This window comes from Patagioenas fasciata, chromosome 3 (assembly GCF_037038585.1).
Source record: "Patagioenas fasciata isolate bPatFas1 chromosome 3, bPatFas1.hap1, whole genome shotgun sequence".
In the NCBI taxonomy this organism is placed as follows: domain Eukaryota; kingdom Metazoa; phylum Chordata; class Aves; order Columbiformes; family Columbidae; genus Patagioenas; species Patagioenas fasciata.
This window is the reverse complement of record NC_092522.1, coordinates 2,845,584-2,989,762: the sequence shown is the minus strand read 5'-3', so window position 1 is coordinate 2,989,762 and position 144,179 is coordinate 2,845,584.

Genomic DNA, 144,179 nt, shown 5'->3' with positions numbered 1-144,179 from the left:
CTGGATAATTTGACCATCAACTTGACTGGGGGAATTATTTCACCTGGAGTGTTCATCCACTGAATACGGTGGCAGCAGAAAGAGGCCAAAAAAGAATCTGCCTCAGAGCAGGCATAAAATGATATATTGGTTTATTGTTATTTATTAATTAGGCTAAAGAGGAGCTGAAGAGCCCAGCTCACAGCGAGAGCTTGATTGTGCTGTTCAAGTGTGTTAAGAGCTCTGCCTGACACCTCCAACATGTATCACATTTTTGGGTGTCATTAGGGGAAGGTTAAAGGTGCTGAAGACGGCTGGAACCAAAAAGCATCCCAAGAATGAAGGTTGAAAGCAATGTAAGAGCAAGTACATTCGTCCTGCAGTCAAATACTTCTTACGAGTCACATATAACATACGTGCTACTAACAACAACTACGCTGTTAAAAAGTTTATTGCAAAAGTTTAGGAAAGGCACTTTGGTGCTATGAAGGAGAAAGTGTCTACAACAGGCTCCACCTGTGTATTTTCTTGTTAAGATCATCTAAACTTTATTGAAGACTAACCACAGAACTGAAAATTGTTGGTATTAACACTCTAGGGCATCCTGTGTACTGAAGTCTCAATTTCTTATCCTGAATACGTGTTCTGGCTGACAAATTTGGGGGTGTTATTTTGCCTTCTAGATATTCAGATGTTCTTTTGACATCTGGGAATTTAATTAACAGCTTTTGTATGTATCTAAAGCAAAGTAAACTTTCTTGAAGCCTCCTAATGGTGAGGAGCAATCTTATTTATGAACGCTGGCACCTGTCACGTTAATTTGTACAAAGTTTTTGATTTATCCTAAAAAAAACCACATTACACAGTGGATTTGGAGGAGTTAAAGGGAATCTGCAGGGTGACTTTAATCTTTATGTCTTTATATACTTGAGGGCATTTTACTGCACCTCTGCACTGCTTTCACTACACAATCATTTTCTGCCTTAGAAATGTAGCCATTTGGATCAATAGTTACAGTACGATATATTGTACTTCTGATGGGAGCCTCGCAGGACAGTTAAGAAGCGCCGCGGTAATCCCGCAAAACGCTTGGCTACACTCTGAAATATATTTTAAAAGTAGAGTTGGCAAAACATACACCGTGCAAAATTTACAGGAGCCCTAATGAAATTGTACTTACTCTACTTAACTTTTATTAAAACTAAATTAGGAAAAGTGGGATGTAAAGGGATGTTCCTTGCTTGAAACATGGGTGTTTTAATAGGAAGCTGTAAGGATTAAGGACTGGGCTATCTGCCTTTCTGAATTTGTTGTAGCAGCAGTTTTAAACTCCCGTGGAACAGCGTTGGCTTGTTTGGAGGGATTTTAGGAGGGAAAGATTTCTAGCTAACGTGATAAGCCTGTGTTTCCTGGGCTTGATTTAAAAGAAAGTAGAACAAAAAAAAAGGAGGTTTGGAGATATTTGCTCAGCACGCAGAACAAAAAATAAAAGGGGAGCCTAAAACCACACGTCCCTTAAAGCGTTAACAAATGTATCCTGCGCGTTACGGATTTTACAGTAAATTCTTTATCTATAAACAAACCGGGTTATCACAGCTGTTTATTGTACTGCTAGCCCTGATCCTAACCTTTATGTCTTTATTGCTTACATACCATTCCCTTGTTTATACGTCTGTACCAGCCTGTGCCCTTGAACTTGGCCCCCGCGCGCCCTGACCCGGTGCGGGCGCGCTCAGGCGGGTCACGTCGCCGGTCGGTGAATGGAGCCGGGGCCGGCGGGCAATTAACCCCCCACCAAAGCCTCGCTGGCCGCTGGGCTACCGCAGGGACAGAGCAGCGGCCACCAGCCTCGGCGCCGGGGCTGCCGCACCCTGGCCGGGCTGCAGGTCACGGGGGGAGAAAAATACAGAGCGAGAGGGGGAGGTGGAAGGAGGAAAGGGGACGATGCTTCACCCCTGCAAAACTGACAGTCCCCTTCCTCTTTCAGCTGCACCTTGTTGGCGGTGTATTTTGGGGTCATCCTATGCAGGGACAGGAGCTGGACTCTGATCCCCTTGTACGTCCCTTCCAACTCGGGATATTCAATGATTCTGTGATAAGAAATGAAAGCAGAGCCGTGTGCTCTTCTGCTCTTTTTTTTTTCCCTCTTTCTTTTTTCACTCCTCTGGCTGATAAGCTGACAGCCAGGCGTGCCTTGTTCTGATAACTCAGCAAAGTTTGGTTTTCCTACGGACAAACAGCCCGTGCCCTCCAGCATCCTCGCCAGCAAGGCTTGAAGGGCAGGGCGGCACAGGAATCAGCGGGGATGGGGACATGGCTGGGAAGATCTGCCTTTAGATCAATGACAAACTTCAGCTGTCAGCCAAAAAGGACTTCACGTAACCCGTGATGTCCCAGGCGGTGCGTTTTGGTGCATAAAGGATTTTGGCTCGGCTTGGTGTGCTGTGTCAGTGTGTTGGCTCCCAGGATGTAGTCAGGGCGCAATGTGATGTGAGCCCAAGAGATGGACTCTCCGAAATGTGGGCAGCACCAAACAAAGCAAGGCAAACTGGCACTGGTTTGTAGGTTGTGCCTTCCTCACTGCTCCTCGGAGAAATCACATTGATTTTGGTTAATCGAATGGGATCTGTACTAAAAACAAACCTCCTGGTGAAAACATCTCCAGGTCTGAATCATCATCCTCCATTTGCTACTAAAAATAATGACAACAAATGGAAGAATTCGCAAATTCTCCCAGGGAAAAGAAAAGATGATCCCATTAACCTACATTACAGCCATCACCATTAAGAGATACCATTAACCTGCAGTTCCCACACTGGCTTGTCGGAGATACTACAGTCAGCCCTATAATTTTGGAGATACTACAGTCGTCTCTATAATTGTGCGGTAACTCCTGGCAAACGCTGGCTTTTTAGTAGGCGATATTGCAGCCAGGTTCTTTGTGGGAGGATAAGGCCCAGTCCACGTAGCCTTTGATGAGCGTTTTGGCTGCTCAGGTAAAAGCCCATGTCAAACCAAAACGCTTTGGATCGGAGCTCCAGAACAAGACTGGGTCCTCCGGCATCTAAAATGACAGCATTTTACTGCCTTACAAGGCCATGAGCAGTCATAATCAATCAATATAGAGGATGATAGGAGTATCAAGAGTTTTAATGACATAATATCGTGTTGTAGAAGTTGTTGTTTCGCTTTTTAAAGTAACGTAATTTTTCAGTGGCAGTTCTTCACACGTTTATTGGTACTCAGCCACCAAAGTGAGAGTGCTAATCCGTATCTGGTGAATAAGTTCAGCTGGATACTACTAGTTAGAGAGTTGGAATGTTATTGTTTAATATAAAGTATATATATATTTACATACAGATGGAAAATCGTCCATACGCTTAATATATTCTTTTTACAGAGGTTCCAATTGCAAGCATTCTGGTAAGTTTAATAATAAAATTTTCACATGTTCAGAAGTGGGACTTTTCCTAAGCTTTTTACTTAATGCTGTCCTTCTATCTAGGAGCCCAAGATTTTGTCTTGTTTTATTCTTGTGGGGTTTTGGTTGTGTATTTTTTTGGTTGGTTGTTTTTTTGTTAGAGGAAGGAACTGCAGAGAAGTCAGCGTGGTTTTGCAGTAAAGGAGACGGAGTGGTTCTCAGGACTCATAACTTAATTTACTTCGGGTTCTTAGTGTGGCCATAAGCTAATAATTCAATCCTTATGCCTCAGTTTCCCAGGGAGTGGAACTACATTACTCTCAGGAGTAACATGAAGATATATTCGGTATTTACCTGCTGTTCTCAGGTTGGGAAAGGATGATTTCAGACAAAAATGTTGCTGGAAATGGGCTGTTGGGAATCCACAAATATCTCATGGTCTTAATAGTGGTGCCTGTCGCCCAGGGTAGGAAACTCTCCCTTTGCTTCCACGCCAGCTCTAAACGCACTTGAGAAACTCCTGGGAACATCACCAAAGCGAAAGGATTTAGGGAGCTTCAGGTCTGAAAGGCAACCAGACACCACGAGGACAAGGTGCTGCAACCTCGGCCTCCATCGCCCCGCTTTGCAAAAGGCAATAAATAAAGTTTCTGGCTAAGTGCGCTTCCTGCAGTGCAGCTCTAAGTACCCTTCCCAGTCGCAGAAGGGTTAACTGAGCCCTAAGAATGCGGTTGATATATTATCATAGCCCTGATGTAGCCATCAAAGAGAACCAGGCAAGCAGCATGTACTTAAAAATGTGCAGTTCTATGAGAGATTTTAGGGTTCTTTTCCTACCTCTGCAGGTTGTCTCTTTTTAAAAGTAATTTCTCAGAAACATCCCCAAATCTGAAATTAAGAAAATCTGCATGTTAAAGGCTACAGTAAAACAGAACCTTTTTTTCATAGGAAGGAAAAAAACCAACAAACCATGAACACTCAAAACCCACAAGTAATAAGATGTGTATTTATGTAACAAGAAGTCAGATTTATGAAAAATGCTGTTGTGGCTTGTAATTTCAGAGGAAATGGCCCAGTCTCGGGATAAGAAGCAGCGGATGCTGACATGTGATGTGCAAACTCCCCTGTCTGAGCTGAGTGTATTTCTAACTTTGCTCTAATTATCAATCACTTGATTCATGTCAGACCACTCACATTTAAATCAAGGTTTTTTTCTGCTATTTAGACAGGTGCTCTATAAACACAGAGAGAAGAGGTGGTTTCTGGAATGAAGGGGAATGGCTGCCTGACTCCACGTTCTCTATGAAGAAATTAAAAGCAAGAGTCTTTCATGCTAAATTTGTATGGCCCTCTGCACAAATTGCCCAATTTATTTAAGTATTTTCTGGTGGCGAGATGTTTGGGGACGTGGGGGTTGATAAAAATACATTAAATAAAACGCTGCAAGTCGAATTTAAGTCTAAAACGGAATTCTTTCTGTGGTCGGGTTTGATGTTCTTAATTTAATCCCTGGTGGACAGCAGTCTGTATTACAAAACCTTCACACATAATTTGGCGCGGTTTGGATGACTTGCAATCTCTCCCTCGCTGTCTTTTGCAGAGGATGCCCCGAGCAGATCCTGCACCAAGGCTGGGTGACCTCTCCTCTCTCCGCAGGGTGGTCTCTTCAGGTCACCGTTCAGGTCACTTCTGCGGCAAAGTAAGGAAGCTTTGAGTATTTCTTCGCTTGTGTGGGTAAACAGAGGGCTTTAATTTCCAGCACTACCGGTCCCTAACCTTCAGAAGCTCAGCAATCGCCGAGGGGGATGGGAAAGAGATGCCAAAAGAAAGTGCCGAGCGAAGAATGTAAAGAATTTTGCTTATCTGTGACAAGTTTCTAAGCGTGTTTGATTATGGTAATAAGGATACCTCATTAACAAAGGATTTTAAAGGCATGTACACCATTGATAATCAGCCCTAGCCGAAGTAGAGCGTACATTTTTAACTTTTTTTTTTTTCAGTGAGATATGTTTGAAATACGGCAGCGTTTTAGTGTGAATGTGGAATTCCACTTGATGCCCGAGGGTGGGGCCGTGGCGGCGAAGGAAGGAGCTCTATCTACCCAAGATAAAGTCCCCGTCCCTGGCAAGGGATGGCTGTGAAACACGCACAATTCCCAACCCTTAGAACTCTCCCTAATTGTAAATCTGCTCATTATTTTAACTTATCTCTGCCAGCGCTGTGCTGAATTAGTCCTTTGGAGTCCCTGAATGGGATCAAGGGAGAAGAAGAGGAAGGGAAGGATGGGAATGAGAGTGAAGGAGAGACAGAAAAAAAGCAAAATAGACAGAGAAAAGGAAGGGCGGTGGAGGGGTCTTAACCATAATTGCCCTTTGGCTTCCTAGGAAACTGTAAAAGCTTTTGAACACCCTTGCTGAGCCAGCCGCAAGAACGTTTTCCGCATCCCTCCTGTACGGAGGTGTCTGGCCTGGTGCTGAGGGGAGAAAGGAAAGAAATGGTTCGGTAGGAATTTACCTCCCCTGTTCAGGCCCTTTGAGTGTGTCTTGACTGGACACTGGCACAACGAATGTCCCCTTGTCACCAGCCTCTGCTGGTCCCCATGTTGGCTCCAGTGGCTGTCTTTGCCCACTGGTGGAGTGGGAGATCCACCACCTCTGTGGTCACCCCCTTTTTTTGGCCAGTTTGCCACCGTAGAAGGCAATTAGTGGGAATTTACTCCAGCTCCACTTCATACGTGGAGTATTCCTGGTTTTGCATCCTTATCTCCTAACGAGTTTATAACCTAGAACAGAACGCTACCCTGCTGTTTTCCAGGCTTCTTATTAAATGATTTTGCTATGGGACACGTTGAGATGACAGACAAGCTGCTTCTGGCCCCATGTGGGTTCCTGTCTGGGTGCTTTTTTGAGTAGGAGTGGACTTGAGCATAAATTTTTTGTTACATCAAACAGGAGAAAAATGTAAACCACCTATGCACAGGGATCTTCAGGCACGTTCCACGTATAATATTTGGCTTCTGGTGGATATAACTCAGTATTTCTTCTTCTAGTGCCTTTGGGTTAGAAGAAAGCATTTTAATATCCACACACCTCTAATAAACTAAAGCTGTAACGAGGCTTTTTCTATTTGTATTGCTCTTTTGTTGTCTCCTATGCGCATTTACCATTGATTTTTGCCAAACTCCCCTCTACTGTAACTATGCAGTTATAAACTGGTGTTATTGAGGGGAACTGAGGAAAGGATAGCCATAAAATTACTGCTTGCAAACAAACACTGCAGCTCAATTTGGGCGTTTATCAGTAACACCTGGAGATTATTGCACACAACCTTCCTAATCGGTAAATCAACCAGCCACCAGTTGTTTCCTTAGCCACATCAGACAAAAATGTAACAGCTGCTTAATTTACTTTTTTTATGGTAGGAAATTCATATCCTGAATCATCGATATCTTTATTTTGCAACTTGCTGCCATTAAATTATTTCTTTTTGCTCAGTGTTGCCTGCTATAAAAGACGGGAGGGTCTGCACGCACGAGGTGGCCTGATGTCATCTTCTAGGATGGTGCCCGCATGGAAACCAAGTGAAACTCTCTGGAGCTTTCCCAAGTAAGTCGGGGCATCCTCTCAAGTCCAAGGGTGTTGGGGGCATTTGCAAACGTGAGCAGGAACCGAAGGAAGCACAAGCGCAGAGCTGGAGCTTTGCGGAAGCTCTAGAAACTCTAAAGCAAATGGCTTCGGTTGGCTTGAGACTGTGCAACAGCCAGCTACAACCGAATGCTTTATTGCCGTCTGGAAGTGTTTATTTTCTGAACATAAATTCAAGGGACAGATTCAAGGCATGTCTAGAAATAAAGCATATCATCATGTGAGCTAAGCTGACAAGGACAATTTACTGTACCCTGCATTCGTTCTGGGCCAATCGGAAGAGAAGAGGCTATTAACATCCTGAAATTCCCGCTGTTCGGCTCTCCCTGTCCCTTCACTGAACTCGGGAATGGCATGTATTAACCCTTGAGGGCCTCCCGTGCACGGCGCACATCCAAAGAAGGGACACTTGTTTAGGCTTGGCAGACATATGCAGTATGTCCAGCTCTTATTGACAGCAGCAGCAAACTGCTTTAAAAGCCATGACACGGCCTGCGCTGTCTGGAGGCCCAGCACAGGGTTAACATCTTTCCTAGAGGCAGTTTCGGTGCTGTAGAGAGCATCGACTTACTCTGGTTAAATATGAGAGTTCACTGGTCAGCTTGACCTTGAATTCTCTCGCAAAGGCAGGAACAAGTTGACATACTGTTTGTGTTTCCAGTGGCTGCAAAGTTCAGGGAATACAATGCAACTGCGGCTCACATGCCATGAGCATCACTTAGAGAAGAGAAGGGAAAATTCATTTCCTACTTTTTAAAATCCTGCCCGCAAGAAAAGTAACAAAAACAGAGTCAGAAGGCAAAGCACAAAGGGCACAAGAGCAGATATTGCAGAGGGAAGGTGCCATTCACAGTCGGGAACGTGTTATAATAAAAACCACAAGCAAAAGTCCACAGAGGACTGTTTGCATAGCAGCATTACAATATCTACATGTGTAAATAGAGGGAACAGCCTTTAAATCCACGTTGCAGCGGTGACTGTTGGGTCTTTTACCTGCAGCCGCGCTCCTCCTGACTTCGTGGATGTCCTTGTGTAGGACGGCACAATCAGCCCTGTTCGAACATTGCAGCTGAGGGAAACGTAGTATTCTGGCTCTGAATATGGGTTTTCTCTGTGCAGTGCTGCAGAAGGGCAGCGCAGTTAAGTGAACTGCTCTCCAGCTCCTTCTTTTCATCCTGTCCCCCCTCTGCATGGCAGGGGGTGCAGATTCAGCACAGCAGCTCATTCCTGCTTCTTGTTCCCCGTGAAAAGCGCATCTCTGCACCTCCAGCCCCCCTGTGAGAAAATGCAAGCTGGAGCCCCATGGGGTGCATGGGGAAAGGGAAGCCCGAGAAGAAAACCCTGTATCAGCTTTTCTAGGTTTTCTTTTAAATGGAAGCTGAAGGCAGAGCTCACCCAGGCACTCCTGTGGCCACACACCTATGGAGGCAAGAGCAGGAGGAGGAGTAGACACGGGGTTGTGGTCAGCCCCTCAGACAGGTTCTCTGTTTGTTTATCACTGTGCCTCAGAACACATGGAGTAAATCCACACGTATTAAAAACACACATCCTCCCCCTGCAGTTTGGTCCCATTTTTCATTTGGGCCTCAGTCATTCCTCCGTATCTTGGCACAGAGTCGTGCAGCAGGATCTCTCTGCTATATTGGCATGACGTTCACAGCTGTAATCAAAACATTTGTTCTCCTGTCTTCTCCCAAATCACTCGGGGTCTCCTTCTCCCACCAAGCAGCCTGTCTCATTCATTCACTGGCTACTACACATGGCTTAAGTACTGCAACCTTCAGTGCTAAACCGGAGTAACGTAAGAACCGCAAAAAGTCATTTATCTGGCATGACGTATTTTACGCTCTTGTGTAAGTTTTCCTAAGGGCCTTCTGAATGTCCTACTGGGTGAGTGTGAAGGCACCAGGGACTCAAAGTCACGGGTATCATCTTTATTACAAGCCCTAAAACACTCAGCACAAAGGCAGAGCTGAGGGAATTTAACTTTTCTGAAATTAAATACTAGATTGTCTCATCAAAGTCCTTCCAAAGATCCCTGTAAGAGCAGAATGGTTTGGGGCTGAAATTGATCTTAATCTTCTATTACTGTAGAACGTTTCTGTGCTTTAAAAATACACCATTTCTTACTTTCAGACTACCCTAATCTCAAATTAGCCTTCTGAGCAAAGGTCAGGGGTGCAGGAGTGCAGGTCTTATTGGTTCAATTAAAGGAAATAACACAAAATCACACAGGCTATTGCAGAAGTCTTTGTCAACAACTTCCTGAATACTGAGGGGCTGCTTGGGCACAAGCTGTCTATACAGCCAGCTAATGCTGTTACTAGGATCACATTAGTGTGAGAAATTAAAACCAAAATAAATATATATACCTGGCTAATAGATACATTGATCTCATAGCTTTCACAGTAAAAGTCTTGGACCAGTGTTTCTGATTTATCACTAGTGTTGGTCGTCTTGTTCTTTTTTTGGTGTGTTTACAACTTAGCCTTGACTCTCCCTTTTTCTTTCTTTTTCCCCCAAGATACTCGCACATAACAAAGCTCAGATAACTACACTGCTAGCTATTGTACTCTTACTTGCCAATGTCTTCGATAATGATGAAATGTTAAGTATAATGTACCAATAAATATTTTGGAGTTAGCGAACTGGCGGGTATGTGGGGAAGGCACTCTGTGTTCACAGTTGATATACTGCTGTTACACTGATGAAAACTGGGGCTAATGCATTTGTGTAAAGATCCTATTTTTAAAGTGATTTTCCTTTTTTTTTTTGTTTGTGTCCTTGTGGCTGAACATTTGACCCTGGCAGAGCAGGATGGAAAGATTGTTTAAACAGCAGAGAATTGTTTATTTCAATTTTCTCCCCCTTTTTTCCCCCCTTTTTTGGTTCTCTTTACAGGTAAATCACTTGCAATCCCTGAGAATCTCTGAAAGTTCAGAGGGTTGGAGCAGGAAACACCTCCCCTCCCCCCAAAGTTTGGATTCAGAGCTAAATTTATCTGAATGCTGTCATTTCTCCGCTTTTCCTTCTCTACCTCCTTCACTACATTCCTCTTTCTCCCTCCCCATTCCCAGCCACCCAGATCTTATCCTTTCCTTGACCTGCAGCTCCCCCTCCCTCGCCTTCCCCTGCTCTCAAATGTCCGCAGGCTACGGCTCAAGGTGGTAGTTTCTCTGCTTGTGGGTTTTTTCATTTCATTTTATTTTATTTCATTTTATTTTTTAAATTTCTGGGCTGTACTACAACGAGAAATGCTCTTTAATCCTTTGCCACCAGAGGAGTCCAGGCTTGCTCGTAGCTTGCTGGGCCCATGTAGGTATGAACCATCACAGTTTAGTTCAGCTTAAAGGATTCTGAAATCGGTGCGGACATCCAGCCAAATTTGCAGCCTGCTCCTGCTTTCCCTTTGCACATTCCGCACGTTTGTATCACTTATCGCGTCTGCCCTGGTAGGGAATACACAGAGTTCAACAAGATCCCTCTCTTCTATTTAATTTTTCTTTAAATATTATAGTCTTGCACTGCGGCTATTCCAGTTTTTCACAGAAGTGGCAGGCAGCCAAAAAACTGGAGTCATTATTTGCAAACTCTAAAAATAGAGTCAAGATTTATAGGAAGAAAACAGATCCGTCGTGTTATAAAACCATGAATAAGGATTGGCACGAACATAACGGTTTATTCTTTTTTGATATTGCTTATTGTAAATTGCACTCTATCTTCCTGGGAGATACACTAGATAGTTACAGTACAGAAACATTTCCTTTACTCGAAAGTGCTGGAGAACTGCAGTTTATTTGTTGTAAAGACTTGATTATTCAAAGGAAGCGATAAGAGATGAGGGAGCCCCTGAGAATTTTGTGCATTGTTGGGGTGGACAGTTTGTTTGTTAAAAAGTATTAGTGATCTTCTTCTGCAGGTCACCGCTGATAAAAATGACATTCAGTGCGTCTCTTCGCCCTGTGTAAAGGCACCTCACGAGTTGCACTTGCTTGTTATTATAAACCTTGAACATCACATCTGTGATCTAACTAATGTTAATAACGATCCACCGCTACCTCCTTCCTCACGGGCTCTGGTGGGGCAGCAACAAAGAGCAAATAAAACGGAAACAAATAGCAGAGGGGAGGCGTAGAGAAAGAGAGACTTTCACAAAGAGTTAAAAAGGCCTGATGAAATCCTTACAATGTACACCATATGGCTTGACATTTACCAGATTAGTTAAACATTTCTACTGGGGATAAATATTCCTGCACATCGATGTAAAGAAATTGCATGAGACAAGGGCACATACAGCATATTTATGCCATGGAGTAATCTTTTTTCTTTTGCCCCTCCTCTTTGCTAGCAGAATTGGGATTACCCAACACATAAGGGCCAAGGGTACTAAACCCAAATGACCCCTAACTCCTGTGGGCTCCTGAGCCGCTTGACAACACAGCTCCAAACACCAGCCCTCTCCCAACATCGCCCCAAAATCCCACCCAAAAAAAGTTTCGAATGAGCAATCTCGCTATAAAAACCACCTCCAACTCTACAGAGAGGCTAAAACATTGAAGTTTGTCAAAATCTATTTCAGGAGGCCGGTTGCCCGTGGAGAGATGCCCGCGATGGCTGCCAAAGCGATTGGAGGCGGGTTGATGCAGAGGAGGTGACTGCTGGTGCCCGTATCTGGTGCAGATGACTCCGCTCCATGGTGAACAGCCCTAAAGCCATAGATTTCATTTGATCTTTGCAAAGGCTAACATCTGTCTGCTGTCATTTTAGTAAGATTGATGACAGGCTGGGCTCGGGGAGGAGGAGGGGGAGCGCGGCGGGAGGAAGGCTGGTCCCCGCAGCCCCCGTGGCTGTGGCTGAGCTTGCCCAGAGTCGCTGGCCCGGACCCTGCGGTCGGTGTCGCGGAGTCGCTCCTGCACCGCTCCGGCAGTAACTGCGCCGCGTCGTTACAGCAGATCGCAGGGACTCGGAGACGTAAAAGCATTTTGCACTTTATGTATCTTAATAGATTATTCACGTCACAAGCAACACAGAGCAAAATGTTATGACAACCATAAGAATGCAGTTTGCTGTGGCTTAATGTGGCTGGGCAGTGCAGGGTGAAGCTATCAAAAAAACATATATATTTTTTTTAAAGTTTCCAATAGAATCTAACCAATGTGGACATGCAGCTATTTTTATACGAAACCCTGACTTTTGGCAAACTCTTTCCAGGCTACAGCAGAAAAAATGCTTACTCTTTTTATTAGTAGTAGTATCACAGTGCCAAAGTAAAAATCATATGCTTTCCCACTTGGAAGCTTTCTTGCAAGCTGATGTCTGAGCTGATGTAATAGGGGAATCTTGTACAAAGGACTCGTGTCCCAAACGGGTCAGCCAGTTGCTGGCTGCGGCATGCAATACGTCTCGGAAAAAAATAGCTTTCATACTTGAGCAGGACGAAGTCCATGTATCTTTTTCCATGAATGAATGAGTGAACGAACGACTATCAACGCTGAAATTTGATCTTACGGCAAAATCCCAGAGATTTGGGTTTCACCAGGCGCATGTATGTATACAAGAGGGATCTTGGCACTTCTGGAAAAGAAGTGCAGTGTGCTGTGGGAGAAATACGTAGTGATAGGGCTATTGCCCTCGTGGATTGGGAAGTGAGAAATGTACCTGCAAATCTTAATCCCGATATTAGAATGGAAACCACTGAGGCAAGGGCTGGAAGCAGCTCTAGATCCTCTGGGAGCTGGAGGGGAGACGGATGTATAAGCCGGTAGCTTTAACAAGCTGGAATTCAAAATATGCCCAGGCTAAAAGCTGGGGCTGGGACGTGTCTGGTCTTGGTGTAAAGCTCAGCTCCAGTCCCTCCTGTTGAGATTTACAGGGCCACGCACATTTTAACCACACAGGGTCCCATCGCAGCAAAACGACATCACGCGAGGATGGGATTTCAGCTGCGGGCAGGGAAAAATGTAGTTTAGAGGATGAAAACAAGCTGTGCGCTTCTTATTCTTGCAGGTCAGGGAAGAGCAGAGACTTCCACCCAAACGGGAGGGCTGGCGTGGGCCCCACACAAACTTTGCGCCTGGGTGATCACGGGTGGCTGGACTGATAAAGAGTGAGCCAGACAGATAAATACCCGTACAGAGGAAAATAAGAACTGATAATGGATTGGCGTAAGTTGCAGTATATTTCCTCCTAGTGATGAAGGGCTAAGAGTGAGTTATAGATCTTTCCTGGTGATAAGGATAGATATTTCTTTCCAAATCATTTATCTATAAGATACTGAGATATTGTTTGGTTCTGCATTGGTATTAATGTGGCTCTTTTGAGTTTGCTTCCCAGTCTTTCATCAGTTGAAAACGCACTGGTAGGGACCCTAAAGGTTTCGTCTGCAGATCCTGCGGATGAGAAATGAGTTTGTATTGCAGGGAGTTGAGGAGAGGGCACGTTCACAATAGTGTCCCAGGTAAACGTGACATGGCTATTTATACATTGCCAGAGTTTAAATCTTTGGGGGTCTTTGGGCCCTTAATGTATGAGAAGCAATTGCTGTAGGTGTTATGAGATCTGTTGGCTGCTCTGGGATATAGTTAATAATAATAATAATAATAATAATAATAATAATAATAGAGGAGGATGCCTGTATGAAGAAAACAACATCACTTGACAACTTTGATGTAAGAAAAACCTTTTCCCTTTGACTGGGCGGGTGTGCTCAGCCCTTTCATCCCTGCAGTCGAGGTGATATAACATATACATGTCTCAGAGATGTGACATATATACCATGTTTGTGTGTGAGGGCGGGCAGCCTGGGCTTGAAAAGAGTATTTGAGGAAAAAAACAGAGTGTTTTTGTCAACTGGGAAAGATTAGAGTGGCTGATTCTACAGCTAGAGGACAGGAATGTTTCCCTGTGTGATTAGAAAAGCCGTTGTTATTAATAATGATAACAATAATGTTGTTATATTTTAGAATTTATTTGCTAAAGGCCTTCTCTCCAAGCTGCTTCCGCCGAGGGGCGGGGCTGCCGGAACCGCCCAGAACTGGCTGGAACCGGCCAGAGCCGCCCGGGGCTCCCCTCACAGTCTGGGGTTGCACAGGGAGCTGCCCCCGGCTGGAAAATATGGTGACAACATGGTGGAAACGGGAAGGAAAGACACCGAGGTGGAGAGGAGGGCGCAGGTGAGCTGGGGCCGGAGTCTGGGCAGGCGACTGGGGCTGTGGGGAGCGGGGAAGAGGAGAAGGAGGAGGGTGCGGGCGGGCACCATGTCCCTGAGGGCCGGAGGGGCCGGGCGCCATGTTCCTCAGCTGCAAACTGTTCGTTTTCCTGCTCAGGTCAAGGGGACTGGCGTTTCTGCTAAACAGTCCGGTGTGTCTTCACCTTCTGGAGCCTTCCGTGTTGTGCTTTCCCTTTGTGAAAGCCCTGCTTTTGAATCTTAAGGGAAATCTTTACAGTGCTTAGTAAATCCTAATGTTGTGCTTGTGTAGGAGACAATGGCCTTGCAAATATAATAGGCCCAGGCAGGATCTCTCAGCAAAGCATATTTTATTAATGGTTTTGCAAGGTCAGGTGTTCTTCCGAAAGGTAGGCACACAGAATAGGGCAAAAGCCCTTGCTTTATGGTTCATTCTATGATTCTATGTTTCTGTCCCCCCAAATCCCGGCCACAGTTTCCATCCCTTGTTCCCCATGGGTTGGTGCTTCAGGGTTTACAGAATACCCGCTGCCTGCCTCAGTTTACATATTTCATCTATCTAATGCTAACAACTCCGTTCCCCATATAGATCTATTCAGTGAAAGAGCCAGGAATCCTTATTTGTTTGTTTGTTTGTTTATTTATTTATTCAAAATACAGGTATCATTACGCATTCTGGGATTAGTCCAAAGTTGGTTTACATTGAGGATTCATAGTCTGATGTCTCTCGGTCCTTCCCCACCTCTGGGAACCAGGTCCTCAGTTTTTGTAGGAACAACATTCCTTTGTTAAACGTTCCTTACACTTGCTCTATTTTATGGGATTTCCACTGGCCATGTGGCTTCAGAGTTGTGTCACCTGGTGGATCAAACGGCTGAAAGGACAGAGCAGACTTGGGCTGAGGGGGAAGAAGTCATCGGTCCCCATCTCATTTAAATGAGCTGCAGATCCAGTACATTAATGTGCTAATTGGGAAGTCTGGAGTTCCCACACTGCTCTTTAAGGCATTCTCACACTGCTGACCTGACCTCTTTAATCCTGGCTTTCCTGAAGGAAAAGCTGATCCTTCAGGCCTCCTGTATCTAAAATGGGATGGAAAGAGGTAATGGACCTATTCCTACTCTGGTGTTTCTCTGGTACCTCACGCAGCCTTGTTCTTTTTGGGTTCATCTCTCATTTCCCTGGGAAGGGAAGGAGAAAAAAATAAACCCTAGATGTGAGGCCTCAAAAGACGAGAAACAGCAAAAGGAAATAAAGAGGTCACACACCTAAGTTAGCTTATGATTAAAAAGAAATTAGTGGGGCTATTTTTAATTTGTTTAAATATATTACTTTCTATTAAAAAGGTCTTTATATTTCACTAAGTATGAGATGAAGTCTGTCACCAGAGGAGGATTTTTCAGTTTTAGTCTCTTTTCTCTTAAACAATTAGAAGTCAAAGAAGCTGCATGGAAGTCACAAATATGAAGGCAGCAGAGTGGAACTTTACAGTGTGGTCACCTTTCGGCAGGGGCCAGTTTACAAGAATTCAGGGAAGAAAAACCTAGAGCTGTGCACAAAAGACACGTTGTGGGTAGGTCTGTGGTACGTTGTGCAGCCTTGAGAAGCAGAACGCTGTGTCCCTGTGCTCAAACCCAGCCAGAGGTGTTGGAGCCTCAGCCCAAGGAGCTGGTGGGAGCCCTCGTGGAGGTTGAAGTGCATCTTGTGTCTGAATTGTGCTGCCAGAGTTTATGTCTTCTTTTGTTAAATCTGCTCGATTATGGATAGTTCCAGGCTGCACCTGACAGAAGTTAGAAAGGATAGTTGTCAATAAAGTTTTGTAATGTCAGAAGTCTATGACAGAGCTTTTTTAATCGATGCACGAGCTAAACGGTGATTCAACTGTTATAAGACTTCCAGTATGATTGCTTGGTTTTCCATTTTTCCTCTGTGTTCTCACTTCTGGAATATCTCTTTTGTAAAATGGAGTGCCTTAAGAATACAGTCTCCAGAAACCTGTGATGCTGTAAGGGAAATCCACCATAATGTTTAAAAAAAAATTATAAAAGGTTTGGTTAGGAATTTGCAGAAACAAAGCAAACAACCCCAGTTTAGTGTTTAATTCCCAGCTGGAAAGTCAGGCCGGAATCACTGAACGTTTCACCAAGTCTTGCTAACGTTGTGAGCTGAGTTGTGAGAAATTGTTCTTGACATCACATGAGCTGGGCCACAAGGCAGGACTAATGTGATATTTGCTGTCGAAGGTTTCCTAGGAAACACGCTACTTAGAGTGCTCGACCCTCCCTGCCACCCTTCCCACATCCTCCAGTTTCACCCATTCCCACTGGTTTTGCAGAGGGCAGCGATGTCCCCTCTGACCTCTGGACACAAACCTCTTGCCACAGCGCGATGTGTCCCAGCAGCCCTGTGCACCCAGCTGGGTGGAGAGTGGTTACAAAGATGTTGAAGCTCACCCACCTAATTACCCTTTTCTCTGTGATTTATCCCTGTTTTTTTTTCCCCACAGCACTCTGCAGTGGGAGAGCTGAGAGAAACTAGGCTGTGTCCTGCAAGACTGGAGCTGCAGAGAAGGAAGTTTGAGCCTTCCCAGCAATCTTAAGCTTTCCTGCTGAAGGGGAACTGGTGGAAAAAGGTTAGTAAAATCAGCAGATAACTTAAAACTTCCCAGGAGGCTTCTCATCTTTTGGCTGCAGTTTGCAATACAGTAGCTGTTACGGTATATAACCTATAGGGATTTTTCAGCTGAATGGGGTTTCCCAGTTCATTCCCACAGTTTCAACTGGTGGCTGTAGATGCTGTTCGTGACATCAGATCCACATAAATGATTTCTCTCATTTGTTCCAAACTTCTCAGCTTGGCTGTTTGGAACGGCAGGATGGTTCCCATTGAGGATGAGATGAATGGAGTTGGTTCACACATGTGAACCAAATGCAAATCCTTAGATGGAAACTCATGGTCAGCTTTTTCCAGTGCTATTTTCAGAACTTCTACAAAAGCCTGTGCTGTGATTATATGTATTCATGATATGTATATCATGTATTCAGCTCAAACAATATTTGAATGATGCATTTAGAATTCTTCCTAAAAAAGGACCATGCTTCTGTAAACTGCATCATATTTGTAAAAAAGGAAAAAAAAAATCTAGCTTGCTTTTCCTTTCTTTCTCTCTTTCTTTTTAATATATCATTTCATAAGGCTGTAAGAATTGGTGTTAATGCCACATTACACGCAGACACACTTCTACATAATCATATGCATTTGCATGTATGCCATACATAAACAAGCCTATGGAATCCCGACTCTTCATTGTTAAGTTTGTCTCCGTATTTTTCAAAGCAAAGAAGCTCTGGATGTCAAACAGTTGCTTTTTCATTCTCTTGCACTGGGCTGTACAGCAAATACAGCCAACAAAATAAAGTATTGAGGTTTTTGTGGGTTGGTTGTGTTTTTTTTTCTCTTTGTTTTTTCCTTTTTCCCTACCTGGCCGTTTATAAACACCTATTTTCCTTGTCTCCTCCACTGATAAAACATTTTTTTTTTTGACTCTGTCACTAAGTGTCCTTCACATTGCAAATATTGATTTCCGCAACCCCTTGAAGGCCAAGAGTGTCACCTCCATGATGTTCCCTGCAGCCACTGACTTGGAAAACAGGAGAGCTAAGGTTGCTATGGCCAAACGTTGGTTTCCCACATGGTAGGCAAGAAGACAAGTGGCCTTAAGTCACTGCACTGTCTGATTCATTTATCTCTGTGATGCCATTCACTTTGCTTTCCCACATATTTGTGTAGTGAAGCTGTTTGACCAACATGCCCTATGGGCCTTGTCATTGTAATGAAAGTGCAGAGGGTGGAAAAGAAATTCTATTCTGGATTGTTGAGCTCTATCTTCATTTTCTGATGGCATCCAAAAAAATTGGGCAGGCTTTTGGGCTTGCTTTTTGGTGTGCTTTCAGATGCAGAAGAGCATCAGCTGCTGGGCCCTGCAAAGCCAGCAGGACTTCGCCTGTGTAAGTCTGGACAGAGTTTGGGTCTCTGTGGCGAGAGAAGAAAACTATTAATACTCTTCTCTTTCTGTTTAAATCCAGAAAAGTTTCTTCCAAGCACTGAGAGCGTAGGACAGATGATGTCGATTGGCTTCAGAGAAACAGCATCAGCTTAGCTAAGAATCTGCATACACGTCTCAGGTCTGTACCAGTCTTCTATATCATCACTTTTTCTTTTAGAGTCATGCTTTTCTTGCACAAAAACCACGTTGGGTTCACAAATCAACCTCTACCTGTGAGATACCGTCATGAAACCGCATTGCTTATAGAAGGCAGAACTTTTCTAAATTACGATAAAATACCCAATATATAAGACTCTGTTAGGTCGCTCAGACAATTCACTCATTTTCAAAACACTTTAAGAATGTCAGTCCTCATGGCACCGTGTATAATATATGTCAGGGGGTATTCTTATCCCCCATTGCCAGCTGAGGAAGGGAGGAAGGGAGATTGCAAAACCACAACTTGAGTTATTGTTGGAGGCAGGACTGGAACTCGGGATTTCCTGGACAGATTATCACCCTTCACTTCTCCCTCAGTTGGTATAATTAGCAGTGTCCTGGATCTCTCTCATTCCCGTGCAAGAACACATTTGAATACATTTTTTTTTAGAAATTGTCTGTCTTGGGGTCATGTCTGTTGTGCGTTTCTGGCTGTTAATGATCTCTTGTCTGCAGTGAAATGCTCACTAGTACACCATAAATCATGAACAGATGTAAAGGCGTCCATTTGTGACTACCGATTTAATCTCTCCAGATTTCTGAAACTGACTACCTGTAAAACTTTAGGAGCCCTCTTTTCAAAAAACAATCCTTTGTGACTCTTTAATTTTTTTGTTCTTGGCCGCTAGCCATTCAGACGGATGTCTTACATCCTTGAGATGAACTTAGCGCAGTCCTCATTGACCTAGCAAGCCATTTTTTCCCTGATGACAAGCTGGGATCACATCTTGTAATGGCTGCTGCAAGATTGTCTTGTTAGGAAAAGGGCTAAGGTGGGATCGTCTTTAATGACAATGAAAGCACCTCATAAAATCCGATTCCTCAGTTTTACAGGGATAGCTCTAGAATTTTAGCCTATGCAGACTTAGTAAATCCGTCAGTCAAAAATTATATCAGTTGAAGTATAATGTTCATGGCAGTCCAAAAACCTGAACATGTAGGTGATTTGGAGGGCATTTTGTTAACTCTTTAATTGGTCGTTTGAGTGCTGGAGGCAGTAACTAATTGCCTGTAGGTCAGAGTAGTCCTAGAGCTTAGGTAAATGTATATTGTCATATGTCACATTTTCATATGGCTCCTTTGCACAGGTTGGTAAAAATGATTGCTGCATAATTAAAATTAAGACAAGGTGGGAAAAGTGATTCAATTAAAGCCCTGAAGCCATTGCACAAATTATCAGAAGTACCAAAAACTAATGAATAGTTAAAACTAGTTTTATCCTTTTACTCTTCATTCTGGAATCCTGAGGGTATTAAAATAGCTGGAGTCTCAAAGTTCTCAGGGGTAAGTTTTTGGGTGGGCAGTGCAAGTATGAGTCAGCGCAGAGGAATCCAGGCCTTTTAAAATGCCAGCACACAGAAACCTTGTTGCTTAGTTGTTTTGAATTGAAAATAACCAGACCTTACGCACAAGAGACCTTTTGGTTTCTCCACCAGCCCAGAATTATTTTGAAAACATCTGCAATATTTCACTCTGCATGCAGCAGGTATTATATACCAGGGAGGGTGATGACAGTAAAAATAAATGAGATATGTTGTAACCAAAACATCCCAAGTTTTACATCATACATTTCACAACCCTAGCAAGCATCCTGTGCTTTGACTCGGAGGCCGAAGGCATGTGGTAGTTTTACAAATGTCTATTAGTATTAACAAATATGTTTCATTATTAGACAGTGTGCCACTGCCCCAACCTCCTGGTGCAAGAGGTGAGTTAATATGGCTTATAAAATATAAGAGCGCTGCAGGCACAGGCGATGGAAATAAGAGCCCTGGCTCAGCGGGAGGTCTCATTACGTTTGGTGGGACAACTTACTAGAGGCCCGAACATGAGTATAAAAGGTGCCTCCCAGCTAAGGCTTTTTATGGTTCCTGTCCTTTCCCAGAGCAATACAACTTTAGGAGGTTTAGACCAACAAGGTCTGCACCTTTGGATACTGGCAGTGTGCTAATTCTGGCTGGGTTTAAAATGAGAGGTGAATTAGAGAATTTAGATACATACGTTTGCGCTGTCGCTGTGCTTTTTAACAGAATTTTTTGATGACTGAGAGTAGTGGGGGACTTAAGAGTTGTCCTCTTGCAGTTGTCTGTTTTGTTGTTGTTGGGTTGTGGCTTTTTGCATGGCTCTTCACTAGTAGCAGCTGTAAACATCAATTTCTGGGAAAACAGTGTTTCTTGGCCACGATTGTGAGTGTGTGCACAGAGAGGACCTGGTACGCTGGAACTGTATAAACAGTGCACCTTACGAGGAAATAAAAAAGTCTTGCTGATCTTCGTTAGAACAAATATTGTCTTGGAAGATTTTAAAAATATACCCTAGTAGAGACTGTTCCTAGTCACCCAAATAGAGGTATTTGTAAGGGTTACTTCTGGCAGGGGTGGTGTAGATGGATAGATGAAGAGCACAACAGTGTCATATTATGCTTCCACCTCTTTTAATGCTCTTCTTGCTCTGTATTTGAAAATAATGGTTATAAAACCTATTCTGATGCTTATCCAAAGCTTAATCAGAAACCTTAAATAGGAGGTAATTTGTTATCGCAGGTAGCATATCTAAGTTTTAACTTTATCAAGAAAGAAAATCCCTGCTGAGGACCAGAATGATTCAGGAGATAGTAGATTATGACAACATGGTGACATCGACCCACTAGATGAGTCCATCAGCAATGGGTACAGCTTCTGTAGGCAGAAAATACAAACCTTCCTGAAGATTTCTGTGGATGAAAATGCCAGATAGCAGAACCGAAAAAAAGGAGAAAACTGAAACACAGGAGGTGTTCAAATCACGAGGTCTCCACATTCCCAGTGTTCCTACTGGAAAAGCAAACAGCTAAACCTTGTCATAGTGTCCTAAAAAATCAAAGTTGTCCATGAGCAAATGTTTCTCCTGGTGTTGCAGTCTCCTCACCAAAATACTTTATTCAGTTGTTTTTGTTGTGTGTTCAGCCTAGAATGCTGGTAATTAGAGACAAAATTTTCCACTGTTTCTTACCTGTAATTCAAGAAAAACACTGCTTATGTGATTAAATGGTGCTTTTCTGTAGCCTATTCTATATACCCTTGGCTTGAGACCACCCAAATGCCAGGTAAAGTAATGCTTGTGGCCAGTCTAGGTTTTCCTTCCACTCCAAGGCATAGGTGACAGTCTGTAGGTGCTTGCTTTTATAAATGTAGATTGCGATTTTAGAAGAGTGCCAACAAAAAAACCATTATGGTATAGGCTATTGCAGATTGTACCAGGAGTGCTGAAATTTCTGCTCAGTGCATAGGAATGTGGAAATGACTCAAGAGTGTTGGGATGCCCTTGTGGATTCCATATATATATATAGTATTGTATTACTTCTATATAGATGTATATGCTAACATCATACAAAAGTATATGAGACATAATAGTTGTTATGTGACAGATTCACAATTTTTCCTCTGTGTATAGAGAGCAATTCAAGGTCATGGTACCAAATCCATCTTTCAAAAGTCCCTCGTTTCATTAACTGTGGAAGGTTTGGACCAGTGCCCCTTATTTACTATAAAAATACGTATTTTAAGTTATTTAAAACCGGTATTTTGGTCTGTTAGTACTGAACTTGTCAAAGAAAAATGCTGTCTTTTGCCACCAACCAGGTCCATTCACATGGCAGACTGAAAAAATAACAAGTGTATGCAAAGTGTTTTAAAACTTTGGTTGAGGACACAATCATTATTGTTGGTGGAGGTGCCAGGAGCCCAACTCCTGCCTGCCAGGATTTGTGGAGAAGACCTATAGAATGTGCTCACCATCAGAACAGTTGATGGTAAAGGAATGTATTACGGCTTTGGAGAAGTTGGTTTAAAAGCCTCTGGAATTACAAAGATAGCGAGAGAGAGTTCCTGTAGACTTTCTGGAAATACCCTGTGAGTCACTGGTGAGTTCCCCTGGGAACTAAAGGAGCCAGCAGGAAGCTGGTAATGGCCTGTAAAATTCGATAGGACATGCTTTGGTGGTGAGTGGTGGCACCATGGCATTTCCATGTGTTTTCACTAGCTGGCAGCAGAAGGGCGTGCACGTTGTTCTTCCTTTGGGGTACATTTTACATGCAGCGAGACAGGGATGCGAAGGCAGCTGCCTTCTCCCTAAGAGCCTGGAAGCACTGGATTTCCCTCTGGACCAGCACTCCTCTTGATATGCATCAGTGTTTTAATGGTGTTTGCTTGTAAAGAGGAGCTTTTAAAAGGTGTCTTTAATACATGAGAAACTTAAACCTCATTACCAGTTGAGTCTGGGGACCCACCATCCTTGTGTTATCCCAGGGGGGCACAGCCCTTGCTTACGTTTACCTCATGTGCGAGGCACAAACCAGTATACTGCTTGAGACAACAGTTCTTGTCTTAGCACAACAACAAAAAAGCGGCGATATGAGAGATTCCTTTGGTAGTGCAGTTGCCCAACAACACATCTGGAAAGTAGGTCTGCTTTGCTGTGAGCAGAGCTATTACACTGATGTTACAGGCTTTATAAGAAGATAATGTTCTCTGGATGTTCCTGCCGCCTTCTGGGTTAAACGTGAGATGTCAGCAAGGCTGAAAAGATTTTGGATGCCCAGAAATGGACAATGTTAGTAATGATGACCACGCAAAGAAAGATTAGGCATTAGTAGTGGAATTGGCTTGATGTGTGTAGACAGCTTTAGGACTTTGTTTTCCTTCCTGAAGTTTTTTGTTGGTTCTTTTTTAGTAGAATAAATTACAGCTTGTAAGATAGCACTATGCAAATAAATATACTGCAATATTTTTGATAACCCAAAGGATGGCGGCAAACATATGTCGTGGGTGGAGTCAGGAATAACATGCATCTCTGTGTCTGTTTACGTATGACAAATTTCTTCAGTCAGATGCAGGCCAGACTGAATTTAGCCATCTTGGCCTTGATGTTATCCATGTGGCTAAAATTGCCAGTCCGTTTACCCTGGAAATTATGACAGCGGTGCACTGCCAAACGCACAGTTGTATCGTTCCTTCACTTTGTGCCTTTGTATGTTAACTGTACCTCCGAATCTTAAGCAGGTTTCGATTGAGTAGTTTCTTTTTAAAAGAAATGATTGGGGTGAAGAGCTGGCATTTGGGGCACCTCTTCTTCTGGAAAGGTGTCAGGATCTACGTGTTTGAGAGGCATCCCAAGCTGGGGAGGAGATGTTTGTTTTCCAGTTAGCTCTCGTCTAAAGAATAGGTCTAAAAGAATGAGGCCTCCGTTAGGAAAACTACTGTAAATGACAAATTCTTCACTGTTGTTCCCAAAGATTTTGTTAGGGTCACCCATTCTGCAGTAAGAGTTTTCTTACAATTTCATGAAGAGATAGTCTTATGTCTCTATGGGGAAAGAGTTATCTCTATGCAATTCTTCTTTTGGGTAGGATAAGAAAAGCAATTGCAAGGATTAAAGAGTAACGGGTCTCGTGAAGGAAACCAGCACTGCCTGTCAAGGAGAAGCTCTGTTCTCCTTGTAAGAAAACCCACACATTTCACTGTGCACTTGCAAGACAAATGTTGAGCATAATATATACCTGTCTCTTATTCAATAAAACCTGAACACAGAGAATAACTATTACGTCCTTTCTTGTTTGTTTTGAAGAAGAGAACAGAAGCTTGCTGGCACCAAGAGAAACCTTCCCTTTTTTTTTTGGCTTTCACTGCCGTTTTTCCTCTGTGGAAAGGGAGCGACATTTTGGCTCTAGTTGCGTCTGTTTTCACTATTACCAAGAGCAAAACTTCCATTTTTCAAGTGAACTTAAGGTCCAGCTCAGTTTCCTTTAGTAACTCCTGAATCTTTTTCACATGATCAGCTCTTCTCATGAGAAGGAAACCCAGGAGGACAGCACCACTGTCCAAACAAAATCTTCACAGTCTTTCCCAAAATTCTCACAGATTTGAGGCAAGCCTTCTATTTATTACAAATTTGAATTAGAAAAGAAGGGAAAACGTGGTTAGTGTGCAGTGTGCTCCTCAGATGACTTTAGATGACTTGTCTGTTACATGCTGCCCTGCTCTTGATTCCTGAAAGAGTCTGTGTTAAGAGGAAGCCTGATGGTAGCTTGCAAACAAAAATAATAATCCTGCTGCTCTCTTGCACAGATTCAGCTTTGGGTCATGGGAACGCTCAACCGGGGTGCGGGTGGCCTAGTCTGTTTGAAACATTGCAAATGGTGCCTGAAATAGAACGTGCTTTTTCACCCCATTTTCTTCCTGTCCTTTTTCTTCTATTTCCCAGCACAGTAGCATGTTTTTAGCCTAATTTTCTCCTCCATCTGGCATTTGCCTCCTTCCTCTTCTCTTGCAGCCCACAAACGTTTGCTGCTCTCTCCGCCGCTGTCTCGGGCCCCGGACACTGTTTGATGAACAGCGGCTAATCTGGCTGGGCAGAAGGAAGCTGTGGGTTCTGTCCCCGCTCCCCATCTTCCCCTTTTCCCCCCTCCTGCTTCATTCCTGCACCTGTGGTGAGTCCTGGGCACGGGGGCCAGAGATGTCCCCCCTGAGCAAAGTGATTAGATTAAGTTAAGAACAAAAAATGTGGTAGATCAGATGGATTAGACAGAATATAGGTAGATTCTTCTTAATTTTTTTTTGAATTTTTAATAGTTTTGTTGTGTTTTCTTCATTTTGTCTTAGCTGGCCGAAGGTAAATACCTACAATTTGAGCAATACTATTCTGTTCCAAGTGGACACTTGGTATTGTTTATTTCTGGAGTGCATTCATCCAGCTCAAATAAGAGCCTTCTTTCTAAAATGTTCTTTCTAGGAATGAACATCCCAATAATAGTCATTGCCGAACTGTTTGCAGTTGACAAACACAAAAGGGTTGCAAATGCAGCCAAAGATAGGAATCAAAAGAAATATTCTCAAAAATGTTTGGCACTGTTTGCTCACCTTTGGAATATGCATCCTGTTCCTCTTCTTAAAATATTGTATTTTTTTTATATAGCTGGGCGAGCTGGTATTTCTTCTGCTCAAGCTGTCTCTAAACTTTTATTTCCAACAGTGGCAGCAGACTATGAGATGATACTTAGAGAAATGACATTATATCATTCTTTAAAATACCCATCCTGAAAGGCAAAATCTGCAGAAATTATAGGACTAAGAGGCCTCCTTTGAGAGACAGAAACTCTTTTAACTCGTTATTTTTAGAGCTCTGCAAATCACATACTTTTCACTGGCAATTCAAAAAAAAAAAAAGGAAAATGTAATAAGTTTAAAAAAAAAATCCTTCAACTTTTTTCTATAAAATGGAAAGTTGAAATATGTCATTTGTGGGCAAATGAGATGCTTCACTTTAACTTCAACCATTTTTTTGCTTCCTTTTCTTAGAAAAAAGGTAAGCACAGAATGGTATAACGTGGGCTGGCCGCCCATATGGACTGGATGGGGGTTCCTGGTCGGCTCTGCCCATCAGTGGATAATCATGGGAGGAGCTCTTTGCGATGAGGAGATGGTGCGGCAAGCAGAGCAAACAGCTCTGGAAGTTTCTGGTGTTAAGGGAGGTTAAGTGCTGATTTTGTTTTTATGGGGAGGATTTTGAAGAGGGTCCTGGTTGGTTATAATCAGCCACTGAAAAATGATGCGGTAGGGGAGAGGTGGATAAAGAAGAGAGTAATGGCAGTGCCGTTATTACATCTGGATTAAGGAGAAACTGACACCCAATATAGCACAGAAGAAAACCTGTCAGGATTTGCTTTTATTTTTTTTTTCCTTTTGTAATAACAGAATAGAAAATAGTAGGAGAAGCTTGTTTTTCAGAGATCTTGCTTCCAAAATTACTTCCTCAGGGTGGTTAAGCCTCTAATTTAGGAGTTTTTGTTTAATTACATTTTTAAACTTCCCTCTCTTAATTACTTTTATTTTTTTTTGTTGCTAACACCTAAATATGATGCTATTTGGAGCACAAACAGACAGAGATTACAATTAACAGAATAATTACACTCTTTTTGTCAGTGTAACCTCATGATACAGAAAGTATTACAAATCCATTTTAAAACATATTAAATGTTCATATTAATGAGGATAATAGAGAACAAGTACCAGCAAACTAAATATTGTTAATGATTTTGAGCTATTAAATTCATTACCATTTCCTTTCATAATAAAGTGGTTACTTGCTAATTAGACCTTTTTTAACTCATCGTTATTGAATTCATTACATTGTGTGCATTTAACCCTTAAAGATCTGCCTGGGTATACAGATGCAATTAAAAAATCATTTCAGCAGCGTATGAAGCCGATACGCTGTTTGCAATCCTGCTTGTATTTTTGACAGTAGCTCCATGTACTTTTCTTCTGGTACATTTTCTTGACACATCATGCCTAGCAGCTTCTTAGCTGTCACAGCAGCTTCAGCAACACGCACGATGGAAACATGCTGTATTCATTTCATTTAATAGCGTTTAATGTTAAAACTAAAGTAGAGCCCGCTTGTTTGGCCAGGGAAAAAATATCCATCAGCTCACTAAATGGTTGACGTCAACGAGCTACTCTTCTCCGAGTGAAATCTGCTGAGAGTTGGGATGATTTACCTTTTCCTCCTACAGAGACAGATATACTTGCGCCTATCTGGGCATCTGGTCTTTCTCTGCAACCCTAGATGGAAATCCTCTGCTTGATAAAGTTCGTGTCAGATTTTCTCATGATTTCAGGGTACCCCTGAAGTCATCTCCCAGCAGCTCTGAGGGTTCGCTCCCTTTTTAGGGAGCAGATGTGTGCCACCCTGCCCGAATCTCATCCCACATATCCAAACGCTGGGGAGGGAACTACAGGGACAGAATCCAGGTGCTTCTTTGCTTCTTCCTTCTCTCCCCAGTTCTTACTCTAAGGAATAAGAGAACGGAGCCTCCATCTCTTTAACTTCTTTCTTAGTTCTCCATGCTCACTTCTTCTCCAAAAGAAGTCCCACAAGCAACTCTCACACATGCACACTTTCAAGTTACAGGTATTTAAACAGCACAAGGATACTTATTTTGCAAATCACTGGGAGCTAATGATAGTAACCCACGCCTTGCCTGTTTGTGCCACAGCAACTTGGAAGGAAAGGGGTAATAATCTCTGACCGGAAAACACCATTTTTTGAGCAACCAACTGTCGCTGCGCTGGACGCATTGGCTCAGGTTATTTCCTGTCAGCAACACCACCGAGGTATAATTTTACTTGGGTAGCAAAGGCTTTGTGACACTTATTTCTACTGTACTTGGTGGCTGGAAGTTGGGCTGATGGATACCCTGCAAATCCAGTAGATAACAGATTAAATATGCACATGGTGTGCAGCTCTGGAGACATGCCGCTGTGCCATTATTCAGATCGGACCGTCCTCCTCCTGCCAATCCGACGCCGTGTCTTTGCATACGTGAGATATGGGGGTACGGCTGCGGGCCCGCCTGCTGCTGCGGCCGCACCGCAATATATAATGACAATAACCCTACAGATTTGTAACCTCTGTTTTATTTAAAACCAAGTCCCTTTCACCTGTAAATAGCTGGGGTATAAATGTACCTCACCAATCACATTGGACTATTGTATTATACAGTCTATTGAATGTTTTTGGCAGGCGTGAGCCCCTATGCTACTGTGTCCTTATTTTATTATTGTTTTGAGGGTAGAGCTGTGTGATTATCCATTCTTGCTTCAGGCATAGCAAGCCATCTGGAATGCTTATTAAACCCACAGGCAGATCAGAAGGATATAACTCTGATGATGTACATGTACACGGGCTGTACTACATCATCAGAGCATTGCTCCTCTGATGATGTAGTACACATTAGTGGGCCTAGATAATGGATTAGAACTAGCAGAGTGAAAGTTAGACTCTTTGAGGGATGGATAATGGTGGTTTTTTCCCTCCCTCTGGGTAACTGCTGGCATAAGATGTGGAAAGGAAAATTTAAAAGTAAGCCAAGGAAACTTCAAAACTTGTAAGTGCTCAGCTTGTCAATGGGGAGGGACAAGTGGTGATCGAGAGGCTTAAGGAGACAGTTGTGAAGCCCTGAATCATTGCAGAGAGGTCACACGTACTTGTCTGCTCAAGTGAAAAGGGACATGGAACGTGTCCAGAAATAATACCACTTCTCCAGTCCTCCTTTCATCGGTCATCACTGGGTGGATTTTTGGTACGACTTTGGCTTTTTGTCATATTTCAGTACCACAGCAAAAACCCAACACCCTGTGTTATGACACATAGAACTGTTTTTTCAGCAGTTTCCAAATTTATGCTCGTCACATATTTGCAAGTACTATTTAGAAATAAGCTTTTCAAATGAACGAGGGATCTGATCAGCTTTCAAACTAGCCATGTGTCTTCTCTTCAAGTATGGAAAAAAAATCAACATCAGTAAAAAAGAAGAACAATCTACATATGGGGTGTAGGTGAATGAAGGGATAACTGTTTGCATGTCTGTGGAGTTTTAAATTTAATTTCTATTTCTCTTTGTTCATAACCCTTCTTGCAGTGGTTTTCAGAGGTAGCTGATATTTGTCTATTCATGGAAAGGTGTTTCGTGTCTAAACAAAACCTTTTCCTGTAGAAGCTGGAAAGGTTCATAAAAGGTAGGTCGTTCAGTCGGGAAACTGAACGTGTGCCATGCAATTTGGATAACAAATTACACGCTTTAAATATCAAACTGTAAATATCAAGTACTCGAAATAATATTGAAATTTTTGAGCGATTCCAAAGAGTAACAGAACTTTCAAAGAGGAGCTGTATATAGTGAATATATGCTCTAAATATCATAGCTGTAGAGTCAGGCAAATGCTTGTTTTAACAATGGCAAATAGCAAGTACATAAAGGTATGGATCATATTTTATTAATGCTTAGTGTGTCTCGGGTTTAGTGACTTTTGTCAACATCCTAAATGTGGGCTGCGTACATCTGCATGTCTGAGTGAAGTGTGCAGCCTGTACGAGTAGATGCACGTTTGTCAAAGCAATAATTCATTATTTTGGGTGCAGACTAGCAGTACTGTAGCAGCAATGTTGTAATTGCCGTGCCAAAATCTTTACTTCAGGGGGACTGCATGGTTTTCTAGTTTGAGGGTGACCAGATTATCCTGGAGGTGTAAGGGAGAACTGACAAAAATTCCCAGTTGAAAGAGTGGAGTTAATATCTTACATGACTGTGAACTGTCAGTTTCTCTTTTTACAGATTTTGAGGGTTTTTTTGGAACACTTAATGAACCCCAGTTGTGACCATTACATGTTCCTCTTTCCCTGGGCTTGATGGCCACTAGGAGATTTTGTAGTGTCTTTCTTAGCAAGTATCTGGAGAAGTTCCTGTTTCATTCCTGTGCTAATAGAAAGAAATGTGGAAAACCCTTCCCTCTCACTGCAAAACAAATGTCGTCTTGGATAACCCATGCTAGCATGGCTCCTACACGGCAATTTTGATGGCATATGTATTGATGGCCAGTTTCACACTCACCTTAGTGAAGAATCCAGCTTTTGCCCTTTTTCCAGCCATCCTCCTTTTCTTTCCCTCAGTGCCTCACCATGTTTCCCCTCACAGGTACACCTTTCCCTCTTTCCCCTGTGAATTGCCCTCTGTTTTCTGGAGTTTGCTTTCTTGTGACCCACCTCAGGGCTACTGCTTTTCTCCGGCACAGCCTGCTGTGTCCCCCGCTAACCTGCCTGTACCAGTTTGTGTCTTTCCCTGCTACCACTTGGTCCCCAGCTCGCTGGGAAGGAGATGACAAACTGTCACTTTTCTCAAACACCCTCTCCTCCACCAAGTACTCTTAAAGAGGCAGTGGGATAAATGAAATTCAGCATTCGAAAGGCTCAACTCCTCCAGAAAATATTCCACCCACAAGTGGGGAGCTTCAAAATCCATTCCTAGCAGTTAATGCTCTATCCTAAATGACATAGCTTTTCAGTAGTGACATGTGCATTGATCTGCATTACAAAAATAAGAGAAATAGCACTTCTTTTCAGCAGCAGATAATTACCAGCATACATCAGGTTCCCTCCTGCTGATACCCACAGGGTGGAGGGGATGGGAGTGGGCATTAGGTGGAGGGGCCGTGACCGGCTTGCATGTTCAGCCAGATAAATAATATTGATTGGGTTTTGTGTAGAGCCCCGGCAACACCCCTCCTTGCTGGTTTGATTAGCCGCAGGGGTACATTCGCTACGGTTACAAGATTTCACCCCAATCATGTCTTCCATGCAAAGGTGCTAGTTAGGCTACAAGTAGAAGCAAGCTGGGAGCTGAGAGGTTCTTCAGCCCTTATCAGAAAAGATCCGAGCCAGGTGGCTGGGGCCCTGCTGAAGAGCTGGAGAAATTACAGGACACACACGTATAAGAAACCCACCCTCCATCTGAGGGGGTGCAGGCACCCTGGCGCAAGTACAAAACTCCCCTCTCTCCCTTCCCTGCCACCCCTCTGCACACACGTAGTTTGGAGATTTAGGAGCTGAGAGAGAGAATTCCGGATGGTTAATTGCAGATTTGAGGAAGCTACATCCACCACTGGTGCAAGGGTCTGCCTTAGGTCCTCAAACAGTCCCTCTCTCCAGGGTTTGGCTCTGGGTCCTCTATCAGCTGTCTCTGCCCTATGCAGGTGAATTCAGCTTTGCAGAAACTTCTGAGCTCCTCTGCAATGAACCCCCCTCAGGCAAGAGACGCTTCAAATTTTTGCGAGGGAAGAGATGCCACTCACCAGCCTCCAAACGCCTGCACTGCCCTCCGGCAGGACAAGGGCCTTAGCTTGACTCACTTCTCTTTGGGGCAGATGTCTGAAAAATCACTGCTGTCACTTTTCTGGCTGAACCATCAGTACACAAAAAAACTTCATTTTCACAGGAGTGCTGGAAAAAACTGCATCTAGCAAGGAAAGGCTCTGCTGCTTGCCTGTGTGGGACTGGCCCATTTCTCACTTCATAGTCTGTCGTTCTTTAGAGGCAAATAAAGCCCATTGGCGATGGGACTGAAAGTGCTCTCTGGATCTAAACACGCTTCAGTGTGTTAGATCGACTGAATTTCCTCTCATCAGTGAACGCAATCTGCTGTGAGAAAGTTTTACTGTCTCTCTGAGTCTTTATGAAAACATTCTTGGATAATTGAGACATTCCCAAACAATTAAGATAACCAGATGTGTCTGTTATTTGTAATTACCTGAACACTAATTCTTTCTTCAAGAACAGTTCCATTTTTTGTGCTTTTTTGAATTACTCTAGATAATGGATAGGAAGATTAACTCTTCTGAAAAGTAATCTGTGGTTTGTACCTAGTATGTCTCATTCTGATCCAAAATCACCTCCTCCCAGAAGTAAGTACTGGGGCTGAAACAATATGTGAAATGAACTTTCCAGTTCTGCCGTACTTGTGATCCACAGCCCGCAGTGCCCTCGCAGGTGACACCACAGAGTGAACTCTGAGGCTTAAAGTCTATGAACAACCCATGAAGAAGATGCTAAAATGATCTCTTCAAGCAGGGAAAATTGCAGAAGGCTCGAAAATGGTTTCACAAACCACTTTGTTAAGTAGCACAGTTTGAATAAAAAGGCTTTTGCACATGCTGCATTTGCACCTAGAGCTTCTGCAACATTTTCCTTTTACAAAGCACTCAGCTTTTGCTACATCGCGGCACATGAGGTGAAGGAAGTCAAGGCATCCCTGACAGATTCCTGGTGTAGGAAAGACACATCTACATGTGGTCACTCTTTCTTCTGGTTGCCTCGGTATCAAGTGGGACTTAACCCACACCTCAAAATTGTTATTTTCAGGGCAGTAGTCATGACTTTTTTTCAGAGACATGTGTCTCTGAAATCTTCTTCCCTCCCCAGTTCGTCAAACAGTCAGAACTTACATCAGAACTGGTCTGTCACACTCAGAACTTTTACTTCTGTGTTTCTTGTTTTTGTTTTAGGAACCGACAGCTCTACCAGTGTGCTCAGAGTATTTTCTGACTGGCTTCATATTTTTTGACATACTGAGGAAGTCCTATATCCTATTACTAATCATAGCTGTTGTCTTAGTCTTTGGTTTGTACCTTACTGTTCATGCTTTTGTCATGGGCACTGTAAATAGAAAGGTGGGGAGCATCCAAGTACCATGTTTCTTGTCTACTTTTCCTCTCCTGTTTACTCTGCTTTTATTATATGAGTCAATGGCCTCATCTTTGTTTTCTCCCCTGACAACTCCCTCTTGTTCTGTATGTTTAACTGTGCTTATTTTTAATAGTGGTAAGACCAATGGTGATGATGTCACCCTTGGTTGTTCCAAGAAAAGTGCTTTTTTTTTCAGAGAAAAATAAAGAAGAAAAGTAATTAATCCGTGGTGCTTTATGAATACTTGGTGAGTTCAGTATTGAGGTTTTTTCTTGAAGTTCATTCAAACCTTCCTTCTTTCTCTTGGCTGTTTTGCCTTGGGCACTGTTACCTTTGTTGTCCCATAGGAATATCCTTGAATCTGTTAGTCATGTATGTATCAACTGAGACTTCTGTCACCACTTTACAGCCTGCTGAGAACTTAAGATCACAACATTGACTTGGTTCTGAAAATAAAGGGGCCTTAGGGATGGTTTGGAAGACCAGTGAGAAATACTGGTTTTTACTCCTGCTTCCTAGTTAGAAGATCTACTCAGTAGGAGCTGAACTTCATCCTTACTACTGCGTAAATTGAGTTAGGACAACTTTTGCCCACGTACGAAGAGTACGTGATAGAATACCTAGTTGTTAAAGTGCTACTTCCCTCTCCTTCAGAAGTGGAAGGCATCATGTAGTTGGTACGTGGGAGCCAGTGGTGTTTTCAGGAAGATCTGACCATTTTTAGTCCTTGGTAAATGTAAAGCAGGATTTCTGGTGCAAGGAGGCGATTTGTCACTGATTTTTTTCACCAGGTTCTTCCACACCTGATTCTCCTCAATCAGACGGGTTCTTTCTATGTCCATGAGAGCATTTGATGTCTTCAGGATGGCCAAAAATACATTGGTAGCAGTGGGGACCAGGGAATTAGGTACCTTTTCCAAGAGACCTGCGTTTTATTGCTTCCTTATGTCGTTGCCTACCTGTTATTTAGGTAGCCAACCCTATATTTCTCATGGTAGTATACATATTGCGTGCATTTTGTGTTACAGGAAAGGAACATGCATCTTTCTTTTGTATGGTCATTTTGTGGATAGTCTGTAGCTTCATGTGGTGATCTTCGGAGCCAAACTGTACTGGTGGGATAAGAAGGAGCAAAACCGTGTACTGAAGTTTGCCTTCAGGTGAACTAAGACTTCACAAAGACTGGCTTGGGATTTCAGGAGTGGCTTGAAGACTTATAATGAAATAGAATTACACAAAAGGATTTAATTTTAATAGCATGGTGTGTGAGAGCAAGAGGGAGAAGTCTGAAGTCTGGTTATATGGAACTGAAATACATGGTAAGCGAGGCACAGGGACAAGAAAAATGGGCTGGGTCAAAAAGATTGCAAAAAAATGCAATAGAAAAAAAGGACTAAAGCATGAAGCATAAAACAGGCAAGAAGAAAAGTGTTTGTTCAGTTTGCATATACTGGGACAAGAGTGAGGTGTGAAAGGAAATTGAGCCTAAAACTATTTATCTAGCTACTGAAGAGTTGGTTTTCTTCCCTTTTCTTGAAGGTTTCATTAAAATGTGTGAATGCCCTTTTTTCCCAAGAGTTTTCAAGTGTCAGATGCCAGTTGGTCTCGGGGAAATTCATTCCTGCCAGGAATGCTTCTAGGGAAGGACTGGGGGGGGTTTGGCAGGGCCGTGGAAAGTGCTTTGGGCTTGGGACTTGCCATTTCCACTCCTCCAGACTGCTTGCACAGCTCCTTCTCTCTGTGCCCAACAGTCCCCACTGATATAAAATGAGAGTTTACAGCAATTCATGGCCTGTTGTTTTCCAGCGTGTAGAGATGAGGTGGAGAAGCTTTGCAGGGCTAAGCCAAGGATGGCCGAGGGCAGCACTGGCCTCGGGGTACCGCTGGGACCCCTGCACAAACAGACCTGTTTACCCAACCTGCCCTCATCACAAATCTTGTATTTCCAGATGAATATTTTAAGGGAAGGGAATTGTGTAGATTGTTAGTGTAGCTTATTAGGTTTTAAAAATTCATGTTTTCTAAATTTCCAGTATTATTTTCCCTTTGCTTTAAAGAAAAAAAAAAAGGGGTGGGGGAGAGGGGGAAAATCTCTTTTCAACAAGGGCTTGATGGTCTGTGTCATCTGGAAATCCCTCTGAATTACAAGTCGCTTCTCCACAGCGCTACCTGAGCACTTGGGAGTTCTTCTTTTGAAGTGTCAGTTGTACAGTTTGTGTCACTTTCGGGCTTTTAGCTACAACTGGACATTTGAGGCCAGACAGAGGAATTTGAGCTAAGTGTCATGGTATGGACTCTTTATTTTTAAAAGAAGGACCCAGTCCGCATAACCATGCTTGAATTTTATCACTATACCAACTAAAGCAAAGGGATTAATACTAGCCTATTGAATGTAGAGCTGCAGCTCAGATGAGAGAATTTCACTGAATTTCTCATTGCATCTTTCTAATGACCTTACCCCTGTGTTTGAGAGATGTCTGGACTGAGAGCAATGTTTTGGTCGTTTGTTTGTTTTTAAAGTTCCTGCAGGAACATGTTTATCTATCAGGAAGCGATATGTTTTACCTGAGTACCTTGGGATATGGAAATCTGGTCTTCTGTCTTATTTCCAGACTTGGAGCTTAGGTTTGAAAATGGTGTAGACTTCATGGTATTAATGGTATGGCAGATATGTAATATGTGGTAAAGACAGACACCCCAATCTGGCAGAGTTTCATAATAGGGAACAGTAATGAGTATGAGTGGTAAATCAGTTAAATGACAGATAATTCACCTGCTCACCAAAACCTCGAAGAGTCACTGGCTTGGAGCTGCTGCAGGTCTGTAAAAGAGTGGATGGCCCAGAAACACCAGCACCAGGAGATGATTTAGGACTCAACACCCCTCTGTTGTACTGTCAGTACTCAGGTACATTGCAGGAATGCCCCTTCCAATGCTGTTTAGAAACTGTCTAGAAGGCATAAAATATGCTAAGCAGCTGTAAAAGGGGAAAAAAATAACATGTGGCAGAGAAAGATGAAGGATATGCATTAAAAAAAAAGACGGTTCTGATCAAAATGTGAAATATGATGTTTTTCTATTTGTGATGCTGCAGAGCGCAGTAGCCGTGGTGGTGGCAGGGCTGTGGAAGGGTTGTTTTTCTATTAAGGGCAAACAAAATGAGGGTAAAATTTTAAGTCGAGGAATTTTCTGCTGCTAGAAGGCAAATTACTACATGTACTACTACAAAAGAGCAGGGGTAAACAATACAATATGCTGCGAACTGCAGATGGGTGTGCGGTAACGCCGTGAATACATTAACTTCCCGTGTTGTCAAGGCGAGTGACAGTGGCTGACTGAAATCCAGAAAGGAGCTACTGTCAGCGCAGCACTCGACTGGGCAAAGTCACATCACTCCTAATAACAAAGTCTATTCCGTTTACATCTGACACGGTGATCGAGAGGCTCTCGTTTGGGGAATTCTATTTATTTTGACCCAGGGAAGTCCACTGAGCTGCTTGATCAAGCTCCAGCCTCTTGCCACAGCAATTAGACAAACTCATCTATGCTGTTTAATCAGTAGGACTGAATTTTCTGCGCCTCTTTCCTTCTAGTAACTTTTTTTCCCCTGCCTGCTGGCCTTTACTGTAGAAAGGACAAAAAGAAAATGCAGGAGTAAGTAAGAAAAGTGCTTTCGGAGCTGTGCTTTGGATGCTCCAAACATAAGTGAAGAAAAGGTTATTTCATGAAGGGCAGGGAGTCATGGAAAACTGTAGTTTTTTGCCTAGAACTGTGCAGAAAAGGGACCGTGCAGCCCTGTGTTTCCTTGTCCTGTGCACGTCCCCGGGAAAACCCTTCAAAGGCTAAATCAGTAGATTTAGTCCGTGTTCCAGTTTGATTAAGGTAGGTCTGTGTGTGACTTACCCTGTGCTGAACATATCCAAGGCAGGAAGGTAAACATCCCATTGTGCTGGATTTGATGAAAGAAAATCCTGGAAAACGTTGCACTTGTCTGAGGAAACTGCCAGAGGCAGATTATTAGGTCTGAATTAAAATGCAGACGAGATTCATTAAATTGTTGACCCTGCCCCCTCCAAAAAAAAAGTCAGGTTGCCATCTTAAATTGACAGCATTAGAGACAAATTATGTGCGCTGATTAATAAGTGCGGGCTAAATTACGGCTTGGAGAGCAGGTGGAGCGCTGTGGGAATGGGAGAGAGGGAAGGAGCAGAGGAGGTGAAAGCCCATCCTGCCTGTGGGGACAGGGCAGTGCCAAGGGGCGGAGGGTCCCTGTGTCACCAGGAGTGCGGAGGGGGACAAAGGACGATCCATGGTGGGGCAGGAGGAAGGAGCTGAGCCTTGGTCACCTGCAGGGATCCCATTCCCTCCAGGAGGGAGCTGGTGACACGGCACCCACCGTACAGCAGTGGTGGGGGCGAGTGTGAGCTCAGGGATTCCATTACCCCTTTTCTTTGGGGTAGAGGAAACTTCTCATTTGAAAAAAGGGAAGGAAAAAACCCACTCCAACCTTGGAAGGGTCAGATTTAAGAAGTTAAATAAGAAATGTAGGGTAAATTAGAGACTTGAGAAGCCAATTTCCATCACAATGGGGAAATTAAAATACTGACCATTTCAGACAAAAAAGGAGGAAAGCAGGCATAGCAATATGTGTGTTACTCACAAGACATAATTCACTGAAAATACTATGACCGGTAAAAATGAATGTTACTAACATGTTAATTTTACTAACCCTTTAACCTATTGATTAGCCAAACAGAAGGAAACAGCATCTTTTCATGCTTCCCCCTCCTGCCTGCCTTTCATGTAATTGGATTCAAATTCACATCTGTAGCTACTAAACCAATGTTTTCAACCTTTCTTCTACACCTCCCCACCCCCAGCTGTTTAACCTCCCATCTCCAGCTCTGGCATAAATGTAAGCCTTTATTTGTGAATATTCCAATAAGCTCTTTGCCTCCAACTATATTGTTCAAGTACTAGCATCATTGTTACAGCTGTAATTGTTACTATCAAGACACAGTTCTTTGTAATTAGAAAGTCAAGATGGTATTCAGCAGTATGGCAGCACAGATTCTCATTTGTTAGGCTATTAGAAAAAAAATGTTTACAGAGAAAACAGTGTCATTGTTTAGTGCTCTTAATTGACCATCTGCCTGGTAAAGAAATGTCCGAAGAAGGATAAATAAGACTATAGTACACTTATTTATTTATTTTCTTTGTGCAATGAGTAAATTAGGAAAAGCAACAGCAGATCCAAACTAGACAAGACATTGCTAAATCAGGCTGCAAGTGAAATCATGTCATGAATACATTAACTTTTATTTCTCTCAGTGTCAAGACTCATGTCTGCATCTTCCTCAAAGTTTGTTGGGAAGAAAAAAAGAGGCCAGATCTTGGTGGGCACTGCGGAGTTGACAGCATTCATCTTTTAACAAAGTCAAGCATATGCTGCTTTGAGTGCAGCATCTTTGCATGCTCAATGACGTGTTTAATGTCACCTTTCCCACTGTAAATCATCCCTGAGTAAATCCACAAGGGAGAGTGGTACTAGGAATTAAGCAGGAGAGAAATAAAATTCATGACCATGTGGTTCTATCTCAGGGAATTTGGTACGTATTGACAAGAGAGATTCACACCTGACGGGGCCGAGAGCTAATTTGTAGTAGGGCTGTTTATCTTCTGCCTGAAAGGAATGCTTTTTCATATTTAATGTGCATTTTCCTCATCTCCGCCTCTGTGTGTGTTTGTGATTTAATGTGGCTAAGGGTACATCTGGTTTTTCTGCTTGGCAAAAATGCAGTTTCAAATTTTGGGCTAACTCAAGATTCTGTGGATTTTTTTTTCCTATGAAGAAGTAAATGAGGGGCTGTCTGGTCTTCAAAAATGGCTTTTGATGTTTTCATTGCACAGTGCACTGTCTTAGGTAGGGAGTGTTTGATCTGTTCTTGCAACACTTGTTTACAGTTTTGAAAAGAGAAATGAAAAAAACCCAACAGTATTACCATGCTAAACCAATATGGTAAATGACCAAACTGATCTTTTGTACTATTTGTCTTCCAACATCCCAGGTGGAAATAATCCAGCACATTTATATGTTGATTTATTACAGTGTGGAGTAAAACAAAATAGAAAGAAGCAATAGGAAAAAAAAGCAGGAAAGAGAGGAATGAACTAAAAAAGTAAGAATTACATTTAAAAATAATAATAATCTCTCTAAACACTACCTTCCAGATTGGAAAGGCACCGGGATGCCGGTAAGGGGAGCCCCAGTTCTGCTTGTTGCATGGCCATTGCAATGTCCAAACAGAGCTGCAGCCACTTGGATGGTGACAGGGGGACAGAGACCAGCGCCCTCGTGGCAATCAGCAGCGTGCCAATTGTGACGACACCGGTAGGTAAACTTTCCCAATACTATAAAAGCTGACAGTGTTTTAACCATCAGTTCCCGCAGTGATAAATGCACCAATGGCTTAAAGTGAATTTCTTTCCATAAAACCTCTCCTTTGATGCCTTCACATAATTCCTCAGGTGCATCGTCCCTGGTCCATCTGTTCCCTACTGAAACGTTCCTTTTTCCATCTCCTCTTATTCCAGCTCCAAATACTGACCCTAATAATTTCTGTTTCTTTTTCTTCCCCGGGTACTTACTCTTGTGCACAGATTCTTTTTGAGGTTTGAGGGAGTACCTTGAAGTCTTGGTTTTCTGCCTGATGGCTTTTGAGAAGTGGTGATAGCTAATGGAATCTAGCTATCATTTGTCTTAAAAACACCAATATGTAATATATTGTTTCTAAATTTATTTTTTCCCCTCCCATTTCTGCAGATCTTTCGTTACTGCCAACTGCATTGTTTTCAGAGAGCAATGACCCAACTTTTTACTAATTTTTTTTCCTTCCAGTAGGGAGTGTAACTTACTTATATAATAACTTCCATCACCAGGTGCAAGAAGGTGAGAAGTGCAATGGGCTTTCAGGGCACTGCACCTTTTTCCTGAGAGACACTCAGATTTATGAGGTCTGAAGGCTCCTTTATATCTTCTGAACTGAAACCAAAGGGCAGTAGACATCCGACCCTACCAAGACCGAAAAACATGCCTAGATACCCCCCTGCTTGTGCATGCAGACGTCCTCATGCATGCTCCGTATTTCACTTATTGCTGTATCAGTTTTGATAGCAGTGTGATTATGACTTCTTGAAGGTATAAGCTTTATCTTATAAGCTTTCTAAGCTTCATAAGCTGTGTCTGTCCATGTTTCCTGGCACCAGGTGTGTGTGATGGTGTCTGTCTGTCACCGGGGCAGGTGGTCATACACAGAGCCTGTGCCAGCGTTTTGTCTGCGTGTGCTTTGGAGCACCGAGCAGAAGAAGTGGCTCAGAAAAACCTGATTGACACCAGTAGTTTTAAGCTCATGCATTTCTAGCTACTTGTTCAATTTGTTTAGTCCAGTGGTCTCCTTTATTAGGAGCCTTAGGGTTTTTCTTTTGATTTGCAGGATGATTATAATGAGAGCTCCTTAGCGCTACTACACCAGGGTATCTGCCCGATTGCTCTCAGCCTCTGCTGTATAGCTTGTGATTAATGTAAAACAGTCAGATGCCCTTTAGATCAGTTGAATTTGGGGATTCTGTTATAAACACGAAAAGCGTGCTGACCACACAAAGCCCTTGGTGGTGCCAATTAAAGACAGCGTCATTCAGAGTTGGCACTTCTCGTGCCGCTGCTTTTTTCTTTTTCCTCCTCTTCTTTTTTCTTTTCACGGCGATTCTGTTCCGTGCAGTTGTGGCCCCTCCACCGCCATGCACCTGTGCCGTGCTCCAGCCCCAGGGCACGGCTTCTTTGGGTGGTAGGGAAACACCATAATTTCCACTCTTTTTACCCAATTTTTGTGCCCCTCAGCTAGCCTTCCACCCGGCTCGCCGTGAGCAATGGGATTTGGGTACAATATCTCTTCCTATTATCACGTAGGAATGGGCAATATTGCCTGGACTGCCCTAGCAGAAATCCTGTGGTGTCCCTTTGCTGCCACCACAGACCATTTGATGAATTTCATGGTAAGACCCCAGCTTATCGACATTATCTTTTTATTCCAGTCAGTATTCCAAGTATTCCTTGAATGTCGCAAGTGAAGAGCTGGATTATTCACAGAGTGTCCAGAGTTAAATCCTATTTACATGCAAAAGTTGTGCTAGATTACCCTGAGGTTAAGTGCGTGCAAACCCCTTCTGCGAGGACTCTTCTAAACTAATGAGAATGACCTCCCATAATTTCTTTAATTAAAGAACAACAACAAACTAAATCTAGATAAAACATGCTTCAGATTAAATAAGGTTGGCCAAGCAAATGGTTTTGCGTTGCTCGAAGTGCTGACTGCACTTTTTGCACTGACTGAATTACTCGAGTGCTTTGGGCAGAGCAAATCTCAGCTCTGGTTCCTGACATCTGGTTGAGCGGCCGCAGCAGCAGGGGCTGTTACACCTGCCCCCACCTAAGTCAGCAGAGGTTTTGCCTCTGCCTGTGAGGTGGCCAAGGTCTTTCTCCAACATACACATTTTGTGCCAAATCCCATGTATCACTTCTGATATCTCACAAATTCATATAAAGTGTCTGGATCAAGACAAAGCGTTATTTTTCATGGAAGTTACTCCCCAACCCGCTCTGTGTTTGTCAGAATAGAATAAAACTGCACCATACAAGAGCAGAGAGAAAAATCCTTCTTTTTCTGAAATGTTATCTTCCAGAGTCAGGCTTTTTGTTACATAAGGCTCTTCATAAATCTGGGATGTTGTATCTTTGATCTCTTCACCCTCTGTCTACAACATATACTCCAGTTGCACTTCTTACGTAATGGACTATGAGAAACTGAGGAACCCTAGCATAAGAAAAAAAAAAACAACAAACCCCCAAACAGTAGCGGTTTCTAATTTCTCTGCTCATTTCTTAAAACAAATGACCTTTAAATGCTACTTAGGTGACACTTTCCATTGATCTGCCTTCCTTTCATTGCTGACTCAGGAGACCATGGAGAACAGAAGTAGTGTTGTTTGCCATCCAACAACAACAATCTGATCATAAATCTTGCGACCATCTAAGAAGATCATGTCGTTTATCCCCAGATATCCCCTTCTAATCCAGCTGTTTTCTAAGTCTGTCCCAAGAGATGATTATTCAGCTGCTTTTTCACAGACGTAAACCCTTCATTTGCTCAAATCACATAGGGGTTGGTGTCTCCCCGTAGAACTCCCCCCATCAGTGCTCCTGAAGGGGCTTTATACCCAGCAAAGTTGTCCCGTGAGGCTACGGGATGTCCATGGTGTTCACTGTGTCTCTGTCTTACTGAAACAAGAACCTTATGAACAAAACCACTGTGCTTAATCCCAGAGAAAATATGGACAAAACTGGAATGTGATTGTCTTCTCAGTCAACGCTATGGAGCTCCTACAATACTTAATATGTTTTATTCATGGATTAAAAGATAGTAGGATCCCAACATATTATGGCCATTCGTGTTTAGACCTGTAAATGAACCCCAAAACAATTGTAATATTGTGTTGTCTGCTGCATGTAGAGCACGCACTTAGCTTACTAGTATATAAACTGCATTTAATCCCATTAAACATTAAAACGTAAGCAAACAAATTGACTAACAAAATACAGCGAGATGGGAGAAAAGGAAAATAATCTCAGGAAATAATTGGTTCTAAGGAAGTTAATGAAAGTTTGTAGTATGCTTTTTATATGAATAGAGTTCAGAAGAGATTATTTTTTTGAAGTGTTACTCACAAATCTCCCGTATCCACAATAGATCTTTTGTTAACTGTACCTGCACATTTATTGTGTATGACAGCCTAATAAAATGAAGTCATTTTAATAAACATTGTATCAGAATATCCTATCTTCTATGTGGCAATGTGAATTTCCACTACTGAAGGAAACATTTAACATTCTCACCATTTTAATACTTTTAATAAATATTTGCAATTCCTGTGATAACGCATAATGGCAGAAAAATGCATTGCCTCCAAAATTTATGTGGCTGCTGGCAGGTGGCCATTTTCCAATTTTCTGTCTCGCTAATATACATTTATTATGTATTTCTAAGGGCTTTTTTTTTTTTTCAGTACTTGGCTTGCCATAAAATTGCTATTTCTTTTACAAGAGAAAGCGCTCGTGACAAAGAAATTCCAATTGAACCTAAAACTGACAAATGGACATCTGCTGGCCAAGCCGGAGAAGAAAAAGCATTTGCCTGATGTAGCTCTCGGTTTGATCCCTTCCCATCAACCGAAGCCACAGTATGTTTGGATCAGAGACTCATATTCCGAATTAATAGCAAGAATCAGTTCTCGCTTAGTAATATTTTCTGAAGTGTGACACTGCATTGCATCACGTTACGCATGACATGACATGAAATAACAGAACGTTACATGATGGGTTATGACATAGGGAAGCAGGATGCAAGTTAATATTATGCATTACATATTTCTTTTTTTTCTAAATTGTTGGATCAGAGCGTATGATGAGCTGTAAGTGGTCTTGTCTATGCTGGCTTTATACAACAGCCATCATTATAGTATCTGAGCATCCACCAGCAGATAATTAAGCCTCTATTGACAGCTGAAATCCTTGAATCTTTCAATAAGCACATATCATTCTCTATATTTAAGTAGCAGTATTCATTTGAAGAGCAAGGGAGCAGTGACTCTCTAAGTATGAAGCATAAACAGACAGGCAATAAGAAGTGGTAAAACTACTACAACGATAGATACTTATCCTCTAAATGGAAGGAAGCTGATTTTGTAAAACTCTTTATTGCATTCATAACAAAGCAGGGGATATCCTATATCACAGTGCATGTGCTTCTCGAAGATCCTTTCTGGTAGCAAATGATGTTCGGAGAGCACGATTTGTTATCAGAGAGCTATTTACGATGGCCAGGATAGAAGGGCACTGAATAAATATCTATAGCTCTCAGGAACCGAAACATGATGGTGCAGTAGATGGAAAGAAATATCTCAAACAAGCAGGGGAACAGAACCTCCCTACCAAAGGTGACTGCAAATTCAATAGCTTTTTTTTTATTATTCCCCAAAGCTGTGAAGCAACAGGATAATCCAAAGGGACAGATTACCATGTGCCTACGTAGGAAGTGGGATGTTGTGGTTGATTTTTTTTTCCTTAATATGCACGAGAGGGACTTTTTATCAATAAGAACTGTGTAAAACAAGACCTACTAGGAGGCCTTTTCAGCCTCCTTGGCAATGAAACCCAGGGCAGATGAGAATTATTGCCTTTTACCATCACACATGAGTAGAGCATGGGCATGCAGCCCCCTAGCAGAGTCCAGTGTTGTTGTGAGGAGCCGATAGATGCAGCATTGTGGAAATGAAACTTGGGCAACTTACACATGCTGTTAGTGTTGTGAACACCTTCCCTCATCCCCACCCTCTGACTGAATTAAATTTCCTCTGTGATGCACTCTAAAAATATAGGGAGAGTATAAAGAAGTAATTGCACAAAACACCAATGTATTGTGGATGCTCTGTGGTCAGATTTTCAGAAGGGCCGAGAACCTGCTGTTCCCAACACCTTCAAAAAGAAAATACATCTATAGAACCCTGGCAAGAGGGAGGTTTTGGGACCCGCCAGCCAAACCTCTGCTGGTGTCTGGGTGCCCTGGAAATAATTTCTCTGGTAAGATACAGCACAGCTTATTGACCACGCGGGTGACATGCGTAGAAATTAAAGAGTGATAGCTGACTTGTAATGAATTGGGAGTTAAAGGTACAGAGTGTTTTTCTTATATATAATGTATGTTTATCTGCTGTCAGACTGCATTCCACTTATCCTGGCCCTTTTCCAAGAATGCATTAGCATTACTGCAATTAGTGTGAGAAAAATTAGGTTTCTTCAACCTGTATTTTGGTAGGACTTTAGGAGCTGTGCAGGACTTGCCAAGATGCACGAATAGGTGGACCAAAGCTTTGATGAACGTAAGGCATAACTGCTCTGGCTGAAAACTCAGATTTTCACTGCCAGGCCCGACAGAGTATATTTGCTCAGGAAAAGTTGCAATTCATGTTAGATTACGGGTTGGCATTTGACTGTAATTCATAGAGCAATCAAGGCTACAGTGGGTCTAGTTAGGAAAAATGCGGCCGATTGGGATGTAATAGCTGCTGGGGCACACGGGCTGCCTGGGAGTTGAGCCGCTGCCATCTTTCTTTATCTTGCTCAGACACCGCGCTCATGTTTCACCAAAGCAGCAAAGTGACTTTTCATTATGCAAACTACTGTTGCTTTGTGGGCTGGGAAGCCCTCAAAGAGGGGGGTGAGAGGGTGTCTTTCCCTGAACCACAAAAAAGATGAGACTACAAGTGGTTAATTGAGAATTAGAACTGGCTACTGTAGAAGAGGCTAAATCTCTGCTGGGGAATTACGGGCAAGTTGATTCATTGTCTGCATTTTTGTTTTTGCCTTTACTTGACCTATGTTGGCCGCAGTTCAGGAAAGAATAGCTATTTGGAAAAGCGCTTACTGGACTTAATGTGAATGTTTCAGTGCGTTCCTGAACTGGTCCTGGACACGCTGCAGCGCTGCATGTGCAGGAGAGCAGGGGCACATTTTCCACTGATGACCGTGGGCTTATGCCAGGACTAAAACTGCAGTTTGGAAGTGATCAGGTAGAAATTTTCTGTTTTGTTGGTTTGTTCAAAATCAATGAATTAGTGAAAATTAATTGTGTTGAATTATTTTCTACAAAAAGCATCTATTGTGTTGAATTATTTTCCGTGAAAAGTATCTGTCTATTTTGGAACTAATTCAGCCGAAAACCATGAGAATTAGGCGCAAACTTTTCAGTTATCCGCTAGAATTTTTCAGCTGTCTGAAAAATTATGGCAGTCTTGAGTACATGTCCAAAAAGATAATTATTTTTAATGAATAATGTTACGTAATCATGTAAATTATCATGTATGTATTTATACATGTTTGGTTTATGTATAATTTATATAATGGATAATTGTTAGAATTTCATACTAATAATCATATAAATTATTTATTATATGATGATCCTATAATACTAATATGTATAATGCAAGTAGTGTTATATAATTACATAAAGATATACAATTAGTATTAGAGGTTCAGGAGAAATAATGTCATGATTTTTCTTTGCAGTGGACAGTATTCAGATATTGGGGTTGACAGATGAAGGCTCCTGCTAACCACTCCTGCCACTGAACTCAATGGCAAAGTGCAGCTCAGACATTTGCTCATGAATTCTCTGCTGCTAAATGGTAAGTTTTTCTACTTTTTTTTTTTAGCTAATTGATTTCTTCTTCCTGAATTTACAGCCGTGCTGTCTTTTTAGAGCTGCTTTGTGGACTTGCTCACATGTAATATTTTGTTGTGATTAATCTGTCCCACGCTACAGAAATGTCTGTGTTTTGTTTCCGTTTGTTTTATTAAGCGGAGGATACATCATTAAGTTTTCGTGTTGCTCATGTTCAGCGCTGGTTGATAAGAACAAGATATTTAAAGAAATGGAGAAAAGGAGATTAAAGATTTCCTGTCCCCTCATGGCTAGCCTTCTCTGAGATGAAACGACGAATTTGTGAGCGGACACAAGCGGGTGATACAATCATTTCTCTACCGGTAAGCTGACTGTATCACTGGTCTGAATCTTAGCAACTTTTGATAATGGCTTCCTTGCAGAAATTATTCACATACATGTATTTCTTTGGTGCATGCATGTTGTTCACTGTACTGTGGCTTATGGTCCAACTCTGCTGGGTCCGTTATCAAAGTGTAATAATTCACCACGACTTTTTTTGGGGGTGGTGTACTAGTATTTTTAAATCAGGATCCTCTCTGAAACGGGGTGCACGGTAAGTTCTAATCCCCCAGTGCAGAGGTTGCCTCAGATATGAACAGCAGGTAGATGAATGGGAAGCAAAGAGATTGTTTAAAAAAAAAAGACAAACATCACTTTGCGCAAATGATGCACTTGAGTAGTGAACCTGTTTGTCGTGCAGAGTTTTAAAGTTGCGCTGGTGCTGCATCCCAGCACCCCGACCCTTACGAATCTCAACCGGTTTGCAGGCGAGCGGGTTCTCCCCAGCAGCGAGACAGAGCTCCATCCGGTTCCATCCGTGTCAGTGAGCTCAGTGAGCTCACAAGTAACTTTTCGTTACAAAGGGTGACCTTTCGAAACAAAGAAAAGCAAAGAAAAACACCTGTCAGCAGGGAGAACTGTGGCACTTCTTCATGAATCTTCTTAAGCTCATGCTTTTTATACGTATTTAATATGATATCTTGTAGGAATAGGCAGCAGCAGATGAGTGCAGCAACTTCAAAGAACAGCTTTTTTCTGTTGCTTCTTCTACAGTGCAGCCCAATAGTCTTCCTGACAGATATCACTCGCACAATATCACCATTTCTCTTAGGACAATCAGTATAGGTTGGTAATAACACATAGCAACATACAATTAAAAATTTAATAATGAAATACTTTATTCTCTTCTAGCAGAAAAAACCTTCACCTTAAAACAAAGGCCTTTAAAGCACTTCAGCCTTTTTCCAAAATAGCTAATTAATACTTCACCTAGCACTTCTTCTGTGTGTCAGACACGCTATTTCCAGGCAGGAATCACTGACTGTCCGTTGAGGAGCTGAGTGGGCGGCAGGGACATATCTGCTCCATGTCCCCCACTCCAGTGGCAGCAGCACGGCAAGTCGTCTTTCACCTTATTGGAACAATCCATGACATTCAAAACTGAGAGACAGTGCATTGGAAGTCTAGAGAGAGTGGATTTGCTTTCCCTGACACTAAAACAAAGGCTTTGCAATGTTACACATATTATTCTGATCACAAAAGTATCTTGCGTTAGGGCTTTCAGCATGAGATAATTGACCTTGACATTGCTTTCCGCTAAGGGCACAGAACTCTTATCGCAGTGACTTATCTTGAAGAAAAGCGTGCAACTGCAAAGAATATTTACTTACTGTCTTCGCTTTTGGTTTTTTTTTTTTTAATTCTTGAAAACTGTGCACTGCAAGGACAAGTAGGCAGAAGTGTAGTGAGGGATGGAAGGTATTTTATGTGGATGAACACATGAAGAGGTGATTATGTATTGCTAAAAGTCTAATCCTTGGATAAACTACAGTTTGCTATTAATTCTTTGGACTTGCTTAGCTGCTACTTAACATTTCCATGACTTAACAATTATATTCTTGAGCTAAGAGTAACTTTTCAACAAAATATGTAGGGATTAGAAACATTGATAATTATTTTAATTAATATTAATAGGAGTGACAATATTTGTAGTCATATGACAAACATGAGGAAAGCAGGGCTTTAATTTTATCAATTAATTCTGTTCCTAATTGCTTTCACTATTCAATTATTAGAACGTGTTCTACTTGCAACAAGGAATGTGTTAAGCAGGAAATACAGACCAAAATTAAGGGGAGAGATGGTATTTTATATGGTATCGTCCGTTTCCCAGAAACATATTTAGCCTTGTCTGTGGACTTTGCATTTTCTTCTGTCTGTCTATTTATTACAAGTGCCAGTCATGTGGAGTTATGGGTTCAGTCTCAGTTGAGATGGGTTTTTAGGGAGACAGAAGCAGAAAATGCCACTTACTGAAGAGCCCTCCAAATTACCGAATATCCTTCTTCCCACACCTTCCCACAGGTGCTGGATGAGCACAGGACAGCAAGACAAGCAGAACTTGGAAAAGAGAGCTCAGTGTGTGTATCTATCCTGACTACTCAGATTTGTTTAATACATTTGCTTGGGTTGAAGTTGTCTCTAGAGGAAGGCAGAGAGCTGCAGTCCATTGGCCTTAATCCTTCCCTGTGCTCCCGTATCTTTATACTGCTCCACCAGCTCAACACCGCCATAAAACCAGCGTAATCCACCCTCAGCGCTCCCTGGTGTGCGGCAGGTCCCTCGCTGAGCGTCACAGCTGCCACAGAGGCTTCTTGCCACTGAGAGAAGGCAAAACCCTCCCTGCAGATGTGTCCAGCGCAGGGCAGAGCCGTGAGATGATGCTCTTGCTTGGTGTTCCACCAGGCTGGGGTTGCACAAAACCCCAACCATAGGGGTGGAGGCATCCATTGGGAAAAAAATCATCCCCATAAAGTTTTCTGCATGGAAATCTTCATGTCCTGAAACCTCTCTCAGAGAGATTTCAGCTCATAAAGAAATCTTAATGTGTTGACGTTTCCCTCCGCACAGAACCTTCACGACGTAACAATCCAGGAGGCCAGTAAAACAAATAATGACTATCTCCTGGGGCAACTGCAATAAAATAAATGCTGCCAGCTAAAAATTGTGCCTCTGATGGCTCTTCAGGCAAGACATCAACAGTCTCTACAACTGCTGATCACCTCGTGGCTTCACACTCGCTGTCCTCTCAGCCTGTGCCCGGATGCCTTATGCAAAGTTTCAGTGTCTGCTTTTCTTCTCAGCTTATCCTTCCTCTGGTCTACTTTAGGGTTACACCCCTCTAAGACTCTGAATATACATCTTGCCGGACATTGCACATACAGGTGAAGGAAGCCGTCACCCATTACCGGCTGGTTTAGTTGCTTTTTGGCACCTGCTCACCTCAGCTACATGGATGTTGGGCACTAGTGCGGGAGGGAAAGTGGCCTGGGGACCTGGGGAGTTACTCAACAGGCCAGTGAATCTGGGGGTACTTGCCCACGAGGATGGGGGAATATCCCCAGATCTCTGCATCTTGTGGGCTGGCTACTCTGCCCGTCCCATTCCCCCTCCTGATGCTGATCTGGAGCATATTTACACTTATACATATTTTTAGGATGAAATCAGAATAATTTTATCTCACTGTGCAGCCACATTGTCAAAGGCTTTCAGGACAGGGTCACATTTTTGCACTGGTATAAACGTTGCTGCTTTTCCTTATCCCCATCAGGGGACAGAGCTCAGAATTAGTCCTTTTGTGTTTGTTTCCACTACACCAGGATGGACCTGTGGGCCTCTGCTTTTCCCCATCAGGAAGCACAGATTTAACATATCGAACGCACCAGAATTGCTTAATGAGTGCTCAGTGAATATTAATAAAAGTTTGGACGTGACTCAGGCTACAATGGCTGAGAAGTTTGAAAGCTTTGGTTCAAGATTCCAGGAGGCTGTGGGAAAATATGGTATCCAGCAGCTAGCATATAGTGCAGATATTTCACTATCCAGGGATCTCTAATTACTAATAATGTACAGGAACAGTATGATATGTCCTTACAATTGCAGAATCCTTTTCAAAGATAATCTTTAATAGTTTATTTGACAACCTGTAAAATTATAGAAAATTATTAGTCTTGGGAATTACAAAAATCCCCATAGTACAGTCAGACAATAAAATTATAATTACCTGTGGGTAATTGAAATTTAACTGTTTTTTTATTGTATATTACACATCAATAGCAACATAAGTTCAAGAGTGTCCCCCTCCCCTCCCTTTTCTTTTCCTTACAGAAGCAGGGAAAATGGACAACCCTGCTGGTAGCTTGTGAGCCCTTGTCACAGAACAGAGCTTGAACAATTTTGATTAAAGCAGTATGTTCGAGACTGTCATTAGACCTGCATTAAATTACATATCTGGAATGTTAAAAATAAAGACTACTGAAGCTTATTCACAGCTGCCTGTGGTAAAGTATGTAGTCAAGGTTTTTATTATCTTTAAAGTTCTTATTTTTCTTTTTTCTAAAACTTATTGTTTCTTCAAACAAATACCTAGCACATTTAAGAACAGTGTGAGCACACGAGCAGAATTGCTTAAGATGGATAAAGCATTAGCGTGTTTCCATTCTGTGCTCGGTAGTATTGTTTAGTACTAACAATGGTAATTTATCAATTATACAAGAGGGAACAAAGCTCCATACCTGTCTCTTAGCTCCAGAACTACCTGTTACGAGGCCCAAAGCTTGACACCCGTTGCAGACCTCGGGAGGCATCAGCATTGCCAGGTTTTTTGCCTTGTCCTCTCTTAGTGACCCCATGGACGCTGCTCCATACTCAGCACCATAGCACATCAAGACTTCCATGGCTTTTCTTCTAAACCAGGAAAAATCTAACCTTTTTTCTTTCTTTTCCTTCTGAACCAGGACTGTTGGTAATGAAGCACGAGTGTTGACCAGCCCTCCTGTCCGCAGCCTGCTCTTCTTGTCTGGTAGGTAAGACCCTCCAGTCCCCTTTCGCTGTGTCACCTGTAAGGGCATTAGAGATTTTTAGAATAAGCTTAAGGACAAAACCATGCTTTTTGAATGCTGTTTGGCCAGCATGAACCCTAAAATATTATATATTTGGCACTGAATTGTCTATATGACAGCTTTGTCATATACTACTAAGATGCACAGTAACTGTGTTTGCTTCTGTACAAGGATCAAGCTGGCTACTTTTATTTGATTCTGTAAAGTCTTTCGTGATCATTATGTGAATATAACTGCACAACTGAAAATAACTCTGTTTTATTAAGAGTTTCAATTAAAGTGTTTAATACACAGATTTTATCATGACAGTGGCATCACAAAGACTGAGTACAACATAATGGCAAGTCAGGTATTGTTATGGTGATTATTACCATTATTTATGTATAACCATTGAAGTATTAACTGAAAACTGGGAAATGGAGTGCCCAAGCCCCGAAGAACTCATAGTAACAGCTTTTTTTGGAGGAGGCAAAAAAGCAAACAGTCTGTTTCGTGACACAAATAAAGACGCATACAGGCCAGTCTGGAAATGTGTGACCCTGACTGGGTTTTCGCATTTCCAAACATCGGGGAAGGCAAAAATTCAGTTCTACCCATCACTCTCTACCTTTTTTATTTAGGTGCCTTTTACCCACCACCTTTTATTCTCTGCCTGTTGATTTGAAGGGCATCCCTGCACATTAGAGCTGTGATGCGTCTGTTTACCCAGCAAAGCAGCTGGAAGGTTCTCATCAAAGTGGTATTTGAACACCTTTGCAAGGGACTCGAGGAGAGAGATTTTGCCTTCCTCACTTGTCCTGCCCATCTGGGATTTTTAAGTGTCTTGGCCTCCTAAAAGCTAACGTGGAACATTCGTATTAGGTGTAAAGCAAGGATAAATCTTTCAAAAGGAAAAACCCCAAGAGGGACTGTGTCTTCAAACCAGTTAATAGTCTATGCCACAGCAGAGGACAGACAGGGCTGGCTTAAAATCAAGGTCCTTGTGCCAAATAGACCTCATGTAACATAGCGAGGAGATGTAGCTGATGGAGTTTTGTTTCACTTTGGCTGTTTCCTAATCCTTACTCTTGACCAACACCTGAAGGCTACAGGGGAGATTTCTCCATCCTTATCTCAACTCTCATTCCCTGGCATATTCCAGCTGCTGAGCTCAACTGCCCTAAGAAAAAAGGCAGCTAGAGAGCAGTTGTCCACTAGAATTTATATATATGGGATGCTTGGAAGCTAAATCTTCCAGCCACTAAAATGCACCATACTGTAAGACAAAGAGCAGGAGATAAATTTTCCTGCCTTTGAAATTTCTGCACGTGTCACTCTCTGAGGCCAATTTTTACCATTTTGACTCCAGTGAGAAGAGCCGTTCCGACGTGAGTGTCTTACCCTGCACTGTGACGCAGGGATGAAGCGAGAGTTAAGGATGAGCAATTGTGGCGCTGTCAGGATCGAAGCCAGGTCAAATTTTTTGTTTTACTAAAAGTCACTTATTTTGACATAGGAATTGGGAAAATACATCGATGCAACATGCTGAAAAGGACCAAAAGGTTATTATTTGCTCCCACAAATACGATTCAAATAGAGAGACCCAGTCCTCAAAGGGAAGATGTTTTCAAGGGAAAACACAAGCTTTTAGGGATAGCCTTTGACCCCGAGTATGACCTAGTGGGAGGGTCCAAAAGTGGCTTCAGGGAGCTCCTTGTGGAAAGCGCCATTAATGGTCCTCATTTTGCTCCCATCTCTAGGAGGTTTGAGCTCACAAATGTTTAGGTAAAGAAAGCTCCAAACCTCAAAAGAAAAAGGGGGTTAGGCTGTTTTTCTTTCTCGTGGATGAGGTTAGAAGGTTAATTATAGAGTTAATCCCGACCTGCCCTGCCAAAGGGAGCAACTCACATTTGTGATAATTCAGAAGCCTTTGGAGTGTACGGATGTTGTTGTTTCCTGCTAGAGCTGTCCCAAGAAGACCAGGGTGGGAGGCTGTTTTTTGAAAAAGGACTTTGACCTTCAGCTAAATCAGGTGGAGTGAAAATAAAAAGGTTAGTGTAAAATAGTTTTGAGAGTGAATACCAGTTAAATAAAGATCTGGGTATTCTATTGTTTTAATTTTTTTCCTGTGAGAACTTAAAATTAAAACTTCCTATAGAGCAGTGGAGGCCAACCGCAGCATTTCAACCAAATGACCCAGAGAATCTGATTGTTTGGTTTTTAATAATTTCATTAAATTTAAATATGCTAACAGTTTGAAAGAAAAAAAAAATAGTCAATTCAGGAAGCATTCAGTTTAACCATCTCTCCTCAAACTGTGAAAAAAAAAGTAGTGAGAAATCTTAGGTAAATTTACTAAATGGTTTGGTGGACCTGGAAACAGAGAAGACCCAGAGAATGTTCTGTTTGAAAAACAAATGATACACACCACTTATTCCCAAATGATGGACTGCCAAATGGCTCTTTGCTACCCACCTCCAGCTTGCTGGATCAGCTGCTTCCAAAAAGCCTCAGTGCTGTGGTACAGGTTGGCCACTCTTGGAAGAAACTGAACTTTCTCTTGAGCAAGTTCTTGTATTCAAATAATGGAAAATGTGGCCAAAGCGCTATCACAGAGGTGTTAGTCAAGAGACAGACGTGTTTCCCAGTGATTCTGCTGCACGCAGCAAAGGGGTTTTTAAGTGCCATTTTGGGGCTCGTAGCTTTCAGGATGATGGCGGCATGAATGGCGGCAGGCTGGGGCAAAGCTGTCTTAGAGAGGGTGATTGATTAATTGCAGACCAGGCTTTTCTGAGCCTCTTCTTAATTCTGTGTGGTTGACGTTCTTGCCACGGAAGGGTTTGAGACTGTAGGTGGAGGGCATGCCCTGTGGGTGTGTGGAGGGGTTGGACACTTGTGTTTCTTGGCTCCAGGTGACTCCACATTGTGCCCAGCCCACTAGAGCACCAGGCAGTTATTTACAAGGAGAGCTGCGTGTCCGTTTGCTTTCCAGAACTGCGAGAATGCTTATTGCACGACATAGAAAATTACCTGAGGCCTTGTTGGGTTTTTCTGCAGAAATATATCGTGCACTCTGGGTTACTCATGTGCCTCCATGGCTGGTGTCCCCCTGCACAGATGAGGGTCCGTACTAAGGAACAGTGTGAATGTTATAGTCAATATCCCTTGGCAGAGAAGCTGCACTGCGTTTTCCTTTTTTCTTCTTCTCTTTTCTTAGCTCCTGTGCTACCAGCTAACCATTGTGTTAAAGTTATATAGTGTATCATATTAAATTTTATAACGGTGCTTTGTGTTTTGAAAAGACTTAGAGGGGGAAACAGCATCAATCAGGGAACCACATTTAAGAGACTTGGAAGGGGCCTCCTGGGTCATTTTGTCCAAGACCTCTATGAAACAGGAAGGCTTCTGCAAAATGCCTTTCCCATAAATGTATCTAACCTTTCCTTAAAGACACTGAGTGATTGTGCCATAAATACCTCAAGCAGGTAAACTAGTCTGATTGACCTTACCATCAAAAAGTGTCTCCTAATACTGTATATAAGGTACAATTTTCCGTTCTTTCAGCTGTAGCTAAGCAAGAAAAAGGGCAAATACACAGTAATGGGCAACAATACAGACTGTGCAAACAGTTTTGCTTTCACTTTACCGCCATCACCTACCATAAATCTGGATGTACCATTGATACTCGGTTTCCCAGTGTAGTGTCTGTGATCCTTGTAGTATCTATCTCACTTTGTCGTGGACTTTTGGAGAGCCAACATTACAGAGTGTGGAAATAACGAAGATGTACGAGCAGCACTTTCCGATTCAGAAAGCCATTCAAAACCCTGTGCCATATAGTTAAAGTATTTATTTCTATTTTCTATTTATTAGAATTTGTGAGTTGTTTCTTGTCAGGACCACGGGAGCTAGAGGAAGCACAGGGCTTTCTACGTCTCTGTCAGCATGTCGAAGAATAATTTACATTCGCTTCCAACAATTGTGCATACTGACAAAGAAATACCTGGTAGTTCAGCTGTTTGTTGTTGCAATAGTAACGCATTGTGTGCTGGCTATGGCCTCATACTGCTGTGCCTTCTTTCTTTCAGTGAATATTAAAAGAAGTGTCATTTTGTATACGTGTGTCATTAAATCACAGGCGCATTAATTTCTGAGCTGCACATAAACTATCTTTGGCTTGCCTTTTTTGTCTTTTGTTTTGGTTTTTTAGGGTTTTTTTTGCAAGTGCCAGAAGACGGTGAGACAGCCGGAGACCAGTTGCTCTCCCACCTATTTCTGTCAGGCATGTGCTACTTGTGGAAAGGGGTTCTCTCACGGTGTCCATCTCACCTGGCTGACCATTTCATAATGCCTTTTGGACGCAGGAGAAAAGCAGACACCCTTCAGCGTATCCTTGCAGCTCCCAGGGACAAGCACATCTTTAAAATGTGCCACCTCGGTGGCAGCGAGGCATTGCTGTCAGACGTGAGAATGAACGACCGTCTTACAGTCATACGTCAGGTTTTATTGTTGTCACCAGCCACTTCTAAACATCCAGCATCGTACCAAAATGGGACTCTGAAGAGGTCCAGTAAAAGCTTGTGAAAAGGTTTGGGCCAAATGTTATTTTAAGTGATCTGCAGTGGGCCCAGAGAAGTGTATTTTGGACTAGCTGAGGAAGACTCTGGAGGAATTGCTTCTTAGAAGATCCAAGGAAGAAATTTTACAATGTTGAGGTATCTTAAGCTTGGTCTTAATATCCATTCATTGTTCTGGGGTAAAGCAGACTGTCCTCATTCACTTTTGAGGGGCGGGTTTGTTTGCTTGTTTCACAGTTGTACTTCTCATACACAGAGGACCGTTGCATAATGGGCCAGGAAAAGTGGAGTTAAATCCTAAAAGCAAAAGACACAGAAAAGGTACGATAATTTAGAGAGAATAGGGTGATCCTGGGCTTGAAGACATGTTGGTATCTCTGCATGTCCCTGCCTATGCATTTATGCTGTGCCCCATTTATTCCTCATGCCCATTCAGGCTGGCACCCACTGGTCCTTCTCAGCTCAGTGCTAATCGTTCCACAAAGATCTTAAATAAGCCCTGAAAATATAGATGTTTTTTTCAAAATTTCTTCTTTTTATAATTACTTAAATGCAGTCTATTCTCTGATGTACAAAGTTTTAAAATATTTGTTTAATATTTAATCCATAGAAATACAGACCAAAATACACCTCATCCAGTTGTTCAAGGGCAGAGGCTGATGAGATCTTGACAGTTCTGTCTGATATCTTTAAATCACAAGAAAACGTACAATACCTATGCCAAGAAAAAGACTACAGATGCTAACAGTGCTGTTTACTGCTTATATTCCCTAGATTGTAAATACTGGGTGGGGGGAGATAAATGTAATTTTGTTCTGTTGTGTTAGGAGGAAGGGTGAAGGCAGAGAGGGCTTTTTTTTGTTCTTCTGTTGTTATTATTTCTGAGGGAGCACTTTATTTTTTTTAGCACAGAATTCTGACTTGTAACTGTGCTGTTCGGTGCTCCTGAAAACACAAAGTGCATTTGCACGAGGTGCTCCTAAAACAAACAAAAAAGATATATCACAGAGATTTTCTGATCCTGTTCACTGCACAAATGCCAATCAGAAGCAAATATGGGGCTGTATCTTGCAATCCATTTTGATATTTACAACAGAACGTGGCATATCATTTAATTTAAATTTGCAGCATGCTCAGTGTAATTAATGCTGTGCAGTGCCTAGAAAATCCTGATTTCTTAATGTGATACAATGCATGCATGCTGAGAGCATTTTTTTAAACTACTGTATCATTTTGGAACATTAATGGGGAGGCACCACCATTAAACAGGGGAAAAAAAGCACCACACTCACTTTCTCTTTATGAAACTTCCACGCAGCTCCCCAAAATATGATGCAAACTGCAGGTTTGTTTTAAAAGAGGGGGGGGAGTCAGAGATTTAATTTTCCCTTGACACAGCATGATGCCTGAATGGCCAGGCAGCTATTCCTAAATTATGTGCATTTCATTCCTAGGAGCTGCGAGCATTTTGAATGGGCTGTTGTTAAATACAGTACACAAGCATAAATACTCGAGGGAACAGCTAGCTGAAATTTTGGCATGAGCAGAAACTTGATATCTATCATGGTAGTATCTGAGCACGTAATAATAATGCATATTGATTTGTTGGGAGTGATAAGAGAGGGGTTTTGGTATTCTGGGCTGAGAACTGTTAAACTTGAGAGCATCTTGGGTGACGATAATAAGCTGTGATATTTGTGTGCTCTGCTTTCGGCAGGGGCAAAAATGTTCACGTGGAATCTTTAGACCTGGGAGGCTGGACTGGGCTCATTTTTGGAACTGAATCCAAGAGACTGAATGCCCGATACGTGTATATTATACAGAAATGAAGCATGTGGAATTTGCATATGGAACTGGAAAATCAGGTGACAGAAAGACAATGTGCTTGGCACAAAGGGTCAGGACCAAAAGCCCTTCAAGGTCAGGAGCTGTACTGCCCTGACTTCAGTGAGCCTGGTTGGTTGTTCCTGTACCCTATCAGGCAGATGTAAGATTGGAATTGTGCAAAAAAGAACAGGAAAAAACAAAACAAACAAAACCCACAACCCTTATTTTGCAAGGTATCGGTTTCTACCAGAACAGACTATAAAATCTCTGTTTATAGACCTGTTGATAGCAAAGCAAATTCTTCAGGTCCTCTAAATAAATCCATTCCGAAATATAATGCTTCAACTTCTATATTCTCATCTGACACCTGACAATTCAACCTTAAGAGTAATTGGTTCTGTCTTTGAACCTCTGCAAATACTGTATGAGGAGGGTGGACAATTTATTGATTTAGATTGATTTTTGTAAGAAGCATATGAGACAGGTGTCTGACGCTGTATATATTATACTCCTCTTAAACATCCATAGGTGACGAGGCAGGGTTCGGGAGCCTGTGGAGGCAAACGAAGGCGTCCTGCTGCTCTCCGAGTAATTACCTGTGAGAGACACCAACCAGAAGAACTTCACTGGCCCGCTTTGGATGAAGCCATCCGAGGTATGTCCTGTCTCCACACGCAGGAACACTAAAGGGTTATTATTCTGGTTGCCCAACCCATTGCACTCTTCCCATTTGCAGTGTCAAGCCTCAAGAAGGGGCTGGAGGAACAGGTGGCTGTCGACATGAATGGTTGGACCTTTCCATGATATTTTGTAGTGCTGTGGTTATTAGAGAACGTTACAAGACAGCGTATTTATCAGGAATATAAGTGTTTGTGGACTGGCTATTTAGTTTGTGAAACAAGTTGGCATTAATAGCTCTGAGCCCCAGTAAAGACCTAAAAAAACTGGAGAAATAGAACACAAGAAGACAGAAACAAGATGGCACTGATGGTCTCATGACGTGTAAGACATGAAACAGAGGGCTGTCCCACTGGTGTACCAGTTTGGCTGGGGAAATCGCCCTCCTCCCGCTGTTTCTCTTCCCTCATCTGTAATGAGGGAACGAATAACTTTGCAGCATTGGCGTTGCGTGCTAACTTCATTACTGTTTGCCACAGCCAGTGCAATCCTCAGAGGGAAGGAATAATAACAAAGAAAAAGATGATAATTACCGAGCACACAGTTTCCAACTATAATCTTCATTTCAGGATTCACTATTTCTGATGTCAATATTTTATAATGGCAGAATGAGATATGCTGAGTTTCTGTTTGATGGAAGTAAATTCAGATTTAATATTGCCGAGGAGCTGAATTTTTAATACGCTAGAGCTGTATGCAGATATTCCCCCTGTTTGCTGCTCCTGCCGCTCCTTTGTACCGGTTCAGCGATGCTCCTGTGGCCAGGCAGAAACTGGGAAGAAGCCGCTCTGATTTTCAGTGGGGTGACAGTACTTTGTCATTTAGCTCTGTCACAATAATTGGGGGTGTCACAGTGAAACAACAGGACGCACCCCTGGTAAATGAAGAGTTTTCAAAGGGATGTACAGCCCCTGTCAACCGCCAAAGCTTTTGTTTGTTCGCGGAGTGAGGCAGCATTTTCAGAAGAAAAAACACACTGAAAGAGACACACTTTAAAAGTTTATTGTAAACTGATTTGCTCTGTGTTTTTATAAAATGGGATGTGTTGTATGAACAGTAGGAAAATATCCTCTTCTCCCACACGCTCCCGGCTTCCAACCTGCTGAGGACTGTCCACAAACTCTTTAGGAATTTACCTCTTTTTGTTAAATTGGGTTGGATCTCATTAATAAAAGAATGGTATAATGGAAAAGAGTTTCTAAAATTATACTGTAACCTAGAATTGCAGGATTCAGCTTTCTCTGCCTGAAGAAAAAAATTCTGAAGCATTAAACTTACTTTATCAAGCATTGCACCTGACATGCTCTCATAAATTTTACATACATTTTAACTTATTTTAATAGTATGCAGGCTTGGTTTAAAATATTCTCATGAAGTAACTGAAATGGAGCTGCTCAGCCATAAATTACAGCTCAAAAAATACTTGTTCCCCCCGCCCCATCAATATTTCTGTACTTAAAATCATGTGTTGTATGTAAGTTAAATTTTCCCTTGCCGAGGTGCTTTGTATGTCTTAATAGGACTACGGCAGAAGCACTGAGCCATATTTCTGTGGGGTTAAAGGCACTCTCCGCACTTTTTTAGAGGTAGCATGTCTAAAAGCAGATGTTAGTAACCCCTTGTGTGCCGTGTATCAGCTAGACCCATGGCCCACGACTAAACATGCAGCCAATAGATCTGTGTATATACATATATGTGTGTGTATATATATACATATTTATTTTTTTAAAATTTATTTTTATTTTAGAGGCGTATCCCTATAGCAGATGTGTCGATGCCTTTTGCAGCGCAGCACGGTCGCAGCACCCCACAGACGCCCCTTCAGCCGAGATGGTCGTCCAGCAGGTAGGACATCATTGACAGCTAATCACAAAGCTCCATTTGTGTCCCGGTTTCTTAAACTATTTCAAAGTCACAGCTAAATTACACAAACATTTGCCTATCTAGACATAACAGGACTGTTATGAAATACTGTCAGCTTGTTGCCATTTAGCCTGAGCACACACTGGATGTGTCTGTCAGGCCATACTTGGGCAGCTCTGCAGCGTGCAACGTGTCCCAGACACTGGAGTGGTTATGTCTGAATGCTCCTTATCTGATTTAAAAGCCGACAATGCTGCACATCTGTGCTCGCGAGGCTCTGCTGTTACGCCGCGACGCCAGTATTTATTTTGCTTCTGCAAGTTAGTTTTCCTTGAGAAGCAGCAGGGGCCTTCTTCAATGAACTGAAAAATGTGTATTGTATGAAGGTCTGTGGAGGGTTTGTACTGTAGTTCAATGGGCAAATGTGAACCCAGGGGATGATGTTTCATTTAAACATTTGGTTTATATCTTTACATGCCAAAAATATTAATGTCTCGACTGTGGCAAACTGGATTCAGCACTTTTTTTTTTCCCCTTGAATTAAGTAATTACAGCCAAAACATTCTGCGGATATTTATTCTTCCTTCTCAAAGGTGGAGTTTTGCGCAGGAACATTTGGTTTCAGAGCTGAATTGTCAGTACCTGCTCACTTGACACTTTCCTGTTAGTTTGTATTGGAAACCACCGGTAGTTTCTGTTCTTGTGTTTATTGTGTTATTCTTAGACCTTTGATCAAGACATTTTTGGATAACAGCAAAGTTTAACTTCAGGCCTATTTGCTAGTTTGGATAAAAGCAAAGAATGTGGTTTCTGCCAGAGGATCTCTGCAGACAGTTGAAGCAATTGAGAGGCATTTCTGGAAGTGCATCTGAATGTCTTTTTCACATCTGATTGCATCAGGAATTCTGCATTAACATGCAGGTCCTGTCCAAATGAAAAAAAAAAAAAGCTTATTTTTAGGTAGAAGCCCTCAGTGGGCAGTAAATTACCCATAATATCCCCCAAACTAGCAATTAGCCCTGTTTGCTGACTACCTGAATTGTTTCACAGTAGTTCAGCACAGTCCTACCAGTTATCACCGTACTTATCATCAGAGATGCAGCGGATGATTCCCGCAGCTTCGCACTCGTATGCCTAAGGTCAGTCCTAATAACAAATGCATTTTATTTGCTTCTTTTGGCCCTTCAGAACTGTTTCCTCAGGCTCCAATATGTGAGCATAGCTGATGCTGCTGTGCCGCTTAAATGGCGACAGTTTGAAAACAGAAAGCAATGCCTGTATTTTGGTTTTAGTTAATATGAGTGTTTGTATTTATTCCCCTATTAGATAGTCCTAAGTGTCTGCTCGGAGAGAGTGAGCTTGTTTCTAGAGTTCTATTTTCAGAAGTTCTGACTCTGGAAGACATTGGTGAACGTAGGTCTGTAATTGAGGAGTGTAAATCTGGAAAATATGGAGACAAAAATCCATGGAAATTTTTTTCTTAAGGCTGGTGAGTGGTTTTCATGTCCCTACATATGAATGCTTTGCAAAAATAGTAATTTTGTTTGGAAAACTCTAGCAATATTGCCTGATTTCCTGGTAGAAACAGTCACAGGCCTGTGTGTGCACAGAAATACAAGCACACACATCAGCATCATCTTCATTGAACAGACCTTGGGTTTTAAAGAAAGAATAAGGAGTGAAAATGAGACGAATAAAGTACTTGGAGTAGAATACAAAAGTGTTTGGAACCTGAGCATTAAAGGTTTATTTTTAACAATTTACGCATTATTTCTAAGGCAAAAATCCAACTGAATTAACATAGATCCTATTACCACCATTTAAATCACGTTTGCTGTGGTGTTTCTGCGTCATATGGTTCTGAGTCCAGCAGGTATGGAAGAGGATGGGCCAGGAATTCATGCTCAAGAATGACATTTGAAGAACGCTTCTCGTTTGCAGATGTTCTCTGAGAAGCAGAAACTGGGAACACTGCCTTTGTCTGGCTCTGGGTAAAATGCTAGAACTTTTTTCCAGGGGGAAAAAGGAATCAATGAGTTGAACTTTGTTTCCACCCTTACTAAACCAGGCCTTGACTAAGAAAAATACAAATAAGCTGATCATAAATGAACAGACATCCCCGTAATGAGCGTGAACGCGCATACCTGGCCAAGGCAGGCAGAAGCAGATTGATTAAACAACAAAGTAAGTTCACCTTGTTTTCTGAGTTGAAAGCTCATGCTGTTTCTTGGCAGACCAGACATGTCAGGCCTGTAATAACCACTTGCTACCTTGCTTCAATCAGCGTTAAAACTAGCACAGCATTAACATCTGGGGGAAATCCATCTGGAAACTGCTTTCTGGGGGAAAAAATGAAATGGAGGTAACTGAATACCACACCCAGTGTTTATGTATTTATGGATTTCATAGTAACTTCAAATTTCTCCCTCCCCTCACCTGAAAATTTTGTATTATTTCAAACATCTTGTGTTAAAAAGCAGCACTGAATACTTCTTCAGAAGACGCAGCAGAGAGCAGCGGTTCTTCAGCTGCAGGTAGATCTTCAGCCTGGTGGTGGTTTGTGTTTGGTTTTAGTGTGGAGGGGGATCTGTGCATGTGTTGGGGTGGATCCGTGTGCCCAGCGCAGCAGATCAGAGACAAAACCCGGGAGAGGCGGCACAAGCGCGGGAGCCTCAGAGCAGCCACACACTCGGACGCAGGAAAGCTGTTGCGCTTACACCTTGAGCGGCTCAGCTTGGAACACAAGAGCTGAACTTGGAAAAGATTGTGTGGGGAGGGGAAAAAAAACCAAAAAGCTAATTTTTGCTGAGATGGTAATACCAAAACTGACTTTTTCTTCTTGATGTGCTGGTACAAATACAGACTTGTTATTTTGCAGCACCTCTTTCTGTTCAATAAACTAACAGGTTTCAGAGGACACTTGTGCTTGGTATGAAAACAAAAAGTATCTAAATCCTGTTGTGGGAAAGTTAATGCAAATCTCCCAGGATAAATGAGACAAAGACATTTATGGTTTGTTTTATAATTTCATCTGGTTTTATTATTTCTTCTTTAAAAAAAAACCTGAAACTGTATTCTAGCATGGGTAAAGTTTGCAGGCTATACTAAAGTACGGCAGACGTGCTCGGAAGTCCAGCTGCTGCATGTGAAGGATGCTCCATCCTTTTGGCTCAGCATGGAAGGTCAGTGTGAATGTTTTGGGGACACACACAGGCACATACCCCCCCCCATATGCATGCGCATGCACACACAGACACACAGGTACGTGTGCACACAGCACAAGGACACACAGGCACATAAACACAAGTGCACCTGAATGCACGTGGGCACACAGACACACATGCACACACTCCCACATGCAGATGCCTACGCACAGGCACACACACACAGAGACATGTCTGCACACATGCACACAGAGCCACACATATGCCCACACACAGAGCCACGCCATACAAAGGCACACACAGACACACGTGTGTAGACACAGATGCACACAGATGCCTAGACCCACAAACAGCCGCATGCAGACAGATGTGCACACGCATGCAGAGATGCACAGAGATGTGAGTGCACACATCATACACAGGCAGACTTGTGTGCACAGTCACACATGCAGAAACAGATAAACACCACAAGCAAAGGAAGATGTGGACACATAGACACATGCACACAGAGATGCACACATAGACCTAGACAGGCACTCACACACTTAGATGTGCACACTGACACCCAGATGCACAGACTCACAGGAACACATACATGTTCACACACAGACATACACACACACACACATATATGCAGGAACTCAAATCCATGTGCACACATAAACGCTCACACACAGATATGCATGCAAATGCACACAGACAAGTATCTGCACACACAGGCACATGTATGCATTCAGACAGCCACATGCACGCAGAAGCAGAAACATGCGCACACACACACCAACACAGTGAGATGCGGAGGTGCACACACACACAGATGCAAAGTCATGCTCACAGATGCGTACACATACGCATACGAACACCCCTGCAGACACACAAATGTGCACATAAACGCACCCGCAGATGGACACACACAGAGGCACAGAAATGCATGCACACAAAGATACGCAAATATGTGCGCACAGACACACAAATGCATACACAGTGCACAGAGATGTGCACACACATATACCTTCACACACAGACACAGATAAAAACAGGGACGCACACACACACACTCTCCCATGCATGCAGGCACGTACACAAGCACACAGATATGCAGAGATGTGCCTACACAGATGCACACACATGCAAAGATGTGGACACACAGATGCGCATGCACAGAAATGCGCACAAAAATGCACATATAGACACACACACACACACACTTGGGCACATGTGCTCATACATGCAGCAATGTGCACACTGACACCCAGATGCGCAGACGCACACAGACACGCAGGAACACGTGTATGTTCACACACTTACGCACATACATAGGCAGAAACACGGATCCATGTGTGCACATACACAAATGCACACAGGTATGGACACAGACATGCACACATACAGCACACGCACAGAGACATGCACACAAATGCACATACAGACAAGGATCTGCACACACAGGCACACATATACATTCACACACAGACATATCCACAGATGTGGACACAGACCTGCATGGACACACAGATGCACAGCAGACATGTGCACACAGAAATGCACACATGCACCAACACACAGATGCAGAGGTGCACACACAAAGACATGCACTCACAGATGCGCAAATGCCTCTATAGACACACACGTGCACATACGCACACCTGGAGATGGATGTGCACACACAGACAAAGGCACACGAATGCATGCACAGACACCCAGATGCACACACAGCTGCACAGGCAAACATACATTCACGTACACACTGTCACACAGCTGTGCACACATATGCAGAAACACAGATGAACGTGCACACAGATGAACACGTGCACACACATACATACAAATGGGCACACAAAGATGCATGCATACATGTGCACAGACACACAAATGCATCCACACCTGCACAGGGATGTGCACATATACATTCACACCCAGACACACATATATACGCAGATGCAAACGGGTGTGTGCACAGATAGAAACACAGACACGCACACACAAAGAAAGAAAGATGTGGACACATAGACACGTGCACACAGATACGCATGCACAGAGATGCACACAAAAATGCACATACAGACACACATATGCTTGGACACGTGCTCATACATGCAGAGATGTGCGCACTGACACCCAGATGCACAGACGCACAGAGACGCAGTAATATGTATATGTTCACACACAGACATATGCAGAAACTCAGATCCATGTGCACAAATGAACATGTGATGTGCACATACACAAAAAAGAAATATAGACAAGGATCTACACACATATACATTCACACCCAGACATACAAATATGTAGATGTGGACACAGACCTGCATGTACACACAGATGCACAACAGACACATGCACGCAGAAGCAGAAACGCACACATGCACCAACACACAGAGATGCACAAAGACATGCACACACAAATGCTTCTGCAGACACACAGATGTGTACATACACACCTGCAGATGGACATGCACACACACACAGATACACAGACAAAGGCACATGAGTGCATGCACAGACACACGCACAGAGATGCGCAGGCAAACATACATTCACATACCCAGTGTCACACAGATGTGCACACAGATGAACACGTGCACAGACACTCACACAAATGCAATTTTACGAACTAGCCGTTTCCAGCCGTTACATCGCAGAACCGATATCGTCAAACAAGCATCGATACCAAGAAAAAAGTAGAAACAGCTTTCGGACCCCCAAGTCTCTAACTGGAACTGTTTTCCCAGCTCAAATGGTAAAACTTGTAACCGGTTGTTATTTAAATGTAGTTCCCTGTATACAGAACAAGAATCAGAGCAGAAAACAGATCAGCGTTTGTCTTCAGCAGTAGAGTACAACAAGTTGTTTAACTAAAAGACAATATACCAGTAAACCAGAATACAGAAAAACTCAAAGACAAACCAGCACTAGTCAGGGCAGTCCTGTTGTACTCAAACGCACCCACATAGGCAAAATACATATGAGGCTGAAGTACCGAGCAAAGCAGCTGTTGGCTGAGTTCATCTTCAAAAGGTACAGGTTTTGTTAACATTAGCAGCAAATACTGAACTAACTACAAGTGATGAAGCACCACCAGCTCTGACAAACCAGATCATAAACCAGTCTGGCCATGATTAAAGGCCAAATAAAGAGAAATCATCTCCCAGAAAACATACAAGCAAAAAATCCAGGATCAGGACAGAATAATCACACAGATGAACATGTGCACGCACAGATGTGCACGTACACACACAAAGAAATGCACACACGTACGTACAAATGGGCACACAGATACGCATGCACACATGGGCACACAACGATGCACACATATGTGCACACAGACACACAAATGCATCCACACCTGCACAGAGATGAGCACAGCCACACACATACACATTCACACCCAGACACACATATATACAGAGAGGCAAACAGGTGTGCGCACAGATACAAACACAGAGACATGCGCACACACACTCCCATGCATGCACACAGATACACAGAGATGTGCATGCACACACCTACGTGCATAGATAGGTGCGCACACATGCAAACAAAGATGTGGACACACAGCTGTGCGTGTGGTCACACATATGCAGAAACAGACACAAACACACAGATGGACACATGCACACACACACAGATATGAACACAGACACGTGCACACGCACAGACACATGCACACACAGCCACGTGCAGACACACACAGAGATAAGCGCACAAAAATGTAGAGACACATAAAATGCACACACCCCGCAGGCACACGTGTGCAGACGTGCACACATGCACAAAGACAAGTAACAGACATACACAGACGTGCACACATGCACACAGATGTGCAGAGATGCACACAGACATGCACACGCAGATGTACACAGACATGAACAGATGCACACACACGCACAGAGATGCACACAGACATGCACACACAGATGTGCGCACACATACAGAGAAATGCACGCACAGACATGCGCACACACACACACACACACACACACGTGCACAACACAGACACAAACACACAGACAAGCAACTTACCTGTTCACAATGGTGAACATTTCCTCAGGTAGCTACTCCTAAAGGACCCAGGAGTGTTGGCTGGCCAAGTCCTCAGCAGAATGAGTAAATATTTCATAATTAAGCCCTTCATTGAGAACTCTACATTTAAAGAAATCATGCAGCTTCCATATGAAATATTACCTGTGCACTTAAGGGGGCGAGGGGTTACATTGGCTTTCTCCACATATTCTGATAGCGATTTCAGTAGACAGACATACAAAGTACAGCGCTTGATATGGTGAGCAAACCAGAACACACAACAATATTTGCAGAAAGAAATTCTGAACAAGTAAAACAGATATCGAGCAGGTAATTTTTCTTAAATAAAGAAACCTCCTTCATTACCACATTCATTCTAGCAGGGAGAAGACACGGTGCCCGTAACCAGCCTATGTGCGCAGCACCCCTTTTGTCTATGGCACTGATACTGTTTTACCTTGGAATTACCTGTGTGCGGAGGAAAACATTCTCTTCCCTCTACAAATTATTTCAGAAATAAATATGCCTGATAAAAAAAAATCTCAGTCTGTTTGTGGTCAATTTGAATGGAAAGGGAATGTAAAGCTTGCAAAGGTACAAATAAGTTATTCCCATTGCAGCAGGCAGTGAACACAAAAACAATTCTATCAATGGCAGGTAGAATCCTGACTAGATAGAAAAAAAAAATCAGACTTTTGGGAAGACAACTAGAGGGGGCACAGCTCGTGCTGTCTGTTCGGCACTGGTGGAGAGACCGCTGTACATGTCCATTTACAGTTTGTACTCGTTGGCTTCCTAAATGTAAGAGCTGATGCTCTGTAGGAGCTCCGGCTGTGTCCTGCTGCTCCGTCCTCTCCTCAAACCGCTGGAGCGAACGCCCGTCCCAAGTTTCCCGCGTTGTGTGGCGCGCACAGGTGGGTCGGTGCTGCAGCCGGCCAGGGTGCGACGGGGAGAATTCCTCATCTAACAGAGTAGCAGTGGAAAACCCTCCTGGGAAGTGACTGCGCACAACGCCCACTGAAATCGGTACCAGCCCTTTGAATGCCGACGCCACGGACAGGAGTTTACAACAGCATCATTTGATAAAGCTGATTAAAACACATATTTTTTACATTTCTGAATTGCACATCAATGAAAATCCATATTAACATGAACACTGGGAGAAACAATAGTTCAGCCAAGACCAGAGGCTGTGTGCATTTAAAACTGAGGGTCCACAAAGGATTTTCAGAATCACCCTGGTTTTATATACCCAAAGCAGCTTACCTCTTTGGTTAGAGTGCGGTTTTCCTTGCCTTTGGAATTCTGGGGTAAATTGTCCTTGTACCAAATTTGTTCAGGGTCAAGTTTTAGGCAATATTTTGTGCTGCAATAACCACACCAGGACAGACAACCTTTTCATCAGCTCAGAAAAACAAACCCTCTTCTTCAGGTCAGTACAAGAAAGGAACAGGACAGAGCTATAAATACAGAGCCCAGAGGTGTGAAATCCTGTGCATTAAATGCAGTCAGTTTAAATTCTTTCCCAAACATTTCAGATGGTGAAGCAGATAAATAAATACATAGGAGAATCTCAGCAATAAAAGCAAATTTTCATTGTTAAATTATTCTCTCAAGAGCTGTGAAAATTTTTCAGACAATTATTTTAAAAATACATAACTGGTTAGAGGAATTGGATAAATCAGTAACATGCAGTCTCAGGTTTAGGGACTGAAGCAGCTGAAAACAGAGGGAAAAGACCATCCGATCACATTTCCATTTGCCAGGTACAGGCCAAAGAGCCCCAAGCAGGGCTAAATCAAGATTTTCAGAGAACACTTTGAACATTTTAATCTATGATACCAAGACAAAAAGCCTGGTCACCAAGCAACTATAGCCAGACATCTAAATTATGCAACTGATTCCAAATACACTACAGCGCCCAATGAAGTCAGAGAGATGAGATGAGGAGTGCTCAGAGCACAGGGGGCTGGGGGAAAAGAGAACGAAAAAGGAAAAAGGAAAAAAAAAGAATCCCTATGATGGCCTCAATGTAAGACTAATTTTAATAACTTACATAGTGACGTTTTAAAACCCTGTCCCCAAAGGTGCCTTGGTGAGAGTCATGAGATCTATATGCACATGATGTTTAGGTGAAAAAACATTAAACAGCTGTCAGAAATGGCAGCCTGGATTTCTTGTTTAATTTGAACCCGTACTCTGAAATTACAAGGATTTCCTGTTGCCCAAGGTTACCATTGGCTGGAGAGAGTTTTTGAGACTCTGTTTTAAAAGCGGAGTTTAAAACCAGAGACTCTTCCAGGCTGGTGCAGTTTGCATGGATCTGAATGGGAAGCATCTGGATTCGCCCAGCTCGGTGCAGCCAGGAGGGCGGAATGAGTGTGAAATGGGACGGGAGATGCTGGGACCCATTGCTGGGACCCACTGCTGGGACCCACTGCTGGGACCCACTGCTGGGACCCACTGCTGGGACCCACTGCTGGGACCCACTGCTGGGACCCACTGCTGCTCCTAAGGGTTTTTACCTTGCCAGAAAAGAAAAAAAAGTGGAGGCGGCACAAACTTTTATCCAAAGAAATCTAAAAAAATAATCTCCTCCTAAATGAGATGAACTAATTAAAATTAACACAGCGGTTCTCTTTTTCAACCCAAGAAGCAAAATTACTTGAAGATTTTTTTTCTGAGCGCCACATTGAAAACCACGTTCTCAGCGTTACAGTGAAGAAGTGACACTACCACAATTTTAGCTACAGCAAAGCAGTCGTCACGGGCTTGAGTTACTGGCACAAGCACTAGATTTAGAGTATTAGGAAAATCTATGCATTCTGAAGTGCTGTGAATTACACCAAATAATTCCGAATATCCCTTTTGCTATACTAATGAATCAAAGCCGAGCTTACCACATTATCTGCAATCGCCATGGAGAAAGTGGATTTCTGTGTACATAGTTTCTGTATAAATAGTGCATCCCCAGCACATCCTTTAATTAAGTAGTGTCTGATTGCATAATAATAACAATAATAAAAAGAGAGGTGTCCAGCTTGCACACAGGCCAATTAAGTACTCACCTCCATGCCTTCATCTCCCGGCAGCAAACTATGCACTCTGGAGACCGTTTTCCCCAAATCTTGCATGGAAACAGGTGATGGGGACAGCACAGGCTCCAACATTTTACCTGCGGAAAGCACCAAGTCGTGATGGAGCCACAACTCACCGCTCCGGGTGAAGCTTCGGCGCTCGAGGAGTCGCGTTGTGCCCTACGGCTTCGCTGGGCAGGATCTTCACGTGCTGCAGACGTGCTGGAGAACTCACGGCAAGCAGTGAGCTGGAGGAATGCTCTTTATGAGGTGGCTGGATCGCTTGTTTATGGCCTGAAATAGGAGATCCCAACCGAACCGCTTTGTTGGTTTCTAATGGTGAGAGGCAGAATATGAAGATCATATAATTCATGCTGGGTAGTGGATATGAAAAGAGAATGTGGGTGAAACACAGCCTCAAACAGCTGCTTTGCCATTAATTATGGCTAATGGCCTAATGCCAGTAATAAACACCTTCAAATTTAAGACATTCTGCACTCAGCCTGCAGAAACTCCCTTTACAGAGATGGCCTAGAAGAATTAAGGGATTTAAAAACTAGGATGCTAAAATTACGCAGTGCTAACAACATTGGCCTAAAAACCATCAGGGCAGTTGGGAAGCTGGAACACAGAACTGGTGCCCACTTTAGGTAATCAGAATTTTAGCCTCTCTACAAAGACCTGGCAAAACCCGAGTTATCACCATGAAACCAATAGCTGCCTGTTATATTTTTATCCTAACTTTACTGAAGCTGAAGTCAAACGTCTCTCAGCACCCCAAAAAATACAGGGGGTGCAGCTCTCGTGCCCTGGATACACTTACATTGAGCTTGGTTCACTTCCAAAGGCCAGGATACAAGAAGGGATTTAAACACCTGTATCACTTCAACACACCTTTAAGTGCTGCACTGAACTTTGGCAAAAGTAGGGGAAAATAAATTCTGCTAAAGCACCACTTAATTTCTTTCAAATCTGATTTTTTGAGAATCTCGAATGCAATGCATCACTGAAAAATATTTCCTTCCTCATGTAGAATATTTTAATATTAAGTCAGATATTTTTATATTTCCACAAATTAAATGCACCGCGGCTGAAGGTTTGACAGAAGCTTTAATTTGCACATAAAAAGGTAGAACGATTTCAGTTTTGACAGCATAAGCGTTTGATTTGTTAATAAAGGCAATTCTTTCTCATTTGTGAACATATTCCCCAAATAAGACAACGCAGTTTGTAACTTTAAAACAACACACCTCATCTTCCTGACGTGGAGAATAAACTTTTGATCCGAAGTTATTAAAGAAATTCAAATTTTGTGAAAATAAAAGAATGAAACTTTCCCATTCAAGCTTTAGTACTAGCGGAACAAGAATCAGAGGAAGATGCGTGTTCCTGCCACACTCTCTGTGCCTGTTGTTATTAACGTAACCTACCTTCCCTATATTTGGATGAAGTTCATTGCTAGAAAGCACCTGCGAGAAGTTGCAGCAGTTTTGGGGGTGGGGATGAGAAAACCGAGTGTCTGGGAATGGTTTTGGTGAAAATAAATGCACACTTTCCTTGCAACGGTCAATCAAACTGCAGTCTAAGAATATGAAGATTTTGGATTCTTGTGATGAGAGCCAAGCGTCACAAAGTTTGTAATCCAAGATTGAAGGCAGGGAAGCAGAGGCCAGGCTGTCAGACTCACCTCCTATGGGCCCACGTTCTCCTTTTCTCCCGAGAGACGGCAGAGGAGAGAGCTGGAGCTGGAACAGTTTGAGCAGAGCCAGCTTAAGGGATTTCCGATCTCAGATCAAACAAATTTCTCAAAACTTTTCCCCAGGTGACAGCCAAATGCTGCACGGAAGCAAAGCTGAAAGTACCCGGGACCTGTTTCAGTCTATAAAAGGGTAGAGAAGCCCCAGCACGTGTGTCTGCCAAGTTCTCGGCTTTTACAAGCTCAGCAAGTCCTCTGCCCGGGCACCACAAGCTGACTAAAGCTTCCCAAGGAGCTGAGCAATGTGTCCAAATGGTACAAAACAGCCAGTGCTGTTTCCAGAGCTCCTGGGACTTGCTTGTGACCACAGTGGTGACCGTGCCTGATCACAGAATCCCAGAATGTGAGGGGTTGGAAGGGGCCTGGAAAGCTCATCCAGTGCAATCCCCCCATGGAGCAGGAACACCCAGCTGAGGTTCCACAGGAAGGGGTCCAGGTGGGTTTGAATGTCTGCAGAGAAGGAGACTCCACAGCCTCCCTGGGCAGCCTGGGCCAGGCTCTGGCACCCTCACTGAGAAGAAGTTTCTTCTCAAATTTAAGTGGAACCTCCTGTGTTCCAGTTTGAACCCATTACCCCTTGTCCTATCATTGGCTGTTACCAAGAAGAGCCTGGCTCCGTCCTCCTGACACTCACCCTTTCCATATTGATCCCCATGAATGAGGTCACCCCTCAGTCTCCTCCTCTCCAGCTCCCTCAGCCTTTCCTCACACGGGAGATGCTCCACTCCCTTCAGCATCTTTGCTGCCCTGCGCTGGACTCTCCAGTAGTTCCCTGTCCTTCTGGAACTGATGTGAGATACGACATCTCGGCCGCACTCACCTCAAGACTCTTCCTGGCCAGCTGCTGCTGAGAGCCTGTGTCACCGAGCGATGTCACTTACCGATGACTGGCAGCAGCACACCCTGCTATAGCACTAAGCCCGTGACACAGCCTGCTGTCAATATTTTACTCTATTGCACGTGGTATTTTGCACCGATACTGTGCTTACTGCTTCATAGTCCTTCCATTTAATAACAAACTCTCTCGATTTTTTTTAAACTTCTAAGCTTTTACTGGAGCAAGTCAAGCAGTTCATTATTGAAAGACATTTTTGTTTTCCAAACAGTATCCTCTCATGCTTTTCTTTGCTTGCCTCTCACCACAGTTGCCTCCTAATCCAGTGTTGGTGAAACAAGGCTGAAGGTATTTTGATCATGTTTTCACACTTGTGATGTACAGTTGCCTTGTCTCCTTCCACTTTCCTTCTGACTACGCTCTGCTTCACAAATGCAGCCATCTGTCACAACATCTCATTTTTTTGTATCGACACCTGAGTAATCAGAGCCCTTTTTTCTGTATTTTTTTGAATAAAGCAACTGTTTCCAGCTCCAATACACAGGCTTAAAACAGGCACGGCACACCCCATTTAAAGAAAAGCAGCAGAAGTGAGAGGCCACTGGTATTAATGTTATAAAATATTTAGGGTGAGATGAGAGAAAAATAAAAAACATCCAGCATTTTCAGTGAGATGGTCACAAATAATTTCCAGCACTTCTTTCCCTTCACATTGGTTTACTTACAGCCCCAGGAATGGTCACACCTGACCACAGTCCTTTTAAGATCGCAACTCACAATACCAGCAAAGTCACACATCAATCAAGCCCTGCTTTTTTTTTTTGTAATTGGGAAAGGAAGTATTTTCATATATTGTGTGCATGAAATATAAAAACATCAATGGCAAAGTTGTGGCCCCAAAATTTCAGGAGAGTCTTACCACACATGGTCATGTGGCCAAGGTTGCATTCTAAGAGCTTTTTCCTGGCCTTGTCTCAAAGGACATCTTTCAGCCTTACTCTCTCTGGCGAACACTCACCCTTCCCATGCTAGAAATAAATTTGACAACGCTAACTGGATCTCCACACATCTGATCCTACCCTGAACTCTTGAAATAAAAGACGGTCACCACCCCGCAGACCAACTGACCTGAAACACCGCACACAGACCCATGAGCAACGGAGCGAAGGCGCCAAAGGCAGCTCGCAAATCACGCACTCCGGGCAATGGGACAACTGGCAGAAAGACAAAATCCAATGACTGGCTCTACCTTTCACAGGCTCCCTCAGCCGACACCGCTGCAGGCTGAAGTGTGTCCACATCAGCCAAACCCGCTGTTTCTTGTTGCAGTCCTTGAAAGCAGAAGGAACTGGGGCAGCCAAGGTGGGGACGGTGCTGCGAGCCAGGAGAACCATTTCCTACCAGCTCAACAAACGCCCAAGGACAGAGAGGCAGAAGCAGGCGTGGGGACAAGGGACAGACGTCAAGGGGCTGCCCTGATTGCACCCTACCTGGCTGGGCCCTTCGGGTTGTGCGGCACGTTCGGTCAGGAAGCGATCGCTGCAGCACCTGAAATAAAGACACAGACTCTCAGGCACAAAACCGATGCCCCATCATTCAAATTGTCACAAATGACAGATGCCAACAGTATGATTTTTGCTGTCAATATCAATTTGGAAAGCACCATTGATAATGTGCCAGTACAGTTCAATAACGTTTGACTGAACCCGCACTGAAATCCCCGTTTCTTAGTCTGTTTTAAACGGACTCTTCCAAGAGACTGACTCTAGGTGCGGGCGAGTGCTCGGGGCAGCTGTGCCACATCAGCTCAGCGCCCCTTTGCTTTGGTGGGTCAGCAAACGGATTGTGTGACGCTACAAGCAGCGTCCTCCCTGTGTGAGCGGGTTGGCAGGGGCCCCAGCATTCTTTTTGGATGGATTTACATTGCACGGAGATGCCAAAGGAAAGGCAAGAAGTTCCGACATAAAAAGCCCAATCTAGACCCCATCGGGACCTGAATGCAGAACCAGAGCTGGGACGAGCTGGGCCTGGTTTTGTGAGACATACCTGGTTTTCGAGATGCAGCCACCTGGAAGATGCCCTTCTTCATTTTCATCCTGAAAAGAGAGATGGAGCAGTTAATGGGGCAAGACCATGAAATAAGAAGCTGTGTAAAAAGTTTCTTTGCAAATAACAGTTTAAGACCACTAAGAAGTTAGGTTGAAACGGCTTCAAAGTCTAAAATTAGTTACATTTTAAACTAACAGCATATGCTTTTATTGTCTCTGATCTAAAATATAATCCCAGGAGGCTGCGAAAAGCATGCAAATTACGGAAAGCTAATTTGCTCCAACAGCGACACCTCCCATGTAGTTGGGAGGTCTATTAGACCTAGTGTACTCTCCATTATTTGCATATTAATAGCACCTGCTGAAATAGTTTGGGATTTACTTTTCTTGCCAGCAGAGGGACAAAACAAACAAATTTTAAAAATCACATAAAATTCCTTTCATACAGATTTGATGAACAATGAACTATTTAGACAGTGCTAAGAATGCCAAATTAGCGAGAGGCAATGGGGTAGGACTGCAGATGCCATCTGTGATTTTCAGAGAAACTGGACTGCAAGTTTGCTTGGAAAAAAAACCCCAAACCAAAAATCAAACAACAAAAAGCCCTCTCTGGAAAGTGCTGGGTAATTTGAAATCACTCACTTGGCTCGAGTTTGTAGAATGGAAAAGTTTAACTAAAGAAATCCAGACACTGCAGGGGAAAAAAAAAACAACCGAAACACACAACAAAAAAACTCCTACACATCCACAAGCACCAAAAGCAGAACCCCCCAAAGTGGACCTTGATTAAAAATCTACAAAACCCCAGGCTCTGATATTAGCCAGGCCTGCAAGGCCTCGTCCCCTGCACATAAACCAAAAAATAAATTAAAACCAGCTACAGCCTGAGATTTACTTAACCAGCCAACTTCCAATCTCTGCTCGTGACCACTGCTTCCCCTTCTGGCCCCCTAACTATAAAATAAACCCCTTGTATATTCCTATAGCTCATCTTCAGGGTGAGGGCGAAAGCAGCTTCCTTTCCACGGTAGCAAATGGAAAAGCTCCGTTTTGAGCGCCCGCAGGCTGGATGTGAACACGTACGTCTGCCTGTCTGTCTGTCTGAGCGGTTCTGGGCAGCTCCCCGCTACCTCTTTTTCCAAACAGGCCATTGCTATTCCTGAAGAAGCACCAGCCGTGTGCTCGTATTCCCTTCAAGAGTTACAAGGGGTCTATATTTCTCCCTGCTTTTTAAACCCACTGCCTTAATTCTGATTATGCACCCTTTTTTAAACAGGCACTGAAAGGCCCGCTAGAGTTATTTACTGCTGCTGCGCTGAATTTCCATAGCGTTTTAACTGCCTTCATGTTCCCAAAATGAAGAAAGCAATTGACTTTAAGTTAAAATGACTAAATTGTTCTCCAGGTACTAAAAAAAAGTAGTGAAAGAGCATTTCGTGTAGGACAAGCGAGCATGGAAAAGGGATGCTCTGAGCAACCTGGAGGGGGGATCCAGAGCCTGTCCTGAGCAAGGGCAGCTTCGGCCACCGTCCTGTGAACCCCGCGGCCACCTTCTCCATCCGTGTGTTGTGTGAGCCTGTGGGAGGGGGATGGAGAGAAAAAGGGACTGTTATTGGGCAATATATTATTATTGGCCTCTTCTCTCAGGGCTCAACACATCTTTGGGCTCTGCACAGCCAAAGGAGGCCTATGAAAACTTGCTCCGTGTCAACTGTAATTAATGAAGGAGGCGATCAAGCATTCCAGCAATGGGGACCCCTGAAATGCTATAGACAGGCAACTCCCACCATGGCTGTCAACAAATGTTAATTCTCATTAACGTCTATGTAACTCTTAAATGCTGCAAAAGGGGTAGCTATTCCTATTAGCTGGTCGCTAAGTAGTATTAAGTAATAGAACAAGTTGAAGTTGCAGGATGGGAAGCAGATGCAGACCAGAGCTTATGATCACTGTTGGTGATAATTTTTAGCATATTTTTGCATAGTCAAGAACCTCTAAATAGCTGGAAGGGAAAAAGGGCTATCAGAAGGGTTCCTGGGAGGCTTCAGGGGTTCGGGGCACTGAGGAGCAAAGCTGTCTCGTTATGTTTAAGATACTGTCTGTTGTGTACACGGCTAAAACCTCACCATGCTAACACAGCATCGCCCCAGCCTTTTTGTAAAGTGTTCTTCCAAACACAAAGAGCCATGTATTTGTAATGACAGCAATAAAAATAATAATAAAAAAACCCACCCTGAAAAGCAAAACCAAACCATTACCTATTATAACAAATTGAATTGGATGTTCCTTACCTGAAATTTCATGAGCAATTAGCAAACAGAATTATCCACAAATGCATGTATGGCCTATTATCCTTGTAGCAATATAAGCAGCCACAACATTACAAGCTTGCAGTTTGCTGTCTAGCAGCCTCCAAACCACAACTCTTTCTTGTTTTTTTCAAATATGAAGTTCACGGCAGCCAGTGTTTTACCACCTGCACACTGGGGGAGAAAAAAAGAAGAGGAAGAGGATCAATATATACATTATCTTTATATTCAGTGAGAGTATGTTGCAGAGTGGGGAGCTGTGATGTGTGTGTTTGCGTTGTGTGTGAAAGGATCCTTAGTGGCGCTGCAGCTGGAGAAATAATGGAAGATCAGGGACCGTCTTCAGTGACAAACTTTCATCTGGTAAGTTACAATTATGTCGTAGGAAATGATACCACAGACGGCGACTAATTTGTGAATCCCAGGAAAGGCAGATCCCTGATTCTCCATCAGGGCTGCAGAACCTGATCTATAAAAATTTGGGCCTCAGCAGGAGGTTGTGTGTGAGCGTGATTTGCATTTCAATTCTTAGTCCACCACAGCCTTTAAATCTTCCTGCTGCACTATCACAATGGAAATTTTTGTTCTCAGTGTGCTCAAAATACGTATTAAAAAATCAAAAATCCTGGTACAATGGAAGTCAGTTGTTAATGGGAAAGAATGTGGCATTTATGCTCAAATTGTTTCACAAAACACCATTGCATCAGAGTCTTTCATCATCTTATGGGGGATCAAGTCCCCTGACATCATCTTCAGGGACTTCATGTGGTGCTTGTCACTATCATTCCACTTGCACAAACACCACAGCCCTTTCAACTTTTATCTGCCCAGAACTTGGAATATGTTACATTATTTAGTTTTTGTAAGAAGCTTTTCTGTATGAAGAAATCACAACAAATAAAAGCCATTTTCCTGAAGGAACGAGCTTGCGAGTGACGGTTCAGGGAATTTCGGGCAGGCTCCCTTTCCTGCCATCCTTCCTGCTGACTGATGGCACAGGGCCAGCTGGTCCCACATACACAGCACTGCCAATGATGGCATGATGCTCACGTTATTCCCCAAAAAAGCCTTTATGGGTCAGACTACGAACCTCATATACGTGCTGGAGATGAGTTATTCATAGTAACGAGAGGACTTCCCAGTGCCGCCACTCAAGCAGGGAGACAAATGTGCAGGGAGAGGTAGAAAAACCTACTCCTGACTCCTTTAGCCAAGGAAATGTTCCACATCCAACGCTCACAGGCTCTTAACCCCGTGTCAGCAAAGCCAGGTCTTTGTGCCCTTCCTGTGTGTTTGAGAAGCCAAGTGAGCCGAGCTCTTTGAGAGACAGCCAGGGCGCAGAGCCGCCCATGGGCCACAGAAGATGATTATTAACGTTCTGGCAGAGCTCAGATGCCTCTCCTCGCTGCATACGGAGCCAGGTTTTATCCTGAAGAGCTCCATACAACTAGGAATTCAAAGGTACATTTATTTTGGCATTTTGGTAAGTGTTTTCCTATGTGTAGAATTTTATTGCCACTTACTCAGATATGGTTAAACTCAGCAACCCCTTCCAGGGACACATTCTCCAGCTGATTGAATTTCCAGGCTCCAAACTTCAGAGCCCAAGCAAAGGGTGCAGGAGTTTGTCTACCAGCAAGAGGAGAATATCAAACATGTGCTTCCAGGTTTCTTTCTGCTTCTGCTGCTCCTGGAGTTGATAGGAGTTTTCTATTGACTTCAGCAGATAAAGGCTTAATAAAGGACATTTTTTTCTACCCATCTGATAAAGTCTCTTTCATTCCCTCACTCTAATTTGCCATGTTGTTACCCAGCGATTTCTTTTACTGCTCAGTGGTCCATGCTGGCGTTTGCAAGATTCCAGCACTTTTGCTGGGAATGTTCCTGCAGCTGCTCCCCTACGACAAACGGAAAGCAAATCCCCACCCTGAAGGTTACGGCTTTTCTTGAAACACACCCAGTGAAGTGTGGTGTTCCATAAGGAAGAGGTCAAGCTTTGGAGATGTTCCTTCTATATTTGAGTACCTGGGGTCTGACTCTACGATATAACAAGACACGGACTGTCTCTGAGGTTCCTGACCCGGGACATCCCAAACAAACACTTTTCAAACTGTTTGCTTTCACTCCACCGAGCATCTGAGAGCCAGATCAGAGTATTTCAGATTGAAAAAAGAAGTCTGGTCCTGAACTTTGTGCTAAAAGTAAATAAAGAAAAAATCCTCACGCAAATGTGGGATGAAGAATTTCCCTTTCTTTAAGGACTCCTCCTTGTTGCGAGCACAGAGAGCAGTCAGAAGTATAGATCTTACCAACTGTTCTTCAGCTTAACATCTCTGGCATTCAAAACATACAACTTCTGTGTTTGTACTACATTTCCCTAAGAGCTTCCATCTAGGCCAAACAGACAGCATTCTGCAAAGGTCTTCTAAAATAAGCTTATTTAAAAGAGCAAGGTCAATGCCCAACATATGTCAGATTCTGCGAGTAGAAATCAAAGAGCTAGAAGCAAATGGAATATGTCAGAACTCAGTGGTTTTCCATGCCAGGCTCTTTTACCAAGTTCACATTTCTGCTGCCAAAACCGGTATCAATCCCATCATATGGACTTCAGCTTAGAAAAAGTGCCTAAAAGCTACTTATCTCAATAAATAAAACTAACAAATAGATAAATGTGTTTATCTGGACATGCTATTTATTGCCACTATAACTCTATTTTTCTTTTAATGGGACACACACTGGTTTCATTCTTTAGCCTAGGCTCTATTAAAATCAGATTCAAAACATCAGTAATGTAGTTAATTCCATTTATAATTCATCCATCACGAGAAAAGAGAACATTAAAATAAAAAAAAATGGGATTTAAGAATTAAAAAAAAAAAATCCTGCTCCGTTTTGATCTTTGTAAAAGACGGTATTTTTAAAATAAAAACTAAAAACTTTTTCCTCGGTTCTGACAAAGTAACTCTGCCTGGTCTTTTAAACCTTATCTTGTGCAATGATATTTGTGATTTCAATTAAAATATGCTATTGTCACTTCAGCCTCCCTCTCTGGTATTTTAAATTGATCCTAATGGCTTTGCCTTAAGTGATTTGTGTCCCATAGTGAATCCCTGTCACTCACAGCACCTCCCACTATTGCCCTCCCGAATAATCACTCCCAGATAATGACTTCTTCCCCCTTCTCCCAACATTATTGCTCGCTTCCCCTCTGACTCTGCATGCTGGTACAGTCTGCAAAATATTTGCTCTTTAACATCTTTGACATATGGCTTGTTGCTCTGGAACACACCAGTCAGGGATTTAAAAGAAGGATAAAAGCTGCATGGAAAAGGCCAAACCGATGGCTCTGCAGGTAGGTTTGTATCGGGTTTGTATCCCTCCAGGGCCTGTTTTCCAGGCTGCAAACTGGAGGGTGAGGAAAGAGCGAAGAGGAGCAGGCTGTGCCCAAAACCGCTTTGGCACCTCACTCACCGTTCAGGCGCTTCTGCAGCCCAGGTCCACTCGCTGCTTCCTAACAGAGCCCTGCGGGATGGAGACGGTCCCAGGGGAACCTGTTTGAGAAAGCAAAATCGTCACTGGAGACCTTCCACCACCGAGATGCCATCAGCAGAGCCTCTGAGGGCTTTGGGTGATGCTGCCCTGGGTACCGTCCCACAGCATCGCATCCTCCCCACGCCGAGCAGCACACGAGGATGCAGGGGAACCATCAGCTTTCTGCTTCCCTTCTCCTTCGCCTTTCATGGATCTCATCATTAGTTGAAGAATCATTTAGTTTGCATAATTGTCCTCTGCTATACATAATTCCAACCTTTCTCTTTAAATTGGCTTATTAAACTAAATACAGCCTTTTGGTTTTGTGACCTCATCTATCAAAGCTTCTAGATGGACAGTCAGTGTGATGTGAAGAACAAAACCAAACTAATAATATCAGGAAGCGTCTCCTTATGTACATTTATGAGATCTACCACCAGGTGACTCCAGTCTAAAATATCCGTATTTTCATAAAACAAAACGCTATTTCTTTCCTACACCCCGAGCATCATCATAACACCCTTCTCTGTAAGATTTAGCAATTCGAAAAAAAAACGTGTTACACAAATAGCACTCTTACTTAAGATATGAACTATTTCCTTTCGAATAGCACATGAAATTTGATTAAAGAGATTCAGGAATTTCCAGAACAGCCTGAGCTGTTCCTGTCTAATCAGACCTGATTAATTCAAATCAAACTGCAAACCTCAGTTTTATTTTGCTTTAAAAACTCAAGATCAACAACAAATCAGCAGTATGTAGATATCACCGCGGCAGTTAACACGGAAAGCCTACAGACACTGCGTCTCATAGAGTCAAATGGATATGATTAAACATTTGGAATCATTTATTAATATTTTATATATTCAAATATAGACAGAGCAGACAGGACTGGTTAGAGGGATGCTCTTCACAGGGGACTTTATTATACTTATGCCTAAGAACAGAAGATCCAGCTCAGGTGTCAAAGGGTGTTTCTTCAAAATAGAAAAATTACTAACAAATAATAGGGTTATGTGGGAGGGTTTTTAACACAGAACTGCACTAAACCATGCAATGATCTACACAGATAATCAATGTGTTTGTGCGATACTGAGCACAGCAGAATAAATACAAGGAGATAAAATAAAATTAAATAAAGCAATCTCACAAATGCAAGATTGCAAATGCAAAATAGGGAGCCATGCAAGAAGTATTTCAGAGATTTACTGAGCCGTTATTTCTGTGTAAGGCGTACTCAGATAGGCTCTCAGACCTGACCAGTTTAATCCACATCAGACTGGGGAGACAGAGGGTCAGGAGGCTGAGTGTGGATTTGGGCACTTGGCACAGCTGTTTTCCTTAGGTGCAATACACTTGTCACTGGTGGTGGCACTTTGCATTTGCTGTATGGCAGCATATGTGCTTGCCACATTTGGGACCCATTATATCTCTTTCCCCTCCAGCCACTTCCCTTCCTTTCCTATTAGCTGCATGTCCATACGTTCTTCCATACCCTTCTGCTACATTGCAATGCCAGCTCTTCGCCCCCTCTGCTTGCTCTGCTCACCAGACATACAGCCTGTACTCTGGACGAGCTTCCCATACCACAACCATCTGTAGATGGGGCAGAGTTCTTACACGTTACTGAATTTTTATATATATATGCATATACATACACACATACAGACATGTTCTATAAGAAACCATACCTATTTCACCACTGAAACACCTGTTCAGAAATATTTTTGCTACCAGGGAGAGTGCACGCAGATAAAGTTGAAGAATAGCAAGGAAATCTTCCAAAACATCATGTAAATCCAAACTAAAAGCTAAGGTGAAAAAAAGGGAGGGGATGGACTATACATTCACATTTCAGCCTCTGCAATTAACACCATCATCACTACAATAGCACAGACCAATTAGTACACGTTGATGTTAGTATACTGGCTTGCAGATAAAACAGTATCTGACTGCATGTCCAAAAGAAGTAGTTAAATGTTTCCGCTTGCTTCGTACCCACAGTTGCACACCAGGACTCGTTTTTGCACAGGTTGGGTCATTGCATACGACAGCAACAGTTCAGAAATACGGCTGATGTTTCATTTGAGGGGCTGTACTGCCAGCCTCCTAACTCCAAATACACAATATTTCCTATCAGGATGCTGGGACACTCTCGGGTCTGGACAGCTGAGCTTGCCCAGGCAAGTTCTCAGTTAAGCAGAGCCCAAGCCCAGTGGAGGCTGTTTCTGGTGCTCTCCAGAGCTGTGGGTGTGCAGCCAATAAAGAAACATAGAGCTTCAGACAAAGGAGCTTTGCACTCTTTTAAAGAAGAACATTAAAAATGTAGCAGCTTCAGATCCACATTTTCGTTAACTCTGAACTATGTCCTTGATGACCAGTGTTCAGATAAGGCCAGATCTCCCCCTCAAAACCAGAACCATGCAGGGTTTTGGGACTTCACACCTGAATGCACAGACGCGAGCCGGTCGGCAGACAGGCCCCATGGGAAATGCAGATCCACATTCAGCTTTTCCTTTCTACAGATACAAGCAAGTTAAAAATAAAAATTTCAGTTCATAATAAACCTCCAAACTCTAATTAAACAGGATTTAAAAAACAAGAAAACCACAACTACTCAGCTTTGGTCTGCTTCTGTTTTCATTAAAATTACCTTCAAGTATTTTCTAAAAATCTCATCCCAAGGAAGCAATCACAAAAACCCATTAGGGTTATTTTTACCCAACGGTGAGGACACTGAATTACCTTCCTGATGTAGCTCCTGTCTAGGTAAACAGCACAGCCAGGCCTTGATCTCCATGTCCTACATGCCAAGCCTGCTGTTTCGAAATGCTCCTCCAAGGCAGCGGTTGGGAAGATGCTGTTAGAGCCATGGCCTGTTGGGCTGTTGTCTCCAGCAACACTATTTCTCTCGGCAGCTGCTCTCAGCAGCTCCATCACTCACCTGAAAACCATCTCCATCAGCAACAGGTCAGGCCAGCAAAAATCCTTCCTTCACTTGCAGGCTCCTTAAGTATCAGTGACAGAGCGCAAATCGCCTCTGGCTTTCTCTGCAGCTCCCATTCCATCAATGAACGGCATTATATGTAATTGCTGCTGATAACTAAATCCTTTCATAAGTCATGATGCTTTTGGACATGTCCCTCTATCCTCCCACCCTTCTTTACACAAGACACAGGGAAAAAGCTTGGGAAGAAGGCCAAAAAATCAGGGAAATTTCGGTCTTCTCTTTGAGGCAACCATCTGTGAATCAGCGTGGGAAATGAGTTTGCTCACTTTTGGATGCACAGTTTTGTGGCAGTTGACTGGAGAGAGAGAGAGACAGTTTGCAGATCAACAAGAGACAGGTTATTCACCGCTACCTGTTTCTAACACAAGTGATGTGAAGGAAAATTCATAGCTGGGACAGGAGAGGGCAGGAGACTGGAAAACGCCTGGCTGTTCTAATGTAAATAGTTACACTACGCACATACATTTCATGCCATCTCACTGCCCTTAATGAATGCTGGGAATGTTAAGGAGGTAAGAGGCCCCTCTAAGCACTGAGATGTCCACAGCTTCCAGCAATGCTACCAAAGCATGTTGTCAGCAACGTTTTTAGGGACATGATTTAGTGCTAGAGTTAGGTTATGGTCAGACTCGATGATGCTGAGCGTCTCTTCTAACTGGAATGATTCTACGATTCTATGTGACGATCTTTTTAATCGTGTCCATCCTTGGCAGAACAGACAATCAACAGGGGTGACAAGGTCCCTGGTGGCTGTGCAGGTCCCACTCGAGTGGGATTTGGGCAAGCATGTTGCGTTCCACTTTCAATACAGAAAGGTTCTGCATTTAGGTGGATTTTGTTCAGTAGCCCCCCAGCCGTGTCATTTAGCAGCCCTTCAGGGACCAAACTTTGCAATCTCCTTGCTGAGGACCCTAGTACTAAAGCTACAACCTGCAATGTGGGTCGAGGTTTTATCAGCCATCAAGATCAGAAGGGAAAAAGCACTTGTAGTATGTGAACGGCCAACTCAACTGCTCGTAGAAAGGAGTTGATTCAGGCTGCCAATATTGGCTGTTACACAGATAATAAACTAGACTGGCCTTTCTCTTGACATCACACTTCAATCAAAAACTTTCTCGCAAAATGTCACTTTCAAAGTTGCAGCTTTAAAAAAAAAAGTCTTTATAAAAAATTCATGGCCACAATGATCTGATAATGCAGCTTTCTGATACCAGCAGATGTTTTGTCTAACATGTTCCCTGAAGCTGTACTCTGTGCCTTCATATCTTTCATTTCCAGTTGCTATCTGCTGACTGTGGGATGTCATGTACGTACCCTATAGCGATGCGCAGCAATTCGCATCTAACACCGCCGTGCGTAATGAGCTTCACAAGATGCTTGTCGCAATAACTCCGCACTTCCCCAACCATATGGAACACAACACTCCAAAGCCCACAGACACTTTTTTTTATTACAGTTCAGATCCTTAAAACATAATCTGTGTGATGTCTAGTGAATGTACGTGAAGAGCTGCTGAAAACAAAGTTAACACTTGTTCGCATCATCTGTTACAAATGTCCAATTTGGGACAATAAATTTCCTCGGAACCTGTTCTTTTGCTGACTCGTTGCTTTATCTTTTTTCTCTTTCTCTCACGTCGTTTTTTTTATGAACTATGCATATGTATTAAATGGGATTTGTTGTCCCTAGATACCAATTTGCATAAAGTGCAAGCCATCATTGGTTGGAGAGAAGCAAATTACTTCTCCAGCAAGATCACACTTCTTTTTCTATTTTTTCTTTCTTTTTTTTTTTAATTTGAACAAACCGCAGGCAGAGGCTGTTAACAGCACTTAGCCAGATATGCAAAGTATCACTTTGCTCCAAAGCAGCTTGATCAATGAGCAAAAACAAAAATTCAAAAGGAAGAAAGGGAAGGCATTATTCGGTTAAGTACAACGCAGAAATGACCAAAGACTGAAGCAGCCAAGCCAGCCATTCACCTGTAACTCAACCTGCCTGATTCCCAGGAAAACATGATTCAAGTGTGGCTTGGGATTCAGGACACTAAGCAAACACCCTGGCTGAGCAGAGCTTCCCGGAACCATCAGCCCCTTTTCCAGGTGTGTTTCCAGAAGTCCCAAGTGTGTTTGCTACTTGTACGTGTTGCTCAGCTCCCTCACGAAGCCCTTCTTGCTCGTTCACGTCCCTACACATTTACTCACGCTGGGCGCCTTCTGAAGGGCTGTGTATAGATATCAATTCTCACCCAGGAGCAGGGATGTTCTCCTCTGACTCCCCGGCCCCGGAGCTGCTCTGTGGGGCGGCAGCTGCCATCCTCGCAGGCTTTGGACAATTACAATCTGCCTTTTTTCCGTATGTTCCTCATTGTGCACACCTGTGACATGTTGGCAAGAGCCTCGACGATAGCAACGTGACAGATTCCCAGGTTCAGACAGACACCCTGTGTGAGCCCTCTACTTTTGGGGAGGAAGAGAGATAGACAAGGGAAAAATTATAGTGAGGGGGTTTTACAAGTGCTTCAAGAAACAGTTTATCTAAGCCAAACTGCTGCACAGAATGATGTACAAACTCAGCAACCCAGTACTAAAAGGATCTGCAAGCCCTGAGCCAAGCTCAGTTAAAAAGTGTGGGATATTTAATTCACTAAAGGGAACAAATTAGCAAGGACACTGAGCTGCGAGGTTTCCAGCTGGGTCTGAAGTTCTCATGAATTCAGTGCTGGGACATTGTTTGAGATGTGGGGGAGAAGGAGACCTCTCTAAACTGAGGCTTTTATTCTGTTGAGCTCTCTAAAAACAACTATAGGATCTGTCTCTCGCTAACGTTCTCTCAGAATGTAATCCCAAATCCATCAGTACCATGTGTTTAGATTATTTTATATCTCAATTTAAAGGACCGACGATACACTCTTAAGAATGGTTCCCGGGATCACACAGACCATTAGTAATTGATTGCAGATATAGGACAATTAATCTGGGCCATTAATCTGGATGCTGAGATGCCTTTCAGGGAGCTGTGGGTGCCAAAAGAACAAGCTAGTACCCAGGGTGTGCAAATTCTCAAGAGTTAGCTTTAGCATATATCCAGAGATACACAAATAGCCACAGATTTTATGCTGTGTGATGATTTGAAGGTGGAAAAAAGTAGTTTCCGTCTGCAGAAATATTGGCAACTTCTTGCAGCTTTTGCAAAAAGGCAAAAATCCCACAATTTCACACGTCTCTCTTATTAACGTATGCTGCTTTGTTTTCCGTATTTATATTTGTTGCATTTAGAAGGAATAAAATGGAATTTAAAAGAAGATACTGCCAAATGATAAGAAAAGCACAAAGAAGTCATGCAAAGATTACAAGAAAAACTCACATGAGGGAATTAAGCACCACCTTTGAAAACTGGGCTCTTTTGTAACCAAGGGCACTGTTGTTAACCAACAGAATCACTGCAGGACCATGTGAAACCACGTTTGGGACGCTTACCCTCAGACGGAGAAAAGCACGGGGACCTTGTCTCTAAATTTGCTGTCTTAAGAGGCAAGAAGGATCAAGAACCTTCTCCCTCAGGCTTCTCTCGCTTGAAAACACTCACCTGGCAGCATCGAGGTGCCTCCATGCAGGTGCATCTGCAGCCCGGTGCCTCTGGAGGCAGACGCAGCCCAAGAAATACATTGCTAAAGCTCAGCTGAATGCAGCATACGAGACCCAACTGTACAGTAGGTGCTAGATAACATGCAATCATGGCCTCCCACTGCAGCAAATTCTACATAAACCCAGGCCTTTGAAAGAGAAGGAGTAAAAAAAAATGTGTTTTTCTCATTCCTTATCTGTAGCTACTCCATTTTACCCAAGGCTGGCTATTAGCTCAGCTGGTGATGTCACTTACCTCACTGGAACCTGTTATCATGACAGATTTCTCCCAGGATTTTCTATTTTGTTAGGCTTGTGCTTTGTGCAATGTTGTATTTCATTCCATTAGATAAAGGGTTAAGTAATTCGCGTTTTACCCATATAGACTAAGTTATACTCCCTGTGGGTTGCTGGCTTCCCATTGGCTAGAATGATGACCTTGGAAACAGACAAAAATGATGCATTGTTGCAATAAATATTATAGTGTGCACCTGTTTCTAATTAAGTCTGCCAAACAATTTCAGAGATACAGAAAAGAGAAATGTGTTGGCTTCTGATCGGGTGTTCTTTGCTGTTTGATCTGAATTATTCAGCCCCCCACATGACCTCACCTTCTTGGTTCTTGTTTTTCTTTTTTTCGGGCTTGTAGAAAGCGCAAGATTGAAAGAAGTCTTCTCAAAGAGGAACCTCCCTGCCTAAAATGAGTTTTCACTAAAAACCTGAAAATCAATTCATACACCAAGGCTCAAAGTAGTTTATGGCAGGATACCTCAGACACCTCCAGTATGGCTCGTGTCATAGGGATCTTATGGTCTTCTATGCTCTTCTCTCTTTCAAATTTCAGAGTTTAAAACAATCTCTAGCAATCAGGATCAGGGTGGAGGGTTTTGCAACTGGACTTCAACATGTTGGGGAAATAGCTCAGGAAGGATTTTCCTGCCAACGCTCACCAAAGAAATACAACCAGAGCAATGCTTCAGGCCAGGTATGGATTCACAAGAGAAGATTGAAGGCTGACAGACAGGTCGTGGTTTGCAGTTCGGCATCACACTTTTCACTCGCTATATTGATTCGCAAGTTGATCTCCCACTCAAAGTGTTTCTTGGTGAAAACGAGTTTTGTTTCTTGCACATCTACCTACCCAAGCTGCGCGCAGTTTGCATAGATTTAATGCCTGCTCTGTGATCTTGCTCTATGGATAAATGCAAACGGATGTGGTGAACACTGAGTTTTTCTTATAATAAGAAATAAATAAGTGAAGAATTATTAATAGCTCCATTTTCTAAATGGGGACTGGAAGTCAAAGCTCAACCAACACTTCTGGCTGTCAATGACAGAAACAGCCCCGTCCCTTCGGTCCCTATGGGGTCCCTTTTCTCACGCTGGCATAAGCATTTGTGCATTTGTATTTTGGAAGTGATTGAGGAACTTATCCATCTGAAAATTAATCCAGGGAGAGAAAAAAAGAGAGTTTTTATTTCAGCCACATCAACTTCCTGAGTTCAGTTTACACACAGCCTGAGAGGACAGAACTGAACAACAAGGACAGAGGGAGCGCAAGGCAATATTTTTGGATGGAATCGCATGAAATCACAGAAGAAACACATAGTGACAGCAAGAAGAAAGAGTAGGTCTCCAGAACCCACAGGTGCATTTCTCTGTTGCTAATGTCATCAGCCTCCCAACCTAGCAAAGATTTGCAGTTGGGTACCAATCCTCTGAGCCACCCGAAGTTTCTCATGTGTAGACAGTGTATCTCAGAAGTGTCATGTTGGGTGGACCCTCTGCTCAGTTAAAAGTCATTTATTAGGGGTGGAGGTTGCAAATGAATTATTTTAGTAGCCATACTAAAGAAGGTAGGATCAGACAGATTAAAAATTAGCCCAGACACAAAGAAGCTAAGGGAAGGGAACATCTTAGCCTATGCAGTGTGATAGCCCCACATCAGTATTATGGGCAAGAGTTTTGTTCAGGAGGAGAGACCGAACCACAGAGATATTCCGCAGGGTTAGCACATCTTCCTCTGTCTCATACACTCTCTCTTTTCCACTTTTCCCTCGATGGCAGGTAATAAAACGCCTGCTGGTACACCTCATGGCTGGAGGTACCCAGAGTGGTTCAGCCCATCGCGAGTGCTGTGCCAATCACTTAACAATTCCCACAGCTGCCTTTGTGAGAAGCCTCTCTCTTAAGCCTCTGGTTTAAGAATTTAGAGTAATCATGTAAAAATGATACCCCTGTGCTCTATGATCCGCTGAATCTTACTAATGCCGGATCCCAGAAGAGGGCTTATTAATGAAAAGATGCAATGCCTCTCTCTCTGCTCATGTTTCACATGAATATCTCTCATGGATTCGGCAGTAAACCTTACTGCTGATAAAGTAAGTATAATGAACCTCTGTGCTCCATGAGAATGAAATCTCAGACTGATGAAGTAGTTGCCTGCTCTGCTTTCCAGCACAATGGCAGCTTGAGAGGTACGAGGAGAAGCACTCGGCTGCTCGGGGAACAGCGGTGCAGCCTCACAACCTCCTAAAGCTTCGGTCTGATTTGCTAGCGATGCCTTTGGCTGTGTGAAAAGACCAAGAGTTTGGAAAGGAGCGGTTTGTAATTAGCTGAGCGAAATGAAATTATGCTTTGTTGTAAATCACTGAGTCAAGAGAAGAAAGGAGGTTTTTAAAGGGACAGCAACACCTTGAGGCTACTCTGTGTCCTTTCAACATTGTACAGTAGTCAAAAACCCAGTCAACTCTTGCCAGTTGGCTCGCTTCGCAGAAAGGACGAGCACCAAGTGTTCTGCAAACAGCAGGATCCCGCTGCTTCCAGCCCCTGACATCCAACCAGTTTTCAAGAGGGCACTGAAAATACTTTCAAGTACTGTCCCTGTCCTGAAGCTCCTTTACTAATGGCAGCAGATTTTGCCATCGAGAGTTTCAAACTGTTATAAATCCTTTTGCTGTAGCTGTTTGAAAACAAGCAAAAAAAAAAAAGAAAACCCTTACACTATCAAGAAGAAACACCGATTCCATGTCTGTCTATGGGGAAAAAAGCAAGTGACGACCCAGAAAGTACCACGAGGCTAAGAAAAGGAACAGGTGAAACACTGTAGGCAGCAGTGCAATCAGTCTCTATACTTATCTGAGGCCCTTTGCGATTTATGGGTTCCATTAAAAGGAACACACACCTTACCAATTACCCTAATCTTAGCAACAGTAGGATGGTATAGACAAGCAACAAGGGTCTGCAAGGTGTCACTCTGGAGAGTCCCGAAACCATCGCAGAGTTTGTCTGCCCAGTGCATCTCTGATACCTGCATCACAACTCACCTTCCAGAGCCAGCCCCACGCCACTAAATCCAAACTCCCCAAACCTGTGTGAGGCACAAATCTGAATATGGAAAATTATCAGAGAGATCACAGCGCTGTAGAGTGAATATAATCTCATCTTAAACACTGGTTATTATCCTCTGCAGGTCTACTCAACGATTTAAACAGTGCATGAAAATGTTAGCATTGTCCCTTGCTTCAAGGGGATTCTCTGGTTAGAGGGAATTCAAACACTCAGAAACTCAGTGGATCCTTAAACAAGGGCCTGCATTTTGTATTAGCAGCTTGGGTATAGCTCCTGGTATTATTAATACCTAAATGCCCCATATGTTGTCTTTAGAGAGGAAGGCAGTTGCACCACCTTTCTATGTGTGCTTTCTTCCCTTTGCTTTTACATTTCTTCAACACGCAAAATGTACTTAACTCACTACTTATTGAATGAAGGATTAGTATTATTTTCCTTCCTCCGGTGAACTTTGTTTCACTTCATCCTGCATAGATTTTGCTAGGCTGTGTTTTCCTGCCAGCACACCACTGTTCAGCAAACTACCGTACTTAAGGCCAGCCAGCTAATACAGCGATACCTTTTTACTCACAAGGAGTGTTTCTGTAATCATGCTTGTGCTCGCGGTATTGAATGACAGCTTCCAGCAAGAAGCACAAAATGCACTTCCAGGTGCTTTGCCAAGCTGGGATGCAACTAAACCAGCTCCAGATTGCCAGCACATTTGAAACATCCAGGGGAAGACACATTTTGAAATGTAGCCTACTACCTCGGTACTCTGTGAGCATCGCTGTTGCCCAGGGACTGTGAAGGGAGTGACCTGCCCATCCTCCCTTTACAGTGATGCTGTAGCTCATGTTGAGTTAGACTGGGAGCGTTTGGAGAAATGCCCTGCTTTGGGTGCTGTAAAAATTAGTACAAAACAAATAGGTCACAAATTTTCAATGGCTCCGTGTAAGGTTTATAGTCTCTTTTTGTTGTTGTTAGGATTGGTTATGTTGCCCAACAGGAAAGCAAATAGAAAAGAAGGGGATTGGTACAACTCGCTGTGCTCTTGGAAGACCAGACTGAAGTTCTGTTTGCATCACTGCAGCAATGCAGACCTCTCTGGTGGAAGTATTTTCTTTGTTTTTGTGGAATTATACCTCAAGTCCTGCTAGGTAGTTACCCTCTTTGTTCCTGTGAGCCAAGCTACTTGCAAGACCATGCTATGGCACGCTTATAACCTCGCACTAAAAAGGAGGAGATTACAAAGGGGGCAAAATACCCTAGAGGGTTCCCCTTTATCAGAACCTTCCCTGTCAGTTTGCCTTCTCATTTCCTGAGCTCTTGTCTGATTATTAGTGTACTGACAGAATAAAAATAACCTCATATTCCTACATGAATCATAAATAAAACCCTTTTATTTCATCAAAGAGGTTGGCAGGTTTATAGTCCTTTGCAATGCATGCACGATGTGAATGACATACCTTTAATTTTGCTGACAAGCTTGTCGGGGTCCTAATGAAAAAGAGTGAAAAGTGGGTGACTTCTCTAAAGGTTTAGCAGTTGCTTTTTGGTGAGGATATATATTTCACCTTGCCACTGTAATCAAGGAGCCAACTGATCTTGGTAATGAACTCTTCAATTACAGTCCACTTCTGACTCTTCAAGAATGCCTAGGCAACAATACTACAGTGATTATTGCTGATATTACAGATTAAAGTAACCTGGGGATTAAAAAAACATAGGAGGGGGAAAAGAAAGAAAAAGAAAAAAACCTGAGCAGTGCCCTTGCTACAGCTTCAGGTATCAGGGTGCGCCAGCAATGAACCAGAAAGAGCGATCAAATCCCAGATTTTGGACAGGTAGATTTTATATCACTGTTGTACACCAGACAGTAATGAAATCACTACTCTCACCTGTATTTTCACCTTATATATTCTGCCCCCTTTGTTCAACTATCTAGTTTGCTTTTAGAAACCGCTATCAAGCATGGTAGAGGTTCTCTTTGGAGAGCCCCACAAAAAAGAAAAGGATAGTGCTAAGTATTTCTTTTGGTGTCTCTGGCAAGCAAGCTTCCTCATAGAGGTTGCACAAAGAAAGAATATTCCAGGAACACAGAAAATGGACACAGTGCAAAGAATCAGATAATCTTTCCTGTTTCCAGTCCTTCACAGGGTGAAAAGTTTAATTGCTCACAAAGAGGGAAGCAAACAGTTAAAGACATAAAAGCGCTTTCCCCTTCTTTAACACATCCTCTCTTATTTCTGCTTTCCTTTCACTGTCTCGTGTTTTGCTCATGTAAAAGCCAGAACACTGGCCTCTAACTTTGCTTTCCGACCACAAACAAATTGTCAAAGCCACAAGCCTTCTCCCTTTCACCAAAAAAAAGTCCTGCTTTTTTCAGAAATGTCCCAGGTCTTCACTAATAATTCAGAAAGAGATTAAGGGAATAGGACAGCTTTATCTGATACCTTGGAGATTATCCTTTGTTTTGCTGGTGTTCCTTTCTTCAGCAATAACTCACCGGAGTAAGTTTGGGATTTGGCAAGTTAGCATAGCCTGATTGCTGTTCTTCCTTTCCTTTCCTTTCCTTTCCTTTCCTTTCCTTTCCTTTCCTTTCCTTTCCTTTCCTTTCCTTTCCTTTCCTTTCCTTTCCTTTCCTTTCCTTTCCTTTCCTTTCCTTTCCTTTCCTTTCCTTTCCTTTCCTTTCCTTTCCTTTCCTTTCCTTTCCTTTCCTTTCCTTCCCTTCCCTTCCCTTTCCCTTCCCTTTCCCTTCCCTTTCCCTTCCCTTTCCCTTCCCTTTCCCTTCCCTTTCCCTTCCCTTTCCTTTCCCTTTCCTTTCCCTTTCCTTTCCCTCTCCTTTCCCTCTCCTTTCCCTCTCCTTTCCCTCTCCTTTCCCTTTCCTTTCGTGGGAGTGTTGAGGGAGAAAATGAGAGAGGCACAACTAACGTCATCTGACTGGAGAAAGAAGCAGGGGTTGTGTGTGCAGGATTGTATGTGAATGGGGAGATGGGTCAGAAAAAATCATGGGCAGTGAATTCCAGATCAGTGTCTTGTCAGGATTTTAAAAGATACCAGAGATACGCTTTTAATTTTCATTGCTTTACATTTCTCCTTCTGTAAGCTCAGAAGTAGTATCTAATTTTATTAGGAGCTTTTCATCAAATGTGGATATCTTCCTTCCTCAAGGGATTCCCTAGCCACAAAAACATCAGGTTCTGTGAAACATTAGCTAATCCCAGTTAGAGTTACTTGACCCTATCAAGCTAAGAAATAAATTTTACTCTTCATGAGAGTCCTACTGTTTACACTCCAGACAAAATTCTTAGATCTTAAAGTTTTCAAAGGAAAAACATTTTTCATAATGCCAGAAAGCTGGCCTTAAAGACCTGGGCCATACAAGCCTGAAACTGTTTCTTGTTTCAAATTAAATACGTTGACAGACTTCTTCTTGACTGCGGCTGACACCAGCGCCTGATTTTCCTGGCATAAAACCCAAAAGGGTAATGGTAGGAGCCATTATTGGCAACACACTATACTCTCTCTCTCTCTATATATATATATATACTCCTATACTCTACACATCACTACTTCTTGGCCTCGACCTTCTCCAAGCGGCTGCACACAGATTGCTGAGAACTGAAGCACTTGTCCAATGCAGACAACATGCGCTTCAACAACAGGCTCTGAGTTCGTTGAGAAGGTGAAGAAAAGATTCATATGCTCCAAAATTATCAGTTTGTTATCACTATTAATAATATTTTATGGCATTTAACATACTGCTTTTCATCTTCAAAGCATTTTGCAAATATTAATTAATCCTCACACTCTGCCTGGGGGGTAAGCAAACGCTGTTGCTCCCAGCAGTTGAGTCACAGGGTTAACTGACTTGCCCGAGTCTGGAGGGTCGGGATCAGCCTCTGCACATCCTGCTCTGATGCTCAAAATACTTAAACACACAAAATACGCCTCTTCTCTTAAATGGGATGGCAGATGTGCCCCACTTTTATACAGGAGATATCTTCTTGAAGTGCTGGCTCAAACTGATCACTGCAACTTTAGCTGCTTGAGCAAGGCTGTAGTTTTCTCCCTTCCCACATATTTCTGCACTGATGCAAAATGTGGACAATTATCACCTGATAATTAAAGGACTAGGTTAATGGAGGAGCTCCTAGCTGATTTCTGAAACTACTCCCCAAACTCTGCAGTGAAGAACTGGGTATGTGTGCACAAAAGTGATCAGAGAGTCACAGCCTAAAGAAGCAGCAGACTTCTTCAAAGATTTAACAGGTCACCATCACTTGAGACGCGACTAAAATGAAGTGTTTTCACTGAGAGCGGCCTATGTGTTGGCGTGGACTCATTAGCCTAATGTTTATTTTCTTCCACTTGTGGGTTTGGGTTTATTATTTTTGTTTTCAAACAAACTGCAATATGTTAAGTGCTAACAAACTAACGAAGGTTTTGGGGAAGGAAGGACAGGCCGGTGATGTGGTTTTATTTGTCCATGCTTCTTTGAGTTGGTAAATCACACTGCATTGCTTTATTGAGTATCCCTTTAGGAGTATATTGGAAAAAATTCTATCTGCCACAATTAATAGAGTGCCTAGTGCATCACGCGGCACAGCCCTGGCGTCGAAACTCGGCCTTCTCTGGGAGTCCTTCGGTCCCATGCTGGATGCCAGAAAGGATAGCAGCTGTGACATGTGATACAGCTGCTGATAAATGATGGTGATAATGCAGAACAAAAAGGCTAATGAGTTCTCCCCAACACCACACAACACCACGCTACTTTCATGAAATGAATGTGATGATGACCCTATTTGCTACTTTTTTTTTTTTGGCTAGTGAGTTACTTAGCGCTTTACCTGCGTGTTAGTTTTATCTTTTCTGTACAATGCTACGGAAAGACAGTCAAAATTAATGTCAGCATATCGCTTCGCTTTTAAGCTATAAAATAGCCTTTGAAGGTAGGGTAAACCAAAGAGGCCAGTAACTAATTATAACCCATTGTACTGGACTTTGAGGAATAATGAATAGAAGCTATTCCCTGCGTGCCTACCAGAGTGCTTTGCAGACAGCGGTGCCTTTGTGGGAGAGGGAGATCCCTTCACTGGACCAGAGAGAGAAGAAATGGAATTGTTAATGTATGTAAGAGGCAGGAGGATTTCTATGGTACTATTTCATTGCAGAGGCAGAAGGTAGCAGAGCCAATCATGAAAAGCGTAAAGGTGTGAAGGCACAAAGATGGAGAGTTGATTAAAAGCACCGTGGGGAGCGTGAGCGAACAAATCAATGGTAATGATGGAATTATGCCTGAGTGGAACCCAATAGTCTACGGTGTCCTGGTGACTTGGCGCTGAGGCTTAAACATTGCAAAGAGCAGAGCCAACCCCTTGTCCAGTCTGTCGGCACTTGGAGACACATTGTTTGATGGGACGGGTTACGCCACAAAACTGGGTGAGGTCTCCTGAGGGAAGACCGAGCTTAACATAAGCACCTCCATGCCCTGGTGAGATGTGATGGCTGAATCCTGCCTGCCCAGGAGCTGGGGCAGAGGAGCAGCTGTGTTGAGAGATGCCAGTTGTAGTTGTCACACCTGGGGGAGCAGGACAGGGCTCATCTGGGGAAGCAGGAGCACGAAGGAAGAAAAGGTAAAAGGTGAGAGAAGGGGCCCTGAGGGTGCTCGGTGAGGTTAGAGGTGGCACCTGGCCTGGGAGGCATGGGAACCAGACCATGGATGCTCACAGCGGTGGGGGATTGATGAGCGGCAGCAGCACTGGGGCCTGCATGGGGTGGTGATGCAGGAGCAGGGGGGAGCTGAGGCAACACAGATCAGAGCTGGGGGGAAGGAGCTAAGAGAAAGGCCTGAAGCAGCCTGGAGGGAGGGAAGAGAGGCTGGGGCAGCCAGCAAGATCAATGTGGGATCGGCTTAGGGCTCCCAGCGCTCACTGGCGCTCGCTGAGCCTGCCCTGCGCTTACAGCCACCGCCACATTAAGCATGTCAGCACCAAAAGTATAACACAACAGAACCCACCTTAATAGTAATACCTCTATTTACACAAATACAGCTTTAGTTCCCTTCTCCTTTACTACTTTAGTGATTCCATAACACTAAGCAACCTGGAGATTTTCTTTGTCAAGCAGTGGAGCAGTTACAGACAGAGGGAATTTGTTCCTAGGTGGCCTCAGTCAGTTCAGATCCTGCACACAGCTGGGACCACTGTGCTGGCCTCACTTAAGAGACTTTCGGATTGCTGGAGTCCACTTGTGCTCCCAGCAGTCAGACCAGCCAGGTAGAGAGAGCAAATTTTAGTCATCCAGAGCCCTGATTTCCAGAAATAAAATTCTGGAAAGTAAAATATTAAGATTCACAAGTAGAAAATGCTCATTCCTTCCAAATGGTCTTAATAAAGATGACTTCAATATAGACAGCTAAAATATTCCATACATTAGTTTCCTACATTCAGGTATGTATCTCTTACGCAGGATCACGCCTAAGCACAAACTGATAAACCACTCCTGGAGAGAGAAGCTCAATATCGGACAGTGAGAATCTGGTGCTTGGCTGCATCTTTGCTCTTTTCTAGCAGCGGTGGGTTAAAAGCCTGAAAGGAAAGTAGAAGGCTCAGAGTTGGGCTTGAGTATATGTGTCCCATTCTCCAGAAGTGTTTTCTTCACTCCTGAAAGCAGTGAGCACCAGAAACTGGGGGAGGGAGATCTAGACACAGCACAGATATTAAATGTAAACACAACACATTCCAGTACAGACCCTTCACTGAAACAAGCCCTAGAGCAAAGCTACCTCTTTCTGTTGATGACAATGCAAAGGACTTCAGCGTAATAGTATTTACTCAGTTAAATGAGAGCTGTAAAGCACTTCAGCCTTAGAAACAAAACTTGAGCTATTTAAGTGTACCATTTTCAAAGCTGAGGATTTATTTGCATGTGGCTGTTGAGTTCAATGGGAGTCACCGCTCCAACCAAATGTGCTGCTTGGGAAGCTTTGTTACCCTTTTGCTTTGAGCACGAGCAGAACCCAGAACAGCAAAGTACAGACTTTGTCTAGATACAACGAGAAGTAAAAATACTTTTTAACTTTGCAGGTTTCAACTTTCCGAAGTCAAATTAGCCCTAAAAACAAAGGGACAATTTGATCTGGCTTCTTGCACAGTCAAAAACTGTACGTTAGAGACAGCCCAATCAATTTCCCTGGGATTTACAGTTTAGCACTATCTAGGAATGAAGAGCTGAGCTTCAGACCCTTTTGGCTGTTGCTCAACTCAGTTGCCTTATGCAAATGACCATCTTTTATCTCACTTCCCTTCATTCAACTAAGAATAAATACATTCATACTCCTGGAGATCACTGGATGAGAATGAAATATTTATTATTAGGTACAGTCCTACTAAATGGGTGACGGTAATGGGGTGAGTAACATGTCTTGTCTAGCACAGAACATAGTTTTGCACATGAGGGAGATGGGAAGTTTTAATAAGCACCTTGACTTCTGCCTTCGTACTGGTGAGAGTCACTCACTCGCTTAAAAAGTCTTTTGCTATTTGTTTTTGAACATAAATTATTGAGCCTTTCAACCTTGTCTTCCCTAGTTTTTCAACACAGAAATGGAGTACGCACTTTTATTTAAGCTCATATGGTCACATTTGTTTCAACCTCAATACCCTCCAACCTGAGAAACTACTATTTCCCAGGATGAAGTTTTCTTTAAAAACATAATGCAGTAATCCTCTTTCTGGTAAAAACCACACAACTGTCTTAATCTTTGCCCATGTGTGGAAGGCACTTGAAAAAACCTTTGTTTTGTAGAACCAGCAACTTTAGAAGACAGGGATTGGTAAACAGTGGGCTAATCATTCTGTCTCCATTGACAAGCACTGAAGGAGTTAATTATCTGCTTTTTTCACTAACTCTGTTGCAGAGCCTCGTTGTGCATATTAAATGTCCAACCTACCAGATTCAAAGAAAAACTTGATCTCAATTTGGCTACATATTAAAAGTGCCATTCCCCGTTGTCCTACCTAGCACTGTTAATTGCATACATTTAGCCCTCTATTGGAGAATAATTTAGCTTCAGATTGAAAAGAAACAGCCCTGGCCTTGGTGATGTTGGCATGCAAGTCTCCAGTATGTCTCTGTTTTCTAAGCAGACATTAATGATTCTAAAACTAATATTCATTGTTTGAAGAGGCATAGCGGCCTTGGCATTTACTTAACCTTTTGTCTCATGTATGAGCCTGAGTCAGCCTAAATCCTTTTCTTAATTAATACCTATTCTCCTTTTTTTTTTTTTCTGTCCAACATTATTTATTAAACAATTTGCATGCAACAATTCGAGTTGAGAGATTAGAAAAAACCCCACTGTATGAGCAAGCTCACTTAGTACAACAACCATGAAACTGGTCCTCCAGCTCCAAGCAAGCTGGGAGCATGAAACAGAGGGGAAGAGGGAGTTAGGAAGGTCAGATAAGAAAAATCAAAACCCAAGTCCCACCATTCACCTGTTAGCCCTAACATTAAGCTATTCCCTACTAAAAAAATAATAATTCTAGATGGAAAGAGATGAAATACTACTGTGGAAACATAAAAAAACCAGGGATTTGACACATCTAGTGAGTGTCGGAGATGATAGTTCTGGTTGTGAATAAAGTGCAATCACTGAACCTGTTTGCTTATTGCTTCCTACCACAGGAAGGAATTATCATTTCAGATTCCTGTAGTGTTTCACTGGCCGGCACTGTCTGCTCCATGTGACGTCTCAGCTGGAGTTCACCTCCTTCTCCAGTGTGTTCGGTTCTGTCTGCTCCTTGCACTTTTGTGATCGCAACTGCTTTGCATGTGCTGCTGAGTGTGCCACAAAAGACCCTTATGTATGTTCAGATCAACATGGAAAATGGCAAGGATGCCTTGGCAATTAAAATAAAAGCATTTCGGGGTTGCATCACCAGTTGAATGACAGTAACTAAGAACTGGATTGCAGCTGGCTCACATATAAATACACAGTGAAGCACAGGCTCGAGTATCTTTCCTCACCCATTCTTCCAGCCAGTAGCTCTGTGAAATCACAGACACTTTGCTGAGTGGATTTGCTGTCTGCAAGACAAGTGACTGAATCACCTTTTATATCTTACCAGGGATGGGTAACAAACCAGACCCACATGAAACACTTTAATGCTCTCCAGACTTTGAAGCCATAAACAACACAGATGTGATAATATGAGCCATATCTTACACCCACTAGAAGACTCACAGGAATAAGATTCATTCTAGGCATTGGCATCAATGTCATCCTCAATCTATTAGGCAACGATCCTCAATCTCTAACGCTCTTAGGATCTCCCTTCTAAAAGGCTTTAGAGATCTCTGGGTATCACACAAACCTCTTGACCGACACCTTTCGCATGAACCCTTCTACCTGTATGAAATCTCCTGTGGATCATATGTACAACTTGCTTCTTTGCAGGTGGGGAAGACACAGTGAAGGAAAAAGTGAGACCATTGCTTAGAAACGTCCCCGAGAGCTGCACTGGACCACTGCCACAGAGCTGAGGCTCCCAAAAGAACCAGTCTAGCCCTAGGGATCCAGAAGTGTCATTTGCTTCAGAACTACCTCACCGGTGGCACCACTTTAAATATTATTTCAGGCATATAGTTCAGTTGGTAATTTCAGGGCATGAACTTAGACAGCAGGTTTTAAAATCCAAATGTGTGTCTATAAACCCAACATATTAATAAGTTAACAGTTTTCAATAAGACATCAACATTTGCATGCATCTTCCTACTTGTTATGTGCAGTACTACGTTTTTTAATGTTTCTTGGACGCTAGCCAGAGAGTCTGGGTCCCTAGTTAGTTCATCTATTACTTTCTTGCCACAATAGATCTGGGTCTTGGCCAAGTACTGGACTCATACTGCATACAAAAGCAGATAATTCTCTCCCTTATCTGTTGATAGTCTTCACTTCCCAGGGAAAGGAAAAAAAACCTCATAAATTGAGATAAATAAGTAAATACATAACAATCCAGCACTAACTGCAGTAGGAGTATTTTTAGTATCTTTTAACAGTATGTGTAATCAAATGATTTGCTTATGTATTTATACCACCTTAGTGTCTCAAGAGTCTAATTCATGACTACTCACCTGAACAGGAGAAGATCTCTTCTTTAAAACCCTCCTGGAGCTCCTCAGGCTTTCCACAAGAGTGAGCGAAGTTACATGACCTGAAATAAAACAGGGGAGCAAGAGGCTTCAGTACAATCCTTCCTTTTTCAGCATTTTTCAACCTATGGACTATGGGAGGGTTTAAAGAGGCCATGAAGGGTTAGAAGCTACTTCTTCTACATCTGACCTTGAAAATTTCTATCCCGTTACTCAGGACCTCTGGTGTCTTCAGAGGAAGACAGATGAACGTGGAGGAGATGCCTTTTTGAAAGAGCTTTGAAAACACTGTCCAGTGCAGCTCTGATGGCAGGGCAGAGAACATTGCCTTTTATTGTGGGTTTAAGGTAGCAAACTAATACTTAAATTAACAAAGAAGAGGAAAGGAATGAACAATGTAATGATCCCGGCTGTGGTTCTACAGCCACTTTAATGTGCCAGAAGTCAGAGCTGCCTGTCCACCCAGCCCTGATGGGACCACTTTTGCCCACTCAAAGACATGCTCAGAGAACTGACAGGCTAAAACATCATCTGACCCCCAAAACGCCCCCGATGCTGCTGAGCACACAGAAACACAACACTCTTCAGAGCAGGGTAGGGAGGATGGGGTGGGATGGGATGGGGATGGAATGGGGGTGGGATGGAATGGGGGTGGGATGGGATGGGAGAGCCATGCCTTTGGATAACAGCCTTGTCGATGCTGCCCACACAACCACTGCAAAAGCTGAGCCAAGGGCACGTGGGGCAAGGCCAAGAGCAGCAGGGACATGTCTCATCTTCACCCGGGCTGCAGCTACAGTCACAACCCAGCCCGCATGGAATATTTTGCTGTCAGTGTAACACTAATCACAGCAGTCCACTGGGTTGATTTGTAAAATTTTGCTAATAATACGAAGGTAGCTGACAAGTTAATAGAACACATGATTCCTGTACCTTCTGCTTCAGCTGTGTCGAGTATTTTTTCTGCTTAATTTGCCCAAACAAAGCATCAGTGCCTTAATTTCAGTTATTTCAGAAATTAGATCCTCTTGAAGAATGGAAGGATGCTGTGTTTAAGAGGGGTAGCTTTTTTATGAAGTCACGTAATTAATGGAAGCCGTTAAAGATACTTGTAAAAATGATTCAGATTTTTATATATGATGACTAACTAACCTATTATTGCTCTTCTTGGTCAGAGATTAATGGGAATTTCTTAAAGGATAAAGAATTATTTAACAAGCTTCAGGATATGTATGGGCTTGGGATACACTCTGTGATAGTGTGAATAATAAGAAATGTGGCTGTTTATTTCCTTGACTAATGAACCAAAGCTAAATTCAGAGATAGCAAGATGTCAAAAAAAAAAAAAACCAACCCAACCACCAAACAAAAAAACCAACAAAAACCTGACAAGGTAAGTGGATTTTTTTACATGAATCTAAACAAATACTTCCATGAAAAAAATATACTGTTAAGAAATTCATGTTCTCGTGTGCTCTAACTCAAGGTGGTAGAGCAACAAACCAGTGTGTTCTCTGATATGACTGAGAAGCACCAGGGACTTTAAAGAATGAGTTTAAAACCTGGTAACACTGAATATTCAAGAGCTTCTTGGGAAGGGAGAGAAAGAGAGAAGGACTGTGAGGAAGAGAGAACAAACCACAAGAGCCTCCCACAAAGAAATTTGCCTTACAAAGAACTTTTCCTTACAAAGCAATGACAACAACGTGTTTGGTCAAAGATTTCTATGCAAGGAAAAGCGACTTCTAAGACCACAAATAAGAGAGTCACTTGATGATTCCCTTGATGATGGCACACATGGACACACTGCATTTTTCCAGCTCTTTCAGATTACAAGTGAAGCATCTTGTCCCCACTGGGCACTAAGGGAAGAGTCCAGAGAACATTTCAGGAGGGAAGGAAACGGAAGGGAAAGCAGTTTCTCAGGCAGCTGAAAACAGTGCTTGGTTCTTCTAATGCCTGGTCTGCCAAGTATTTTCTGCAGTAACTGTTCTGAGCACCAAACCCCAGTGATTCATGTGCCCAGGTGAAACAGCAATAGTTCCCTCTCTCTGGCTGAATAAAGCACACTTACTCCAGCTCTTTTCCAAAACGGATGCCAAGCAAGCTGGGCAAGAACAGTGAGCCTGACACCAAATTATTTTAATATCCACTAAGTCTTCCCCCTCCCAGGACTCATGCTTTTTTTTCCTTTGAGTTTTTGAAGGCGCACGAAGAATTGAATAACCCTTTCTCTGCATACCTGCCTGTAGCCACATCAACTGAAGGAGGTCATTTCGACTTTCTAAAGGACCTGAAGTGCATGACAACATGGCACTGCAGGCAAGAATCTCGCCGGGGAACGGAATAAGAAGATTTATTTTATTTTTAATATTTGAAAGATTTCAAACTGGATTTCTCACTAAAAGGATGAGTGAAGAGAATCCTTTGTAACTAAGCTGGGAGGCCCAAGCCTTTCATCCATTGTTACACAGTTTTTCCCCAGGGTAGAGTTAGGAAGGCCTGCGAGCCCCGCAAGCTTAACAAGGCCCGTACGCTGGGTGGGCTTCTCTGCCATTGCCTGAGCTCCAACAGAGATGATTTGGGTGTTCTCATGGAGGGAATCTGACCCACCTGCAAATGTGCAGGGGTGTACACGCACACCCTTGGTACCCAGCCACCCCTACATCTGCTGCCTTAATAAAGCAGAAACAAAACCATTCCACAGAAGATTAGCAGCAAACTGGCACTTGGATTAATCACTTGTGCATTGGAGTTTGCCAAGCCACCTTTTGCTGTTGGCTTTTTCATGGAATCTGGGTTGGAAGGGACCTTAAAGATGATCTAGTTCCAACCCCCCAGCCATGGACAGAGACACCTTCCACCAGAGCAGGTGGTTCAAAGCCTCATCCAACCCGGCCCTTCAAAATATTATACACGACGGATTAGTCAAAGATACATTATCTCTTTCAGGATAGACTGTGTAAAAGGAGTTTTTTGTCTTCTGAACTTTTTACATCTTTTTCCTGAAATCCCTACAGCCTCGATGCAAATGAATTGGTGGGTTTTGATCAAATGGACATGAGTGCATATCCGCTGAGCTTGGTTCACAGCACGGACAGATTCACCCACCTTTCCCACAGACGTTTGGTTCTGGCTGAAAGCGAGAACTTGCTTAAGGATTACCAAGTGCCAATAATTTCAAAGTTGCTCTCAAATAAAAGGTGAAATAAAACAGCTTTTAAGTAACCAAGAAACTCTTTCCTGACTTGCTACAAAACTCATGGGATGCTAATAGAGCAAAAATTTTCAAGGCAAATGTCTTAGGTATGAGTCCACCGCCCTGAAGCAGGAGAATATGGAGATTGTAAATAACAACTGCAACACAAGTAATGACTATTTGCTTACTTGATCCCCCTGAAATTAATGGTCTGTGGTTTGGGTATGTGTCAGTGCCATAAAGCAGGACACGCTTGGGGACCAGGAAGAATCTGCTTCATGTGGTAATGCTGGAGTTATGGGGTGGTAGCAGTCGCTCCATAGACAGAGTTGCAGGAGGATTTTTACTAGATGCTCAACTCTCCATTTTAATACTCCAAAAACAGCTGAAGAAATTCCCACGTCAGACCTGGGTCCAAGGTTCAAGGTTTTCTATAAAATTTGAAAGGGACCTAACTAGAGATTTTTCAAATGGTGCCACCCCTGAGAAAACACAGCTCGCCAGCACGGACTGTGCCCCTCCAGGCACGCACCTGTACCTCACACAGGGGTCACTGCGTATCAACAAAATTGTGCTCAACAAAATTATTGCCCCTCCACACCCCCCCAAGGCTCTTCTGCACTGAAGCCCCAGCTCCCCTTCTGCAGCCCCACCATTCACAGGCAGATGCTTGAATAAGCCCAGAAGAAAGCATCATATAGTAAGGAGTCATATTTTAATGTTTATGCTATGGCTTCTTGTATAATAGGAATAATCGCTATTGCTTTGTAGTACACTTACAACAAATAGCTTTTGAGATTGCTCAAACACTTTAGCTCCACTTCAGCTCTTAATCAAACTCAGCAGCTGTTTATTGCAATTACACTATAAAGCAATAGACATTATCCCTTAACTAACTGTCTTATTAATATAGGTAGTTACACAGCTATTTCATAGTTACTCTTAAATAACTGCTTTTAATTATTTTATTAACGTAAATAACCATCTCAATAAATTTAAATTAAATGCATATGTGAGAAACGTAATTTAAAGCATTGCACAAAATTGCATCTGTTTACTAATGTTTAAATTGATGTCATTGTGTAATTCAATAAAAAAGCAACTTTAATTTATTTCAGTTTTTGATGGCCATGGGACACCTAGGACACTAGAACCTCCTAAACAGTGAAATGGGCACTGACCGGTCTGTCTCCGGTTGCTATATTTTTCCTCTGCAGTATTAGTTTGCTGTCAGGAGAAGGAGATGTAACCCACTAAACTTACAATTGAATATCCCCGTTTAGTTTTCTCCCCATTCCCAGTCAAAGCAACAGATGAAACTGGATTGCATTTTGCCTTTTAGTCTACTTGCGCAGCTCTGCTTTCAGTGGAGAAAAGGAGTTTATTTTCCTGCGCAATACTACATCCTCCATGTCTTATGCCATTTGTTCTGGTAGGATCCAGCTCTTCCCTTCAGCAAAAGGGAAGGCAGATACTGCCTGACCTGGCCAGAAATTCCCTTATTCTTCCTAATGGGGGCCAGTTGGTTGCTCATTCTACTCCCAAATCCTCCACTGCAGAGCTAGCAGCACTTGTACAGCAGTTTTTATCCCCCAGGGCCACTAATGAACATTTATCTGAAAAGGGACCACGCGCAGATTAGCACATGCCACCTCTCATTCTGCAGAATGGTCTGCCCATCATGCTGGCTTATTCAGATGCTCTTTTCCCCAGAGTCCTTGCTGTTGGGGATGAAACAAAAATCTCCTATCCTTATTCTGTTTCAGATTCCTTGCCCTGAAGGATAAAGAGGAAAACGCCTGCTGAAGAGCAAGGAGAAAAGGAGAGGGACTCCCTTCATCGCTTGTTTGCCATAGACAGGAGAACAGAAGATGTTAGAAAGCACTGGGAGAAACTCAAAGTGGCAAATGAAAGCCAGGAATGGGGTGAAAATAAGGGTGGAAAATATAAAGATGCGAAAGGAGGTGAGGAGGCCTCGCATGCCTTCCTGCCAGCCATTTTCTTCTGCCACTCAAAACTTTTTGATTTAGTTCTATAGCTGGTGCAGGGACCTCTAAACGTGAACTGCTACCTCTCTGAAATCAAATCACAACAAACTCGCTCAAAAGCAACTGGAATGTATTGAAAAAAAGTGTTGAAGTCAGGAACATGCAAAGCAAAATTTCTTGGAGGCTCCTGATTTGCATCTCAGCAACTGTTAGGCTCCAGAACTATGGACATTGAGGCATATTTGGCTCTTGGATATCAGTCAATGTCAAAGATGTTATAGGAGAGCAACGAAGGGAATAATGTGGTCAAGGAAATCCAACTTACTGATGGTGAGTTCTGCTAACCAGCAAAGTCCATCCTGTCCTCTGGCTGCAAAATAGAGGACACAACCCCCTACAAGGAATCATTAAAGAATGGTGTTTAAATGCATGTACGCACTCTGCATTAGGATGAAGGGTGTCTCAGTGACACCATGCCTACAGAGAAGTGGAATGTAGCTGGAGACAACAAAGATGAAAATGATGATTTATTTATTTCAATAGTTCTATCCAAATGTAACAGGTAACATGAAGGGATAATTACAGGCTCTGTCAGGAAGGGGCTGCTGATGCTGTGATCTGGCAGACACACTAAGCTCCCCAGGAAACCAGGTCTTAAAAATTTACAGATTATGCTGGGCAAAGACATAGGCGATTCAGTACAAAGGGATTTTACAGAAAAAATGTAGAAACTAAGAGTGAGGAAAAGACACGTTTAAACTTCAGGTAACTGAGAGTTATCAGGGTCTGGATAATTGAAGTTCCAATGTGTATTTGCCTACACTGTCGCTCACCTTTGAGCCCTACCTAGGCATCCTGACATTTATGCAGTCTGAAATCCTGAAAGCTCTGAGTTTAGACAACTAAATTGTTGCTTGTCAATTTAGTCTTGACTGAAAGACAGGTGTTTTGTTTCAGAGCAACACTCCTTTCAGACTCCTCTGTTCCCAAGCTCAGATTACTGAGCTAAGGAACTACCAGAAATGAAATAACTTACAAGCTGGCAAAGACATTTACATACCTCGAACAAATGAATTCTTTGGGCAAAATAAGGATTTTTAATTATTGCTTGTTTTTTGTCATATGGGATTCTCAGCTCTAGCTCTCTGGTGGGAGCTGGAGAAGCTTGGAGGCTTTGAAGGTTCCTACTTTTTGGGAAATGCGGTAGATCTTTTGCTATTGCTACGCAGTTTTACAAGCTTGCTCTGCTGAGTGCAAAATGCTCTCTGAACAACCCTGAACAAAAATCCGGCTGAGACTCTGAACCAGAATTCTCCAAAAATGTAGCTCTGGGAGCAGACACACACGTCAGCCTGCTAGACACACAGCAGCCAAACGCCAACAGTGCAAGCAAGGAGTAGCTGTTAGCTACCTTATGCCTACATCCTAACTTTACATCTAATTCAAAGTGGGTCATTATTATCAGGCATTCATTATTATCCCTAGTAAGTGATTGGGATCTTTTCCAATAAGGAACAAGTTCTCTCTTGGCACAACTTTGCACAGGCGACTTACCCAGTCCAAGAGTTGCACATGTTGATAGTGCCACTGGGATCCCACATCTGACTGTGGCTACAGTTTTGTGCTGTTAATGCAACAGAAAGGGAAGCAGGGAGCCCAGAAAACAGCTCAGGCAGAACACAGCACCATCCGTCTGACCCCAAATGGAGCCTGCCTTTGAGATGCTCCTGCCTGGGAGCAGCAGATGAGTCCATTACCATGAAGTGCCTCATTGCACTAACCCAACCCTGCCTACATTCATGCTCTCTGATAATTCAGGTTTTTCCTTTTTCCGTGCATTTGTATCTGGGTGCTGGTGCCCATACACCCCTGGCTTCTTGGTGTTGTGGCAGGATTTGGACCTTAAATCCTTTGTTTATGTGTGTTGAAGGCAACAAGCTTCATCACATCGACCTGCCAATAACCTCAGTTCTGACCTAGAGGGATTGTATATTCTGGCATAGGTTAAGGGTCTCATTTGATTTCGAACCTTAAGCTGGATTTGCAGTGTAGCCCCAGCAGTAAAAAGCCAGTGTTTTTGTCTTGGAAGCCACATGGCTCTGGTTTCCTGATCTGTACTTGTGACATCCCCGTACTGGCAAACCATGGAGATATTAACTGTGTGCTCTACTTTCTGCCCTTAATTACAGCCAGCTAGTCTGATTTTTCTTTCTTTTTTATTTTTTAAAGTATTTGAGTGACAAAGTGACTATGCATATCATTCCACATTTGAACTGTAAGACTTCAGTATTTCTACCTCTAGTGTGTAATTGGATCAGCTGCCAGTTACAGAAAGGAGCTGGGTGAGTATTAAGTGTGTGGAAAATGAAGAAGAGTCCAAGTGTGAAGGGGAGGAATAATTTGACAAAGCCTGCAGTGAGCCGTACGTGGTTCGCTCATTCCAAAATGGAGTAGGTTTTGAAGCGCATGAGAAAAAACTGGCTTTGATTTATTAGCTTTGGTTCACAGAATGCTAGCCGCAATCTTGGAGTGACTCAAGACATATGGAAAGCCACAGTCCCTGCCCCAAGGAGCTTACAATACTGACATTATCATAAGGAGGATGGCCGAGTGTCAAACTGCAACACAACCTGCTTTTATCTGACTTGCTAGAGCTATGCCTTGAACCACCAGGGCACAAATCTACTGTCACGGGCTCGGCACCCCAGCAGGACTGGGGCTCAGTGTGTTCATCATATGCTGGTCCTCAAACCCTCACACTCAGTGCTCTTTGGTAGCTCCCCACTGTAGCACCTGCTTACTTTAATTTTGGGTTTCTCAAAGAAAGGCATGAAGCTAATGTGAGCACGAAACGCTTTACAATCTACTACCAATAGCCGAAGTAAATCTCAGCCCTTCAAAAAGGTGAAAAATAGATAAGGACTGTGTCCAGTCAAAACGTGGGAGTGTTTCAAGCAAAATGCCTTGTCATTGAGTTCCTCCATCAGCCACAGTTACGGCAGCATCACACAAACAGAAAGACAGTTCTTTTTCCAGTAACTGTTCAACCATTTCTACCCTTATTAAATGCAAGTAAAACCCCGCAGATATGAACAGGCAGTTTGTAGGTTTCTGGTCAAATGCTGCTGGTGTGACAGAAGAGCTAGATACTGAGTGGGGAGACAGAACATCCTTCACTTTATAATTCAAATATCTTCAAGATGCAACTCAGGACAACAGTGTGATCATGAGGTGACAAATGTAGGGAGTAAAGAGAGAGGACTGCAGCCTAAAATCAAAGAAAAAGTCACAACATGCAGAGCAGCTCATGAAAGAAGCAGAAGACATGGAAATTACCTGGAAATTCACAGACGTCCCTCAGCTGTAGAAATCCACCGTAAATCCACCACACTGATCTGTAAAGTATAAGCAAGAAACATTAATTAGTGGTGCAAAGAAACACAGAGGATTACAAATATGCCAGGTGGACTGATTGCCCAGTGGCAGGCAGCACACACGTAGTATTGCCAAGGAGGTGGAGTGAGCAAAGAACGACTGAGCTTTGCTATATCCCAACCTTACGTTGCTCTAAGCTACACTTGGGGGTTTACTGCCCATAGGACCAAACTGATATTCTGGGATTTGGAAATTCTTCTGCCATGCCTTCAACAGCAGCCACTAATGGAGAGGAGCAATGTCCAAACGGGCCCCTGGGTTGTGGCCATAGAGTCATATCCTCTCTCACCGGTATAAAAGCTTTGCAAGACAAGTCTATCAGGCAAAAACACAACAAAAAAGCAACTCGAAATCATTTCTCTCTGACTCTCCAAGGGTGGTAGGGCATTCTGTCTTAATGCCCTACCTCAAAGGAAGTCAAGATTGGATCAGAACACCTCAGAAATAGAAAGGGAGAGATGGCAAGAAGTGGTAGTGTAAAGGTTTTATCAGCATGAGTTTGGGATGACCACATTACTCGTAGGTCACTGTGCTTTCCAGCTGACTAGCGACAGATGAAATAAGGAAGACAACAGTCTCTGGATTTCCAGGTAGCAGCTGCAGCCAAGTCTGTCTTTTCAGCTGCCCTTTTAGTCTGGAATCTGCTTGGCGCTGCTCAGAGGGGCTGACTTGGTACGCAACAGGGAACCCACCGTGAGATCCCACTGGTGCCAAGCAAGCCCTAGAAAAACATCAAGATAACATTTGTGTTGTTAGAGGGAGGAAAACTTCAAAGGCAATGCACCTGGCTTTGCCTACATTTTGCATACTTCCAGTATTTCCTAATATCAAACCAGAAGAGGTGCTTCACAGATCCCTTGTGGATCTCAGCCCGTCTTCAGCAAGAAGAGATCAAGAATGGGTTATCCTGATGCGAATCCACAACCCTTATGGCAGAAAACAAGCACAGTTCTTCATGTGTCATAGCAGCAGCAACACTATTGAGATTGTTATTTAACAAAAACCTTACAAATATCATTTATTTACACTGAAGTGATGCCATTCTGCCAGGTGCCATACAAAGACTTCACTGTGGACCATTCACACTTTTCAGAAGTACCATCTAATCAGATATACACACACAGATCCCAACAGGTGAGTGGAAAACAATATTGCCATTCCTGACATTGTGCAAATTAGCAAGAGCTTATAATGAAGCTTTTGTAAGATGTCTCTTTCAAGGATTTGTTGGATACCTCTCTTGCTGGGGATGGATGCACACAGGGTTACTGCCCTCCTGCTCTGTGCTCAGTTCTCTCACCTCATTCTGTGTTGCTGGTCTCCTGCATTTGGAGATGTCCTACTTGTGTTTGAACTCTCTGAATACTCTCTTCAGTAAACATCTACTCCAGTATCTCTTTTCCTGCAGTCAGGAAATGTGTCTTTTTTTAATTGCAAAGAATTCCCCCTTCCAGTGCCTGGCTTTATGCTGGGTCCTGATGGCCCTGGTTGGTGACAGCAGCAAAAAAACCTAAGCCACACCACTCATGAACAGAAGTGTCAGATTTTGCATAGGGTTTTATGTCAATATTTCGATAAGTTCAGCAACTCCATATTCATATTGGTATTGAGATATCTAGAAAATGATGTATACTTCAAATAACTTCAGCACGCATCATGATATGCCTGTGTGAATGCTTGTACATTTTTCCACGAAGAACTCAAATCAGATAAAACTCTGAGGCCTGATTTTCAGCTGATAGTAGCCCACAGAGATAATATAGTTACTGGTATGTCAGTTTCCAACTGCAAAATCCCTTGCCCTGAAATATCTGGTCCCCATGTCTCCTTCATTCAAGCAGAGGAATAGGTACCAGCAGGGGAAGGTTTCGCATCTCTGCCTCCAACTCTTCAGCGATGTGAGTTCGCATAAGGAGCTGGAGGCTGCAGCTGCCTTCTGCCTCAGCAGGTTTTAGTTTTCCTTCTTTCAGGAAACTTTCACCTTTTTTTTTAATGTAATCAATAAGGGAATTCCCCCTTCTGCTGTCCAGCTTTGAGAGAGGACCTTGATTTGTGTTTTTAGCTAAAACTCCCTGAAGATTCATCAGAGGACTTGTTGAGTTGAGCGGGCGGACCCAGCTGCAAAGGGATGTTTTGCTGTGCCTCCCAGCACAGCCCTGTCACCATGTGCACTGTGTCACGCTCATAACAGAGAGTGACAGTGCAGGGGAGGGCAGGGGCACGGCAGGAAGGGAACGGAGCCAGAGCCGGAGCCGGAGCCGGAGCCGGAGCCAGAGCCAGCGGTGTTGGGAAAGCAGCGCCAGACGTTTGGGTCTCTGTAGGGCAGAGGGAGCAGAGCTTGAGAGCTGAGCATGGGGATTAGACAGAAAAAGTAAGTGGCACCTCTAATATGTTTTGCCAGGATAGAGAAAGAAGATGAGTATGAGACAGGCAAACAAGAAGTAAAACTAGTTTAGGAAAGAAGGTAGAAAATGTTATGGAAAATATCATAATAAAGGAGCACCATCAGCAGGATGAACTCAAGGAGAAAGGACTGATGGGCAACTGTGTAGCACAAGTGAGAACAAACCAAACCTTTTCAAAGCATTGAAAAAGAAAACCAAAATGCATTTTAAAAACCTAGTGAGAGGAAAAAAAAAAAAAAAAGAAAGAAAAAAAAGACAGAGGACAAATAAAACAGAGAGAGCATTTCTATGAGTACAAAGGCAAAAGTCGGTGCCCAGTGCTCATCTTCTAAGCAAGGAGGAAGTCGAAGTGAAGGGAAACACCTAATTATAAAAGACTACTTATAAACAAACGAGACATTGACTGCTACTCTGTGATTTTTTTGAAAGTTTGCTATTAGCGTATCTCCAATGATAAATCCCTTCCAATGATGCCAGCTTTCTGTAAGCAGAAAGGCACAAATGCAGCAAATCCGCTCTGCCAGGCAGCCGGTAAAGTAGCAAGAAATGGTTTCCCCCGACACCACGTGGCATCGTTCTGGTCCGTGCATGTCCTCCCTCCAGCACAGACCCTTGGAGAAGGTGCACGGCACAGCAGTAGAGCAGGAGGACGTTTGGCAATACACAGGATCAGAACACATATTTGTTACTACGTTGGGAGCCTAGAGTTTAATTCATACAATAAATAATTACACAGGCCTCTGACCAAGGCTCCTCAGTCCACATCCTGCCCCAGTTACTCTTTTCTTAACATTTGGAAACCAGTTTGCCTAGGCAGAAGAAAATACTTTTGGATCATTCTTGCCAAGACCACTAAAACTGGAAGATGCCAAGAGCCTCCTCTGAATGGCAATGACATCCATAAAAAGACTGGATGGGTTAGAGCGTGTTGTGTTTGGTCTACAGCTGAGCCTGAGCGGGTGCCCTGTCACGACGGTAACCTCACACCATTCGTTAAGCCCACTAAGCTCCAGCCAACGTCTCCAATCGCCTCGAGGATGCCTTGGCGAACAGATCCCAGCTCACTTTTTCCACCTGAGCCACCCGACCGACGGGCAGTCTGAACGAGGAGCCTGAACAAGAGGCCCCGGTTGGGATGTGCTGGGTGAATGGGAAGAACTGAGCAAAAACCAAAGCCAGGCTTCATTTTGAAGCCATCACTCAGGTCTTTACCCCATCTCCAAAGGGGTGGAGCAGATGCTCCTGACTCATTCCAGATCTGCAGCTTAAGCCAAGACCATTTTGGTATGTAACTCCGTATTTCCAATGACAGAAGGAACCACTTCACAGAACCAATGTCAGGGATTGGAAGGGGCCTGGAAAGCTCATCCAGTGCAATCCCCCCAGCCGGAGCACGAACACCCAGCTGAGGTTCCACAGGAAGGTGTCCAGGCGGGTTTGAATGTCTGCAGAGAAGGAGACTCCACAACCTCCCTGGGCAGCCTGGGCCAGGCTCTGCCACCCTCACTGAGAAGAAGTTTCTTCTCAAATTTAAGTGGAACCTCTTGTGTTCCAGTTTGAGCCCATTACCCCTTGTCCTATCACTGGTTGTCATCGAGAAGAGCCTGGCTCCATCCTCCTGACACTCACTCTTTACATATTTATAAACATTAATGAGGTCACATCTCAGTCTCCTCCAAACTAAAGAGCCCCAGCTCCCTCAGCCCTTCCTCATAAGGGACTCACCACACAGACCTAGTTTTAAAAGTAAAGACATATGGGTGGCCCTCAGAATTTACGCAGAAGTTTGATGGGGTTACAAGTTGTGCCCGCTGACACATTTTCAAGCAGAGAAATACCAGGGACTAACCCTTAGGAATTCTATGGTATATGGCGAAAACGCTCTTCTCACTTCCATCCCATCAGTGGGGTTGTGTGATTAATCATTTCACAGGCAATATTCTGCCTATTGATCATGGCCCCATTCTGAAAGGAATGAACTCAGACGGACATAAAATTCATTTTGCAGTGTATATATATGCATTCACTTGCAACAAAAGAGCCACATATATCCTTCTACCAGTAAAATCCAGCTAGCTCCTGTGGTATCACACCAACGTAAGTGAGGTGACAGTGTGGCTGCAAACCCTCAATTCCACCAACTCCCATATTGTGCTGGTACAAAGACGAGGCTGAGCAGAGAGTGCCCAGATCCTGCATGCTTTGCTCAGACGTCACCTCACTGACTGTAATGGAAATATTACCTGAACTCATGACAGCACCTACGCTGAGAGTGCTTCTGTACACATCTCACTTGCCAAATTTATTTTTTTTTCCTTGGGGGTGAGAAAGAAGATGTAATTAATTTTTTTTTTTTTAAATAGGAAAAAAATCCACATCCTCTTTTTCTGAAACAGCCAGCTTAGAGACACAAAACAACCTTTTTTTGCCACCCCCCCAAGCCCCTTGTTCTGTACAGCACCCCAGCTCCACCCTTGTTTAAAGATTAGCTGTCGATCTAAAGATTGACTCTGCTGTCCCTAAGGCCAGACATTCTTTGGATTTGGTTACTACATCAAGGTGCATTTGTGCTTCTAAATGGGCAGCTGTACTGTAAATGGAACACAAAGGAGCAAAATTCAGCCTGTTCCAGCACGGGTCCAAAGCCCAGCGAGTCTGCGCTGCTGTAGCCTTTTGTTTCAAATGCAGATAGATAAACTCCAGCCTTTTTTCCATGACGGTTATAATGCAGAATATGAAAAACTCTTGGGATGGTTTAAGCTGCAGGGTATTCTCCCAGAGTTCTGTCCAAGAATAATCTAGTAAAAATGTGGACAGAGAACCATCGACCTCTGCTTTCCCCCGAACATATGCAGCTCTGATCAGTCTGGTATTTCAAGAAAAACAAGGTCCTGAACCCTAATCCTCAGACACATAACAAAGCGCACTTCACAGCTGTGATGCACAGCTACTATCAGCTCCGAGGCCTGAGTGGGTCCCAAGACAATGCCTCCTTTATCACCCAGAGGACAAATATCTAGACAGCAATATTTTCTGCTTGAATGCTTCAAGCATCTCTCGCAACTCCTGACTGAAAGAGAAAACTGAGCTGAGAGTGTTTGCTGAGTGATTATTTTAATTTACTACTTGATGTAAATCTAAATGAACTGACATCCAGCTTGAGATGGACAGAAAACAATCATTGCGAAAAAAGAAAGAAGGCTAATATTACAATATCATTTGAGTAGCGCAGGTTTAGGTAACTTTAGCAGTGGCAATGTAATAGATAGTGAAGCAGGGTTTGCATTTCCTTTTCTTCACTCAATTACCATAATAAGGTCTGTAATTTTAGGGCTGTTTATTTATCAGGCGACGATAACAAAGACGCTTAGAACACGGTGTCTGAATGCAACAGTACAAAACATCACAGTGCAAGCCCTCGCGTGTGGAGGGATTGCCGATTCTCACACACCTGATTATCCGTGTGTACCTGCGTTCAGAACCAACAATAGTCCCCTTTCGTTAATTGCTAAAATGGCACATGTTTTTCATCTGGCTTCAGGCAGAGTAAGGGAAAGCACTAGGAACAGTAGAAAACTTCCCGGTAAAGTTCTCCAGTGCTTTAAAAGCCTGTCAAGTCACTCCGCCGAGCGTTCTCAGATGAACAATAGATTTGGGACCTGGCCTGCCTGCACCGGGGAGTCTGTCACTGCCGCTCTCTGATCTGGGTTTCCACCGTTTGATGGCTGCGCAGTGTCACACAACAGCTGGAGGAGACGCGCCCCGGCTGAGCGCCTGAGATGGAGGGGGAAAAAAACAACAAACAGAAAGCAAACCAAGAGATTTCTTTGTGAGGCAGACACACGCATCTGGGCTCTGCCAGAGCGAGACGTGTCACCTTGCAGCGTGGCCTGTGGTGCCCTACACCAAGACACACAGATATTAGTGCCCCACGGGTCCCCCATCAATCCCAAACGAGGACCAGGGAGAAGGGGCAGCGCATGGAATGCAACCCCAGCATCCCCAAGGCCGACTGAATACACCTGGGGCAACTTTTCATTCCACCCGAAAATGATTGTGTTGGTTTTTGGGGAATTTGTGGCTGGAAAGACTGATCCACACACAGAATTTCTTGCACATTGCCTTAAAAGTACGCACCTGATTTGAAACAAAACTCGCAGCGTAATGTTCCACTTTGCATATACCACAGATAGATGGAAAAGCTCATAATTGAATAAGAATAAAAAGAGCTGAATAAAGATGAAACTCGATGGGTTTCTAAGACTGCTGTTCAACAGCCTCAAGCTCTTGGAAGAACATCATGCCTTCCTATTAAACGATTTGAACCACTACCTTAAAGAAATCTCTGCAGTTCCTTCTTAAATTCTACAGGAGGCTCAAAAGCACGTCGGAAATATTTTTACTCTGTACCATAAGATGTTTTTCATCAGAGTAACATGCCTCTTAACCCATAGCCATATATTCAATTAAATTACATGGGCATATGTGTGTTTATTTACATAATGTGTAAATGTATAGCTGGGTATATATAAACAAAAGGCTTTCATAACACCGAGGAACACACATGGCGGTATAATTTGTGTATACGCACACTGTGTAACTGCAGCCGCTCATGTCAACACCATTCATCACCTGTATTCACCAAAATGGTGTCAGGACTGTTCCGCACGCTGCCTACAAGCTCACCACAATGATAATCTGCCTCCTCAATTAATTAAGGACAATTTAAATATTTTAAGTGGATTACATTAACATGACAAAACAGTAAAATTTAAATTGTGGAGCTGTGAACAGAAAACCTGTGACAAAGTCCCTCTTTCAACACAGCCACATAGAAAGATTTTGCAAATTGACAGTATACATTCTGCACAGCCTAACTGTGGACATTTTCTGTCAAGCACTTAAACAGAGAGACACAACAACGGCTCCAGTGTGAAAAAAGAATTATCTGTAGGGGACCAGTCCTCACTAAGGGCAACCTTGACAAGTCCAAGCACGCACCTGGATCAGCATTTAAAATAACTCCACCATACCAAAGTTGTTCAGCATGACGCTCTGTCTAAATTATTGTGTGTTTGCAGTGGACCTTCATTAACTGCCCTTCTGTATAAATACTAGTAAACCTTCTAAAACGAGTATTTGTTAAATGCCCCTGTTAAATATTGCCTTCTGTAAGAGGGTTGCAAATACAGTGTATGAAATGTTACAGATGGAATTTTTTGTTTGTTTGGTTAGTTCTGTGGGACTTACAGCAAATCTGAAATTTTCTATTCAGGACTCAGCAACAAGACAACATTTTTCCCTTCTAGGGACAAAATTCTGCAAGGAAGTTTTTAGAACATCTATCTCGTATTTATAGCCTTCCCATGCAGCTACTATGGATCTAGTGCTCTTCTCGCTGATGAAGTGTTTGATTAACACATAGCATTATTGGGATTTGCAAATTAAAGGCTGGATCTTGCAACACTTAGATGAGTCAGCCTTAATCACATGAGTAAGGAGTAAATGTTGTGGGATGGGGCCCTTCCCAAACGAGCAGAGCTTCATTAGCCCCTTTTATGAATATGCAAGCTCTTATGGAGTGGGATGATGTGGGTACCTATAAACTCGTGCTACTCCTGTGAGGACGGACGGAGATCTCAAAGGGATCCAGGGCTTCCACAAATAAAATTAGGTTACGGCAAGACTGGTTGATGCCACACAAAAAATAATAGAGATGAGAGGGTGACCTCTCAATTTTCCTCAGATTACTGCCTGGTGATACAATAAAACATCCTACAAATACTCATGCAGAGGTAGGCCAAACTTCTGTCACTTTGCCCATGCCAAGCATTCCTATTCACACTGGAAGAAATGGGGTCCATACCCATCAGTGTCTAAGAAAAATACCATTGCAGTTTAGCTGTAAAAAGAAGCGGACTGTGGAATCACCCAAGCCAGCTGCACATGAGCACCCCAGCAGGGTTAACGAGTTCCCCCAGCTCTGGGCCACCACCCGGGGCTGCTTGGCCACCCCAGCTTTGCAGGTGCCCCCGCGCTGGAGCTCGTGGTGCAGCATCCACCTGCCTGCAGGACACGGAGGTCCTGCTGCCCACCGCTGCTCGCAAAGGTGATGGGAGGCAGACATGACTGTGACGTTACAGAGAACGAGCAGAAACCGCTCAAAAACCCACCGGGCTGATGGATCCCCCAGAGGTGGGTTTCCTACCAATGACCCTTGTCATAAGAATTGGGGGAACGAGCACCTTTTCCCCGAGAAAAGAGATCTTGCTCACCCAGACAGCATTTCTTCTGCGTTGTCAACACTTTAATCTACACCGCATTTCCTGGTGGTAATTCTTAGCTGTAATTATGAGAACTATTGCAATTAGGTTATTCTAATTATGAAAATCTATTTCCTTTTAAAGATTTAAGAGCAACCGTTTTTATGAAAAAGAACACATAAAAACACTGAAATCCTTTGAGTTCCTTCTTGCGGCACAGAATTGGAGCACAATTTATCTAGATAAGTTTTAATTATAGCCTTTCCAGAAAGACAGTGCTCTGTATAAATAAAAAGAAATATAATTGATAAATGTAGTCAGGTGGTACCAGGTTGTTTAAATAGACCATTAAGCTCAAAATGTCTAAAGTTAAATTAGATTGTGTTCTCTTTCACCTAGGGCTTTTGTAAGGCACAACTGGCATGTATAGTCTTGTCCACATTAATTTTTACTGCCACGGTCAAAAAGCAGCATAAGTCTGGAGCCTGTGTAGAATTTTCTGTCTTTATTTGACGTGATCATGGTAGATGAATTAGCTCCCTTGGTGCAGAGAGTGAAAGAAGGTTAGTTGAGGGAAATAAGGAATTTTCAGAGGAAAGAAAAAGTTTGAGGGAAACATATGGTTTAAATGCTCTAGCCTATTTCAGATCAAGCTGAGAGAGTTGAGATCTGTTGGTTCAGAGATCCAGTTCACTGCACATTCCTACTGTGCCTGACTACTAATTGCATCCCATGTTTGTCAATCAAATATTTGCAATTAACAAAAATATTCCCTTAAGAGACATATAACAGAGGCTGCTAAGGATCCATTGCTTTGCTATTAGAGTCAGCTCAAGAAAAAAAAGGTCTTTAAAAATATTCTGCTGCTGATGACACTGCCAGACACTTCCAGTCAAAACATTAACAAGCAGAATAGGTGGCATGGGGGCTTTTCAAAGAGATTTTTTTCAAAGAAGAAAAACTTTGATCTTACTGTTTCTGACCCATCCTCCACCTCTGATTCTTCAATCTACAAGTACATATAGTGGTTTAATTTCACTCAGTGCATAACTTGCCTAAGGATAAAAGTTGATCTAGATTTTTTTTCTTTAACTCCAATTTAACTGATGCTCTAAAGCTGCCCTATCACTGCATAATACACACTCACACAAGGTTGCTGTGCAGCAACTGAAGAAAGCAGACTAAAATAATAAGACATGTACAAGGTTCAGAGGAAACATTAATTTGTAAATAGGCAGAAATGCCAGTAATTTGTTGGGAATTGAAGACCTTCTGTATGCAACAGTGAAGCTTAGCAGCTGTGCACTGCTGTTTTATAAATCAATATCACATCTGAAGGTGGTGTTTGAATGCTTGTATCATTGTGGTTTGAGTCAAACAAAGTTCTGTGATAAGAAATGATCAAACAAAACAAATAAAATCCCTTCCCTCTCTCACCGGATAAATTCCAAACATCATTCCACAAGAGGGATAGAAACATTCAAATCATCTACTTTTTCATAATTGCATAAACCCCTCAGTCACAGCCAGATGATTGGACTGGTGATGGACTATTGTGTTTGCAAAGACATGGATCATGCCAATGGAGAGCTCCTGCAAAATGATAATAGCATGTGCATTTTCTGTTTGACCCGAGTGCTGAGCTTTAAACCCCATCCAAGCCAAACTGCAGCGGTCTGGTGTGAACATGACTGGGACCATGGGACTCCAGCCTTCCACTTCCACCTCTAAAAATAATGCCTTCAGTGCCACGAGCAACCACTTATGCTCACTGCTGCAGTTTCTCCATCTAAATACAGAGGACAATATATAGCTAGCTATAGAAAAGAGCTCAGACTTAGGCCAAGACTATCTAAGGAAGGATTTGCCAGCACAGCTCAGCAGGTACACCGTGATTAGCAGATCTGTCTCATGCTGATGCAGCCTGCACCTGTGAACGGAGTATTTTTCCTGCCATCTACCAATTCTCCCATGTGAAATGAAGCTGAATCCCAGCAACGTTAATGATTTTCCCAACTGAAAGCGACCTAAAATATCGTCTGCCCCCATGAGTGACATGGCTTCATTTTCTCAAAAGCTGTAACTAATCGTGACATGTTTTGAAGATACGAAGGAGCTGCCCTCACTTGCCACTTTTTTATCTTTATAAAACATTCCCTTAATTCAGTCTGTGGCTTAAAAACTTCAGTTTCGCAAAGCTACGCTTTTGGGGCTGTAACACTTGCAGAGAATGGGTGAAGAGGTAAGATACAGCATTTCTCATCACCCACCAAGCCCAGCTTCTGGAATCTCAGGAAAGAACAGGAGTTGGGTGAGTGATGTCTGCAAAGAAACATCTGCAGGCCATGGGTACCCAGCCCAGCTCTGCTCACCGACTGCAAAGCACGCAACGTTGCCACATTGGACATTCTGAGTCAAGGGGCAACTTGGTGGTCACACAAATCATAACTGCAGAGCAAACAAGTATCAGCCAGCATCCCTGCCTTTGGGCTCCATGGAACATTTAGCAACAGCCTTATTGTCTGACTTATTACGAAAGGAAACAAATTAATCACTGTGAGTGTGGTAGGCACATTCACATCTGGAATATTGTGTCCAGTTGTGGCCCCTCAGTTCCAGAAGGACAGGGAACTGCTGGAGAGAGTCCAGCGCAGCCACCAAGATGCTGAAGGGAGTGGAGCATCTCCCGGGTGAGGAAAGGCTGAGGGAGCTGGGGCTCTGGAGCTTGGAGGAGAGGAGACTGAGGGGTGACCTCATTAATGGTTATCAATATGTGAGTGTCAGGAGGATGGAGCCAGGCTCTTCTCGGTGACAACCAATGGTAGGAAAAGGGGTAATGGGTTCAAACTGGAACACAAGAGGTTCCACTTAAATTTGAGAAGGAACTTCTTCCCAGTGAGGGTGGCAGAGCCTGGCCCAGGCTGCCCAGGGAGGTTGTGGAGTCTCCTCCTCTGCAGACATTCAAACCCGCCTGGACACCTTCCTGTGGAACCTCAGCTGGGTGTTCCTGCTCCGGCGGGGGGATTGCACTGGATGAGCTTTCCAGGTCCCTCCAACCCCTGACATGCTGGGATTCTGTGATCCCCAGCCTGGTGATCAGCAACAGACTTCCCTGCCGCGACCAAATAAAGACTGGGACGCCTGGCATTTCGTCCCCAGCTGCCTCTGTCCCCTCCGCATGGCCGCTCACGTTTGCTTTGCACCCACCGCCGGTAAAGGAGGGCGGCAAAGCCGGGTGGCACAGACAGCGACGAGAAGACACAGACTGACTGGCTTTGAAATGACTGGTGTTTGGGAGGTTTTTAATTGCAGACCTGCATCGAAAAGCCCCGTTTGTAAATACTCAGCTATCATTTTGCAGGGGGTTGTCAGATTGCAGAATTTTATCATCAAGTTTGAGGTGGGAAAAGAAGAGGAGGAGGTGGAGGAGGAGGGTATTTTTGTTCCTGTCCTTCATTTCCTGATAAGGAGACACTTTTGATCCAAGAGAATTTATTTTCTTTCGTCTTTTTTTTAAAAATCTGGTAGCATAAATTTGTTTCGCAAGATGCAGGTGTTTGAAATATTTAAGAAGTTCTCTGGTTTTGTATTCCTAGCCTCATTGATGAGAAAGCTTACACATCATGACATGGTGAGCTGAAGCAATGATTAAAAGGCTATTGCATATGCTCTTCCCAGCTGAGTTGTTGTTCTTGTTGTTGTTTTTAGAGCACAGAGAAAGTGTCTGCAACAGCTGCTAATAAGCTCTTGTGTGACTCTACTAACATCACGATCTGATCACCCCAGAAGTGCATGGTGGGCGCTGAGGAACCCGGTCTCAGCAATTTGACAAAAACATCCCTGACATATTTCAGCTACCAAAGAAAGTTTGTGACACTGAAAGGAAATCAAATTGTGTGTGGAAGGTTGAATAGGAACACGGGGCTTGTGTTTGTGTGCGCATGAGATTTAAAGGCATGGGCAAGGCAGGGACATGTGTGTTTTCAAGGGCACAAATGGGAATTAAACACAACTTCCATCAACTTTCAATGGAAGAACTACCCTTTGTGGCTTTGAAATTCCCCCCCTTTATTTACCGTACTTCTGCAAGAAACAATGCTGAAAACCTAGGAATGTTTTAAAAGGTATCATGCATGGAGTATTGCTGCTTTAGGATACTAATCTAGAGGCACAAGATGAAACCACCCCAATATGCTGATCTTTTTAATGTCACGGGTGTCCCAGGAAATCAGCTTGCAATACCTCTTGCTCAGACCTTCAAATTTAGAGTGCTCTAAAAGCTTAACTTGACCTGACAATGGAACAGTTCTGGAATTTCCACCGGCCTACACTGGAGGGCACAACTAATTGTTATCCCTCCCTGGGCAAAGCGAACAGCGAGGGAAGAGCGCGGTAATTATATCGTATGGACTAACCCACGGATTCTCACACATAAAACCAAACCGCACTGTCTCATTGGTAGAAGAGGCAAGAGGCCGGTTCATTTAAGATCGATTCAGTCGGATGAACGTGGACCCGTGTGTGCGCATCGAAGGAGCTGTACTAGGTGTGTGCTTATGTGCCATTTGGCTCTAATTTTGGTAAATGTAGTGGTAGCTGTTCAGTTCTTGTGTTAACAGTGTCGTGCTGTCTCTGCAGGATGACTGTGAGCAAACAGTCTGAAGATGTTTTAGCAGTGCATATAGCTGCATATATTTTCCATAAATAGAAGTATATTCTTTGGCAGACAAGCTAGCATTAGAGCTGCAAAAACACGAGGAATATAGTAAGTGCCGGGAAAAAGAAAACCAAGCAGAGAGACAATCTGCGAAGCAGGAGAAATAAATAGAGACTGAAATGAAAGAAAGAGAGAAGAAAGGTGTGCGTGGGGGAGATATGGACTAAAAAGCAAAGGTGAAATGGAAAGAGGAAGAAATGGTAAGCAAAAAAGAGAACTCAAGAAAAGTACTTCTGTATGAAAATAAAGAAGGGGGTAAAAAGTAGAAGAGGAAGCAGAAAACATTTGAACTATTTTTGAATTTGCTGCCACCGATGGTGCGGTGCAGATCCTGCTCCAGCTGCCTCAGCCCTTACCCTGTGTCAAGCAGACCAGTGGTGCTCGATCATCGACAGGGAACAACGGTGACTGGTTTTTGTCAGTAATTGGCGGGAGGTGTTGTTTGCCATCGTGTGGGTTCAGCGCAGCACCGGCCGGGGACAGAGACTCTTGCTGTGAGCAGAGTCAGCGAATCACTACAAATCTCAGAGGCTTGTTAGCAAGAGATGGAGGAGAGAGCTTGTTCAGGCTCTGGTAACAGAGCAGGGGTTTATACGGCTGCTCTGAAGCCCTGAACAAACAACCACTCCCAAGTGCCACAACAGACCCCGCGAGTTGGAGTGTTGCAGAGCACTTGCAAACAGTCTGTGTACACCTCGTTACGCGGCTCCTCTACCTTCTGCGCTTCCTCGGCTGGGGAAATGGCACAAATCCAGCAGCACCGTTTTGCAGACCACACTGCAGCACGTCGCTCTGGATACCCCAACTGGCTTTTCACCCTACCCTTTTTAAAAAGCAGTTGATTCCCAAGGCAATGGGACCAAGCACTTATTTTTTTTTAATTAACCTTCATCCCTAATAAGTAAAACTGACCTCTAGAAGCACCACTGGTTTCTTTTTTTTTCCAATGAAGTAGAAAAAAACCACAAAACCACAAAACAAACGAACACACAAAAATCCACAAAACAAAGGTTTTAACGCAGGGCTGAAGGAGAGGGCAGCAAAGCAAATGTACATCTTTGCTTAAGCAAAAAGGAAACGTGACCATTTTGAGGTGCCAGGAGTGGAGCACACGCGGACTGGCTCTGCCCATTCCGGAAAAAAGACGACAGAAAGAAAGAAAAAATAGGTCATCTCATTCATAAATTTTCCTGGGGTTTTCTCTGCTTCCACAAGTCCTGTTTAAATAAGCAGAGATGACGATAGCAATTTCTGCTTGAAAATAAAACCCTGAGCTCAACAACCAAAGACCAGCATAAACCCATTCTTTTCCTAAGCACAGATGAACTCGGCATAAATTAACATAGGACACAACTTTCTGAAGCTTGGTTATTCCCTTGGGCAACAACTTTACCTCACATTAATTTACAGTTCAATGGCAATTTTATGGATACTTGAACTTTTATTACTGTATAACCTATACAACCAGAGTTGAACAGATTTTGCTAGTAGGATAAATGATCACTTGGTTGTAAAATGAGTTATTGGAATTGCCTTTCCAATACAGTACAGGCCAGATGGTCAGCAGCCGCTTGCTCTGACCACTCCAGTCTCCTGTACCCTGCTCATCCCAGTTGCTCACGCATCGTGCAAACATTGAAACCTGGTTTCTCTGTCGCTAAAAAGCAAATTCAGGCACTACACCTGCTGGGCCATATTTCTTGTGGCTGAACCTGGCCCAGTACCCTTCAAACGAATCCCTAGAGATGGTGCAACACGCATCTTTCGGTAAAAAAACTTCTAGTTAAGATTAGCACTTTCTAAAAGTCCTGTTGTTTAATCCTTACTCTTAGAAATTAACTTTGAACTCTCTGAAGTTACCAAAAAACCTCCCTCTTTTATAAACCAGCTCACTTCAGGTACCAGGCGGCCCAGAAGAAATTTGTATCAGCACAATCTGTGGTGGGACGCTGCAAATGAATGGCTGGGGCAGAAAAGCCTCTTCCAGAGCTCATTCAACTGTGGAGTCTCAGCAATAACCACTGTAGAGCCTGGGTGAGATGAACACACTGTGGAACCGGTGCACAAGCAGCTAAAATGATCTTATTTAGTACCTTTGATTTGAAATAACCTGAAAGAAAATGTTTAGGCGGAGATTCTTAATGTTACTATTTCCATAACGTTGTAAATGTCCTTCCTCTTTCACATTCCCTTAATGGCTCATTATTTATTTTCAGGATTCTGTACCTCATTGATACCCTTCCCCTGCTCCCCGTGTCCCAGGCTGTGTCACCTTCTGAAATTTACCTTCATTCATGGTAAATACAGTCACAAAAATCACACTGTGGAAAACACAGCCATGCTAAAAACTATTACTACGGGCAAATTTATCAGTTCCTTATTATTCTAGCTCAGAATATTTATCCTATGATTTTACTAGAGAATACGCTTATACTTTGTAACAGCTCCTGTAAAAACTGCTGGTTTTCACCGCTGGTTTAAAAATAGCACTATAGTATTTAAATAAATGTGTGGCAAATTATTTTAAGATTGTGGAAAGGACAAAATCCAGCGCAGTGGAAAATGCCACTTTTCAAGACAGAAAACAGAACAAAATATTAATATTGCCTCAGTCAATATTTCAGTTTTAGATAAAATTCACCTTGAAATCTAGCCATCAATTTCTAATAAGACCAGAATTGATTTTTAAAAAAAATCTAGTAGTAACTTCATTTAAATCCAGCCTTTCTAAATCTGTAGCACTTCAGAAAATGTAACTGAATGGAAAGAAGTCTCTTTTTTTCAGCTTTAAATCCCATTTGGTGGGTACCTAAAATAATACAATATGCACCTTGAATCGAAGTGTGTGTTGCTGTGTGCACGTGTGCTCCTCGTGGGATCTTTTTAAGGATGCTGCCTGCATCGATGTTGTTGGTGCAAGATCATTGCTGTGGGGAAGGGGCTGCAGATTTTCAGCTGCAAGCTTTTCTTAAGAACTTGGGAGGTCCAGATGCAACAGTCAAAAGTAGGGAAGAGTTTGCACTTGAAGAGAATGGCTTTATGAAACCCTTCAAGTATTTAAGAATTAGAGCTATTAAACGCATGATCTATGACTTTTAAAGCTCTGATCTGCCTAATCTTTCTTCCATCCCTCTCCCCCAAAGGTATTAATAAAGCCCAAATTAAGTCATGCCAAATCCTCATTTTCCATCTGAGTTTGATGTTTCAAAGGTTATGCAGTTCTACCTTTGTTTTGACATACAAAAATGTCACCTTTGCTTGGAAATGTGCATATTCAGCAATAAAAGAGGAAATAAAGACTTCTTCTGTGCTGTGAGCTGTGTGTTACAGTCTGTGAGCAGTCAACAGGGGCAGATGTTAGACTCACCGTCCCGTCTTAGAAGCTGTTCTTTATTTAATCAAATTCCTTGCTTCCCCATAGGGTATGTCCAAAACGGGAGGTCCACCATCTCCATTAGCCACTTTCTCTAAAGGTATGACAACAATCTACCCGAGATTTACATGCACCCCTAAGTCGCAAAAATAATTCCATCTCTAAACTGTGATCAACCTGAGCTGTGCAGACACATCGGGGCATTGTCAACAGCACCCCAGGCTCTGCCAGTCCTGCTGCAAAAGTCCTGGAGTGCCTGCAAGCGATAAACCCCACCAGGAAGCTCTGCCCACTGCCAAACCTGGTGCTAGAAGTTTGCCTTGGTAAAAGCACAAATTCCACAGGGAAACGGTATCTTTGATGAGAGCAATTGGCACTGATTGAAGAAATCGAGAAACTCTGGGTGACACAAGGTCTTTGCCAGATATGTCATAGAAGCAGCAATCTGGGAACTAAGTTCTTTTGCTTCCTTTCAGACCTGAAGAATGACTTATGTTTCTGAAAGCTTTTTTGTTCCTCCATAATTATTTTAGTTGGTTTCATAAAACATTTCCCTTCACAGCCCATGGCATGACTATAGCCACAGAGTATAAAGGCCCAGCAGAATTTTACTATTCCCAATGAAATTAGTAGAGAAGCATCTTAATATTTTGTAAGCCCAAGTTATTTCCATTCTACACCCAGGTGGTGCCACTTCCCTGCTGCTGCTTTTAACTATTTCAACAGCAAGGAAAGATCATAACATGGAGATGATAGAAGAGTAATTTCTATCAGTGAATCCCCCAACGGTACCTTTGGACAGGGCAAGAAGAAGCACTGAGCAGCAGCGATCAGCTCCTGAAAATCCCACCTGAACCGTCCAGCTCCGAATGCTGATGAGCTGTGCTGGAGAGTGTTAAATTGAATCTGGCCAGCCTGTAAATCAGGATCCTACATTTCTCCTCTTGCTATTAATTTATTCAGTAGAGGAAGGCATTTCATACACTGAGTTTTAGTGTCTGTTATTTGATGGTAATCGATTAATTTTTAACTATCTTTCAGCCCTCTGATGTTCTATAAATAGCCAAAGCTAATAGAGACATTTCTATACTAGGAATGCAGATTCACTGTGAGGTTATTTGAAAGAAAAGAAGGAGTCTAGTACAGTATGTTTGTTCAATGTGTTATTAACTTGGAAAGGAAATTGAGCTATAGTGAACTATGTAGATCTGATTCTGACAGCTGCAAACAATTCAGAGTGAAAATGACTCAGCCTAATTCACATTTTTTAATTCTTTTGCAGCCAGATAAAGGGTTCAAGATGACCTTGATTTGAAAACCCTGGGTTTATCTTGGTGTACATTACTACATCCAAAACTTCCTTACTGGGAAGTCGGTAAAATCAGGCAAAAACCCAAACAACAAAACATGTCCTCCTCCCCTCCTAGTTCAATGTGAGGTTTTCAGATCCTGAAAAAAGAGGAGTAATGTGAATACAGATTGGATTCACTCTGCAGTTCCTTAGAAGAGAACGTTCAGAGCTTAATATCACGGATGGCAAACGTGGAGCTCATTTCATTTCCTAGCACCTTTCTGCTGCTTTTGGTGTACCTTCCCACGGTGCTGCAAACGCTGCCCAGACTGCTGGGGGTGATGAAATTCACTTTGGAGGGATGAACAGACAGAAATCCTCAATTGTGGTACGAAACTCAGAAACGTGAGTGGCCTTTTTTTTTTTTTGTAATTTACATTTTCCCTGTTAGTTCACCCTGAGATCCCAACGGCACAATTTACTAATTAATTACTATTATTAGCTAATGGCAGTGAAAACTGAAATTACTGCCTGCCTTGAGCATATCAAAATTGACAATAAATCTGTAGTCTGTGAATCACTTCCTTGCACAGGTCTGTTAACCGAACACCCAGGACAGCGGCTGGCTCGATGCTTTCCTGAAAACCACCTGGCACACAGGGCCGTGCAGCAGGACAGGGGATGGACACGGAGCTCCTGGGCACTGGGTGCACAGGGCACTACCAGATTGGAGATTTTCCTATTACTCTCCATGAGAATTAAACTGCAGATGATGTCCACTCTGAGCGCCGATGTACGAGTTTGTGTCTGTATGCATGCGGGTGCCTATATAACAATTATTCGCTCTCCCTATCCAAACAGTGGGTGGTCACTAATGTTAGACCAAAATCAATAGGTAGAGAAGAAACTGTTCACAAAAGCATGACAATGACTAGGTCACTCCCTCGAAAAGGAAGTTAGCGTCGTTACAAGAAGAAAACACGCAGAAGAGGGCTATAATTTAGTGCCTAGATACCACAGTGACTGGGAACTGCGAATACAGATTAGGCAAAAATTAAGTTTGTTTAGACAGACAAAAAGCGAGAGTCAGATCGAAGAAACCAGCTTCAGTGTAGTGCAGGGAATACTCTCCCACCCTCACAAAGTACACAAAAGAAAGCAAAAGAAGAAGCTGCCAGCCAAAATTACCAATGCAGTTCCATTTAACAAAAAATCAATATTACAATAAGATGTCAGTAATGAAAGAAAAACCACAGCAGTATCTCAATAAAGATTACAAATTACAAGATTATAAATGGAGAGCCACAGTCATTTTGGACAGACAGATATGACCACAGTACAACTAAAGGCCAAATGATGGTTTAAGAAAAATGCCTACAGCTTTCAAGAAAGCCAATGGGAGAAGCAAACATGCATCTATGGGCACAATTTGGCTTTAGGACTTGCACATGAATAATTGTGGCGGGGGTATACAGAATATCCCAGAAATAAAAGACCTGCTCATCAGAAACTCATCCAGCCAAACCCACGGGGAGATCCTTAAGTAAAATCTCTGCCATTTGTTATTTTCAAGAATCTGCTGTCGGTCTTGAGTTACTTTAAAGGTACCAAACCTGATTTTTAATAATACTAATGTATCTTTCATCTGAAGAGCTCTTAAGTAATCTACAGGCATTTGACAAAAGAGATTCACGATGCTCCTATGGACACCAGTGGTGAGGATCCCCCTCACCAAACAGACCATGAAACAATTAAAAACAGGCGCTTGATTTGGAAACAAGAGAAACCACAGCTCAGGAATATTGAAGTGACTGGTTCAAAGTCTTGCAGTCAGAAATAAAGGAACACAGGACTTCTGGTTTGTAATTAGCTCATTCAACTCTCAGCTCATCTCAGCTCTTGTGCAAAAGCTGATGCAAACAAGACAAATTATACCCCCCAAAAAACCCCAAACAACAAGCACCACCATACTTTCATTCTGGCACATCCCTATCATCAAATCGCTATATAAATAAAAAGCAGGATCTGCTGTGTGGAATTGAGACTCCTTTCTGTTTGTGCACTGTCATCCAAGCCCATGCTTCCGAGATGTTTGTTCATCCTTGTCCGCTATTTCATTAGATATACCACAGTAGTTTCACCGGACAGAGTGCTGCCAGCACTTTAATTTCTAAATAGAAATATTGGAGGAAAACAAACCAAACCAGATTAGAGGCTTAGGACAGATAGTAAATGGAATCATGAGAGGGTATGGTGGAAATGACTGAACTGAATATGTAGATAATACCTCCAGAGAAAGGCAGAACGCGTAGGGATGCCATCAAGCCAGCACCGACTTAATACAGTTGGAGATATCGACCAGAGCTGGGAGAGGAAGCTTTAGCAACAGATCACAAAGAAAATATAGATTGAAGCCAATAAACTGCAGGAAAACTAAAATCAAAATGATAGGTGAAAGAAATGCATGTATCTGCATTGTGAGAAGTCCATTGAATTGAGGAAATGATACTCCTCCTAGGGGAATGACTCATTACCATATGGAAAAGACATTGCCTGCGATAAAGGATGGGGGAAAATCACTGAATAGCAGAATCTACCTACAGAAATTGAAAAAGAACATCCTTGTTGAATCATGGCAAAGGCACTTGAAAATTCCAACAGGCTTGACTAACGTAGATATGGAGGGAAGAAATAAAAGCATCCTAAAATATGTGATATCATGCCCACAAGCAAGGGTGAAGGTCGAATCAGTGAAAATTTAAAATGCGCTGAGAAACAAGCAGCATCAGCAAGAGAGGTGCCAGAAATGAACAGATTTTATTCATCTCTACTTCAGGACCAAAAAGGGGGGAAAAAAACCCGAAATACTGGAAGCCCTTCTTACTTGGGGGCTGTGTCTCCTTGCCACTGACCTACTTATACTTCAAGCGCTACGCGAGGAGAAAGGAGGAGACACTAATGCTCAAGAAAAAGGTCTGATAGCACAACAATATTGTACTACGACAGCGCACACAGGCTGGCTGCTCGGGGATTTATAAGCCAAGCACACAAATAGAAAGTAATGAGTTACTCACCAGAGGCTGTCAGCAAAGTTGCTAATTAGTACAAATGGTAGTAGATTTTGTAATACTGTCCCCTGCTTTAGTGGGAACTGTTCCAAGACCACCTAAACTGTGTCTCACCAGATTCAAAAAACTTACTCCCCTCAGTCCAGTGTGGCATTTCTGAGGATTTTAAAGTATCAGACAAAATCAGAGGCGTAATGGAAACTTAGGTGTAAACTTAAGCACCAGAAGTAACTGACTCACAACTGCATGATTCCTGATGAGACACCCCACGTGGAGAAAATAATTACTCCTCGCTCTCATCGTGCAAGACCTGATCCACCCATGTCAACAGAAGCCCTTGGATTGAATTTTGTAAGAACTGGGCCAAGTCCCAAGGTTGTGTGTGCCACGGCTGCTGTGGATAGCAACACACCTTGAGTTAGCCAGCCCCCAGACCTGATCAAACCCTGCTGTTAGCCAGCAGTTACTGCACTGCCGTTACACATCCCGTGCAGATAAAACTCTTAGAAAGGGCAATTAAATGGGACACAGTTTTAAAATTCCATCTTCAAACAGAGAATCACTTTATCTCGGAGGATCATGGTAACAAACTGTTGACACATTAAAGTCACTATTAAGAAATACGATGCCGAAAGGAAAAGAAGAATTATTGATTGGTTATTACAGTTCAAATATTTTTCCTATTTAAGAATTGCAGCAAAACTACATTCCTGTTCCCTTTGCCAATGAATATGCAGAAAAAACAGCACATGAAATTTTACTGAGGTTTTCTGGCACTACTTCCTTCAAAAAGGTTTTAAAAACCACCTAGCCATTGAGAATGTAAGACATTTTCTATTAAAATATGTCCTTCTATCAGTAGAAGTATTTTCTGTAATATTTTCTACTGTTAAAAGGCCTAGTAAATTAAAGTTGATCAAAAATATTCAATATGTATAAAAAAACCCATTTAGACAAGAAAGGTCAGTAATCGAAAGGTGTGATACCTACAATCAGAGCCAAGTTACAAAAAAGGTTCGCCACTTCTAGCCAAGTCAAACACCACACAATTAAGGTTAACTTGGCTCTGCTGGCGTATATAAACCCACACAGGAGGATGGGGGGGCTAAGACAGTTTGAGCAGTGTCTGATTTACCTTGGCCATTTGCGTGGCTGTTTTGTAGACTGGCTCTGTTTGTAGACATCACACCTTTTCACCCGTTCTTCACACTTGGCATATTAACACATCCTCAATGTTTGCCCCAACCATCATATTTTGTTCAGAAAAAATAAATGTCAAGAGTCCATCTGTAGGAGAAGAGAAAAAAACCCCAAAAGATGTCCTGTTCCATCAATGAACGTGTGAATTCCTGTGTGTCACAAATTCAAACAACGAATTCATCGTGGCCGTTTCTTACAGAGGGCTTGGGGAGTTGGGAAATGAGGTGGAGGCTTCACCACCCGTAGATCACCCATTCAAACACATCATGAAAAATTGCGATTGTGAGATGGTGGCAAGATATGAAAGGATGGCAACAAAACATCTATCAAAATATTTTTCAGCAGCTCAAATGTTTTACTAGGGGAAAAAGTTCACCCCAAAATGGTGTGTTTCTACCAGGAATTTATCTATATGGTAAGAAATGAATACATTTCAGTTCCATTCCCCTCCCTCTCAAAGTAAACGGGTGTATTTTATACTGGGGTAATTCAGTCCCATGGTGTCTCATGGGCCAGTTCTCTCTACCAGCTCTGCTCCGCTGACTGAAAACATCGTGGGGTACCCACACACGCGGACCTCCAAGAACCAGCTTCACAAATGCCTGGCTGTGGAGTTGCAGCCTGAAATGTGCCCAGAGCAAAGAGCAATGAGCTACAGCTCCTTGTAGTAATCAGGAATAACACACTTTTTTGTCTCTGCTCAGTGACTTCAGCGCAACTCAGGTTCCTAATGCTTTTATGGATCCAGGCCAAAACATATTCAGTAATAGATACTGAAACAAATTATTTCATGTGCCAGTTTCGTAGGTTAATTCATGTAAGTGAGAAAACAGTTCTGATTGAAGGGCGGAGTGATTTCTAAAAATTTGATTCATACAGAAGTGTTAACAGACTTTTGCTTATACCCACAATTGCTGAACAGAATAGAATCAGTGGAAATGTTATTTCCAAGCTCTGTGGTGTAAATAAAACCTCCTCTCTCTGACTCACATCGTGAGTCATTTTTGTCTGTACGTATTTATGCTGAGGGAGGCTGTAACTTTGTGCTCTGAGCATTCTTCTCATGGAGGGCTTCTCGTGTTTCAGATTCTCTGTTGCCCTTGGTTTTTGTGGACTCTTAAAACCTCTATCTGCAGTGATCTCCCTCTTGTTTACTGTAACCTCGGCCTACTTGTTCAGCTTGCTGGTACAACTGAAAAAAGATTTGAAAGTCATATCAGTTAGAGTGTTGGCACATTATAGGGCATTATATACAAAATGATAAAATAAGTATGAAAGGCTGCCTTAGAGCAGCAACACCTAGGCAAATTTACACCTTGTGTGCACAATAACTCTAGGGCCTCTTCAATTCAGCTGAAAAAGTCTGAATGTATCTTTTGAAGCACCTTTCAGCTAATGGCTTTTATAAAACCATCATCATTTCACAGAATCCCAGAATGTCAGGGATTGGAAGGGACCTGGAAAGCTCATCCAGTGCAATCCCCCCACCGGAGCAGGAACACCCAGCTGAGGTTCCACAGGAAGGTGTCCAGGCGGGTTTGAATGTCTGCAGAGAAGGAGACTCCACAGCCTCCCTGGGCAGCCTGGGCCAGGCTCTGGCACCCTCACCATGAAGAAGTTTCTTCTCAAATTTAAGTGGAACCTCCTGTGTTCCGGTTTGAACCCATTACCCCTTGTCCTGCCATCGATTGTCACCGAGAGGAGCCTGGCTCCACCCTCCTGACACTCACCCTTTATGTATTTGTAAACATTAATGAGGTCACTCCGCAGTCTCCTCTTCTCCAGCTCCAGAGCCCCAGCTCCCTCAGCCTTTCCTCACACGGGAGATGCTCCACTCCCTTCAGCATCTTTGTTGCCCTGCGCTGGACTCTCTCCAGCAGTTCCCTGTCCTTCTGCAACGGAGGGGCCACAACTGGACACAATATTCCAGGTGTGGTCTCACCAGGGCAGAGTAGAGGGGCAGGAGAACTTCTCTGACCTACTGACCACCCCCCTTCTAATCCACCCCAGGTACCATTGGCCTTCCTGGCCACAAGGGCCCAGTGCTGGCTCCTGGTCACCCTGCTGTCTACACCAAGAATGGCTGGTAAAGGCACGTGTAAAGGCAAAAGGCTTAGCCCTCATGACAGAGAAAGGAATGGAAACTAAAACCAGCCCTATCCATATGTGTTGTCTCTATTTTTAGCCTTTCTTCTGAGAGTCCTGTGAGACAAAGGGAGACGTGATACACTTATGGGAAACAAAGCTGGGGAGCAGGTGGGACTGCAGCCCTCCCTGTCCCTGCAGGTGTGTGCCAAGACACGCTGAGCCACTGCAGCACCTCAACACCAACGAGCTTAAGAGTTTGAGCTCCGAACGCACTTGCCCCGTAACTGCCACAAGCTGAACTGGTTTGGGATAATTCCACAGGAGCTGTTTTCAAAAGACAAAGAAAAGGAAAAGTCATTATGGTGTCCACATCCTTCTCTTTGTTGTGAATACCTCTGGAACCACCTCCTGCTGCTTTGCTCTGATTCAGGTGCCCCTGCATCCTCTGATGTGTGCACATCTCCATAGTGCAACCAAAAATGATCCGGGTCTAGAAAGGAGGAGTCAAAAATGACTGACTGATTTTTGCCCATCTCCACTGCACAGCGTTGTTTCACCCTTAAAATATCCTGAATGCCAAATGAGACAAGATTCTAATGGGGAAGAAAAACAAATCATATGCAGTCAGGTGCATATGAATAAACATATATCATAATTACATGCAGAAGAGAGCCTAGATTAACAGTTTTAAAATATAATATTATATATATATGCAAAACAAAACTGTGTGTATATACACAGGAGACTTGTTTTGTGGAGAGTGTACTTCCAAATCCAATAGTTACCTAAGACAACCAGGAGTTATGCTAGTTTCTTAATTCTGGTACATTATTATGAGCAAATTTTTTTGCCTTCTGTGAAATAAATGCAGCCAGTGGAGGTTTTAAACAAGTCAGCCTTATTTGCCAAACAAATCAAAAAGATTATGGACATGAGGAGACAACGACTTTTCTGTTTATTGATTCTCTGTATGGAAAAAATTAAATAGTAGGTATTAGAGTAATACCACATGTACTGGCTCACACATAACACACCGGAAAGGGACAAAGCGTACCCAGCTTTTCCCATGGTTTGTATGAGAAAAGCAACATGTTTCAGTAGGCACAGCTCTTTATAATTCAACACGGTAGATCAGACCAAGAGCAGAATATCCGACACACACCAATAAAGCAGCTAGCAGGTGTCGTCTTGGAATTTCTTAAGTGTTCTTAGCAAAGCAGGTGGCCACAGGAAGCAGGCAATTTACGTATCAGTTATAGCGTTACACCTGTTTGCAAATGCTGATACAGTCTCTTACCTCGAGCACTGAGCCAATGGGAAGCTCATGTACAGTAGTGACTAACTGATAATTAAAGAAACCTTTAGGAATACCATAAAATATCTGGCACGGGATTCTCTCAGCCGCTTAGCAGAGGCTGTTCTGCCGTGCACTTATCATACTGCTCTGCTAGATCTCACAACCATTAAGACGGTGTATCTGTGTGAATCGGGGGTTCGGTTGCGATTTTCAGCGCACTGGCTGTGTTTTATTGTTGTCTGATGGCTCCTTCTTTAGTCTGCAGAGGGGATCACTCTATTACTGTGGTTTAGACGGCTCACAGGTTGGCCCTTGCCCCTCTCTTTCATAAAGTAAGTATAATTAGATGATAATGCCCTTCTTGTCAAAACTTACCGCTTATTTAAGCCTGCAGTAATAATTTCAATTTATTAAAGATTTATTCAGATAACATTATTATCGCTGTTTATTCAAACGGACATTCTTTTTTCTCTCTCTTTTTTTTTAATGTCCAGGGGAACAAAAGACATAATTCCTGCAAACAGATGTAACAAACCTGACAAGTTCTCAAATGGTTAAGTTGAGCATTTTACTTGGAAAGGCTGACAAATTTTCTTCACTTCAAAATATCATTAACACCAATAACACATTTGCCCAAGCCTATTTCTAAGTTGTAAAAAAAGATTGCTACAGATTAAGACCCTTGATATAATGCTATAAGCTCCTAACAATGGTATCTTTTATAGTGAAGAGCAACTGCAGACACAAATTGCCCCCTTTCCTGCACCTTTTTCACAAAAATCAATATTAAAGTAGTAGCTGCCTTAACTCTCCCATAGACTATATGAGAAAAAACCACAGCCACGCTTAGGACAGTTTAGGTCAATAAAGAATCAATACTGTGGTTGAATCTGTAGAAAGATAAAAGACTTAGAACTCACTACAGTGTGCCCTATTGTTTCTCTCTATTTTGAAAAGAAGCTGAAGTGCCTCACTTTTCTTTTTTTTTAAAAAAAAACCAACCTAGCAATGAATTTAGTGTTTGCAGAAAGCGAGGGAGGTCACTGGAGGCTGCATGTGGCTTCAGTGTCTGCAGACGAGGGGTCTGATCTTGTTCACCCACACCTCCCATTTAGTTCAAGGGGAGCCTGGGGAGCAAGAAGAATGCGGCCCTGGGCCCCAAGCGGGCTGGAAACCAAAACACCGAACACATTTCCATCAAGCCCAACTCATTTATTAACTATGGAGAGACTACCCATAAAAAGTCAGGAGTGGAAGGGGTTCTTATCATGATTTCTAGCTCCCTGTCCATTAGGAAGAGGAGAAGGTTCCCCGATGTATTTAGCAATTGCCGGACAGGCAGAGCCCGCTCTCAGCTGAAGTCAAGCTCACCTTCCGCATTTCACATGGTGATTTTGATCACATTTGAACCTCTCATGAAAAAAACACAGGTTCAGAGGCAAATAAATATCTCAACAGACACCCAAGCTTACATGCACATGCACATACGCCTGCACACGTGGTTTGGATTTGTTTGCCTCTGCTCTTCCCCTTTCCAGTGCACTGTGTTTCCTTTATAAGCCTGAGAACTGCAACTATATACCTGTCTGGAGAGTAAGTGAACATGAAAAAATATTGGTTTGTGTGGACTGGGGAGTTCAGATAAAAACAATTTATGAGCCCAGAACTTCCAAATTCTTTACGTGAAGATGCACTTTGTTATGCTGCAAGGGGCAGCGTCTAACACTTCTTGGCTTGCGGCAATAGCTCCTGCTTGCAAAAGCTCAGAGAAAATCTAGATAAAGCTGGAAGTACAGCTCTTTGCAAAAATTGATGAGGAAGTGGATAGCAACAGAAAAGACAGACACAGTTTTAAATACATTTCTCTGTTGAGAGAAATGGCTGCACTCTAGAACTGCTGGGGCTCTCCAATTCAGGGGGAATTCTCCCGCCCCCGCTCTGCAGTTTAGTTATTATTAGAAAAAAACAAACGTGTGTCTTTAACATTGTAGACTGAAGTGTTCAGACCTCTAAGATGCACTAATGAACAGTTAACAGTAACTCGAGTAGTTTACCTAAGGAGTCAATGCAATTGTTCTATTCAACATGACCAGGATTTTGTTTTTCCTAAATAATTTATTAATATTAATTAATACTATTACCTGGGTAAAAATTCTCTTTTATTATATTGTCTGTCTTCTTTTTAACAGCACAAGACCTTCTAATCATCCTGACCTTCCTCTCTCCCACTGCAAATACTGGAAGCGTGGCAATGAGCGGCAGTAAGCGCACAACCACGTCAGCCTTGGCAGACTGATGAGTTTCTGAGATGCTCCCGGTTTGGAGAAGTACTTCACATCACGCAGAAGACTGAAAACATCCACTCTTTGCTCTAACCCCAGCACAGTGACAGGGAAAGAAGCTATGTAAATAAGAAAACAAAGAGTGTCTTCTGGGTAGAAATCTCCGTGGTTTTAGCAGGAGCTTGTTGAGGTCCAACAAAGCATTCAACAAAAGTTGCCTTGAACATTCACCACTGGCATTCTCAGAAACAAACAGCAAAATTTCTAAAGTTCAACCATTTCACCTCCGAAGCCTTAGACTTTTTTCTATTCAAAATACACTCTTCCTCTGCCTTTTGTACCTAAACAGTGTTTTCTTTTATTGTTCTGCCATCTCTTTCCCACGGTCTCTCCTCCCATCTGAAGCTGCTGCTCATCTCTTTTCCCAGCCCGGGCTATACTTCTCATCCCCACTGACCGTTTTCTCAGCTCCTTCTTCAGGATCTATATTAAGCTTCTTAAACCTTTCCAAATTAGTGGTGAGACTGCCACAGCATTCCCTTTGGATGGCTCAAGCTACCTGCCACTCATCCAGAGAGGTCTGATAACGTGTGTCTGCATCCTGGTGTCCCCAAAAGCTCTGGAAAGGGACATGAGCTGGGAGGTCTCCCACAGATTGTCAGACGTACCACAGCTTCACAAAGGGCTTCAAACAAGTCAGACTTTGCAGGGAAAGAAAAGCACAGTGACCTCTTTCAGGCTAACGACACAGAGATACATTCACTCTGTAAATAGCTACGGTTTTAGGGCCCTCCAGTTGATTGTTACCACTGATCTGCCGGTAACTGAAATGACCAGTGAAAGCGGGTTGCTGGGTTCTGTGCAGAGGCAGCTTAGGGAGGTACCAGCCGCTCACCCACTGCGTTACTGCTCCAGGTTGTTCCCAACAAGGTGTGCGCCCTCGTTATGGCTGAGGTTTGGTTTGGGGTCAAAGTATTGCCTCAGTTATGAAAAGACTCTTATTTTCCTAAACTTGCCACTTACTCACTTTCAATAAACCACACCAGACAAACACGGTACTGATTAATTTCAGCCTTAGAGAGTAGCTCAAACAGCAAGCTCGACAAGAGAGTAGGCTCTGAGTAATCTCCATTAGTTACTCAGTCACCAGGTGAACAACAGCAGGACTAACCCCAGTCTCACGGACTTGAGCAGTACAGGGTCAAGTGCAATATCATTATCTTTTGGTTTGATTTACACTAAATTATAAAATCAGGGCTTCAAATTAAATACTGTGCAAACATCAATAACTTAACAGTTAATTTTTCCCGTATCTTCAGCAAGGTTTCTTACACTACCCCATTTCAATTAACATCTTTTTGAGTCAGTTCCTGAGATGCACCTCTATGATTTGTGTGCTGGTGTACAGGGCATGCTAAAAGTCTGATCCCTATTACAGCCTGTAAGACAAAAATAATTCTCGACTTACTTGATTTTTGTAAAAGGCAGAAACAACAAAAATTAATCTTTACACAAACAACCCAAGGGAGCATTTAGTGGGACTTTTCAATCTATTCATGATCTGTAATTCCCAGCCCCCAAAGTTTCCATGTTACAGCTTAATATCTAGGGACTCCATATGTTGAGGGAACACAGCAGAACCAAAATGAGCTGAAAAAAGAATGCATTAGATTCAAACATGGGATAAAACAGTACCCAAGGAGCCCTTGCTTCATTTTCTCTACCTGGAACCATGGGACAGTGCAGCCATCTCAGCCTCATTCAAGTGTGACATTTCTTTTGAATATGACAGTGGTGGCGACCTTGTCATTAACTGATGCTGCTAGCAACATTTCAGCTTTCATAATTCAGTTAATTTTCAAGCCACTGGTTACTGAACCCCCAATATGATTTCAATACAATTAAACCATATTAAAATATAATAATAATAAAAATTCAGCCCACCTTCTGATCAAATACAAGTCAATGTTTGACACGAACTCACTAAAGTAGGGAAGTTCTCAGTTACGGTTTAAGTAGCATCTTTAACTTGTTGTTGTCATGCCTGCCACAAGAGCCCCTGTTATTCTGTAGCTTCTTGCTCTGGCTGAAGCACAGACAGAAAATGTTCAGCCGTAATGCCAAGGAGTTATGGTTGAATCTTTCGCTGCGGCTGTGTTATATACATAAAGAAGACCTCAGCAAAGCCAGGGTTATTTCCCTCCTACACCCAAGCCATCAATCTGGGAGGGGCAAGTAAAGCCCGATTTGGTCTGTGTGCAGCCTCTGGGCTGGAAACACCTGTTTCTGCGAGGTGACCCCTCAGACTGCTGGTGACAGTGTCCTGAGTCGTATGCCATGAGCCAATTTTTATGTGCTGCTAGAACCTCCTCAGAGACCACCCTGCTCCTTGGATTTGCTCCCTCTGAAGGAGCACAAAGGACACGGGCTTCTGGGAGCAAAACCTGCCTCCAGAATCATTATAGACACCAAGATGGTAGATGGTCAGATGCAAGTGCTTCCCATAGGGTGGCAAATGTCCAGGTGCCAACGGCTGTGGAGCAACATGCGCATCTGCAAAACCGAGGGGAGAACGCATTGCTTATGCCTTTGAAAACCTGATCTTAGTCTCTTTTTTTTCATACGAATCCTGTGCTAAGCACACTTAAGTTCCTTTCTTTCTCTCTGCATTTTTTTTTCCTCCACTATTGGCAACAACCACCAGAAACCTAAGAAGGTTGCTAATTTCCTGGTGGATTTGCCCTATCCTGCTTGGCAAGACTTCTCATTCTTCCCTTCCATTTTGTTCCCCAGAATCACCAACTTTCTGCATGTGTGCACTTCGCAAAGCAAATGTTGATGTCGCCACCTTTCCTTCATGGCCTTCTCCACCTACCATCACCGTGCTCCCTTCTTCCCCTGCACTTGGCTGGGAACATATTGCAAGTTGTGAATTCAGTAGGGATCCTTTACGGATGCTCAGTGGCAAAACAGCAAAGTTAAAATTCATCCAAGAAAGGAGGGAAAGAGAAACAACAGCTTTGCTGATGCCATCGGTAGCAGGAGTGGAGGAGCTGGTCTCAGGTGCCCTTCTCCTCTCAGCTTGCCATTCATTTAAAGTCTTTCAAACAAACCCAGGTTTCAGTCATTCTACCTCCTCCTCTTCTTGAGAAATAAACCTCAAAAAGAAACCTGCACGAGGAAAACCTGAGGGCCTACAAATTCAGTCCTCTGCAAGTTGTAGAGTGATGTTAATATGAAATGCATTTCATTCCTGTCCTCGACATGAAGTTCTGCAGTAGTTACAGTTGCACCTGAGACTTCAGAAAGGACAAGAGAGTTATTTTTCAATTACTAAAACAAACTTCTTACTTTTCCAGCCACTTTGCATGTTAAGCTTCGGTTTTTTTGGGGCCAGGCAATACCTGACCCTTGTAACAACAGATTTGAAAGGTAATCCAGCCATGCCTTTAATTACACTGCTGTTAGCAGATGTGTTTCAGCAACACACAGAAAGAGACAGAAACTGCAGAACAAGGAGCTGGATTCAATCTAGAAGAAGACGTGAGAGTTTCAATTAACACAATCCTGCATGATTTAGGAAAAATATTCAGGAGTGGTATTTCTTTAGCCTGCAGCCAAAGTCCATTACTGAGAATTACTCTTAATTAGAGTTGTGTGAGGTTGGGAATATCCACTCCTGTCATGATTCTTTCACCTACCAGAAGAACTACCACGCTTGCTGTGCCTCTGGCATTTCTAGGCTGGTTAGAAGAACAGCTAATGATAAAAGCATTATTTTAAACAAGATAATCTAATCAGTAGCACATAGAAAAAAATATTTGTTTTATTTGTCCTTTTAATCTGACATCCGCAGCATCATCAAAGAAGCCCCGTCTAAAATATTGCCAGAAGAACTGTGCGAGAACAAGGTTTACCAAACACTAAACCACTCTTAAATGCATGTTTTGTCTCTGGTTTTTCTGTCATTAATTGCTAGGACAAGACCACAAGGTTTCAAATTTGGTTCAGATGAGCTCAGGAAATATCAATATTTATTTGGGACTCTTGGACATATAAAATGTGGCTTGCTTGCAGTTGTTTTTTCACTACCTGTTTCTTACTGGTTTAAATATCCCTTCCAGTGGCCGGACCTCACAGGAGACAGCCAGGAATTTAAAACATGAGCACGAAATAAAGGAAAGGACTGGAAGTTCAACAAACTTACACTTCTAAGAAGAGGCTTGGTTTAAGCCTAATGGGAGCTTGAGTCATTTCGTCTGTTCCTAATTGCTTTGCTCCCTCCTGGTGAGAGCTGAGAGCCATTGTCATGTCAAAGGATGGAAACAGGCCAAAAATTCAAAGCCAGTGCCTACAACATTACCAGAAGGTACTCAAACCACGATATACCTTTTGCAGCTACCCATCCAACTAAACGTGCACATACACAGGCCAGATCTGTAACTTTTGGCATTGATTCAAACTCTCTTTTGATTTCACAGCTATTTGGAGATGTGAGCCACCCATGACACCACCAGAAAACCCTGCAAGAAGCCGCAGAGTTTTGTGGAGCTGAGTAAATACGGAAGGCACACAGAACCCTGCAGGACAAGACAAAATGATATTCATGGGAATGATTTTTTTTTTTCAATCACAGACTCAAATCCTGCAGAAAATTTAAGGAGCAATCAGACTTTAAACAAGGTAGAGGCTGGAGCACTGAGTCTTATTAAACAAAAACAATCAGTATCCACATTTTTGTAGTCCTACTGTGAAGTTCCAATAAACTTTACCCAAAAAAACTCCCTAACAGTCCTTACCCAGCTTCATGGAAAACGAGAAGTGGTTCCAGAGGCTGGCTGACTATTTAATACCTCTTGCAGTAGTTAAAAAGGTCACTTTCTTCTTCTCTCTCACACTCTTTTTTTTAAACTTTTACTGCAAAACCATTAAAGAAAGAACTAGTTCTAGTAATAAAAGGTAGCTATATTCCCAGAGGGAGAAGGGGAATGGTGGTTCCTGTGTACCCTTAGTGCTCTTGGCAGGGGTACTTACAAAGAAGGTGAAGGTCACAGGGAAGAGAACAGAGTATTTTCTGTTCAGTGGAAAACAGAAACTTCCAAATGTGAAAAGGAATTTTAGCAAGTTTTATTTCCTTCTTTTACAGCCCTGACATCATATTTCTCCACAGTGACATCATGGCTTTAAATAAACAGATTGCAACGACACCAGTGCATCACAAGCCTTACAAAGAAGGAGCACTTGGTGTTTCTGATGAAGCCTGGATCCCGAAAAGATCTTCCTGGTTAGCCAAGTTCTTATGTGTTCATAAACTCCTATTCAAACCCTGTGAATAACATCTTACTAATTTGCCCAGGACCGGGAGGGTACCTTTGAAGGTTGGAACTTAGAAATACAATAGTAAAAAATACACAGCTGGGTTCAACTGGGAAAACTTCGTTTTTCCATTACTCCTCTTCTGCCTCCTCACCCAAATCCACCAGCCACGCCAAGGAGGGATTCCCACTGGGACCGCTCCACCAAGCGCTTCAGGAAAGCTGTATGCTTATTAATGCTTTCAGGAGAACATGTTTTCTGAAGTGTATCATCCAACTCCAAAGGCAGCTCAACAGTTGTACAGTGAGAGCTTTGGTTTCAACCAGATTTACCCTGCTGCCATGGAGAGCAGGGTTTGGCCTGCTTCTGTTTGAAACAGATCGTTTTCATGATGGAAATTTGTTAGTTTCTGATGCTTGCTAGTGAAAAGCCACTTTTCCCCAAACTCCTGTACCCTTTCCAGACTATTTATTGAACAGCAAGAGATAAAGCCGCACATTTTGCAGCATGGAGGTTGTAATCCATTGAGAGGCTGGAGATGTTTTTTGCAGCTCATGCTGGCGGAAAACCCTCTGTCCGCACACCCCAAGAATACATGAAATGAAGTCACGCGCTGTAATGAAGTCTGCACCAAACTAAGAAGGGCTGCTGGTCACTATGCTCTGGCAGTCACGCTGCCGTTTTCCTGGAGCGCTCGTTTGTCACCGAGATTCACTGAGTACCAGCAAGAAAAGGGAAAATATGGCGCCTCCCTTTAAAAAGTCCATGTGTCTACAACAAGTAACAGCTGCTGCTATTTTCATACTGACTCAGGGCTCATATAGATGTGACATCACACAGAATTAAGGCTCAGCCATCGATTTTACTGCCAATATACCTTACAACTGTAGGGATTTTGTTACAAATTTGTATGTTGCCTGTGTACCAGAACAAAATCCACAACTGAAAACCTCCGTGCAGCTTCATCCCTTTGTAGTAATTCTGTGAGCTGTAAACTGGTTTCATTTTGGAATTAAAACCTGTATTAATTTTAAGCTGGATAGAAGTGAGTTCATCACTATCAGAACTTATTACACATCCAAACAAAAAAGAGTTTTGAAATCCGACTGGTGAGCCGGCCAAGAAAGAGGAGGTGGGGATGGTTTGTATTCTAATTTCAAGCTGCAGGGCTCCCAGGTGTATTGTATAGGATTTCCTGTAATTTACAGGCAAAATAAGCACTCTACAGGAAAATGTTTGCCACACTGTACATGTGTATTAATTACACAGCAGGATAAAATGATTTCTTTGCGATACGAAGGCATGTGATCTACAGACAAACTATTAAAGTGATGTGGAAATGCAGGCATTCTTCTGCCACTAAAAAGGGCTGATGGATTCAGGAAAACAAAACTGACTCGAGCCTTCTCACACTTCGTGTTCCCCGGTCTATGACTGGAACGTATCACAAGGTGCCGGGCGCTGTGGGTACCAGGGAAGGGAGACGTCTCATTGCAACCTCGCTGCCTCGGCTACACTTCTCAACTAAGTTCCTCTGACAGACAAACCTCCCCTCCAGGGAGAAAGGAGGAATTTTAAGGTTTCAGGTGTGTACTGTTCTGTATCTCCCCAAGCCTTATGTAATAATACAACTGACCTCTTACTAGGATCATCAGATACGTATCATTCTTTTGCCT